The 144179-nt window shown below is 34.8% G+C and overlaps 1 protein-coding gene across 1 annotated transcript; it reads right to left on the bottom strand.

Moving 5' to 3' along the window:
- Positions 1-53058: 53058 nt before the first annotated feature.
- LOC120634931 (irregular chiasm C-roughest protein-like) lies at positions 53059-129201 on the bottom strand. Its single transcript, XM_039905824.1, has 21 exons — positions 128767-129201; positions 122540-122690; positions 120025-120105; positions 104829-104980; positions 97860-97951; positions 96936-97044; positions 82767-82842; positions 81803-81885; positions 75852-75954; positions 74461-74594; positions 72482-72605; positions 70229-70374; positions 69005-69158; positions 65162-65400; positions 61482-61652; positions 60250-60365; positions 59300-59445; positions 57643-57816; positions 56470-56576; positions 54126-54225; positions 53059-53238 (listed from the first exon to the last, which is right to left on the bottom strand). Exons 1-21 carry the CDS (start codon positions 128923-128925, stop codon positions 53201-53203), a joined length of 2655 nt encoding a protein of 884 aa, XP_039761758.1. The 5' UTR covers positions 128926-129201; the 3' UTR covers positions 53059-53200.
- Between the last annotated feature and the right edge of the window lie 14978 nt (positions 129202-144179).

The following is a 144179-nucleotide window of genomic DNA, read 5'->3' as shown; positions in this document are numbered from 1 at the left end:
CCTGTTTTAATGCCGATTTAGCAATAGATAAAGGGATTCGAGAGAAAAGCAAAGAAACTCAAAGAATTGTAATGTGATAATCGTCGCTAATTTTTACGGGCTGTCATTGCAAACGCCTCTAAACCATACGAGATAGATAAAATTATTTTACCACGGATGACTACCACACTCCCCAACTGGTTAGCCCGCCAAAACCATCAAAGACATCGCTTGCGTGAGATTGCAGTCAAGGGCTAACTTGACGGCCGATTGGCGCAGTTTGCAGCGACCTTGCTTTCTGAGCCGAAGGCCGTGGGTTCGATTCCCACAACTGGAAAATGTTTGTGTGATGAGCATGAATGTTTGCCAATGTCTGGGTGTTTATATGCATATTCTAATTAGTTATGTATATTATTCATAAAGATATTCATCAGTCATCTTAGTACCCATAACACAAGCTACGCTTACTTTGGGGCTAGGTGGCGATGTGTGCCGTAGTATATTTATATTTATTTATTTATTTATTATTTATTTATCTTGTAGTTCAGTAAAAATAAAAAAGAACCAGTAATTTAGAGGCCTTGTAGTCATTATCATCATCAGTTCATCTCATCTCCATCTCATAATCGTAATGTTTTAGCCAAGGTTTTATGTAGTTTTATGGACTCACCTTTAAATTTATATCTATGAATATCTAATCATAATAAATAAATATCTATCTAAATAATTCAGATGTGCATTTGATTTATTATTTTGTAGACTACGCGAATACTGAATATTACAATTCCCCTAATCTACAAAGTAAAAGTCATTTTTTTCCGCGTCCCAGTTTTATTTATTTATAATATCGCTAATAGCTTTTTCATTTCACCATTTCCATTTAACCTACATCAGTATTGTAACAATGATTTTTAATAATCCGAAGTATATTGTGCTCAAGGTTCCGTACCTCATATAGGAATAACCTAATGCCTCATCTCTTTAAAAAAGAAAATAAGTATAAATAACTATTTCAATAAGTTATTACGACAATACACACCTTGCCATTAGGCCCCAAAGTAAGCGTAGCTTGTGTCATGGGTACTAAGATTACTGATGAATAATTTAGGTATAATATACATATTTACATCTCATAATAATCTCTCATGGGTCAGTATGTCCGTTTGTTAGATCATGTATATAACTTTATCTTGTCGAAGGAGACAGAGGAGAAAAAGGTAGGTGAAGGAGGCAGGAGGAGGTAGGAAAGGTAGGGGAAGGCTTAAAAATAAATAAAGTAAGGTTTTCTTAAGGAATCGTTCACCGGCTGGCAGTGTGTAGTTAGTAATTCATTACAAACTATTTGTAGTAATTAGGTGAATTAGGTTTAATTTCTTTTCTTCAAACTGCCTGTCCAATTTGGCGAGATATTAAGGTCACTAGTGCATCTAAATCTATCAATAAAAAAATAGATTTTGAGTTTTTGGTGATAAGAAACAATTACACATATGTAATGTGGTAGTGACGGCCGACTGGCGCAGTTGGACCCTACTTTCTGAGTCCAAAAGTTAAGTACGATTTGTTTCAAATCATAAGCGCGCATGTAGTTAAAATACTGGTAAACAGTTTTATGTAACCTCAACGCCTATCTGCTGCTTATTTCAGAACCTGTAAATAAAATAATATCGAATAGAAGCAGGCGTTACTTTGCGGAATCCGTGATATAAAATGAGAAATAAACTGAATTTGCTATACACCACGAAAAGCAGGTGAATTCATAAGGTGTAATTTATAATTTAATTTAATTTCTTCAATCTTTATACTCCTCCCCAAACAGATTTTCGGCAATGTGCTCTCTACGCACGTTTCGCTCCGACAGCGAAGCATCCTCGGGAGATGTTGACTTTACAATGAATAATTGTTAAGACTACAGATTCTCCTGCTCTTCATTTTCTATATCAAATTAAGCTTCATTTTCATTCTAAATAAAATAATAGAATACGTGCGTTTGTTACATTGCTCCTCTTAAACGGCTGGATCGATTTGAGTGAAATTTTATTTGTATATTCCAATGGATGGATTGGAAACACACTGGTCCGGATTCATGCTGTTTTAAAGGCCAAGGCGACGGATCGTAAAGAATGTAATAATTTTACGTAGTTAAAATTTTTGTTCACCGTTCAACCGTTCAAAAAATAACTTTTGAAATATAGTACGGTACCCTGTCCGCGTGAGCCCGTCTGCCACATAACTGTTTTTTCCTTTAAATGACAATCATTTTTATCTCAACAAAGGAATGTATAAAGTCACAACAAGAGAATAGCTTTATGGGCAAACGGTAGGGCAAAGTTGAAACACATTTCAAACAAAAGCGTGCGGCGACTGCTATTCAGCTCCAGATAATATCAATAAAAAGAGGGGAAAACTCGTAAAATTGAAATACTCTTTAAAACCCGTAGTAAAATGTCTTGCTTGAACGTATTTAGTGCTAAGTTTTTCTTATTATTTTTTTTAGAAGTAGTAGTAGAACTTTTTGTGACAGAGCTCGTCCGGGGAAGTCCTACCACCATGCTTATTACTGCCGCTAAGCAGCAATGTTGTAATGCTGTGTTCCGCTCCGCTCTGAAGTGAGCTGATGATGCTCAATACCTATACCTCAGGTTGAACTCAACGCGGCACTTTGCAGGACCCGTTTCTTGCATGCAGAATAGGCGATGGTTTTCCACCTATCATCACTTTAAAAAAAAAATTAAGACAGGTACCCTAATCGATCGATATGCGGTTTTGGAGGAATATTGAAACCCATTGTAAATTCTCGCTTAAACGTAAATCATCATCATCGTCATCGTCACCTCAACCAATCGTGTATTTTGTAGGGAGTTCCCCAATACACGGTCCTGGGCCGCTTGCCACCAGCGGCTCCCAGCTAATCGCCTGATGTCATCTGACCACCTCGTTGGGGCCGACCTGCGCTGCGTTTACCGGTGCGGGGCCGCCATTCCAGCACCTTAAGACCCCAACGTCCATCAGTTCTCAGAGCTATGTGCCCCGCCCATTGCCACTTCAGCTTCGCGACTCGCTGAGCTATGTCGGTAACTCTAGTTCTTCTACGGATCTCCTCATTTCTGATTTGATCACGTAGAATTACTCCTAACATAGCTCTCTCCATTTACAAACGTAAATAGTGCTTTGTTTTTTATTCGACTACCAAACATAGTACCCTGATAAAGCCAAGATAACCCAAAAAATACTCCCAACAAAGTTTAAAACGATGGACAATCATAAGTACGTCGTTGTCTGTGTTGGGAGTATGCGATGAGATACTTTCAGCTCTTATGAAGTAACGAAGGTCCAGAGTTCATGGGCTCTTAAAACATTAGTTAATGCGAGTGAAATCGCGTTGAATAGCTAGTTTTAAGAATTAATTCAAAGTTTATTTCAGAGATTCATATAGATATAGCATATAATACTAGACTTCGCCGGCGCTAATTACGCATTTTTACAAATGGGAGTCGTTTGTTTTCCTGGAACAAAAAGAACGTAATGTTACTCTCCATGCTTTAAAGTAACTCTATGCCAAAAATCAAATTGAGTTTTCGCTTAGTTAGGGCGTTAAGGAATGACAAAAAAACTGTTTCATTCTCATTTATAATGTTAAGTTATGATTTCAGTAATTTGAGGTGTTAAACTCGTGCTAAGCGCGTTAAACATCCAATTAGGTCGCGGAAAATTGCCAAAGTTGCATTTCAAGTGTCAACTTACTCCGAGGAGTGTCACTCTTCAAATCTACACATGAAACCGGTTAACGAGCCAAGTTAAAGTACTTAGAATCACTTAGTTCCTACTTCGCATCCCTGGTTTCATAATAGGAAATGTTAGCCGGGTTTCTGATTTCAATTTGAATTTTCAAACTCTTGACTAGTGCGGAGCCGGCAAAACTGAATTACATTAACTGGGATGTCGAGTGGGGGTCGTTGGACCTCATTCTGATAAAATAACATGGCTACACATCAAATCAATACTACTATCCTATTAATAAGCGTAGCCTAGCCTAGTCATTTGTTCGCAAGAACGTTTGTACAATATCAAGATGTTAACAAACAAATACGGTCAGTTTGGAGGGCATTTCCCTCCGAAATTTATTTATTTTTATTTATTTTTACTTAAACTGTTTATTTGTACACCACTACACAGTTAGGAAAATAAAGGACGAATAGAGAGAAACACAAAAAAACTGGAGTAGAATACAAATGGCGGCCTTATCGCTAAAAAGCGATCTCTGCCAGGCAACCTTAAGATTAGGAGACAACAAGAGCGAGAACAAATAGGTGGTGTAAAATTATTATAAACCTACATACCAATAACTAATTAATTAAAGAAATAGGTATACTTATTTATTTATTTAAACTTTTTATTTGTTTTTTGTACAGTTAGGAAAATAAAGGACGAATAGAGAGAAACACACTTACGGTAGTCTCACAATAACTTATTACAATATAGTATTTGTAAGAAAAAACATTACTTTTGTGTATGTAATTAAACATAAACGAAAAGTGGATATAAATACTGTGTTAAAACACATTTAATAAATAAAGGCAACTTGGAAGCAGGCTACGCTCTCATCTATCACAAGATAGTGAATTCGAAAGATTCTAAACTGTAAAATGATGTCACAATAGAAAAATCTGCTGAGTGTCTTGCCAGCTCTTCTCGGTGGAATCTGCCTTCCGAACCGGTGGTAGAGTCACTACAAACAGACTGAAATGACGTATCAAAAGTGCTTATAAACTGGGCCTACTTGAAATAAATGAATTTTGATTTTTTTTTTAATAAAATTTATCATCATCATAATCAGGCTATCTCAGTCCACTGCTGGACTAAGACATCTTCATTTGCACGCCATCTCGGTTTATTGCTGGTTAGCTGCAACCAGTTCTTCCCTACTTTACAATATCATCCCTCCAACGAGCTAGTGGGCGGCCGATGCTTCTGTGTCCAGTGCGCGGTTGCCAATCCAGAATCACTCGCCTCCACCGCCCGACCTCCCTTCGACATATGTGACCCGCCCGGTTCCATTTCAGGGCCGCTGCTATTTGAACGATGTCAGTGATTCCAGTTCGGTTTCTGATCTCTACGTTGGGAATCCTATCTAATAGAGACAAACCTAACATCGCTCTTTCCATTGAACGCTGAGGAGCCACTTTGAGCCGGTGCACCACTTTCTTTGTAAGGGTCCCTTTCTCTGCTCCATATATCATAGTGGGTAGGATACATTGGTCGATTACTTTGCGCTTTAAGCATAAAGGAATGTCTCCCTTTGAATAAAATTATACTGTGCAATTTTATATGTGCAAATTTGATTCATGGATACTTAAAAATTAAAAAACTCAACCTTAATTAAATGTCAAATCAGATTAAAATAAACACTACATAAACATATAATAGAATTAAAAATGACAATAAATTAATAACCAATCCAATAAAATGTTCTATAATTTATATCAAGAATGAAAATTATTCAGTATGTAATAAATAATCTTTAACATCATAATCAAACAATGTTACATTATGTATTGTAACATTGTGTTAGGACTTCGGCTTCACTTTCGGGTGCAGAGTTCGAATCCCAGCTCCCACTACTAACATTTCTAAATTATGTGCGTTTTTAGCAATTTAATAATAATAATAATAATAATAAAATTTTATTTCAGGCATAGCCCATATAAACTTAAAAACTTAACTTAACTTATTTAAACTTGCTTCAAATGTGTAAGAAAATATCGTGAGGAAACCTCCAGGCCTGAGAGTTCTCTATAATGTACTCAAAGGCTGGTGTAGTCCACCAATCCACAATGAGTCAGCGTTGTGGGCTACGTTCCGTTCTCATTGTGGGAGACCCGTGCCCTGTGGGTTGGGTGGGTTGATATTATGAATGAATGAATTAATACACTTTTATTGTGCACCAAAGAAACAGAGTAGTTACAGAGATATGAATATGTATCAAGAGAGTACAATTTCGTTGCCTTATCGCGATACATAGCGATTTCTTTAGGATCATTATCAAGATGATAATGATCCAACTAATAGTGACGGTCCATTGGCGCAGTGGGCAGTGACCCTGCTCTCTGAGTCCGAGGTTGTGGGTTCGATTCCCACAACTGTTGATGAACATAAATGTTCTCCAGTGTCTGGGTTCTCATCTGTATATTATACTTTATTTTTGTTATAGTTATCCATAAATTATGTAATTCTATCTAGGTAGTTTAAGTGGCCCTGCTTTACTATCAAGATGTAAAATAAATAAGTAAGTTGGTATTTATGGAAAATATTTCTAAATATTCACCATCTATCTTAGTACCCATAACACAAGCTACGCTTACTTTGGGGTTAGCTGACAATGTGTCATTCATAGCATTTAGTATTTATTTTTCCTACTTATTAAATATATTAAAACTCGGCTTCAGACTGTCTACACTGAATGCCAAAAAATTGATGAGTCAGATGTTTTACGTAGCTTTGCATTTTCCTACTACGGTGCTTGTATATCAACTGGACATAGTCTTTTGTGGGTCGTTGGGTCGTCGGGTCCATCTCGTTGGGGGTCGTCCAACGCTGCGCTTACCAGTTCGGGGTGCCATTCCAGCAACTCAGGCTTGTATATACTGAAGCTAAAATACTAGATTTCTTAGTTTGGCTTCAGAAGCGTGTAGTATTATAAATATTAAAGATGTCATAGATGCCCCATCCTATAAAATAAGAAAACCTTTTACTATATATACCTTATACTATATTTGACGGCCGATTGGCGCAGTTTGCAGCGACCCTGCTTTCTGAGTCCAAGGCCGTGGGTTCGATTCCCACTACTGGAAAAGGTTTGTGTGATGAGCATGAATGTTTGTCAGTGTCTGGGTGTTTATATGTATATTGCTATTATTTATGTATATTATTTATAAAAATATTCATCAGTCATCTTAGTACCCATAACACAAGCTACGCTTACTTTGGGGATAGATGGCGATGTGTGTATTGTCGCAGTATATTTATTTATTTATTTATATTGTTTAGACTTAAGATTTTTAGAAATAAAAATTTCAAACTAAGATTTTCGAGGTTAATCAACATTTCTTAAATATATTTCAACGGGTACATATCACGATAATATTATGGATGGATGGATGTCACGGGCAGACAAAAACAAAATCAAACTTTGTTTTTGTTTGATGTTTTGATGACTTGACATCTCGTACCTACGCAGTCCCATCGTGACCACGATCCATGCAACTGAGTCGAAATATCGATAATTCGAGCAATTCTTGTATATATATATATATATATAGAATTGCTCGTTTAAAGATATAAGATTTAGTAGTAAGACATATTCAAACATGCTGTTAAAGCCCATTATCTTGAGCAATAAAGACGAAAGTGATTAACTCTTACTCATATTTCTTATGTTATAGTTTATATTAGTTTATTATATTTTGCATTTACTATTATTAGTATTTTATGTGTGTAATCTGGATAAGTATTAGTGTGTAATTGTTCGTAATTATGTATATAATAATACACCCCACCAATCGGTTTCCCTTGGTTTTCCTAATCCTAAGGTTGCTTGAAAGAGATCGCTACTAAGCGAAAAAGCCGCCCTTTATTTCCTACTTATTAAGTTTCTTCTTGTTGTATCCATTGTTTTTTTTTCTATTTGTGGTGTACAATTAAAGTGTACATTTAAAATAAAAAATAAATAAATTAGTGTCACACGCTTTTAAGTATCTTCATAATTTTCTCAAAGAAGAGTCGAAATATCGATAAATCCAAAATGTTATCGTGGTATGTACCCGTTGAACTATATTTAAGAAATTTGAAAATATACTAGCTGATCCCAGCGCCATCTGTCGGGCTGATTTGTGAATCTAAACCATCCAGCGTGCCACCCGAACGCGTACCGAAAAATTCATTCAAATCGGTCCAGCTGTCTAGGAGTTCAGTACACACGCACACAAGAAATATATATATAAATATACTTTTTTCCCCATGTTCTCACTGAAGCATCGCAAATCGTAGCCTAGTACTGCAGTTTAAGTATATGATTATTGTCACAAGTAAACTCGTAGTTATATAAAATGGTTGTTGACTTATTATTGTGTGGCCATTAATTTGATTACTTAATAACTTAATTGGTCGTAACATAACGTGCCTGGGTAGGTTATGTTTCTACTTGGACTTTATTTTGTGATAAGTTGGGGAAAGGTATTTTATTTTACGATTATTTGTTTACTATTTACTAATAGAGATATTGTAAATTTAATAACAGTGGTGGTTTGGACTTTGGCTGGCTTTTCAGGAGGACAGAAATCAACCCACGGCACGCAATTTTATCTTTTCAGAATTACGAATGAATTTATGAATATACTTTTATTGCACACCACAAAAAGTACATAAAAAATTAAAAGTATAACAAAACAACGTATACAATTTAGCGTTTATTTGGTATAAAGTTATGTGTGTTTTAGCAGTTACATATAACCAGCTGACTCGTGCAATTTCGTTGCACCAAATCGGTTATTACCGGAAAACATAAATAAAATTACTTTTTTTCTAAAAATGAATCCGAGCTAGATCTATTTATTGCCCCCGTATACTAAATTTCATGAAAATCGTTGGAGCCAATTCCGAGATTCCAATTATATATACAAGAATTGCTCGTTTAAAGATATAAGATTTAGTAGTAAGACATATTCAAACATGCTGTTGAAGCCCCATTATCTTGAGCAATAAAGACGACAGTGATTAACTCTTACTCATATTTAATTATATATCTTATGTTATAGTTTATATTAGTTTATTATATTTTGCATTTACTATTATTAGTATTTTATGTGTGTAATCTGGATAAGTATTAGTGTGTAATTGTTCGTAATTATGTATATAATAATACACCCCACTAATCGGTTTCCCTTGGTTTTCCTAATCCTAAGGTTGCTTGAAAGAGATCGCTACTAAGCGAAAAAGCCGCCCTTTGTATCCTACTTATTAAGTTTCTTCTTGTTGTATCCATTGTTTTTTTTTCTATTTGTGGTGTACAAATAAAGTGTACATACGCTTTTAAGTATCTTCATAATTTTCTCAAAGGCGTGTGAAGTCTATTAGTCCGTACATGGCCAGCGAGGCTGGACATAAATCTTTTTAAATTTTTTCAGAGACAAGAGCCAGTTATACGTTGATAGTGATGAATCCATACCTAAAATTTTGAGCTCGTTACGTAAGCCCGTTAACCCACATTGCAGCGTTGTGGGTCTAAGCTCTATATCCTACGATAGAAACGTCCTGCATCTAGCAGTTGTACTTTCATTCATGTGATTGCTGCAGCTACTAAACTTTTTTTTTTTATAATTTATATACTACGACAACGCACAAATCGCCATCAAGCCCCAAAGTAAGCGTAGCCTTTGTTTATGGGTACTGAGATGACTGATGAATATTTTATGAATAATATACATAAATAATTATAATATACTACATTTAAACACCCAGACACTGAAAAATATTCATGCTCATCACACAAACATTTTCCATTTGTGGGAATCGAACCCACGGCCTTGGACCCAGAAAGCAGGGTCGCTGCAAACTGCGCCAGTCGGCCGTCCAAATTATAATATTAATTATTTGTTATAATTTTCCTTTTGGTTTATTTAAACTGTTCACTAGAGAAAATTAAATTATTTGCATATAATTGAGACCAAGAAAGGAATTCTCATAAGTTTTTGAACGCAAAATGGAACATTTCACGCTTGAAGTAGTTCGAAATTCAAAAAAGAGCGCCGCAATTAGAAATCTCAAATTCCGTGAGCGTCAGTCGAGAATGAACGGCCCTAGTGTTAGCACGTTTAAATGAAGTGCTCGTAGCAGATGTGACCTAAGAACGAACGAATTTAAATTATCAAAATATTCTTTAAAAGTTTTCGTTCCCTGAATTTTAATCAGGCATCTCCTCGTAGTTTATCTTGGAGATAAGGAAGTTTTGCTCATTTTCATTTTATTAGGACTGTTTGTTTGTCAAACTGGGAAATTGATTATCGGCTTCACTGTTGGTTTTAAGCCTTGAAATTATTATTCTTCTCTAAACCAAAACCGATAATAGAATCGTAATACTCGATCCTGCTTTCTGAGTCCAAGACTGTGGGTACGATTTCCACAACTGGAAAATGTTTGTATGATGAAAATTATTTGCGCTTCTTCACTTAATGATAGAGCGAGTAAGCGAACGAGTTATTAAGGTATATCTCATAATGAAGACCTTTGTACAGCTGGAAGTAATTAATTTTATATAGCAGTCTCTGAATAACTGACTCGGGTTTTACCAAAGAAATAGAGCAATTGTTTTTGTTAAGCGACGTTGATCTAAGTCACCAACTATAAAGGAAATCCGCTTAAGTATAATAAAATACGAATGTGCTAATGGTATCGTCTATTGATACAGAAAGTGGTTGTTCAACTTTTTGTCGAGTGACATGTCCCTAGAACAGTAAAAATCGGAGACATTTTGCTTTTCACTATTTGACCTTAACTTCTATTTAAACATTTTGTGAATCAAGTCGTCCCATTATATCCTTTCACTTCCCTTTTTACTTTATTGGCGTTCCGTCAAACTGTTAACTAAAAGTTTAATAAGACTGATGTGAAAGGCATATACTAATTTTTGGCATCGACGGTAGGAGAGCCGTAGCTTAATTGGAGAAAGCGCTCAGGCCGCGTTTGCCAGATAGGCGCAGGTTCAAATCCTGTCGGTTCTGAAAAACTTTTATATGCATTTTAAATTTAAAAAAATTGATAATTCTTCCAAGTATTGGTAAACACTAATAAAAATTAAAAACACTAATAAAAATTATAAAAAAGCAATGTGTCATCTCTTTTTTCATACTGGTATCATTGTAATATGGACCTTTGAAAAAGTAGATCGAAACTGCAACGCTTCCTACTAGATGACGCTACAGTCGCTATAAGACAGATGTGAAAGGCATATACTAATTTTCGGCAAAGACGGTAGGAGAGCCGTAGCTTAGTTGGAGAAAGTGCTCAGGCCGCAATTCCCAGAGAGTCGCAGGTTCAAATCCTGTCGGTTCCGAACATTTTTGTATGCAGTTAAAATTTATAAAAATTGATAATTCCTCCAAGTGTTGGTAAAAACACTAATAAAATTTAGTATCCAAAAGCTCTGGAGTTATTGTAAAGTACAGTGATAAACGCATCGGTAGTAAAAGCACGTCCTTTAAATAAATGAATACTCTTGTTTCAATAAACAAATACAGCCATTGCGTTGGTTATACGGCGTTGGTATAACCAACGCAATGGCTGGATCGGTGGTCCATTCAGGTATCATCATCATCATATTAACCCGGCCGACTACAGGGCACGGGTCTCCTCCCACATTGCGAAGGGGTTAAGGCCGTAGTCTCCCAAGCGTGCCCAGTGCGAATTGGAAGACTCCACACACCTCTGAGAATATTATGGAGAACTCCCAGGCATGAAGGTTTTCTTGTGATGTTTTCGTTCAATGTAGAAGCAAGTGATATTTTAGTTAAAGTTAGAGGTGCGATTCGAACTCGGCCTCCCGAAAGTGATTTCGAGCTCCCACCCACTGGGCTATCACCGCTTCACTCAGGTATAAAAAATAAAGTACTAATACAAATAGTGACGATGCAAAAAGTCCTAGTGCAACTTTTAGTCGAGCGACATGTCCCTAGAATAGTAAAAATCTGAGACTCTTTTTGCTTTTCACTATTTGAGCTTTCCTTTTATTTAAACATTCTGTGAATCAAGTCGTCCCATTATATCCTTTCACTTCCCTTTTTACTTTATTGGCGTTCCGTCAAACTGTTAATTAAAAGCTCTTGTCCGAATCATTTGGGACGGACATTTGCTTTAATGAAACTCTAACTGTCTCCCTTCTTCGCTTTGTGGTAGAGCGAGAAAGCGTCGAGTTATTAAGGCATTGATAGCTAGTAATGAAGACCTTTGTGCAGGGGGAAGTAAGCAAGTTTATAGCATGGTCTCTGAATAAATTATTATCCTGTACTCTGAGGAACTAATCAGTCGATCGCTGCGGTTAAGCAACATTTATTTATGACAGTATATGGATTTGTGACGTAAGATATAAAAGTTTTACCTTAACTTCTTCTCTGTCTATTTATTGCACAGTATGTTAAGAAATCGACCGGGACGCAATTACTAACAACTTGTTATCTAAGAGTCGCTATACGTAAACTTAGTCCACCAATCTAGACTGGCGAAGGGTGGTGGTTTTAAGCTCTATATTTATAGGCTTCTTTGTTAGCGCTCTCTTTAATTTAGTCCATTATAAGTTAGCTCTTGACTGCATTCTCACCTGATGGTAACTAATACAGTCTAAGAGGGTAACGGGCTAACCTGTTAGGGGTATGGCAGTTATGTTAAACTCATACTCCTAATCGGTTTCTACGCGACATCGTACAGGAACGCTAAATCACTAAGCGGCACGTCCTTGTCGTTATTGTGGTAACTAGCCACATCCACGAAGCCTCCGATCAGACCAGTCCAGAGAAAATTCTGAAATAAAAAAATTGTTGCTGTATTTTTTTATTTTTTTTTATTATGCGGCTACTTTGTTTTGTTAAATACTAGTTGTTCCGGCGATCTTCGTACCGCGGTTCATTTTTTTTTATGAATGCTATATTTTAATCTTATTATCCTATTCCGGTCTGAGAGGAATCTAAAAAATCAATTATCATAAAAATTGGTCCAGCCGTTCTTGAGTTATAAGTGGTGTAACTAACACAACTTTCTTATATATATATATATATATATATAAGATTAATACAATTAATATTTAACCGAACAAAAAAAACGTAGCTGTATCGATTCAAATAACCGAATTTGCTAAATTAAAAAATGACTGGCAACCTAACTAAAAACAACCACTTTGTTTTTAATTATAGAAATAATGGTTTACATTACATTCTGAAATAATAACCCGTTCCAAAAGCGATTCAAAGATGCAAAAATAAATTGCACAGTTAAACAAAATGTATTGTTTACAGAATTAATGCCAATTAGTGATCTAATTATGTATCCAATTGTAATTTCATATTTGTTTGATGTTTTAATTGGAAGCAACTTTTAGCGTTTAAAGCATTTATCGAGATGAAAATTGACACCATTTCATTTCGTTGATTGAGCATTTAGTATTTATATTTTGTGGTAATAGATTTTGTATTTTGCATTTTGATAATGGAAGCGTTGCGGTTCAGCAAATAACTCGCTTTTATTATCACCAAAATGAGGGTACTATTGAATAGTTGGAGCGTTGGAAATCAATGGATTGCATTTTTTAAGGTTGTCAGGATGCGAGCGAAATAATAAAAAGCTGTGCTACTGGTTGCGTGGGGACTGTGTTCACAACCCGGCACGCACCACTAGCTTTTCGGAGTTATGTACGTTTTTAATTATGACAAATGGATTTAACGGTGAAAGAAACCTGTATGCATGAAAGTTCACGAGAATATTCTAAAATGTGTATGAAGTCTACCAATCTGCACTTAGCCAGCATGGTGGGCTTTACCCTTCTCTTTCACAGCAGAGACCCTACTGTGTAAACGGTCGTAAATAAGTAAATAATGTTGGATGATGAATTTATGCTCGACCTGCACAGAAAAAAATGCTTTGAAACTGGCAGTAAAAACATCTGTTTCTGTCGTGTACCAACTCGCAAATGCGTGCAGGAATGCGGCAGGAAAAAAAGTCCCTATTGCAATCTTACGCTAAATAATTTAGGTTTGCGAAATTCCCGGGACGCCGTTTGAATGCAGTTCATTAAAACGTGCCAACGGTAGCAAAGCTTGCCGACGACTGACTTTCACCGAATTTAAAAATGTAAATGCGGCGTCCTTTTTTTCGAATTTCGAACGCGTCAGTGCACGAACCGTGTTCCTTTTCGCGTCCATGATAATTAAGATTCCATTCTTGCTTTGAAACTTTGGATTTATGCAAATATTTTAATTTGAATAAAATGTTGGAAATCAGAGCAGAGTATCAAATGTCATCTTTTTCGTAACTTTTCTCTGACATTATCCCTTAAATATTGGAATGAACGTTAAAACATACTAGAAGGTTCATTACTACGCTCCATTTTTTCTAACTTGTCTTTAATGTATATGTACTTTACCCTAAAATGTAATGAAAAAATCTCATTATTACCTTTTAGTCTAAACTCAGATTTAAAAGTTATAAAAAAACAAGTGGTTTAATAAATAAAAGCAAACTATAGACTGGGATTTTCTTTATGTAGGTGTGTTTTTACACCGGTTCACCTAGGGTTGCCAGACGGTCGGGAATTGGCGGGATTCTCCCGAATTTTTGTATGTCCTCCCGACTCCCGACAAAGCAAATAATCTCCCGAAAAACAAGTTCGATAATTTTAAGTTCACATTTTCGTCAAACGAAACTTGCAAACAACACACAAAAAAAAATTACAAATACTTATGGCAAGAACAAAAACAATAAACCTGATCATTTGGTTCTTATCTTATGTGTCACAAATACCTACTGTTTTTTTTCTTATATGTACAGTGCTATGCAAAAATATGTTTGTTTACTTAATATATTATGTATAAATATACATAAAAAAAATATCTTAATATATTATGTATAAATACATAAATATTAAATAATATAATTAACTTATTTTTTTATTTCTTCCGACCACAGCCCCAAAATCCTGAAAAATTATTATTGATCATGAAGAATGGATCTGGCAATCCTAGGCACACCGCTTTCTCGAAATTGGACCCATCTAACAGAATCTTGCATACTAGATAGTGTTCCGAAGAGTTGTTTGCGTTGATACCTCCTTCCCTGTTCTCTGACCGCACCTCACGTCGTAGAAATAAATTCCACCCTCATCATCTGGATGCCTGGCATTCTTCTACTGTTCGAAATATCAGATCATTTCTACCGCGCACTTGCAAACTGTGGAACAATCTCCCATCTGATGTGTTTCCTCAAAAATTCAATCTAGGGTTATTGACGGGGCGGATAAACTAATTCCTTAAAAGGCGGCAACGCATCGGTGGCTCCTTTGGTGCTGCAGATGTTTATGGGCGGCAGTGATCACTTACCATCAGGTGACCCACTGGCTCGTTTGCCCGCTATTAATATAAAATAAAACTAGGATTTCTGTGTATTCGTTGACAATTTCGAGTGCAGTTCTCACTCTCAATGATGGCTGGTTGGAGCGGAACACGAGCATAATCTTCGTTTCTCTTTATGACACAATCTTCGCTTTGCACTTGTTCATTGGTAGGGTTACCTATTAAGAAAATTAGCTGAGGTCGAGTATCTGAAGTAACGTTGATTTAAAACAAATATATTAAATTTCCATGAAACATAAAACACAAATGCTAAAGCCTTAACAAAACTCAACAAGTTCACGATATTTTGATTTCGTAAAGCAAAACTGCGAACTGACTTTGAAATCTTGTATTTCTTTGCGGAAACTCTCTTTTGAAACTTCCCGTTTGTCTTTTGAAAGAAAAACATTTGATTTCCCCGGGCTTTATGTTAATTCTTTGTGTGTTCGAATGTCACACTTTGATACTGGCAATCAATAAAAATTTAAATTTAAAAAAAGGAATACTGACTATTCGCTTATCTAAACTCATCATCAACATTACTGGCACCTTCTAAAGGGCAAGATATCCTCCCACAATGAGAAGGGCCTAGGACGTAGTCCACCACGGTTAGCCCTGTGCGGTTTGGTGCACCCTAATTGTGCATGCCTACTGTTCGTATTTTTGTTAGTTATAATTTAGTATACAATTGTTAGCAATTATGTGGAAAAATATAAAATTTCTTAACTTAACCCCTATGAGAACAAAATGGACAACTCTCAGGCAGTGGCGTGCATAGAGGGTATGCACAGGATATGCAGATGAACTAGAGAAAATCTCCAGTACGAGTTGTAAAAAACTTAAGGATAGGCATTGTAAGAGGTATATTATTTAAGTAGATTTTCTTCGTTTTATATCATCTGTATACCCTGTGCATATCTTCTATGCACGCTACTGCTTTCATGCATGCAGGCTTCTTCACGATGTTTTCCCTTTACCTTTCAAGCAAGTGATAATTTACTTGCATAAAACGCACATAAATTAGGTTACAATTGCTGGTTTGAACTGCCTCGAGAGCGCCGACGCCTGTTTCAAGTGTGAAGGAAAACTGAATACCTGAGAAGAATCATCCATGATGTTCTTAAGGGCGTGGAAGGTCTATCGATCCATACTTGGTGAGCGTGGAAGACTACGGCGAAAAACCCTTCTCATTTGGATTTCTGAGAGGAGACCTGTGGCCTGTAAAGGGCCAGTAACAAGTTAATAATAATGATAATAAAAACCTAGATTTATTTATTTGGGACAGAAAACAATTACATATTACAACAATAGCTCTTAAATTTAACAAAAACAAAAAAATAGGGTTAATATGTAATCCACAACACTATCCACATAATATTGTAAATATTAAATAAATATATATTGTAGGGCGATACGGTGTAGATACAAGTAACACTTACTATGACAGATAATATTAATTGTAGGTACCTAAAGTACCTAATCAAAAAAAAGCTTTTAGCATTAAATTAATGCAAAAAATCTCTAGTGCTACTAAAAAAGATACAAAACAAAAAAAAAACAACAAACGAATAGAAAAACTAATTGATTGTAAGATATAAATTAATGGAAATAAAGAGAACACACATTTAACTTAGAAGACTAAATGAATAATCAGAGAAAATAATAAATATTAATTATTATTGATTAAGTTCTCGGCAATAATACGAATATTTCAATTAGCTTGAAGAATTTTTTTAATAGTTCTTTTGTAGCTACCTTCAGACGGAATGAAGATGTCAATGTTTGAGAAATTGTTATTAAAAGTGTCAAAGAGTCTACGCATGGTAGAGCGTTTTCCAGCATTGTTTCTTGTGTATCTGGGGACATTGAGAGCTAGCCTATTGACCAAGTCAATGCAAGATAAGAAATCTGGGGCCCGTGCTGACGCACGAGTCATATGAGCTTCTACAACTTATTATGATGGGAAAAGTTGCCGGAAGAATAGACGTCGATCGCAGAAAAAGTCCAGGCTACGTAACATCAGAGAGCGGGCTAGAATCGCAGTTCCAGCAGAATTGTTTCACCACGCGAAAATTAGACAGAAATTTTCAAAGCGGACTGCCAACCTTCGCTTGTAGGAGAAATGGAAATCCTTGGAGGAGGCCTTCACCTGAGACGGGTCCTTGCAAATTAAATATGAAAACCAAGAATAAATTAATTCTTAATTATAATTAAAAAAATTGTTGAAACGAATTTGTATTGTAAACTTTATAGACACTATTTTTTACTTCATTTTTTTTTACTATGTTCGTAATATTATTTGCATGGAATCAAAGGCTTTTTTTATTATTATTATTATAAGATCGCTACGCGAAACTTCGTCTACATTGTTCCAGTGATTTAGGCCAGCCTCCAAATAAGGCTAGATTGTTTACGAATTCAGTGCATTGTACTGGAATCAAATTCCCATAACTTTGGTAACTGTCCAGCGTTGCATTCAAATTCTATTCTGTATTCAATCAACACAAATATCTTTCCATTAAAATTAAAATGATCAATCGATCCAGTTACTGGACTGGATTGCCAACATTTTTTTTAATTCGACACTTGTTTGATGTCCTTAACTGCAATCTCACCTGCTCGTAAGTGATAATGAAGTCTAATATGATGGCACTTATATTAAACCCCTAATCAGTTTCTACGTGACATCCTGCTGGAGCGATAACTCACTTTGCGGCACGTCTTTGTCAGTAGTAACTTACCACGGGCGAAGCCTCCCACCAGTCCAGAGAAAATTCTAAATTGCCTTTAAATCACGGCGGTTACCTCTGCGCCAGTGAGGTCAACACTATTAATATATTGTAGCAAGCGCCGAAGTGACGAAAACAACCAAATAAAATCAAATAAATGTCGTACCTTATTTAACTTTCCATTTTCTTTAACGTCAGTTATATGCCATATAACCATGACGATCTTTCTGGCATTTGTTTTTTCGGATTCGATCTCCGGCGGGTAAAATTTGGGAATTTTTAATTTTGAAATTTTCTCAGGTCTAGTCTGTGCAGTCAAGTGATTCAGCTTTTTAAGATGCCGCATAGATCCCGATTGGGGATAAAGGTTTAATATAGCCGATGTGCGCAGTGCTCAGTAACCCTGCTTCCTGAGGCCAAGGCTGTGGGTTCAATTCCCACAATTGGAAAATGTTTGTGTGATTTGTGCGTCTGAGTGTTTTTAGATATATATAATACTAGCTGTTGCCCGCGACTTCGTCTGCGTTTGATTTTGTTTTTAAAGTATTCAGTATCGTTAAGCCTTAAATGAGTATAGTAGTATATATATGTATAACATGTGACTGTCAATTAATTCAAGACAAATAATTTGAAATAAAATAAAATTGCGACTATAATTAAAGATCTAAGCTATCCTATCTCTTAAGTTGGAGCAGACTGCTCACGGTGTGCCAATTTAATTTAAAATCGGTTAAGTAGTTTAGGAGTACATCGCCGACAAACATCGTGACAGGTGATTTATATACATTAAGATAAGTGTTAATATTAAATTATATTATTATTTAAAATGAGTCCACCAATCCACACTGGGCTAGAGTGGTGGACTAGGGACTCAACCCCTTCCTATAATAGGAGCAGACCTCGTGCCCTGTCGTGGCCCGGTAATGGGTGATATGATGATGATGATTCATAAACATATTCATAAAACAAGCAACGCTTACTTTGGGGTTCGATAAGGATGTGTGCTCTGTCGTCGTGAAAAAAAACCTGCTATACCTCAAACAGGATAGCCCCGCTTCCATCTTTGACTGAACAATTACTTAGCAGAAATTACAAGAAAGAAATTTATAAAAATAACAACTTCTTTGTTCAATGCGTCACAAGGAATTTTGTTCTTCACAACAAAAATATAACGGAACATTGAAACACAGATAGAGACGCCAAATAAATAAACAGTTGTGAAAAGGGGCGCGCAATTTTTCCTATTATTGTTTCCAAGAGTGAGCCGCCACATTAACACATCAAAGGATATCACGCGATGCCTTTGGCAATATGAGAACCAAATATTTTACGTAAAATACTAAAAATAAATGTTTGTTTCCGAGGTTTTTATAAGTGAACATGGATTTCTAAGAAATTCCCTCTCGTGATTTTATTGTAACCTGTTTGTCGAACTGTAACTATAAACGGTAAGAATTTAACAATTCATTTATTTTATCTTATTGAATGCATAGTATATTGTATACATACTTTATTGTACACCAAAACATAAAAAAATCATAGGTAAAAGAAACTAGAAAAAAGCGTATGAAAAACCAAACTTATTTCTTCCTTTTAGTTCTGTTTATAAAAGCGTGATTTTTAGTTTTCTGTTCTGGCCTATTCTGTTCTGGTCCATTCTATTCCTTTCTTATCAATTCTGTTATATTTTGTTCTGTTCTGTTTTGTTCTATTCTTTTCTATTCTTATCTCCTCTGTTCTGTTCTGTTCTATTCTATTCTATTCTATTCTATTCTATATTGTTCTGTTCTGTTTTGTTCTATTCTTTTCCATTCTGTTTTGTTCTTTTCTGTTCTGTCAGCGTGATGATTATGGGCAAACCCTTTGGGATTTATATGCTATTATTCCATTAGATAGATATAAGAACCCATATCAATTTATTTACGAGACTTATGTTATATAGTATCTTCTTTGTCTGTCTGTCTCTGTGATTTGTTACGTCAATCAGATTTTTGTTTAAAATATAATTGGACACCGTCGTTCACCATGTGGAAACAGGGCGTCAAAACATTGCCAAGGCACAGCGTTATCGTCTCTACGTGCCCACATTTTGTTGGTTATGGGGGCGTCCTTATAACTCCCCCTGATGTGCACAATGTGCATTATCGATTCTTTTTGCTGTCAAGGGCTAACTTGTAGTGGAATAAAAAAAAACCGGCCGCCCACCATCTCAACATCTTCATTCCGTTAATATGCAATTTTTGCTCTTGCGCTATATAATACAAATGGATGCTAATGGACCGATGAATTTCTTTACAAGGTCTCTATAAAGTTGCTTGGAAGCAATAAGGTTGCTTTTGATTGGCTTCGCTGTCAGAATACTGTAATAATAACATCATTTTCAGGATCAATATATTTTTGATATATAAATACTTATGTAATAAATGTATGTCTGTCTGTTGTTTCGTTTGTTACTTATGTTTGGCTCAAGCATTACATCGATCATAATGAAACTTGGAACACATGTGCTTCTTGGAGCTTAACATAGGTTAATATTAATCAATGAAAACTGAAATAAAACTTACCCGAGGAATTGAAAAAAGCACTTGTTAAAAGCGTTGTTTGGCCTCTTAACTATTCAAAAATTTGATATACGTATCAATTTGATATTTCTAAAACAATAAATAAAAAAAACAGCGACAATGCACACATCGCCATCTAGCCCTTAAGTAATGGTAGCTTGTGTTATGGGTACTAAGATGACTGATGAAAACTTTTATGAATAATAAACACCCAGACACTGAAAAACATTAATGTTCATCGTACAAACATTTTTCAGTTGTGGGCATGGAGCTTACAGCCTTGGAATCAGAAAGAAGGGCTGTCAACTGTAGCTACCCGTCACTACACTAGCCTCTCTACAATCTGAGAGGGGATTCAAGCTGTCGTGATCCTGTCCATTAGTCGGTTGGGGTAGTTGGTATATGTCCGGGAGGTATACAACAGGTTCCCTGGGCGTCTAACAAAGCCGACAAGAGGGACATGCCGCGGTGGTTTTTAGTTTTGATATAACCCCTTTAGAGGGGGCAGTCCCACATAATCTCCGTCCTGCCCAAGAATCGGAGGTAGGCATCAAGCTTTTCCACCACCATAATCAAGAATAGCACAGCACAATATAATAATATGAAGTATAACAATATAATCATAGGAATCATATCAAAAATACGGTCGAATATAATCAAAAATATGATCAGGGAAAAAGGTAGTGAGTACGTAAATATGATAATCAGCTTATCCCATGAGTAGTTTTCGCGTTTTATTCTACGAGCACATCTTCACTGTTTGGCGTAAAAGGAAAATAATATACCGGGCCGAGGCAAGCGGAAAATAGTGTGTTATCCCGAAGCGATAGGGCTTTGGACAGAATCAATTATATAGGGATGGGGAAATATCTAAGCAATCTCCGACGATCTATTGATATACTAGACTACGAGCTGTGCGCGTTGTTTAAATCACACTTAGATAGAACTTTGTGCTTTTCAATTCTTGGCCGTTTGGCAGTTCCATCATTATAAACCCACTATCGGCTTTTAGAGCACGGGTCACTGCTTGAAATGAAAACTGCTTAGGCCTCAGTCCACTACGCTGGCCCATTGCGGATTGATAAACTTCACACGCCTTTGATTTTTACGGAGAACTTCGAGGCATGTAGGTGTGCTCACAATGTTTACCTTCATATTCAAATTCAAATACAAATTCAAATCCATTTATTTCAAGTAGGCCTACTTTATAAGCACTTTTGAAACGTCAAGTATGTATGTTTGTAGTGACTCTACTACCGGTTCGGAAAGCACATTCTACCGAGAAGAGCCGGCAAGAAACTCAGTAGTTGCTCTTTTCCAACATCAACATTTACAATATATAGTTATTATTAAAATAATCCAAAATCTAGCCCACTATAAGGCACGGGTCTCTCAGAACTAGAAGAGTCGTAGTCCACCACTCTGGCCAAGTGCGGATGGGTAGAGTACACTCGCATTTCAGAAATATAGTTTTATAATGATAATTAAATTAAAGCACACCAAGCAACATCGCAGGATCTAAGCTCTTCTAAGGGGCCTTGTGTTCAGCGGTGGAACATTAAGACATTTACGATGACTAGATTAGAGGACTGCAAAATTCAGTTTGTTAACATGACAAAGGCATACCTTTAACTAAGAAAAACTACTTTAATTGTTGATATACTACTACAATAAAACATAAGAAGAGTATCTTATTAGCTAAGTAACCAGAATCATAAAGTTCTCTTATTCAACCACTCCAAGAACGCTGGCTTTGCAGCATCTTTTTGCAGGGACTCATGTGCCCATTTGCATTACAATTATATTTACCAAATACCTAGCTCTGGAGCCACAACATAGGGCCTAAATTTCCATATCCTATGCAAAGTATTTTCCCAATAGTGAAACATTAATACTTTTTTTGATAACTAGCATAGTCTATTTAGAAATGTGATGAAGTCCTCTTGTCTTTTTTTTGTCTTGTGTAGTTTTAGTATCTGTATGTTTAGGCCGGATTGTATCACAGTTATATAAAGGCCACCAAGACCTAAAACAATATCGCAAGGTTTTAGCTCTTATAACTTCCATATCTTATTATACTTATGATATATTATATATTAGTTACTAAATTGGAGATGTCTAGACTAGAGGACTGCAAAATGCTTCTTTCTATATACGAGAAAAGCATACCTTTGACTTAAAAAGTCCTCAAAAATATAGTAACAAAAATCAAGAAGTACTCTTAATTATCCGTAAGATTAATCAAATCCAAGAACGCCGGCAGTGTCCCATTAGTATCTGCGATTATGTTGATGTGTTCATTTGTATATCGAGGAATATAGCAGACTCTTAGTTCTTTAAACTTCCATATCTTATGTTAATAAATTTACATTGTCTAGCCTAGAGGACTGCAAAATGTACTTTGTTTACACGAGAAAAGCATACCTTTGACATAAAAGTCCTCTTGAATTTAGTAACAAAAGTCAAGAAGTCCTCTTAATTATCCGTAAGTTTAATCAACAAATCCAAGAACGCCGGCTGTGTAGCATCAGTATCTGCCATGGCTGATGTGTCCATTTGTATTCCGACCGATTCTAATGACACTATCTTAATTCAATTGTAGCTACGTTTGATGGAACAATTTTGTTGCGGGCTGACTGTTTTGTGTAGAACGGCCGAAAGTTTTCGTACTTTGGATCACTAGTTCATTTTACCTTGCTTATTTATTAATAATAATTTTATGATGATGACTTATGATAAATCTGTAACGGGTAAATTTTTTTATATTCAAGATAATATTTTGAAACTTTTATTTGGAGGGATTTCAAGGGATACTGAAGCCAAAACTGCAAAATTTTTTTTTTGTTTGTGAATTACTGAATGAATTTAAATGAAACTTTGCGTGGTGTTAGTTAATTAAGCAAAGTTCCCTTGGGAGAGGGGATGAAAGTGTTAAAAATTTTCCCATTATAACTCCGTCACATATGAACCGATTTTAATAATTTCTTCTGCTTTGAAAAGTCGTTATCAGCTTAGTATTCTGTGTAGATCCGATGAATATTAGTAGAGATAGAGGAAAAGAAATCAATAATAGCAGCAAACCTCTCACTTAATGCTTAACTATACTGAACTCAGAAGTGAGATTTGAAGATTTGACAAAACTTGAAAGCCTTAAAAGACATAGAGTCTAGTAAAAAGAGTAAACATATATTAAATAGTATGAAAGATTACTATTTGAACATATGTATATATTTTTATTTTTTTCTAAAAATTTTTCGGGGTTTTTTTAAACAAATAAATATACTCCGACAATACATACATCGCCATCTAGCCCCAAATTAAGCGTAGCTTGTGTAATGGGTACTAAAACTACTGATGAATATTTTTATAAATAATATACATAAATACTTGTGATATAATACAGATAAACACTCTGCAATGAAAATATTCATATTCATCGTACAAACATTTTCCGGCTGTGAGAATGGAGCACACAGCCTTGGACTCACAAATCAGGGTCGCAAACAAATGTATGTATTTTCTTGGTCTAAAAAGTAGCTTTCTCCACGTTATAAAAGACGTTAAAAACATAGATAATGCACATCATATAAGCTTAACCGACGAAGGCTATTTTTTAAAACCGCGGTTTATACCGTGTTCATCGACAGGAGGCGGAATGTATTTATGCCAAATTTTATCAAGATCGATACTGTGGTTGAGTCAAGCACGTAACAAGCAGACAAACATACAGCACTTCCACATATTCATTCATTACTTTTTATAAACTTTCGCGTTGCCTCACTATATTTTTCAAAACCACATACCTACCGCATCGAATGTGTAATATCAAATGTAATTATTGTTACGGTAGCAACTGCAGTAGGTAGTGTTTTTATACTTTTTAGAAAATTACATTCTTTCTCTGCGTGATATCGTTTTAAATGTACCCTAAGTACGTGGTCGTACAACTCGCAAACGTGTAACGTATACGATACGTAGAATTTACTCATAGTTTTCCTGCATATAAAATGAATCTAAAATTTAAAAATCCCCCGACTTTCAATTTTGAGCACATTATTTTACTTGTTAAGCCCTTTCATTGACCTATGTTGAGTTTATTATAAAAAAAATAATGTAAAAACAATATTTTTTTTATGGAACAATATATATATTTTTTTATTTTGTAATTGCGGACATATTTGATAGGATATTATTTCATAGTCTATAGTATTCTTCTAGTCAAGCCCTTAATTTGACACCCATATTGAGGGAGTTGTGGCTTCCGATTATTAATCTTTCAAACAAAAAACACAGAATCAAACGTGGTTCATCCGTTCAGGAAATACGATGCCACAGACAGACATACACACACGTCCACACAAACAGACACCTTACACTTATAACATCCCATCGTTTTTGCGACGGGAGTTCTAGATATGTTATTTATTTGATTATACAAACAAAAATAAGCCTTCTAAATACCTACCTACTTCATAAGACACTAGGTATCTACCTAAATTAAATTGCAACCACATTAGGACATTGGAATGTTGTCTTAGTGTATTGACTGTTTTATTTAAAACTTTTCCTGATACATTTTCGATTTGATACCATTTGGGAGTAATGAAAATCAAGTGGGAGTAAATGTGGAATATTATTAAATACAGTTAAAATTGGAATGCCTTTAAGAAATATTTTGTGAAATGCTGTCTAGTAAGAGTAGCAGTCATTTTAATTTATTTCCTTATGTTCTTATGTTACATCCTAAATTAGACAAAGCATGAGTATTACAAAACCATTGTCGTTAGCGAGATGCGTGATCATGTACTAAAGGAATGGCTTTGTGAATCTAACGATTATGTTTTTAGTTGAATTGCTTAATATGAGAGTACTTTGTGAGTGATTTCAGCGATTTATGGTTTATCTTTAGTTTGTTTGTTGCATATAATAAATAAATATACGACGACAATACACACATCGCCATCTAGCCCTCAAAGTAAGCGTCGCTTGTTTTATGGCTACTAAGATAGACGATGAATATTTTTATGAATATAATAAATATACTTACTTGTATAATATACAGAAAAACACCTAGACACTGAAAAACATTCATGTTCACATAAACATTTTCCAGTTGCGGGAATTGAACCCACGGCTATGGACTCAGAAAGCAGGGTCGCTGCTTTATTATTACTCTGAATACATTTTAATTTTTACTGAATAAATTTTAATAAATACTTTTAATTTTTTTTATTCCACTACACGTTAGCCCTCGACTGCAATCTCACCTGCTGGTATGTGTTGATGCAATCAAAGATGGTAACCGGCTAACCAAATATATTCCTAATTGGTTTCTAAGGTTTCTAGGGTGGTTACTAGCCACGGCCGAAGCCTTACCCTTACTAGGCTATCACCGATTCCTGTTCTTTTACTTAACCAATTCGTTGTTATCTTAAGGAATTTCAAAATGTCAAGTGTGTTCTTCAGAAGGACTGCAATTCATGGTGGGTCCTTAATTTTTGTACACAATAATATAACTTGTAAGGAGCGAAAATACATAGTTAGTCTTTCTGTTGAACGCACTGTAGAACTATCTTGTGTGGAGCTGGAGCGATTTATAATAGTGTGTGTATATCGTCCCCCCTCAGGTGATTTTAGCCTTTTTGAGGATGTAATGGAAGATGTGCTTAAGCGATTGTCTGTATCCACAAAAAAAGCAATAGTATGCGGGGATTTTAATGTTGATATTTTACTTAGTAATGCAACTACGACTAGGTTGCTAAACTTATTTAAATGTTTTAATTTAAATTATTCTTTTAGTGAACCTACTAGAATCACAGCAACCTCAGCATCGTGTTTAGATAATATTTTTCTCAACTGTGATATCTTAGGTAAATCGATAATAACCAACTTAAGATCAGATCATTGTGGCCAACAAATTACTGTTTTGAATAATATAAACAAAGATAAACATATCGTCAAGTGTAGGCCAATAACTAAGAGCAAATTGACGCGATTCAAAGGTGAAATATCATCCAAAATTCCTGCCCTTGTCTTTAAGAACGGTCATCCTGACAGCATTTATGGTACGCTCTTTAATATCATAGACAATGAATTTAACAAAATATTCAATTTCAAACATATAGATTTCAATAAAAAAATAAAGTTTAGCGATTGGGCAACTATTGGCATATACAAAAGTAGAGATAATTTGTATGAGCTCTATAGTGAAAAACAATATAACCATACTCCAGCTTTCCTACAACACGTAAAAATGTACTCTAAAACGTTTAAGAACGTTTGCTTTCATGCTAAGTCGCTATACTTTAAGGATCAAATCATAAAATCGGATAACAAAGTACAAACAACCTGGAAAATTGTTAATAATGAAACTGGGAAAGCTAAATCTCGCAACGTAAACTTTGAATTAATTATTAATGATAATAAAGTTACCGCTGACAGTGAGGTTGCAAGTACCTTTGAAAACTTTTTTCAGAGTGTTCCTATTTTGTTGACTGATTCACTTAATTCTTCACCTACTGCAGCTCAGAGTTTATTGAGGAACAACGTTAATGAGTGCAACGTTTTATTTAATTTTAAACATATATCTGCATATGATATAATAAAGAATTTTAAGTTGTTGAAACAGAAAAAAACCGGTGATTTATGGGGTATGTCTGTAATGGTAATATCTAACATTATAGACGTTATTGCCCCTTACTTAGCCATACTTTTTAATGAATGTGTTGATAGAGGTACTTTTCCAAATTTAATGAAACATAGTAAACTTATACCTCTATTTAAATCTGGCAATAAAAACGACATTAACAATTACAGACCCATTTCAATCTTACCAGCTCTTAGTAAGGTCTTTGAAAAAATTATATTAAATCAACTTTTGAATCACTTCAATGTAAATAACTTACTACATCCGGAGCAGTACGGTTTTACTAAAGGTCGTAGCACCACGGATGCAGGCGCTAAACTTTTAAAACATGTGTACGATGCCTGGGAACGTTCGCAGAATGCCATTGGTGTTTTTTGTGATCTATCCAAAGCATTCGATTGTGTCGATCATAAAACCTTGCTTCTTAAACTAGCCCATTATGGTATCAAAAACGTTGCACTAAATTTGGTTGCCTCTTATCTCAGTGACAGAACCCAAAGGGTTTGCATAAAAGACATTAAGTCGCAGGGGTCGGCTACGTCAATGGGTGTCCCACAGGGTTCAATCTTGGGTCCCTTTCTATTTTTGGTGTATATAAATGATCTACCACACCATGTCAGTGAAACCTGTGACATTGTACTGTTTGCTGATGATACATCTCTAATTTTTAAAACTGATAGAGGTAGAGACAACTCTGACGATGTAAGCCGTGCTATGTCGCATGTGTCGCACTGGTTTACTGTCAATAATTTACTTTTAAATGCAAAAAAAACTAAGTGTGTGGAATTTATTTTACCAAATGTAAAGAAAGTTAATAAAAATATAATAATAAATGGAGAATCACTAAAAATGGAAGATTCCACAGTTTTTCTGGGCATGACCTTGGATTGTAAGCTTCAGTGGGGTACCCATATAGATACACTAGCAGGTAAACTAAGCTCGGCTGCCTACGCCGTCAGGAAAATTAGACAGATTACTGACGTAGAAACAGCAAGACTTGTTTACTTCGCGTACTTTCATAGTGTGATGTCTTACGGGATCTTATTATGGGGCAAAGCTGCTGATATTGAAACTATATTCATATTGCAGAAAAGAGCTGTACGGTCAATATATAAACTTAAATCACGTGAATCCCTCCGTGAAAAATTTAAAGAAATTGGTATACTTACGGTAGCCTCACAATACATTTATAACAACATAGTATTTGTAAGACAACATATTAGTCTTTATAAACAAAAAGTGGATATAAACAGTCGACTTACAAGAAATGGTCATAAATTAGTGACATCTGCATATCGTCTGCGAAAGGTGCAGAAGTCATTTTTGGGATTGAGTATACGTTTTTATAATATGATTCCTAAGGTAATTTTGGACCTACCAATCCATAAGTTTAAAGAATGTGTTAAAACACATTTATTACAGCGAGGTTATTATACTATTGATGAGTTTCTTAATGACAAGGTTGCTTGGAAGCATCCGGCTCCGCTTTCATCTCTCACAAGATAGAAAAATGAATGTTAAAATATAAAATGTAAATTTTTGATGTTGGAAAAGAGCAACTGCTGAGTTTCTTGCCGGCTTCTTCTCGGTAGAATCTGCCTTCCGAACCGGTGGTAGAGTCACTACACACGGACAGACTTGACGTTTCAAAAGTGCTTGTATTAGGCCTACTTGAAATAAATGAATTTTGAATTTTGAATTTTTGAATTTTGTTGAAGTAATAAAACCATACCATAGTAACCTAAGTATCACATTGTCAGCTAGGTATATAAATCAGACTGGCTGAACCGACTGGCTCAAAGCCAGGTGTCGCCAACTTTAACATCAGTTAATCTAACACACGCTTTTGGCGGCGTTTCAAGACTTTTTTTTTCACTTCGGGATGAAAAAAGCCTTGCTGTAATTTCTAATGTAAGTTTGATAGTATATTGTACTGTCTCTATACACATACTGTCCATTTCCTTTGTACCAATCCACACTTGGCCAGCAAGGTAAACCTTTTTGAAGTTATACTTCTTTTGGAACGTTTGGAAAAAAATATGAGGTGAATTTTGACGATGCGCGCCCACAAAAAACCGACACCCTGAAGTTAGCTATACTTAACAAAGCAAAAGTGAGGAGAGAGAAAATGAAAGATGAGATCTGACAACTGTATACACGATATGTGTATTTATTTGTGATCTTTAAATAAACTTTATTTAAGTAGATAATGCGTTATAATAAAATGTTCAATGTATTAAATACCGTACCGTTTTTCTTTTGTTCGTGTCGTTTTATATACAAACGGAGAATAAGGCGAAAGATAAAATTTTTGAAAGGATTTTTATCTTGTTACGCCAAAGAAGAATAACTTCTAACGAGTACATAAGTACACACAATTAAATATGATGACTGTTTGTTTGCCGCGTTGTGACGGCAGAACACACAACAATTTTAGTGCTATTTATGGGAACACAAACAGTATATGTACAAAGGCGTGTGGAGTCCACCGATCCCCAATGTGCCAGCGTGGTGGACTACGGTCTAAACCTTCCTCATTGTGGGAAAACCGTGCCCTGTAGTGGGTTTACGTGGTGACAGTGTGTTCCGCGTGTACAACAGTATGTGTACAAAGAGATGTGGAGTCCACCGATCCGCATTTGGCCAGCTTGGGAGACTAATGTCCTGATAACTATAAAGTCCAAACAACTCAGTGACCACGAAACCAAAAAAAATCGAACTGACAGCCCGGGGTTGTCGTTCGATTACTGAAGAGAATTCGAAATCCAACGGCTAATGACGTTGGATTTACGTCCATGGAATTATCCTGGGGAGTATTGCTTTCATTTTGTCATATTATTATAGCATAGTAATTACATCCGAGTTAGTATAACCATTGCTCCCTACACTTAATTTGGTACATTCTCGTAAATCACGAGACACGTCCTTCCTCACACTTTAAAGACAAAGCCGTTCTCTCTTTACTTGACTGTTAAGTGGAAGTGAAGTAGAAGAATAATTTGAAGTCTCAGACAACATTCACGTTACACAAATACATATAGGTTCAAACTGCCATAGTAGATACCTTAAATACCTGCAACAATAATTAGTTTTCTTACAGCTATTGAAATAGAACTTTAGTATTTCATTTTTATTTAGTTAATTACTATAATATAACTTTGTTAATTATTATAACCTGTTTACTTTAATAACCTAATTATATCTATCTTTCTTTTTCCTTACTCTTGTAGGTCATCTATTTTCCTTTTCTTACATAAACTATTTGGTGTGTTGCAGGGACAAGTTTTATAAAATGGCACGTCCAATGCAAACAAGAAGGGCGGCTGCTATGGAAGACCAATTAAAACTAAAAAATGCCCTGCGTGAACTAAAGTCACTAAAACAACTGAATACTCAATTACTAAAGGAACAAGATGATAATGAACTCGAACTGAGAGCAATTATTGTCAAGAACTCCCAACTGAAGACCGAACTGGCAGACCTAAACAGTGCTCATACTGTGATCTTAGAGGAGCGTGACCAACTACAGGTTGTGGTTAGCTCATTCAATCAGTGCATAGCAACATATGATGAGGCTCTGGAAAAAATTTCTATGTTGGAGGGTGAACTAAGCAGTGCACATAAAACTATTAATGACCTTCAGGCTCAATTAAGTAGTGCTGAAATGGTATCCACAAATAATTTATATGATGAGCTGCTTGCTTCATCCTCTACTGAACCAATGTGCATCGATCTGACTTGTGACAGCCCTTATGTCCAAAAAATGAAGCCACAACATATTCATCCATATCTAAATAGTCACAATAAATTAAAAAAATATATAAAAATTGGTAAAATTATCAAAAAAACTCAAAATTTAATTAAAAACCAGCAAGCAAGTACCAAGAACCTGGCATTAAGGAAAGAAAGGGTATTATTATTGAATAAGTTAAAAAGCTATTGTTTCTCACTTCAAAAAACAACAGCAAAATATGATACAGATGTCCAAAACTTGAATGATCAAATTAAACAGTTGGAAGATTCCTTGACAACTGTCACTTCCAAATATGAGCTGTCACAAAAGCAGATCCATGAGCAAATCCAGGCAGCTGATGAGTTGTTAGCCCTAGGAACGTATAATATGGCTCGTTTTGAGTCTTTAACAAATAAATGTCAATGTACTCATGACATACCTATACCTAGTCAAGACTGTAGTAATATATTCACTGACAATTTGGATATTTGCCCAGAGAGGTCTGTAAATGCAACACATGTTCCTGTATCCTTAAATTCTACTTTATCTGCTAAACCTAAAAAACAAAGTATAGTAATATCTGACAAAATAGGTAGAGGTTTAGGTCCTATTATGAATTGTTACCTAAACCACTCAGTGACAAATATATGTTCACCGGGGGCTAGTTTTGATTGTGTCATTAATAGCCTAAATGGAAAAAATCTAGATAGTCATACAAATGTTGTCTTATTGTTAGGGGACAGTTTAAATGTCAAAAAGCATCAGATTATAAGATGCATTGAAAAATTACTGCTTTTAAATAACAAAACTAAATGTAAGTTTGTAATGTGTGCCTTTCCTTATTGTGGCACTCTAAACTCAAAACAAAATGAACATATTTATAAATTAAACTTATTAATCTATAATTTGACATACCGTCATAGCGACGCAATTTTTTATTTTGACATTAATAAATTCACGTCATCATTTGTAATGACAAGAGATAAATTGTATCTGCCTAAAAAGTGTAAGCAGCAGATAGCGTTTTTACTAGCTTATAATTTAAATGATACTGTTACAACTGTTGTAACAAAGTCTATTGACACTTTTACAAATTGTACTTCAAGTACTTCTATTTCTATTACTGACCCTAGTACTTGCGCTAGTACTATTAAGAAATTTAATAATGATTTAAACTAGTTAATAAGACAACGGAGGAGCTCTGCCATATGAACATTGTACACCAAAATATACAGAGCTTCACCGGCAAAGAATTAGAAATAGAGCTGTTTGTGGAGAAACTCAATGTACATATTTTGTGTATAACTGAGCACTGGCTCACTGGTACACAAGTAGCAGTAAACATCGATAACTTTATATTGTCAAGTGCGTTCTTCAGAAGGACTGCAATTCACGGTGGATCTTTAATTTTTGTACGTAATAATATAATTTGTAAAGAACGAAAAGACATAGTTGGTCTTTCTGTTGAACGCATTGCAGAACTGTCTTGTGTGGAGCTGGAGCGATTTATAATAGTGAGTGTATACCGACCCCCTTCAGGTGATTTTAGCGATTTCGAGAATGTTATGGAGGATGTACTAAAGCGTTTGTGTCTTTCTACTAAAAAAGTAATTGTATGTGGCGATTTCAATGTCGACATTTTACTAGAAAATGCAACAACTGCTAGATTGCTTAACTTATTTAAATGTTTTAATTTGTGTCACACTTTTAGTGAACCTACTAGAGTAACTGCAACTTCAGCATCCTGCTTAGATAATATTTTTTTCAATTGTGACATTTTAGATTAATTTAAGGTCAGATCATTGTGGTCAACTTATTACTGTTTTAAATACTATCAATAAAAGCAGACAAATTATAAAGTGTAGGCCAATAACTAAGACTAAATTAATGCGATTCAAACGTGAAATTACTGCGAAAATCCCTGGTATTGCGTGCGAACATTTACATCCGGACAGTCTTTATAGTGCACTATTTAATACTATAAACAACGAATTTAATAGAGTATTCAACTTTAAGCACATCAATGTCAGTAATAAATTAAAATTTAGTGACTGGGCTACTGTAGGTATATATAAAAGTAGGGAGAAATTGTATGAGCTGTATGATGAAAAACAATTTAATCATACTCCAACTTTCGTAGAACACGTAAAAAAATACTCTAAAATATTTAAGAATGTTTGCACTAATGCGAAATCGCTACACATTAAATATAGTATAATGAAATCTGATAACAAAATACAAACAACCTGGAAAATAGTTAATTACGAGTCAGGAAAAACTAAATCTCGTGATGTGGATTTTGAACTTATTGTTGATAACAATAAAGTGACGTCTGACAGGGAGGTTGCTAATACTTTCGAAAACTTCTTTCAGAATGTTCCCATTTTGTTAACAGATTCTCTAAGCTCTTCACCAATAGCAGCTCAGCGTATATTGAGAGATAATGTTAAAGAGTGCAATGTTTTATTTAATTTTAAACATATATCTGCAATAGATATTGTAAAGAATTTCAGGTTATTAAAGTTGAAAAAAACCGGTGATCTGTGGGGTATGTCGGTGATGGTCATTTCTAACATTATTGACGTTATTGCCCCTTATCTAGCTGTAATTTTTAATGAATGTGTTGATATGGGTATTTTTCCGAACCTAATGAAATGTAGTAAATTAATACCCCTTTTTAAATCCGGTCATAAAAATGACCTTAACAATTACAGGCCTATTTCAATCTTGCCAACTCTTAGTAAGGTCTTTGAAAAAATTATACTTTATCAACTTTTAAATCATTTTAATGTAAATAACTTACTTCATCCGGAGCAGTACGGCTTCACTAAAGGTCGTAGTACAACGGATGCAGGCGCAAGACTCATAAAGCATATTTACGATGCCTGGGAACGTTCGCAGAATGCCATTGGTGTTTTCTGTGATCTGTCCAAAGCATTCGATTGCGTTGAACACAAAACGTTGTTATTAAAACTAAGCCACTATGGCATCAAAAACGTTGCACTCAATTTAATTGCCTCTTATCTAAGTGATAGAGTTCAAAGGGTATGCGTAAAAGACATAAAGTCTAAGGGATCATCTGCCTTAATGGGTGTCCCACAAGGCTCAATTTTGGGTCCCTTATTATTTCTGGTGTATATAAATGATCTGCCACACCATGTCAGGGGCACTTGTGAGATTGTACTGTTCGCAGATGATACATCTCTCATTTTTAAGACTGATAGAAACAAAGATAATTTTGACGACGTAAACCGTGCTTTGTCACATGTGTCAGACTGGTTTACTGTTAATAACTTACTTTTAAATGCAAAAAAAACTAAGTGTTTGGAATTTGTTTTGCCTAACGTAAAAAAAATGGATAAAAACATCATAATAAATGGAGAAACACTTAAAATAGAAAACTCCACAGTTTTTCTAGGAGTGACCTTAGATTGTAAGCTACAGTGGGGTACCCATATAGAAAGCCTAGCGAGTAAACTCAGCTCAGCTGCATATGCAATCAGGAAAATTAGACAGCTTACCGATGTTGAAACAGCTAGGCTTGTTTATTTCGCATACTTTCACAGTATTATGTCCTATGGGATCTTGCTGTGGGGAAAAGCTGCAGATATTGAAAGTATATTTATACTACAGAAAAGAGCCGTACGATCAATATATAAACTTGGATCACGCGAATCGCTTCGTGAAAAATTTAAACAAATAGGTATTCTTACAGTAGCTTCGCAATACATTTATAGTAATATAGTCTTTGTGAGGCAAAATATTACTCTTTATAAATCAAAAGCTGAAATTAACAATCGACTTACCAGAAACGGTCATAAATTAGTGATATCTGCATATCGTCTGCGAAAGGTGCAGAACTCCTTTGTGGGGTTGAGTATACGCTTTTACAACATGATTCCTAAGGAAATTCTTGACCTACCAATGCATACATTTAAAAAATGTGTAAAAACGCATCTAGTACAGCGAGGTTACTATACATTTGATGAATTCCTCAATGACAAGGTAGAATGGAAGCAGCCAGCCTCGCTCTCATCTCCCGCAAGATAGCAAAATGATTGTAAATGTTGATGTTGGAAAAGAGCAACTACTGAGTTTCTTGCCGGCTCTTCTCGGTAGAATCTGCTTTCCGAACCGGTGGTAGAGTCACACAAACATGCATACTTGACGTTTCAAAAGTGCTTATAAAGTAGGCCTACTTGAAATAAATGAATTTGAATTTGAATTTGAATTTAATGCCTAAACACTTCTCATTGTGGAAGGTGACCCGTGCCCTGTAGTGGGGCAGTAATGGGTTGATATGATGACTGTTTGTGAGCAGCGTGGTGACGGTAGATTAAAAAACCATTGTCACCACAGCTGGACTAAAAGCCGCTCCAAACAAGAAGTTTTGCCCACGCTGGGCAGACTGGTAAATGGTAGCAGTACCCCATCAAGGAGGAGACAACTGTATTGGGATCTGCAGTCACCACACGGCACCCATCATGACACAAAACTTAGACTCCAAAAACTTTACCCACTGCCCGAATTAACAAAACATTACGAAGCACTTTTTCCATTGGCATCGCATCTGAATTTTTCGGAGTCTATTGTTCCGTAAAAGCCTTTGATAGTTCCGTCTATAAGCCGTCCCGATGTTTTGCATAATGTTAGGGTCTGGGACAGTCGGCTTTGTGAACATGTGGATTACCCACTTGACGTGAGTTTATATTATTAAAATGCACGTTCCTGTGTTCTTTGCAGGACGTTAGCTTCAGTGAATAACACGGGCGATGTCTTTACTTTTAGTGCGGGTAATTCGATAAAAAATATTTAGTTTTCGTTTCTCAATTCCACTACACTTATTTGAGAAGTAGAAGAGCTTTTTGTGACAGAGCTCGTCCGGCTTAGTACTACTGCCATTCTAATTTCTGTCTCAAAACAGCATTGTTGCAATGCTGTGTTCCAGTTTGAAGGGCGTGTTTGTCGGTATAATTACACCTTAACAACTACGCCACAGGGTGTGGACACAGGGTGGTATGATGCAGGAAGATTTCTTGAAATGCTCTTCTTAGTCTTGCCTTATCATCAGGTAGGCTATCTGCTTGGTCTGACAACTAAGTTAGTCCTTGCCCCGTAATAAGTGCTGAAGATAAGTGTTGATAGATGGTAACTGGCTAAGCTGTTAGGGTATCGCAGTTACATTAAATCCATACCTCTAGTTGGTTTCTACGCCATACCGAACCAGAACGCTGAACCGCCTGACGTCTTTGTGGGACTGCTAAAGCGACCCACTAGACCAGACCAGAGAAAATTCAGATTATCAATTCCATATAACCCTCTGCCGGGGATAGCATACGATGAGTTGGAGGTCACCACTGCGCAAGGTATAGGTCGTTGTGTCATCATATTCAAAATTGTAACCTATGGACGCCCAGTGCTGGTCAGAGATCTTTTGCAGTAGGTTCGAAATTCCACGTTTTGGTGCCGTTTGTGTCCCGGCTCTATGCAACTCTTTGATCCACGTTGTCGTGGTCTTTTAAAGCTTCATTTACCGGAATGTCAACATGTACGAGGCAAGACTGCCGATTCGCGCAGTATGCAGCGACCCTGCTTTCTGAGTCAAAAACTGTCAAGTGCCACAACTGGAAATGTTTTTTGTGATGAACATGAATGTTTTTCAGTGTTTGGGTGTGTATCTGTTCATTATAACTATTTATGTATTATTAATAAAAATATTCATCAGACATCAGATGGCGAAGTGCGTTTGTCGTAGTATTTTTGTTTATTTATAATTTATTTTATCCTCCGTGCTACTTGTCCCATCCATTGCCTTTGTTTATCAGTAAAGAAAAACAGTGTAAGGAAACCTGCATGAGAACTTTCATCATCATCGTCATCAACGCTCTATAGCCCTGGGTGGGCCTTGGCTTGGTCAAGCATATTTCTCCATTTGACGCGGTCAGAAGCTGGTTCTTTCCAGCTCCGAACTCCCAGAACCCTCATATCCCAGTCAACTCCATCACTCCATCGACCCCTAGGTCGTCCTCGCCCCTCCAATGTACCCTCCATCATCCTCTTTGGGGCTCTCGTGCGTTCCATGCGTTGCACATGCCCTGCTCATTGCATTCTTAACAGTTTAATATAGTCTTGACGACATTTGGTTCTTTAAACAGTTGGTATGAGAACTTTCAGTTTTCCATAATATCCTCACAGTCTACTATTCCAGACATTCCAGAGAACTATAATGGGCCGGACTGTAGGCCAGTAATGGGTTGATATGATGATGATCATGGATTTATAGGATTTTTTCGAGAGCAAAATGCTCTGCAATGAAAATTTAGCTTTTTGCTATTGCTAAGCGAATTGGTCAAGATCTGCTTGGTGTGGATTATAAAGATTGAAGTAATTACAAATTAAACCCTTCAGATTCTTTTGCTTTTTGGGAAGTATAGTAAATTAAGTTTAATTTTGATTGTATGTCATGGAATTCCGCAAAGTAGCCAGCTTCTATCCAATATTCAAAATTGTCTGATTGTTGATTTACGACGCAAGAGAAAGTAGCAAAAGGGCCAGCCGAAAGTTGTCTGAGGCATGTTTACTTGCCACTTTTGGGATATGATATATAAAATATCTTGAGGAATTTGTTGTGTTTACCGAAGCTAAGGTATCCTTATTGGGTAAAAATCCTTTGCAAATATCACACAGCGAAAGTTTTTTTCTCTATGTTTGCCGAAGATAAGGGATTTATGAGAATCCCTAGTAGTATTGTGTTTTCTTGCAAAGTTTGTTTTTCACGCAGCAACGAACTGACGTGACTACTTGCCAAATCGTATTCGGCATCGTAGAGTAAATAGGGTGAATTAATTTTCATCATACTCAACCCACTATCGGCCCACTACAGTAGCCTAAGAACAAGATTTGTTCGCTCGCAATCGAAGAGTCGCTTTCGAGTATGAAAATACTTGATAATCGGAATAAAATGTATCTTGTTTGCATTGTATTAAAGCTCAAATTTGCCTGCGATTCTTGCTCTAACTTACGATAGAACGTTTTCAAAAAAACAGAAGTACAGGATTTGCGACTCTAAACAGAGTAGCATTAGGTCCATTTTTCATCAACAATTTGATAAGCGAAAAGAACTCCTCGAACGAAAACGATGCGGTCATATATACGGATTGATAGATTTCACACGCCTATGAAAACAAAATAGAGAACTCTCAGGTATATACGAGTAGGTTACCTCACGATGTTTTCCCTCCAACGCTAAAATAGTGATATTTTATTGGATATTTTTTTAAATAATATAATAGTTTATTAGTGAGGACCCAAGAGTGCTCTGGCAAGATTCGCTCTGTTTTTAGGCAATTGTTTTCCACTTATCATCAGGTGTGCCATCTGCTTGGTCCGTCAATTATGACAACTTTCGACTTTTCTTGCGCTACTCTATTTGCACTTTTGTTTATTTACACTGTGGTTTCAATTTTCTCGTGGTGGCTTGCTTCAATGACGAAAGAAAACATCGTGTAGAAACCTGCATGCCTGAAAGTTCTCCATAATATTCTTAAAGGGGTGCGGAGTCCAGCAATCCGCACTGGGCAAGTGTTGTGGACTACTGTCTTAACCCATTCTCAATGTTTGAGGAGATCAGTACCCTGTAGTGGGTCGGTAATGGGTTGATAAAATGATGAAGACCCGTAATAGGATTTCCACGCTGCAGCGTACACTTTTGTCAGAAGAGTGCCAACCATCTGTAGCCGAAGCCTCTTTCTAGACTGAACTTTGCTAGAGCAATAAACTATAGCTAGATAGAAACTATTAATGATTTTCCCTAATTAACATTTGTAAAAAATTCAATACACGTTGTATCAGAAAACGATAACCGCGCCGGAAGTTTGTGTTACTCACCCAGTTATAAATTCCAATAAAAGTCTGGAACTAGGTTGGTTTGAACAAAACGCTAAAATAAAGCTGAAATAACCAATAACTGAAGCGTAGCGTATTTTCATTCTGGCCATACGTTCTGATATCATTTTTCGGGCCACTAAAGTGGAGGCCAGCATATACGGTTTTTTGAACGCTCTACAAAGACCTAGTATATCCAGCAGTAGATGGCAATCGGTTAAAGTGATGATAACAGTTAAAAAATAAAAGCGAAGACCTATGCTCCTCACCGTGACAATTGGGAAGCCGAATTGATTCTCTTAATAGTACACTTATTTACTACTAGTCGACTTAGTCGTAAAAATGTAATAGGCCCGTTTTGACATTTGTGCAAGACCATAGAATGTAACTTGGAACGAAACTGATAGACAAAAAAAAAAAAACCAATTACATACAGTGTTTTAAAAAATACGTAAATTTTTTTGGGACGTTAAATAATACGAAAGAATATATCGCGAGTATTCTTTTTGCGCTTACTTCATAGTAACATGCAATTTATAATTGTTGCGAAACGTTCCGAAAACAGTTACGTTCTCAGTCTTTTTTTTTTTTTATACTAGAACTGTAACCATTTTTTTACTGAATATCGAAATTAAATATTGTGTAGTTATTTTTACTGCAACGAATGAGCTTGGTTCTCAAAATGGGTTCTAAATAATGAGTCTGAGATGATGTATCTGACCAAGCGGCACATGACTGAAGCGTCCCCGCGCGCACTGCGCAGTTTTCCGTTCCTCATCTTGTAAAGTTGACTGTGCGCTCGTTTAAGTTTGATATATATTGTTTACTATTACGTTAACTATGGCTCTTCTTTTTTGGACATTAATTTAAACATAGTGATTTGACTCGATTTTTGTGTTTGTTATTATATAGTACTAACTCTGTTTCAACATGTTGAAAAGTGGACGTATAATCAACAGCCAGTCACGCGTATTGGTTGTGAAGTTAAAGGAATACTTTGAACGAACGAACACTTTACAATACATAATAATATCAATCCAGTACTGATACAAACATGAATTGATTTATCGTGAGTATCGAGTACAGAGTCTTATGGTTCCATAACTAGTTACGTCGCGATGACAAATGTCAAAACGGGCCTATTAAATTTTTACGACTATAGCTGATACCAGCGATTTCGTTCGCGTGGATGAAGGTTTTTATTCCCGAGGGAATAAAAGGTAGCTTTTGTTCTTTTCCATGTCAAAGCCCACATGCATGCCAAATTTTATCCAAATCCGTTCAGCCGTATGTGCGTGATTGAGTAACAAACATCCACACTTTCACATTTATAATATTACTAGGAAGTAGGTTAGTAGGATTATAAACTACAAGCTTTTGCCCCCGTTTCTCATGCTTTTTATCAAATCCCGTGGAAACCGGTTGTTCCTTGGAATGAATAAGCCTATGTTACTCATCGTCCTTTATGCCTAAAATCTGCTGATTTGTTGTTGAGTTAGGGTGCGAAGGTAGGACAAACGAAAATAACGCGTACAAAGCCGTAGGAAACAACTGGTTTATAATATAAGTAGTCTGCTTTAGAAACCGTTGGTATTTTCACTCAAAACATATACCTACTTGTCGTTTCAAAGTTCCTTATAAAGTAGCCTACTGGAAATAAATGAAAATTGAATTTGAGTAAGGATATAAATTTCAGAAACAAAAAAAAAGAAAATACCTATCTTTTGCTTATAACCAGTCTGTATGATCAGTCATTGGACATATAACTAGGAATAAACACTCCATGGAACGACTCGTTGTCCAGTGGAAAGTGGAAGGCAAACGGTCACGCGGTCGATCACCCACGCGTTGGACAGACATAATAAAAGCTGCAACACAACCCTCCATAGTCCAGTGTTCCCGAAATGCTGAAGACCGTAACAAGTGGAGGACCATCGCGGGGGCTGCTGTAGCCAAAGAAAATGTATCATCGTAAACCACGACGACTCTGTCAAGAGTGAACGGCTAAGGTAGGAGGAGTCTAATATAAATAAATATACTACGACAATACACACATCGCCATCTAGCCCCAAAGTAAGCGTAGCTTGTGTTATGGGTACCAAGATAGCTGATGAATATTTTTATGAATATGATACACATATCATATTTATAATATACAGATAAACACCCAGACACTGAAAAACAATCAAGTTCATCACACAAACATTTTCCAGTTGTGGGAATCAAACCCAGTTGTGGGAATCGGGCTCAGAAAGCAGGGTCGCTGCCCACTGCGCCAGTCGGCTGCCAAAATATCTCTCTGTATGGACCATGTATATATTAGAGGTGCGCAAACGTTATGCTAAGAAAAACCTGTAGGGCACATAGAAGTTACAAGTAAGTAATACCGTTAGTAAAACTACATAGTTAGTAATACCGTTTATGATTACACTATGGCAACGACTTTAGCAACATACGGATATCAAAGTTTCTGAGGGTAGATTTTTAATAATTTATATGTATACCTAATAATAAGTTTAATATGATTGCTAATCAAATAATATGATTTCTCTGTAAGTGAATATGTAAAAATATTCTTTAAGAGAAATGAATGATTCTTTAAACTGAGAAGTTCTTAATCGCTCTTTTCGTTGCTTGAAAGTAACGACTACACATTATCAGCGTATATCGATATTGTAGAGGAATCACGATTGCCTCATAGCCACTTTGTGGGTCGTTAAAATTCTTGAAACGTACATGAAATAATTCTCAACAATCCACTCTCATACTTGTGCCACTATAAGAATACCTAATTGCTTATAATTCATAATTTTACTCTCTTATGTTTCATTACTTTTGAAATCTGTGTTGGCAGTGTTAAAATATAGTCAACTAGGTTGGTTTTCATACAGTTAAGAGTACATCATAAACACTGGCACGGTATTTATCTTTATTAATACTAGTGGTACCCTGCGGTTTCATCATCATCATTTCAACCAATGGACGAATACTGCTGGACATTGGTCTTTTATAGAGAGTTCCACAATCCATGCTCCTGGGCCACTTGATTTTAATACCGATATGGTTTTTCTTTTTTTAACTCCGATTATCTAAAATTTTTAGTCCAATTTTCTTGTTTTTGTCACACTCGGAATGCTCTTACTTAGGTTGATACTTACAATGGCGTTAGCTTTTATTTGAAGCAAGTAGATTAAGGATATGAGTTTAATATAACTAACACAGAATTAAGAATGTACAGAAGCCTCATTCAGCCATTATTGCATGAGTTAATGTCCAAGAAACGTGAAAACGCAGAATGTTGCTAGCTCCCAAAATTTTCCCATTTACCCCATTTTATGGTGAACGTTTAGCACATTGGATGGAAAATAACTACTTTCAACTGCTAAATGGACTTAATTTACACTACTAAGGTGGAGTGGTTTCTGATCCTTCAATATGAGTCATGATCACGGTGTCTGTTTTGGTTTGATTATGTGATAAGCAACTGCCATTTCTCTAACAGGTTTACCCTCTACCATTTTACCTTACCAAAGAAGATGGCAGTCAAGGCAAAATCTACAGTTGAATATAAAAATGTACCCCATAGCATATATAGAACCGATGGACGTTGGGGTTCCAAGGTGCTAGAACTGCGACCCCGCACAGGTAAACGCAGCGTTGGTCGGCCCCCAACGAGCTGGACAGAGTCATGATCACGGTGTCTATTTTGGTTTGATTCTGTGATAAGCAACTGCCATTTCTCTAACAGTTTTGCCCTCTACCATTTTGCCTTACCAAATAAGATGGCAGTCAAGGCAAAATCTACAGTTGAATATAAAAATGGAACCCATAGCATATATAGAACCGATGGACGTTGGGGTTCCGTGATGGAACTACGACCCCGCATAGGTAAACGCAGCGTTGGTTGCCCCCCAACGAGGTGGACAGAAGACATCGAACGAGACGCTGGGAGCCGCTGGAAACAAGTTGCCCAGGACCGTGGATTTTGCACGAAAGACCTATGTCCAGCAGTGGACTTCAATCGGTTGAAGTGATGATGATAATAAAAATTGTTTCACTTGGTTTCAGCTTTTGAAGTAAATTATTAAGAAAGCACTTCATAGTTTTAATGATGTCGACGCAATCAGAACGTATTGATTTCCTATTGTAGTGCCTCTTCTAACCGAAACGGAAATCAAGTTCACATAAATTTATCAGGCTTCATTATTGTTCGCTGAAGATTGGAACCAACAAGAAATAAATAAAAAATAAATAAATATACTAGGACAATACACACATCGCCACCTAGCCCAAAAGAAAGCGTAGCTTGTGTTTTGGGTACTAAGATGACTGATGAATATTTTTATGAATAATAGTCAAAAATACTTAGAATTTACATAAATACTTAGAATATAAACAACCAGACGGTGAAAAACATTCAGGCTCATCACACAAACATTTTCCAGTTGTGGGAATCGAACCCACGGCCACTTGAATTACTCAGAAAGCAGGGTCGCTGCAAACTGCGCCAATCGGCTGTAAAGAAAATAATATGGATCTTCAGTGAGAAGTTTTTCAGATGGGATTTGTAGCAGTTTACCCAGTAAAATGTTTTTTGGTTTCTGTTGACAAATTCAATTCCGGGAGTAGATTTTGAGTTTTGTCGTCGCTTAGTTTCTTGCCGGCTACTTCTCGGTAGAATCTGCCTTCCGATCCGGTGGTAGAGTCACTACAAAAAGACAGACTTGACGTTTCAAAAGTGCTTATATTATCCCTACTTGAAATAAATGAATTTTGAATTTGAATTTGATTGTAGAATGGTGTTTGTATACAGTTTTAGCTGATCGTCCAGCGACGACCGGTCCACTGCTGGACTAATGGTCTCTCCAAAAAGGAGGGTAGATAATAATAATAATATACTAATATAATATACTACGACGATACACATCGCCATCTAACCGCAAGGTAAGCGAACTTGTGTTATGGGTACTGAGATGACTGATAAATATTTTTATTAATTATATACATAAATACTTATAATATACAGATGAACACCCAGACACTGAAAAACGTTCATGTTCATCGCACAAACATTGTCCAGTTGTGGGCAGCAGAGATCCTGCTCACTGCGCCATTCGGCCGGCAATAGTAGAAGCATAGAGAATGCATCGCGTTCTACAATACACTTCGTTAGTCGCCTGAGAATAGTAGCATAGAGAACGTTGCCCGTTTTGCTTTGTATTGTATAATACTTTGTATAGTATATATTCCCTCCGTCGCATGGTATTACATCCACAAGAATAGGAGAGGTGTTGGCACATATATTCCGATCTGTTGGTCACATGGCTGAGCTCTCAATTTGTGGACAACTATCGATCAGCTATCCTTCCGAAATTTTTATATGAATTTTAATATTTATAAAGTTGTAGTTATTCCTTATCTTGTGGCGATTGTTCTTAGGGCTAACATCGCGGGTTTGTGGGAGGTGGCCACACGCGATAACCTAATCTAACTCTAATAACACGTTGTTGTTTGGTCTGTGGTTGTACTGTACCATCCAAAGTTTATCCATCCATCGATCCATCCATCAGATGTCCATGATGCAATCTACCTCGTTTCCATTTTTTTCGAGATCAGTTCAGTGGTTTAGGCGTAACAAAATAACAGACAAGCATAATTACTTTCATATTCATAAATTTAGTAATATGATGGATTACTAAACGTGTAAGAGCAAGGAATAAAAAACAATGAATACATAGGCCAAAGTTTCGTTTTATTTAGAAAAGTATTTTGTACAATTTCACTAACTTACATTTTTCTTTTTTTGCAAATTTATTTTATTATAACACTCTCACCGCACCACTACCTAGGATAATCTCACTCCACAAAACGCATTTACCCTATTCACTAAATTAGTTTATCGAATTCAAAGCATTATGTTAATTATTTACATATTCCTTAATTGAACTAGTTACATTATTCTTAATAGTTCGATAGTTATATTTACAAAAAACAAAATACACACACTTTAATCTATGTATCACAGAAAAATAATTATACACTGTGTAAAAATATCATTTACAGCTATTATACAATATACATACGTGGAGTCTTAAATTAATTCATAAAAAATTTTTTTAAATATTACGCCGAAATCGGCGTGTTCGAGTCAGAATTTTACGTGTTTGTTTTTATCTGAGTGACACTACTAACTATATTTGAATAGATAGACTGTATTAAATGAAACTCGTAGAGCTTTTTGTGACAGTAATCGTCCGTACCACTATGCTTATTTTTGCCGACAAGAAGCATTAAATAAATAAATATACTACGATAATACACACATCGCCATCTAGCCCCAAAGTGAGCGTAGCTTGTGTTATGGGTACTAAGATGACTGTTGAATATTTTTATGAATAATATACATAATTAAATAGCAATATACATATAAACACCCAGACACTGAAAAACATTCATGTTTATCACACAAACATTTTCCAGTAATGGGAATTGAACCCACGGCCTTGGACTCAGAAAGCAGGGTCGCTGCCCGCTGCGCCAATCGGCCGTCTAATAGCATTGCAGAGTTCCGGTCTGAAGGGTGCGGTTGCCGGTGTATTACAGGCTCATGATGCTTAACACCTTAGCCTCAGGGTGGCTCTTTCTAGGCTGTATTCCTTGCCTTTCCTGCAAAGTGTTGCTCTGTATATAGGCGATACCTATCAACTTAATATTTCTTGGGCCATTTGTTTGGTCCGTCAGTCATCAGTATAAAAAAATGATAAATAAAAGAAGAGAACAAAGACTGTTTATAGTATAGTTAAAAGCGTATCGGAACAATTATTAATTTAAGAAATTATACACATTGTAAATAGCTGTAAATAACAGTTTCCCACGTAAAAGTACTCTAGATTAGTTAAGTTAAAGTACACCAACTTTGAAACAGTTTTATTCGTTATTAATTGATAATTTTAAGTGTCTTTTCGTTTTTAGAAAACGTTGTTAGTTTCGTGTAAGGTGTACTTTTAATTTTACAAAATTACAGCGGATTCTTTAAAAGTTAGATTCGAACTTATATATATAATATTCTATACACAAACAATTTAACATGTTTTTATTAAAGTTTATAGCAAGTGTATAAGCAATTTTTTTAATGTATTTACAATTTTATTATCTAAAAACACAATAATATAACTCTGTGATTTCTTAATGTGACTTTGGGTAATTGACAGATCTATTTAATTAACTTTTTATTAGGTGTATAATTCAACAAATGTGTCCAATATTTTGTATAATTATATAAAATTGTACTCTTTTACAGTAGGTAATATGTTAAAATTATTGGATCTTAATGAAAAAGATTTAGGTGTATTTTAAATAGGAAAACATAATATCTAATAAGAAATCACAAAGTTAATAATTTATTTTATCTAATAATAATAATTGATAAAGACGGATGAGATGATTCTAAGCAATTATAAATAGTTATAGATTTACAATGTTTAGCTATTTTAATTAACGTTAAGATTTTTATTTTGTATTCATTTTCGTTTAATAATTTGAAATTAAAAACAAATTATCTATTTCTTTATCATATTATAGCCTAACCTCAAGAATTAGTTAAAAATAGTCAACGTCTTAAGTTTAAAAAGTGTCACGTTTAGCATTAAAATGAATTTTACAAGCATTAAAAGTGTACTTAAAACAAAAAAAAAACATAGTTCTGTGCGTTGATAAAATAAAAAGTTTCAAACCGTTTTGAAATTGAAGATATTAAATAAGAGTTTATATAAAAAGTAATTTTTTTTAAGTGATCAATCTGTATATTGTAAGAACTTTTGTAATGGGCGTTTGTCAAATATTGTTATAACCTATCGATAATCTACATTTTGAAGTTGAGAGAGATCAACAAGGCTAAGTCATGAATGACTTGGTATACCTCACTTGATGCCATAATCCCTAAGTTATTTTAAACTAAAGTAATGTTACTTTTTGTTATGTTTAGTTAATTTATATTCTACATTATTCCTGAAGATCGCACCAGTGAGCATGTTACCTATATATACCCACCTACGTCTAATCTTCCAAGATAAAATAGTTGAAAGACGAATTATTCTGTCAAATTGATAACAATTATCAGAAGAGGGAAGAACAGGGATCCCTATTGTAATATTGGAACACAGGATCGGGCAAATTTTTTGAGAACCTACGGAGAATGTGCAAAATCGTAGACATAAATGGATTAGAATATTTCGATTTTCAACTAAGTAGGTAACATGTTCACTAGTGCGATCTTGATATGACAAACAATTTCAGTATAGACGAAAATAAAATGAAGAAGAAGGACATAATGTTAAATTGATTTTGCTGGTATGGCGGAGTTTGTAATAATCGTAGTGCTACTGGTTTCAGGTATCCGTTTATTTCGATCCTCATACAGTTTTGTTTTGCAAATTAGTATTTCAGTTTTTGTGCTATACATAGCTAAAAACATAAAAAACCTACTTTGACAAAAATACATCTTGTTCCTCCATTCTTGTTCATAGTGGGTGCAAGAAAAATCCATTTAAAGGTAGATTTACACGAATTGAAGGTGAAATACGAAATTAATTCTCCGGTTTCCGAGATCAACCTCGACAGTATCGATTATCTGTCACACGGCCACATCATTAAAATTGATACTGAGGTATCCATTTAACGTGCTGAGGACAATTAGACGAGCTATCAAACTTTAATGGAAATACCACAATTAGACATCAATAATATAAACCCCTTTCTTTTCCAAGTTATAGGTAATTATGTTGGTGAGTTTTGTTTTTTTTGAAACTAACGGGTATTGGGGTAAACCAGGGGTAACTTTTTTACAACTACTACTAGAAGCCTCCTTTGCTCCCGTTACCCTTTTTTACAGCTCACCATCATCTTCAAGTAAACTTACCTTCTGTATTTTATTGTCATGTTGGAAAATTTATGGAATCTCATACAATCAACTAATTTCTGGAAGAAAAAGCCTTTATAATTGCTCTTAAACTCGTTATATCGCTGATCGGTTAAGCCATTACAACGCCTTGACAAAGTGATAAACAGATTGACAAAAGTTTAAAAACGTATGTTCCAATCGTTCAAATAAAAAAGGCAATATAAGGGAATCATTTTAACTCAATGTTGGTAGACAGATATCCCTACAAAATACCACGTGCAGCAGTAGACGTCCAGTAGTTGAGATAATTAAGAAATTATTATTCCATACTTTGATATAACACGCATGTCCGATGTGAGAATGCTGTATGCACGATGCATGATTCAAATCGTGTCGTTGATTCTCAATACACAAATGTATTATTGACGCCATGGGTTTATCTTTTGTGAGTAGCGTGGCGTTAGGTAGCATGGCATCAGATTTTATGCATTGTGTTTAATATTTCACAATTAACTATTTTTAGGTGCATATTCCTTAGGTCACCGTTCACTTTAGTTTCAACTGAGGCGATCACCACAATCAGCACTTTGCTTCATAATATGCTACTCGCAACATACGAATTCCAAAAATACTATACATATATTATACCAATATAGTGGTATATTAAACGAATAATAATAATTAGGTTACGCGCAGGCTTATTACCGAAATTTAACTCACAAATAACATTTGCATAGTATGTTTATTTTATTAATTCATTTATAAAGTTATTTTCGCTCGCAACTTCATTCGCGTGGAATTTGAGTTTTATTTAAATTATAGCTATGCCCGCGACCGCGTCTGCATTTACTTTGGTTTATTAAAACTACCGTAGGGACTGTGAATTTTCTCAAGTATCGTATGTCTGTATCCTGCTATATTTCTGTGCGAAATGTGCTGTGCTGTACACTAATAACGGGTTATCTCGATTAAAATAAAGGATTTTATATGATAGTTTCTATAACCAACCTGAGAATTAAATCACTAAAACAAATTTTGTATGATGTGTGGGTGGCCTTAGTATAGTAAAAATTAAAAAAATCGATATTGGATTTCTATCCAATATCGATTTTTTTAAGTTTTACTATACTAAGGCGTTACTTTGCGGAAATCCATGATATATTATCAAAATTAAGCTTAATTTGCTATACTCCGCGAAAATTCCTCCAATCAATCCTCATTTTTCCTTCAATCATAACCATCCTGAAAAATCTCATTTTGCAAAACATCTTTTAGACAGTGGACATAACGTAACCAGTAATCATTCATACGAAATAGTTACATGCTTGCGACAAAGGGTTGAGACTTGATTTGAGGGAACAATTAGAAATTATTAAACATAGGAATGGGAGGTTCGAATTACTAAACGAACAAATAAATTTATCAACTTCACCTCTATTGAACATATTCAGAGGCACTAATGAGGTGGGAGGGGCTTAGATAGATTAGGTGGGGGTCAGAAAGGTATAAAAGGCGACACATTTGGCGAATTTTTCACTTAACAATTATTCATTGTAAAGTCAACATCTCCTGATGATGATCCGGTTTCGGAGCGAAACGTGCGTAGAGGGTATATTGCCGAAGATCTGTTTGGTGTGGGGTATAAGGATTGAAGAAATTATAAATTACACCACACAGATTCTCCTGCTTTTCGCGGAGTATAGCAAATTAAGCTTAATTTTGATAATATAAAATAATCGATAAAAACTAGTTTTGCATTCAGAATATTAGTTTGGATTTTAGTTTTATTAACATTGGAGCGAAACCGAAGCATCCTCAGGAGATGTTGTCTTGACAATGAATAGTTGTAAAGTGAAAAATTCGCCAAATGTGTCCGTGTGTGTCTGCTCCGGTTTCGGAGCGAAACGTGCGTAGAGGGTCCATTGCCGAAGATCTGTTTTGTATGGAGTATGAGGATTGAAGAAATTATAAATTACACCGTACAGATTCTTCTGCTTATCGCGTAGTATAGAAAATTAAGCTTCATTTTCATAATATATCATGGAACTCTGCAAAGTAACATCTCCTTCTATCAAACATTTTATGCATTTTTAACGTGGGGTCAAAGTGCGGGTATAGGAAAGTGATTTTAGAAGACACTATTTGACACGATATAGTATATTAGGATACAGAAAGAACATGATGCTACCATCAATATACTGTCAGCAAAAAAATAAAAGGTACTAATAAAGCTCTTCATTTTTATTACTTACATAGTGCTATTCAATATCAAATACGAGTAATGTAATTTATTTGACTTCTGATTAACGTCGTTTATTTCCAAAAATATCCTCTTACAGGCCAGTCCGAGTAGACTAATGAAATTAATCTGGAACATCGAAACGAAGTTCCCGGAATATCTCCAATCAGTGTAAGGTCGAGTACTTGCCTATTAGGTGAAAATATATTGCTAGAAGCTGAAGGTATTTTGATATATTAATATTTCAGACGGCCGATTGGCGCAGTTTGCAGCGACTCTGCTTTCTGTGTCCAAGGCCGTGGGTTCGATTCCCACTACTGGAAAATGTTTGTGTGATGAGCATGAATATTTTTCAGTGTCTGGGTGTTTATATGTATATTGCTATTATTTATGATATTTGATTTTTTGGATTCTTCTTAGACCGGAATAGAATAATAAGTATTAAAATATAACATTCATCAAAAAAAAAAATGATCCGCTGTACGAAGTTCGCCGCGATAGTATTTCTTTATAATAAATATATTAGAACTTCGGCTTTCCTTTCGTGAAGAGCAGAGTTCAAGCTCCAGCACCACTGACTTTTCAGAGTTATGTGCGTTTTTAATTTAAGCAATTTTAATATCACTTGCTTCAAACGGCGAGGAAACATCCGCATCCGCGCAGTACAGGTATCCTGTATGCCTGAGAGTTCTCCATAATGTTCTTAACGGACTGTAAAGGCTACTAATTTGTCCTTGGCTAGCGTGGTTGCCTAAACCCTTCTAGTTTTGATAGGAGACCCTATAGTGAGCCGGTAATGAGTTGATGAAGATGATATTTCTATATTATTTTCTAATTTTTATATTTAATATTATGTTTGGTTTTAAAAAGGTAATTAAGTGTGCTTCGGAAGTACACAATTTTTTTTATCTAATAACATACTTGTATTTACTTGTATTGTACAACTACTATACTTGTATTGTAGTTGACATCAAATCAACTGGTACGAAAGGTTTATTATCCAAGATTGTGATGTGAACCTAACGTGCGGAACAAATTTGTGGTATTATCATATTCTGCTACGTATAACTTGAGTTCCCTAAATATTAAATAGGCATTGTGAGACAAGTGGTTTTCGTCGGACACGATTGTTCGTATAGTGCAAGCGAATCTTGTAATAAATAGGCAACATATTAAGAGTTATGTATACATGCATATATAAGTGCGTATATGCATCTCGAAAACATACTATTAAATTATAATATATGTATGTCGCAGCCGGAAATGAGTACGGACACTAAATGAAACGCAAACGCGCCAACTAGCGGCTAACATGCATCAACAGTTTTGGTGCACTTCGACAGAGTCGTGACGGGGTCTACTGACTTGATGGGGATTATTAATCAGTTAGGACGCAAGGCAGAAAGACGTCGTCACGGAACTGTCCTACGTTTCTCTTAGTGGTTATTATTTTAAAGTTTGCTATTACAATATTAGTTAAATTCAGTGTAAGAATAAAGCGAGTCAAATCTAAAGGTGTTCTTATTGCACGATACCTGAAAATTGCCACACGATGTCGGACGGATCAAGTCAAATTCCGCCCGATCCTACATGTAGATACGTCAATACATCAACTTCAAAACGGTGCTTCTATGCTGATGCTTCTTATTCTTTCATATAATATTGTTTATAAGAAAAATTACATGGTGTTTGAAAAAAATCAGACCCAAAGAACATATTTGCTAACAAAATTAGATGATATTTTATGTGTGACATGTTTGTAAAGTTTGTTAATCTAATCAGTCTTAGATCGAAATATTAAAAACAAAAGAATATCTATAGATTAATTTGAGCATTAGTGAAAGCTACAATATATGAATTTTTTTCTAATTATCAAAAAGTTCGAGATGAAATATAATTCCGTTACAATAGACTTTTATTTTAAACAAGTATAAATGAGAAACAATAGTTTTGTTTTAAGAATAATTGACACAAAAACTCTAAAGGATTTTGAAGTGACATTATTATAACCTTATTGTTATGTTTAATGCTTAACTGCGTATTATTTACAAAAAGGTATAGATAGTCAACATGAACAAAGTATGGACTCTGTGCATAGTATTATTTGAACTGCGAAAACTATAGATCGTCAATATAGGCTTTTGAAAATTTAATTTAAAATTTACAGGAAAAATTTAATTTACAATAAAAAATGTAAAGAAAATAAGTAGGTCATGGAAAATTTCAAATGAACAATGATCTATTCTAACACATTTGGCGGACTATAGTTTAGCGATTACAAACAATATAATTTAATGGCCGTATATTGTAACATCAACTTGATATGTTAGATAATGGCACGTTTTCAATAGGAATTAAAGCTATATCTTAATTTAATTAATTGTCTTGAAAGTAATCTTCAACAGTAATTTTCTAAAGCTATAAAAATTACTAATGTAGCCAATACGAAAAAAAAAATCTTTAAAAACTAAACAGATTACTACAGAAACTTATTATAGGACATTAACTAAAACTAAAAATATATGTCGATATGCATTTTGTTTTCTGTTGTAAATTCATTTAATTATAGATCATGTTATATAAATATTATATCAATATATATTTATTAGAGAATAACAATGAAGTAAGAAGGCTAATCATGCTAAAATGCACGAAGTGAAAATTTCGTAAAATAAATAATTTGATATGACAGAGTTAATAGCCCCTTTCCTTTTAAATAACTGGCCAACACTTAGCGTAGATAGTTAAAGACAGTAATATAGCGTTATTAATAGTTTTTACATAGCAAAGACCAGTCTCAATGGGGTGATTCGAAATTGACGATTATTCACAATTACGTAAGACATGATTAATTTGACATAGAATCCATTTATAATCAATTAAAAAAACAAAATATTTAACCTAATATACTTAATCAAAATATTTCAATAAAAACAAAAAAAAATGGGAGACGCTCATTTTGGACTAAAAAAAACATTTAACTATATATATTTTCGTGATATTTGTCTAAAATTTAAATAATAAAACATCTATGATAAAATTTTTAGGCCTACTTAAAACTTTGAGAATATAATAGACAATAATTAAAATAATTGTTTTTTTTTCGAATGATATACATTTTCAAATCATTACAAATTAGTTTGATTCAATTACTAAGCATCCAAATTGTAGACGCATTGCATATTTATTTATATATTTAATTCGAATAAAATAATTTAATTTTAAAAATTATCTTATGCTGACCGTCCCTATAAGACCGCACAGTCACGTACAAAAGTGTTACACACCACACATAAACTTTTTGTTGTCTATTCTTCATAAATCACTAACACTTAGTTTAGATTTCATAAACTTTTTCACACTACACAAACAAGTTTTTAGGAACGCTTAAACATGTGTCGCTAAAGGTTGCTGGTGACTGTTACCTGAAAAAGAAGTGGCATATTTATATTTTTGTAATATTGACTCTGAATCACTATATTCATCATAATTATTATAAATAAGAGTACAGAGCTTTATGCTTTAGGGCACAGAGGATTACAGAATTTATTCTTCCAATGCTTCTCTAATGCAAGTATAAATTGATGTGGAAGAATGAAACAACTTGTTGGTTTAATCGCTTGATACGGACGTATGGAATATATTAGCTAAATTAACTTATTATACAAGGAATATATAAGGGTATAATTCGTCAGTGTCTTAACACAGTGCGAACACAACCACAAAGAGATGGCGCTGCTTTTTTACGTTCTAATGATAATACATTTTATATTAAAATATTATATTATTTCAAGTACAATAAAACTATCAGCAAATTTATAGGGACCTATCTTAGAGCTAAACTTAATGGTTATTACTAGGTGAAGACCGGTTAAGCCTACAGAGATCCAGTTCCCAACTGGAATCAACAATTCTAAATCAGCGCATTCAAATGATTTGAGCTATAAATTATATTAGAGGATTGCTCCATAACATCCTAAACACATCCTAAACAGGGCAAACTAAAATATAATGATTGGCAATCAAAGATTTTCACTGCTAGACATAAGAAACTTAGGGAGCTTCAAATTGTTAGTTCAGCTAATTATGTAAAAAGACTAGTTATACCCAAAAGTTTTAGCTGGGTTACACTGGGGTGTAATTTTAAATCGGTTAAGCCATTTCAGAAATTACCTCCTACATAAAATATTCAAACCAATTTTACAAATTTATGTTATATTATAAACAGCGAAATTTTATATTAAATACAAAACGTTCCCAATTAAGAAGAATGGCATTGTGCGGAATATATAAATCTTATAAATAAACTCACCTTTCTTGGTGACTGTCGTATTGGTGAGGGATCGATTCGAAGGAGCGAGTATGTAGTGCGAACTCGGCGACTGAGGAGTGGCGGATGATGTCACCCCGACCTGGTAAATATAGATAACTTGTATGTGGACCGTACAAAATAGTGCCAAAACTTTTTTTAATTTGAAATCTTTGTAAGAATTAATTTTATCGATACTTTTATTGTCAAAGATTTAATAAAGGTTAGGTCACTTGAGACTTAAACAATGATATAATGATAATAAAACAAATACACTGGTTGTTTTTGAAACCAACATCGTATCCCAATTTATACATTTACACCAAAATACAAATTTAATGCTTCATTAACATAAAAGAACACTAATTTAATAAACATAAAATGATCCGAAGTACTTTATTTAGAGATCAAACCAAACAGCCACATCGAATTAATAGCATTATCCTTTTAAAAGTAGGTTGAAAATAAAATGGCACCCTACTCCGTAAGATCGTTTGAACTTTTTACAATTTCCGTTTGGCTGGGATTATCTAAAGTTGCAAACCTCAGCGTTTCAGTACGTGGGTTTGACTGATTGCGCAATGGAAAAAGATTTCTTATTAAAACGCTGAGTTTTTTTCTTTTCTTTGATAATATGTACGTGCTACAAGGTTATGTGGCCTTGGTAATAGTCTAGACGAGAACTTAATATGGTTGCCACCATACAATGTGCCTAAATACGATAATTTCTGCTAATTTAAGGAATCGTGTGTAGCATCAGCTCATGGTTTCCAAATATCTCAAGGTACACATTTTAAAATCATTATAAATCAGTTAAACTAAACTAGTCGGCGAATCTTCAACGAAAATTCCCGCGTGCCCAGCCATTAATATCGCATTCAAAATGAACTTTAATCACGACAATCTAAATTCTAAGATAATATAAAAACCCTAAAGTCGGGTAGATAAGTGATATTAATATTATAATACCAATAATTTTTGTATGACTGACCTTATCCACCAGCTGAGAAAAAAGCTGACAATCTCAAAACGGCGGAGCAGTTTTGTCAAAAAATGCTAGGAATTTCTATTTTATTTTAATAAATAGTCCTTAAATTAAAAATAGCTAAAGACCACCTACTTGAGATAAGGCACTCAAAATTTCTTCTTTTCTCAAGGATTACAAAACAAAGTATTTTATTGATTGATTGTTAGGATTTTAGAAAATCTCCCAATTCATGTTAGATGAACAGAATCACAGCGGAGCCTCCAAATTCCGAACTACATGGAGATTGGATGCTTAAGGGATTACGTCAGGCTTCAGAGTAATCAGTCAGGCCGATGACGTCATAGCATACATGGCCTAATCTCGGTACATCGTGTAATCTGTCTCAGATGCAATGACTAAAATTGTAGTGCGAATATCTACCTAAATTGAAGAAGCAATAATCGTGAAACTGTGCTCAATGATTGTCTATCGACTCATAACTGGAGCTTTTCGCATCAAGTTTTACTTCACAAAATGCATTTCCAGCTTTTGCATGGGAGTCATGAATTAAAGAACAAAATGTTTGACTTATAATATCATTAAAATACGTTCTATCATTGAATCAATCATTCGTTCAAACACAGTTAGTTTATTTGCTCAAATGAAAATTACAAATGAACGCAGCTATTCATCAAATATTTTGCCATTTCGTCGTGCAATTATTAAAGTAATCATTTTATAAATTATTATTTGGTGCACTGTGGAAAGATTATTAAATTCAAATCATATTTATGAAAAACGTGATTATTGTTTGAGCTATTCAAAAGTAATTTTTTAATGAACTGATTTTTAAGGTATGTTTTAAATAAAATTTATTTAGTGTGAAAGATATGATTGACGCTGTTTTTGGGCTATATCTTGAATAGTCTTTTCACAGAAAACACAGGATCATCTTAAATTTACACTTTTATACAAATTTATATTTTTATTATATATTTATTTGAAGTTGATCGAAAATTTAGCGTATTAAACTTTATGTATCTAAGTAAGTATTTTCATGTTACTTTGGCTCACTTTTTATATTTATCTTGTACACGGGCGTGAAAGTAAATTGCGATAGTAAAAAAAAAAAAGAAGAATGGGCCAGGTTCATAGCAAAATGGACCAGAGCGGGTAACACAGCCACTTTTCACACAGTATCACACAGAATACTTTAAATACAGTAATAATCGAAATACTAAAACAAAAAATTATATGAGATATTAATATTAAATATACAAAATAGTAAAAAATTAGTATTTCTGCCTCCAGGCAACCCTACATGTACTTTGATAAATATGATAATGCTTGTAAATTAATAAAGTAAAATGAAACACTTACTGCTGGCTGTGCACTATCAGTTGACATTGTAGAGTTGGTTATAGGACTTGTGGCACATTGAGGTGATGCAAGGCTGGTAGGAGATGTTATCGAGTGGGACGACGTACCTAAAAGAGATCTAAATTATACAGACGTACAACAGGATTTCGCGTCTAAAGCAGATTAGTAACTAAAATATTAGTCATAAGAACCTATAGCAACCAGGTTTCGTAAATCATAAGATTATAGTATAAAATAAATTACTGCTAAAAATATATGTTTAGTAATGATTAATTCGATTTTAGTAAATAAATTGTAAGTAATTAGACCTTTTTTATACAAGATTTTGAATGTGTATTCTTTGATGTTAAAAATAAAGAATATTATTGTGATAAAAACACCTAAGTTTATAAAATTTAATATTTTTTTACACTCTGATAAATTAAGGAAATTGAATTCTGATGCAAATAAAGTTAGGGATTATTATCAAGAGAAACGACTATCAAAAATATACTTGCTAATACGCTAAAGGATTTTTGACGTAATGGAAAATGGTATCCATAAAATAAATGATTCTATACATTCGGTGATTACGATAATTTTATTAAATCTGTCTAAGTAACGTAGAAGCAAGTAAAGCAGGTAAAGCAAGTAAAGTTTAATTGCCTACAATTATTTTTTTTACCTAGGGGGACATTGTACCTAAAAGAGATTTAAATTATGGCGACGCATAGCAGAATTTTGCGTCTAAGCCGAAATTGGTATGTAAATAATTATTAGAAACGCAACAATAATATAACAACAAAGTTTTTATAAAACCATTAGTTCGGTTTTATAAAAAAATATGAGAAGGCTTTAAATAATAATTTGTCAAATGGTGTTTACTAAAATATAGAAAAATAAAAATATATTAAGTGAAATTAAACAAAATGTAATCTACAGAATCCTATATTATTCAAATCTTTATAAGTCAACTTAGTGCTTGTGAAGTTTCTCATGAAATGATGAGGTGTGTTATTGTACATCCCAAAATGCTTTAGGTACTATTTTTTTGTTATGATTTATTACATTATTCGTGTTACAAAAAATCAGCATAATATCAATCAATAGAACAAATTAATAAAACAAACATATGTAAGAAAATAAAATGTAATGAAGAAATGATGTAGGTAAAAAAAACAGAAAATACATTACCTGATGGTAATATAACTGAATTCCTAACAGAAGAATAGGGTGGTGGCGCTGGCGTAGAAGCAGGCTTCGCCGTGTGCACAGTACTTAATCCTGTTCTTAGATGCGGATTACCGTAAGTGGCCGCATACCGCACATCCACGCCTTGGATTATACCACCATTTGGCACTCTGGCACCTAGGAGTAACAACATTGATATAAAGCACCAGCTGGATAACACGAGGATAACACGAGGCGAAAAGATCTTTACATTGAGGTGTCTGTAATGAAGCTTGGTTAACGTGGAGTTAATCATCTAGTCGTTTGCGGTGATTGGTCGTGATTATTTAATTCCCAAAAATTCTTTTCTGTAGTGAATTGTTGAAAGAGTTATGCAAAAGTGTAACACGAACCGACTATGGTGTAGTTTTGAATAGCAAATTTCGCGTGACTTTCCTACTATGGTGTCGTAAAATCGTTTGCAGAAATTAGAATAATCACTTATATCTGTGAGTTAAAGTATGGATTAGTTGGTAAACATTTTTGTGCATTGTTTGTTTGTACCACTTCAATATAATCTTGAGTTAGTGCATCTTTACAAATCGTACCCACTTCATTTTACGTGTCAAGTGAAAAACATGGTCTACATGTTACCAAAGTACTATTAAGATTTCGAGATACATTGAAATACATCTTGAAGTTAGAGAACTTTGTACCAAATCATGCGGTCCATCCAGGACTTTGTTGCAACCCAGTGTATAGTAATTGATGTTTAAATAATTTCCTGTACAACTTACAGGGTAAATTCTCCCCAAAGCTCACAAAACATATATTGACAACAAGTTTACTCAGCAATCATTGCAGTCTCAGTCACCCGAGTCACTTTGCATTCAAACCCGAGTCGATTGGCTGTCTTTGGAATTTAATAGAAATTCATAGAAACGTAAAATATTTCTATAAGGAGAGTTATTATAATTGATGGTTGAATATGGGCATTACTTATAAAAAAAAAACATTAAATGTTGTCGCTAAGATATTAATGAATATTTTTCAATAGATTACACTGTACAACCCTGAGATATTAATGAATACAACAATCATAGATTATACAACAAGTGCATAAAACAAGCCATTTTATCCGGCATTTATACTTAGGTACCAGCCAGGGGAGAAGGTAAATATTTAGGTAAAAATAGGTTATACAATGTAGTTAATACGCTCTGCCTTTTTATTTAAACAGTCGAAATTGAATTTTTATATTAAAAGTGAATGCCTGTTTTTTTTAAATAATTTTAAAGTATAAAGATTTACTATTTTTTTTTTTATGTGTTTCCTTTTCTGGTATATTTTATAAAGATTTGTAAAGATGTAGTCTATAAACTATAAGAGTTCCATATTTATTTCGTTTGCCATCAGATAGGATATAAACCAACCTATAAACACTTTTGGCTGTGCATTGATCTTGTTATTAGAACTTGAGACAACATTAGGTTATTATTTTTAAAATCAACTGAACACCAAGATAATGTAGTGTTTTTACGTCGGCCTGATTGTAAGTAGTGTAGGGTCAGACAATCTTTATGCACAAGAGAATAAAAATCTGTGTCAGTCCGCTTAGAGCATAACCAAGGACTTCAAAGAGTATGAGAAGTGATAATGAAATTTCAACGTTAGGTTTTACCTTCGCTTGATAATGTATTTAAAGCGTTACTGCTATCCTGTCGCTTCGTTGACCGCTGCAAAGAGTTGCTTTGGGAGCCGTTACTTGCATTGTATTGTACTGAAGACGGTGTATCTACACTTCTGGGTAGACTACCGTTTATTGATCTAGAAATAAAAATTTGTAGTCTGAATTTGTACTGCAAAATAGTTTTAGGGCATAGACAAGAATAACAAAAATATAAACAATGAAATAAGATAAAAGCTATTATCCCTAGGTAATCAATATTAGATTGTATTGGGTTATTTGGTTTCAGTTTTGCTTTCATTTAACTCTAACTTTGCTTCCCATAACAATATATAAATATCTCAGCGAGTTGCGAAGCTGAAGTTGTAAAGGGCAGGGCACATAGCTTGGAGAACCGATGGACGTTGGGGTCTTAAGGTACTGGAATGGCGACCCGCACCGGTAAACGAAGCTTCGGTCGGCTCCCAACGCGGTGGACAGATGACATCAGACCAGTCGATGGAAGCAAGCGACCCAGAACCGTGGATTGTGGAACTCCCTACAAAAGACCTATGTCCAGCAGTGGACGTCCATTGGTTGAAATTATGATAAAAAAATAAAAATAAAAATAGTTTATTTCGGTAAGAAACAAAGTGGTATCAATATATCGCTAAAACCTTATTTTAAGAGTAGTATTACTACCTCTGTGTCAGAAGACTCCGCTCTTCCATTACAAATAAAATAAACTTAACAAATTACAAAGATGATGATGATGATAAAACTCTAACTTAAAAAAATGCACACAATTGCTATTAATGAAGAAAAGTTAATACGAATAATAAGAAATAATACTCTGCTAATGCGAAAATAACCACCGGAAAGCTTTGAATGAAACTTCGTGGTTCACTGATTACTCTTTCTAGAAAGTTCCTGTGTAGTTACGTGCTACAAATAATAATAAATACCTATTTGGTGTGAGTTTGTCGCTGCCCAGTGTAGGCGACTGCACTCTCAAAGAACCCGGCGTGTAGTCGTGTCCATAGTGCACGTAAGTTTGGTAACCATTACCAAAACCGTTGACCTATATTAAAAGAATACGACTTTATAGCTTTTTCTTATAAGCAGATTGTGTAACGAGTGCATAAAACAAGCCGTTTTGGCTCTTACCACTTTAAAATATAAAAACTAAAATATCACGAGTTTTTTTATTAGGTTATGCTCTCTGCTATTTAATTCGAATAAAAAGGGTAGTCAATGAATAAATTATAAAGTAAACATCTCTTTTGTAGAAATATAAAGTGAATCTCCTAGATTCTAATCCTCTTATTGATAGAATTATTAAGCAGTGTTTTATGACAGTTCAACTTACAGCGTCATTAAAATGGCGGTAAGTTACAAAACACTGCGTAACTACTCCAATTACAAACCACTTTTAGTAATAAGAAGGTAAGAGGTTTTATTAAACTTAATTTAAGCTAGCAAACACTTAGCGAATTTCAAAATATCAGAGCGTGACAAAACAATGCAAAACAATGCAAAACTGCTCCAGGCTTCACGTTTAATAATTGAACAAAGATTAAGATGTTAAAAAATAATACTATATTTGAGCTTTAGCGCCTTTTAATTGTCAGAACGAACACTGCGTACCCACTCCAATGCTAAACCACGTTTATTAGGGAGTAAGAAATACTATTTTATTAATAAATACTTTATTTAGCCTAAAAAGATTTTTTTTAATCCACTACAATAGCTAGGTTATGCCAGCTGTTGTGTTGATGCAGTCTAAGATTGTAACTACGAGTAGCTAGTTTATTAGGAGTATGGCAGTTATATTAAACTCAGACCCCTTATCGGTTTCTTCGCGACATCATATCGGAACGCCGAATCCCTTCCGGAAGCCTCCCACTAGACTGAACCAGAGAAAATTCAGAAATAAAAATTAATAAGATGACCCTCCAGGGGATCGAACAGCGCTCACTGCACCAAAGAAGGCGTCACATGACGCTACAGTAGTCAAATACTGCAGCATCATGCTTTTCAGCCTTCTCTTTTCTTTGCATTGAGTTTGTAAATAGTTCATAATTAATTTTACAGTATATATAAATATTAGGCTTTAGTTTACGTAAATCATTTGTGGAAGCTAAAAAAGTATATTTTTGTTTTAAAATCCTAATCCTAATCCTAAAAAATCACTTACCTTATAACAATCCACGTAAGCGGGATCCGTGTAATCGTTACTATATCTATACGGCTGGTATGTGTTGGTTTGATTTATTGAAGACAACGGCACCGACCCGGCCAGTGGGATGCCGCTCCCCAATTTGGCGTTAGAACATAATGTACTATCCGAGCCGGTGTTTGAATAATCCTGCAAAGGTTGTATCATTAGTAGCGTTCGTTTTCTTGGCCAAGACTTAGAGAAATAAGTCCTGAAAATCCTAGACTACAAGTTTCTAATCTAAACTGATTAATTTATTAACAAATACGGCAAACCATAGAATAAAAACATACAGAATCCAGCCATTATTGCATGAAGTGCATTTCAAAAACAATAAAAACGCCCTGCGCACGTCTGACCCCAAATTTTGGTAGTTTACAATTTTTTTCTGATTTTCCCCATTTTATGTTAAACTTTCAGTAGGTGTGGTTATGATGCTTCAATATTAGTCGTGTACGCGGTTTCTGTAGGTTTTTAATTCTGCGCGGGAAACGAATCCTTAAATTTGATTGCTCCTGCCTTATTTATAACCTCCAGAAATGTTTGAAACGACGAATGAACGACAGAAATATCAAGCGTAAACTTAATACGTATTTTTTAAACAACCTGTATAGTTGTAATACAGTAAAAAGTAATTACGTTCTCGCTAGCAGTGATGTCACGATTTTAGTCGTTGAGCAGCATTTATCTGAGCTTTTATTATCTACCCTCTAGTATAAGTTTATTTTGTACTTATCATAATTTAGTTTTGTATGTATATGTAATACATAAAACCAAAGTGCACAAAACAACAGACTGTGGTTTTCGTGCTTGGTAGCCTATTCGTTGGTACCTCGGCTTCACTTTCGGAGGGCCAAGTTCGAAGTGCGCGCACCTCTAACTTTTTCTAAGTTAAGCAATTAAGGTATCATTTGCTGATAAAATAATATCATTTGCTGATGTGGCTAAAAGTATTGAGAGGAACCCTGCATGCCTGAGAGATCTTCATATGTTCTCAAAGGCGTGAAGAGTCCACTAACCCTCACTGGGTCAGCGTGGTGGACTACGGCCTCAACCCGGGGGAGACCTGTGCCCCGTTTCCGGTAATGGGTTTCTATGATGCTGATGATAATGATTCTCAAAGAGTTCATCATCTTCATCAGCTTTGTTAATATTGAGTAGAAGCAGGAGTTCCGGAATTCCATGATATTAATAATTACTAAGCTAAATTTGGTACAATCCGACAAACCCAGAAAATTCGGTAAGATGCAATTTATACTTTCTTCAATATTTATACCCCGCACTAAATTGATCTTCAAAACTGTACTATCTACAATTCCCTTCGACACCCGAAGCATCCTCAAAAGATGTTGACTTTATAATAAACAATTGCTAGACGACAATAAGAACACAATAGGAGTCAAAGGCAATAAAAAACATTGCCCTATCTCCCACTTCTAAATTCTATTTAAGTATCAAGGTTTATGTTCGAAAATAAAATATGATTGATGAGTTATTTATAATGTGTGACGATATCATAGAAAATTGGGGTCTGAAAAGTTGACAAAACCAAAATGTTGAATTATCGATTCAACTAGACTCATAATAATGTAAAGGAGTCAAAAGTCAACTTAATTAATAAACCTACGATATTAAGTTAAGCTAGTAATGTTAATACAAAGATGATATAATTCAGTAATGGGATGAAATGATTCATTTATGAATTCAGTGTACTTGAGTTACACAAAGCCCAGGAACGTGGAGTGACGCGTTGCATCCCAATCTGATTACCTATCGCAGTAGTACACTGGTTTAAACCGGATGTGAGGACAGGGCGATCCAGTAGATTATCGATATGCAATCACTCACACGCACGGCTTATGTCACGTGTTCAAATTGTACATATATGCAAGGGTGCGGAAACAAAACTTTCTGTAACGTTATTTTCAAGGTATACTTTATTACCCAAATTGGATCGTCGCGGGTCTTTGTTCTGAAACTGTTTATCCTATAAGAGACGAGGCTTGTGTCTAGCAGTGGGACTTTAATATGCTGCGCATGATTGATGTGAGTTTTTGTATTACTTATTGATAAAACATTTGTATATTTAAGTCAGTAAAGAGCTTTATAATTCAATGTTATAGCAGAATTAATGTGAATGATCTAATTAAATGAATAATATATGGCTGTCATGACAAAACATTTATTTATTTATTTATTTGGTATCTATGACCCATCACTACGCACTAGACTATAACATAAATAGAATAATTAACTAAACTAAATAAAAAAATTAAAAAACTTACATTAAATATTAAAATGCAATGAAAAAAAATAAAAAAAATTTTGTTAGTTTTAATGTGAGTTTTTTATTTTTTTATTTAGTTTAGTTTTTAATTATTCTATTTATGTTATAGTGTAGTACGTAGTGATGGGTCATAGATACGAAATAAATAAATATTTTGTTATGACAGCCATATATCATTCATTATCATATTTTTCACAAAAAAAAAATTAAAATAGAGTAGATGATAAAAACGTTTATACGCTTCATTTCTAATCCTACAAAGTTTGCCTTAGCAAAAATATGATACGAACTTCTTCAACTCAACTATCAATAAATATGTTATGAGCCATTCAAACATATTTTCTTTTTCAACATCAACAATCAATTATTTCATCGTAAAACCGCATCGCAAGAACAAGTTGCAAAAACGATTGAAAAATTGAAACACAAAGCTTGTATCTAGCATTGTTTTTAAATGAAAATTGCCTTGAAAGCAAATGCTACTCATGTCTTACATTTTTAGCCCCTAGAGGCTTTCCCTGTTACAGATGTCAGATGGCAATCGTAAGGTATAAATTGAGTCTGTCAAATGTGGATAAGGAAAATAAATATACCGTTTAAAGTTCGTATAAAAATTTTCTAATTCTGTTCTATTTCATATTGTTGTTCTAATTCTTTTGTGTTTAGGCACTAAGTTTTTTGCTCTATATGGCGTCCTTGTTTTTATTATGTTAATTTACTTTTCGATAGCCAATATGACATAAAGTATTTTCAATCATTAGCTTTACACAAAATTAATTCTTATAGAAAAATCACTATCATCTACTTGATATTTATTTTTATGAGTGCGATTTCTATCGGCACCACTAATAAAAATCTTAACCTACATACCGTAGTGTATAGTATTTGTTTCGTTTTTAGGATGCCTTTGTAAATGAGACTGAATTCCGTAAAACACTGCACACACAAAAATACTCGTGACTATAAGAATATTTTTACATATAATTTTCTAATTTACTCTTACCGCTACTAGTTAACCCTTAACTTTAATCTTACCTTGATGGATGGTACGACGGTAGCGGGCTTACCTAGCGGTTATATTAAACCCTAATCAGATTCTACGCGACATTATGACAAAACGCTAAAACACTTAGCAGCAAATCTCTTTCAGTAGCGCGATACCCACGGTCAAAGTCTCCAACCAGACCAGAGATAATTCAGAAATTATTTATTCCGAAATTGTCTGAGATCGAAACTATTATATACGTAAAGTTTAGAGCTACACTCAGCATAGCGCCAGGGAGTTCATCAAAGTCATCAAAATCATTAAATATAACACTTAATTCTTACAAACAATTAGTTTATTGCCATCTATAATAAAATCAATACTCACAATTTCACAACTGCCATTCGCTTGTCTAAGCTCCAGCTTCAAATCGCTTATGTTGGAGTTTCTGTCGTTCTCTTTGAAAAGCTCCTCAGCAGTAACAGTGACATCTGGCTTTTCTGTGACCTGGGCTTGCTTGTTCTTCCTTTGCTTCCTCTGGCAGAGTATCACTAGCATTATAACAGCTGCTACCATAATAGTTCCCGATGTCACTCCGAAGAGAATCAGCAACAGGGGAAACGATTCTAAAAAAAAACAAAAAACAAGAAATATTAAGCTAAAGTAAAACTTGCTATACTCCGCGAAAAGCAAGATATGTACGGGTTTATTTACGATTTCTTCAATCTTTAATTCATTGAAATATCATATCGTGGAAATTACGTAACGTATCGCCTATTTCTTTTCGAAAAATTACATATTTTTTTATAATAGTGTGGTGACCATCATTGGTCTCTTCTCACTGGTGTCGTACGAGGTCACTTTTCAGCAGTGGTCTATTATAGGATATTGATGATGATGAATACACGCTATGCTTCTTTTGTTCCTTGGCCTGTCTCCATACTTGGTTGGCCTGAACCGTCCGTTGAACGTGTACAACGCTATGCTATTCCTGCATAGTTTTTTAAAATGATACAGGATGAACAGGAATGAACAGGATTGGCTTCCATCATCTGATGATTATATTAGACTTGGTGGATTGACAACGACGATTGACATTGGGATTAGAGACTGGCACGAGCTGGTGTAGAATCTTAATGACAAAAACCATATCACGAGATAATATATCCAGTTAAATTGACTCATTCGAAATCAGAAAGGCTTGTTATTATTTGCACTAAGGATCAGACCGGCTGTTCAAAATGGAAATGCAACCCAGGATTCTTGGCACTATTCCACGTAGTCCAGACTTGTTAAGTAATTCGTTTATGTTATATTTTAAGCTATAAGTTCATTAGTTTTAAATTATGGGTTTTAAAGATAAAACTCGTACCATTTTTTTTTTTATTTAATTAAAAGTATACAAATCTTTATATCTAAACTAGCGGACCCCAGCGCCATTTTTCGGGTTGATTTGTGAATCTAAACCATCCAGGGTGCCACCCAAACGCATACCGAAAAATTCATTCGAATCGATCCGTTTCAATCAGCCGTTTAGGAGGAGTTCAGTTACATACACACGCATACAATAAATATATATATAAAGATATACCTAACGGGTTTAAAATTCTATTCTTAAGAAATATTCAGCAAACATTTTGAAAAGATAGCAATTTCTTTAGACAGATTTTAGGTATAAACCTTAATTCATATATTTATTTATACGAGTATAACTTCACGCAAGTTTCGTATAATCTACACACGGGATATTATAAAATACAAAATCGTAAATTATAGTGAATCCTTATATGCCGGAAAACTTTGAAGAAAAATATCTTAAAAATTGTGGGACAAAATATAGGAAGTTATCATTCAGAAATATGAGTCTTTCGCACACAAGCACAAATATTTTCAAGGCAGATACTGACATATGCCTACTTTTATGTGCCGGGCGTAAAGTTAAAACGACAATACATTTACGATAATGTGTGGTCGTTGGGCCTGTAATGGATCCCGTCAGTGTCTAGGGGGTAATATTGATGTCCCTTGATGCCCGCGAACTAGTCCCAAAGATGTATTCGGCTTTTACGATCATCTAAACGTGGACGACGGAAACCCTGATCGAGATATTAGTGACTTTGTGAAACTTCCCTTGATATATTTGAATATTATTATTATAGAATACCCGGATAAGTTTTTGAGGGCTTCTTATTAGATCAGAGATCAGATTTCTTTGTATTTTTTCAAGTTAACCAGTACAATCGAGTGTTTACAATAATAATTCGATAGTATCGTTAGTCAGGTGCAATACGTCACGAGCATGTCGAGGTTATGGGTAACGTGAACGAATTAGTTTTCCTCCTAACAAAAATCGCTCAACGCGGCTAAAAGTTTTTACTTCTAAAATAAATCCAACCGACGTCATAATAAGTACTAAAAAAGTATGTAAAATACATACAATGTATGGCATAACATTCTTGAAAGTCACGAAACGAAAGATTTATGTCTCGGTGCAATAAAAGTTATACAATGGGAGAATGGGGGGGGACGCGGCGGGATTCCCCCAGAGTAACACACAATCGCGGAATAAACTTTTAAATTTTAAAACTAAAAATACGTTCTGATTTCAAGCGTTCAACTTAAATCTGTGCCCGAATTGAAAAAGTTCCTTGGTGATATATTTATAAATGTTCGCTAGACGCTCCCGCAGTTTGTGACTTATTGAGTGGGGAGAAGTACGAGATTCGAGAACTATAAATTAATATAAATACGCTTGAGCTAATAAAGTTTATGTTGTGCATGTCAGGCTGTATATGGAATTCCCGGGTATTTCGTTGATTTACATGATCTGTGATAAATTCATCTTAAATACCCACAAAGAAATCAAACTACGCTTTTACCTGTGTGTAAAATTTCGTCAAGTCATCAATACGCGTGTTGACAGCGGGGACTAATCAGCAGATTATAAACTTCAGTTGACAAAAATCAATATACCACCACATACCACTGAAATAAATATTGAAGCAACGCTGCACTAGAGACGTTATCGTCAAAACCACTACAAACCACTCTCAATCTATTTTGGTAGCAGTTCTTATATCATATACACTAAACCACTAAAATCAATACTCGCGATCGCATTTCGAAGGTTCAGTTCAATCCCCATAACCAGATTTTTTTTTCAGTTGGGTACGATAAAAGTTTTCCATAGACAATTGTAAAAGACAGCGCAAATGAAATTCAAATTTCATTTGTTTGAAGTAGTAATATAAGAAGTTTAGAAAGGTCAAGTTTGTCTCTACTACTGTTAAGAAGACAAATTATACGGAAACTCAGTTGTAGTTCTTCCAGATCAATTACTGTCTCATAAATCAGTTCTAACATCTGTCAGTTTTGAATTACCTAGTGATATACTCATCGGCTTAAATATTGTGTACAATACAAATGAAAACTTGAAATGAAATGAAAATGACATTGACAAATAAATTTAAATGAAAATGGAATAGATAAAACTGAAAGTGAAATAAATACAAATAAATTGGTTGAAATTGAAATGAATACTTTATTTCAAGCTAGATAACAAAAGTTATAAATAATAACGCACAACGCAATGTATCTGTGGCATAGGCAGTCATCGCTAAAAACTATCTCAACCAGGCAACCTAGCAGAGTATCTCATCAATACAGAATTTGTACTAACAATCGTCCAATTTGAAGGCATTTCTAATACTGGAAGCATATTATCACCCATTACCTCAATTACCCCCATATCTCCATAACAAGTCACATGGAATCAAACGTAGCGCAGTAACCAATTGTGACATCAATATTATAATTTATTCGCATACATATCCCCTACCTTCCCATCTGACATCTTGTTAGGCTACAGTTTATCGACGACTATTTTGATTTAATTAATGTTGATATATTCAGGGACTAGATTAATTACCATATACTCGTACAGATAAAAATAGCAAAGGTATTGTTAGGCATTTCATGTTTTGCAAAATAAAAATATAGTCGAAGCTATAAAAAAAGAAATAATATAAAAGAAAAAAACTACGTTGTAAAATTTGAAATCAATGACCAAAACTATAAATTTTGTATTTCTATTGTTCTTTTATTTTCCTAACTTCATAGTGGTGTACAAATAAAGAGAAATAAATATAAATTTGAAAAATATGATATTTAATCAAATATATTTTTTATGTATGATAAATTATATCAAATTAAAAACAATCCCATACTCACTGGTGGGCCTCAAGACGATTTCCAAGGTGTCGCTCCCATAGTCATTGGAGACGTTGCATTTGTAAACACCGAAGTGTCGAGACTGGCTCTCACGGATTGTCAAAGTGGAATTGACGATGCCACCGGGTTGTAAGTCTTCACGGAACAAATAATCCTGCATAGAGATTAGATCTTGTTTATATGTATAATCAATAAATAATATTCAATAGAATACGAGTATCTACTAAAAAGGCAGGACATATTATTAGTTTATGACAACAATTTTCGTTCCAGAAAAGTTCCTAAGAAGATATATCAGGTTTTTTATTACCGCATTCATTTGGAAGAATTTTGTACAGGTTTGCGACACGACAAAATATCACGAAAAAACATATCCTGACAGTGCGCTTTTTTTAAGCGCCTCTCAGGTTTTTAAAAAAGAAACTTGCGTTAGAGTCCTGACATGGATTATAACAACCATCTGATCGAAAATTAATTTTCCTTGATAAATATATTACAAGCCCGAAATTGGGTCACGATTAAGCCACTATAATATTAATCATCCCTTACAATATTGATTACTATTGTTACAAATTACCCTTGTCTAATAACTTAATTAGGGCAACCTACAATATCATGATTACAGTATCAATTTCCTATAGTTGTAATTTTGTTTAAAGATTCATCATTATCACTATCATCAAATTAATAACACACAGCTTGGTAAAGGGTTCTTATAAAGGAGAAAATAAAAGTAAAGTTTTTTAATAACTAAAGCTTTTTTAATTGCTTCAAATTATTTCGGTGTACGCTTAAATTTTTCTTTCAACCCGTAGTTATTATTTTGAGTTTAATTTTTCGATATTAATCTGTTGATTTCGATTTAAAGTTGCTTGACATTATAAACATACTCTTAACCGTAAGTTTTAATGCCAGTTACGGCAGTTTTTGCACAAAAATACTGTTTGAAAACCCGAATATAAAGACACAAAATGCGTTAAATGAATAAAAATTCACAGAGTAAATTTTACTATTTGGTCCTAATTTTTATGACATAAAATATTGTTTTTAGTTCACTTACGAGTATGTATGTAATTATACTCTATGTATATGGGCAAATAGAAAGATCAATAATAGTCATCAAATATAACAACGCTAAGAAAAACACTTCAACTAGACAACCTATTGACAAAACAAGACTTTACGAGAATCAATTTCATTTATTACTTCATTAATAGAACTCACGTGATCGTGAACAGTGTCGATTTCCTTGTCTTCATATGTCCATACAATTGTATCTATTCGAGGTACGGAGAAAGCGGCGCATTCTATATTCACTGTGTCACCTTGAGAACCGAATTGTGTGTGGTTGGAGATGATTTTTGGTGGTCCTAAAACAAAGATTTTTTAGTAATTTGGTAAGTTTAGTTTTGCTACAATGTCCTCATTTCTGTTTCTATCACCTAAAGATACTCCGAGAATAGTTCTATCCATTTCTCGCTGTGTGACCCTGAGACTTATTATGAGAACCAATAGCATCCACGTTTTGGAGCCGTAATTGATCACTTACTTTTCACACTTACTTTTCACAATCAGCTTATTAAATTGTACTAGTGAATAACATGCGATTTAATAGTTTATTAGATTAAAGCTAAATAAGATACGCAGAAAATCCTCATCCTGGATAAAATAATAAATTCAATTTAAAGTAAACTAAATCACAAACATCCGCTGTTACATAGAGAAAAGGAGTACGTAGGTATTTATATATTATATTATTTTATATATATTATATTATTTTATATATTTATATATTATATATTTAACAATGTAACCTTTAGCTCCATAACAATTATCAATCATTCACACAAATAATTGGATATCGAAAATAATTACGGTACAACTGTTAAAAACATTATTTTCTAAATATCTAATCAATTTATTAATTAAATTATCATGTATTGTAGCTTCTGTATCTAATAAATCTGTATTAACATCAATGTCTAACTAATCAATTTACCCTTTTGTGTTGAGTTGATGGAATCCCACTCTCTATCAAGGTTGTTTCATGTTTACTAATTTCGATCGTTTTAATTAATTGTACAAATTTAAATAATTTGAATGATAATGGCCGCTTCACATCGTTTTAGTATCTGACTAAGATTATTTTTATGCTGGAAGCTGTCTATATCATTCTAGTGATATTGACTGCTTGAGAGAATGACTTTGGATTGTGTATTTAGATGATTACAATCGCACATAATGGAAGTAGACCGGCCATTTTATTTAATCCAAAATCTTCAGATGGCAGATTAGCAGTGCTGTCCTTCTTCTACTCTTCCCTTTAGATATTGCAGCATACTAGAGATTTACTCAATAATTTAAGCCGGGCGTAAGTAAACCAAAAAAATTTAAGCACTTCGTATTATTGCAGCAGCAAAAGAAATCTCATATCTGTGTAACAAAATAAGACTATATTTTATTTGAAAACCTAGCCTATACCCCTTTTCGTTTTATTATTAAGTTTATTTTTATTTTTAAATCTAGTTCAGGGGTGTTTATAATCTATTAATAAACTTCTTTTTCCGTATTGGTTCATAATCTATGGTACTACATAATGACAACATTTATTGGGAAGGCAAAAATATTTTGACAGAATTTCTTCAGCGAGTTTTACAGCTCTCACTAAGTTTTTGTGACACATTATTATAACAAGTTATTCTGTCATTAGAGTAATTATAGTTAACTCACAATAGTGGTAATCGTGGTATGAAATGGAAGTTAATCAGCACAGGGTATTTAGGGTTTACTTTACAGAAACTAGAAAGAACGTTAAAGATTTGTGGATGAGGTGATAATTTATGGTAAGGTAAAGGTATGGTAAGATCAAAATTGGTTAAAGCAAATAAACTACTTTGCTACCAATCATCAAATGATTGCTCTGTTTGTTCTTGAAAGACGAACCAACAAATTATTCCACCAGTACATACACGCAAAGAACGGCATCTGTTTTATTTATTTTAATGAAAAAAATACTTGTAATTATTTTACTTGTATTATTTATACTCCTCAGTATTTCCGAAAACCTTTTACGAATGTGGAAAGGAAATGTGGTTAATTTGTCCTAGATTCCATTTCCTTAAACGGCGATGATATTTTTATTCAATAAGCGTATTACAATTTGATGTAGGGTGGCCACCCTACCCTAGTTTGCGTATATTTTTGTAGTATGACCAGCATGATTCGCAAGGACGATATTTTACTACGATTACTTAATCCACTCTATTGATCTATGTTAGAAGTTAAGCTACAAGACCTTTATTCTTTTTATTATAATATGTTCGTCTCTTACTGGGAATATGGACTTCAATGGGAGGACTATATGCGTCTGACTGAGTTAGGTCACTGTGACCTTGGGTACATAAATAGCACAAAATCATTGGCTACCATTTAATAATATATCACTTGTGTTTAAGTACTTTCTACACTGTTCCTCACCTTTGATAAATATAGACGCTTCGGCTTCAATTTCGGGGTATCCCTCCACACTAGCTTTACAAAGGTACCGCCCTGAGGTATGTGTGTCGACGGTTAACGTCAGGTTTGCAGTCCGGCCCACTCTCTGAAACAAACGTTTTATTAGACTCTACTTCGTTGGTGTACGGCTCCGGCTTATACAAGTACCCTTGATACTAGATTGCATACATCCTAACCGTTGATGGTTTCCTAGTATCGAAATTCAATAATGCTAGAGTAAAATTGAGATTACTTGTCTTTGGTGCTTAAATACCTATGGTGTACACAGTAATTTTTCTGTCTTTCAATTTCGACATTCCCTTTTCTGATATCTAACATTAACTATCTGATAAAAAACATTAATTTCTGCATTCAAAAAAGAAGCAGATCTAGTACCTTTTCATATATTTTTTCGGATGAAACGATCGCTAGCAATTAAATAATTTGACACCGCCGCCGCAACGCGCCGCTGATACATGATATAGGTTCCTTTTTACATACAAACTATTAATTTATAATTTTTGTTGTAATGATTTCAACACCAGTTTAAAATCTAAATAATTCTGCCGAGAATTATATTCTTTTAGTCCCTTATACCGTACAAAGGATTTAGGTATTTTGGGGCCGTATACTAGGTTACATAAAATTATGAATTCGTTTAAAGATATTACAATTTTTCAATAAACTCTTTCAAAAGTTCAAAAGTTTCAAGTTAAAAGTAAGTTCGTAGAAAAGTCCTATTATAGTATAAAGGATTACCGAAATGATAAAAAAGCTCAGCAAAGTATGAATGATTGCTCTAACCATGTTGCTGGATAAATGGTTTTTAATTGACAATGTGGGATAGTGATAGCAAAAAGAACCGGATAAGTTTGCTGTGGGCTTCTTGTTTGACCAAGGAACGTTTAGAACCCTCGTAACTATAGTTTTAAGTTAACATATGTAGTTATCCATCATCTCACAACCATGTATTTTCTTTTAATTAACGCATCAAAAGTTCCATCGATTGAGTAAAGGAACATTTGACGATTATAATTATTTCCTGTCCCTTTTTTTATAATTTTATAATTTTTATAGTGTTTTACCTACAGGCACTTGAAGGAAATATCAATTCTATAAATTTAATTTAATTTCCCGTCCTTTTGTTCTATTTTCCATGCACATTTTTTACATTCCATAATTTGAAGTTCAATAAGCTAAACTTAGAGTGGTTAGTAGTAATTATTTAGAATTAATAATTCTAGTCCACTAAACCTACCTCATAAGTGGAAAGAAAATAAGGTGGCGTGTCCGGGAAAATCTTGATAAGAATTAGTAAGTGAATGTTAGTGATCGTATAAAATAAGAAAGTCATGCTTTGTTTTAGGCAGCCTATTATTTTCTATACTTTGTTTAGAGATTCCGACTTTTTAATAAAGTAAGTCTTAACTAATAAATATGGAAATTATGATTGTAATAATTTGGGTAACTTTTCGACGCAATCAATTACTGAGTAAAAACATGTGAAAATACATTAATATTTTCCAGAGAACATTAACTACAAGAGTCACTGGAAATTGCCCGTCTTATCTATTATCTATATATCATCATGAACGTTGCTGTCCCTCTCAAACGCACGGGTCTCCTCTCAGAGTTGATTTGTATGTGTGTGTGTGTGTGTGTGTGTGTGTGTGTGTGTGTGTGTGTGTGTGTATGTGTGTGGTGTGTCTGTGCCTTAATTCAGGTATCAAATGAAAAGGCTTGACTAGTAGGATGCTATACACTATAATACATTTCAAATCCAAGCTCCATCCACCACCAAGAAACAGCAAACTACATTTTGTTTTCAAAACTCCAACAACATGGGCTTGACTAGTAGAACAATGTACACTGTTTTTTTTTAATTATACACTGAACAATAGGTTACTGATTATTCTATAGGAAGATGAGTGTTAATTGTACTTATTATTGGTAATACTCACAATATTAGTGTCTTCCTCATAATGCAGCCATCTTATTTCCGGTGCAGGAAACCCGTCGACGTCACAGCTCAGTGTTACTTGTTTACCGACTTCCGCTTCCACGTCTTTGGGGAGAGATCGTAATGATGGGGGATCTATGGACAGAAATAAAACCTTTATTTTATCTTTTATTGAATAATGATTCTTGTGGTAGAGTCACTACACACAGACAGACTGGACGTTTTAAAAGTGCTTATATTAGGCTTACTTGAAATAAATGAATTTAGAATTTGTGTGGTAAAGTTTGGATGGTTTTATACATTTTTAATATTACTCGACTTGAATTAATGTCAGGTAAACCTGAGCGGTTGTGTGCACCACTCAAGTATTGATAAATGCAATAACAAAAAATAACGTTTTTTTATTAATTAATAGTAATCCTTCGGACTTATTGTAGTTTCGATATTCGGACCGAATATTATGCCCTAATATTTCAGACTTATTACGACCGACTCAAAGCGTTGATAGCTCAGTGGGTAGGACTGCGTCTTCGCTTTGGGGGGGCGAGTTCGCATCAAGAATTAAGAAAAGTAAGAGGTGCGCCTCTAACTTTTCTAAGTTTTGTGCGTTTTATGTAATTAAAATATCACTTGCTTCGACGGTGAAGGAAAACATCGTGAGGAAACCTGCATGCCTGAGAAACCTCCATAATTTTCACAAAGGCGTGTGAAGTCCACCAATCCGTACTGGGCCAGCGTGGTGGACTACGGCCTTAACTCTTTCTCTTGTTGGGAAGAGAGCCGTTCCCTGTAGCGGGCTGGTAATGGGTTGTCACGATGATGTGGCTCAATAACTTGTTAAAAATGTTTAGTTTATATGCTGTAAAGTTTTAAAAAGGTTTTGTAGCCTGCTAAACTGTAAGTAGTATTTTTTTTTTAACCTAGGCTAGTCACTAGAACATGAACTACTGTAATACAATTTTTATAAATAAATAGATATACTACGACAATACACGCATCGCCATCTAGCCCCAAAGTAAGCGTAGCTTGTGTTATGGGTACTAAGATAGCTGTTGAATATTTTTTTATGAATATAATACATATAAATACTTATAATATACATAGAGACACCCAGACACTGAATAACAATCATGTTCATCACACAAACATTTTCCAGTTGTGGGAATCGAACTCACGGCCTAGGAATCAGAAAGCAGTGTTGCTGCCCACTGCACCGGCCGGCCGTCAATTATTTAATTAACAAAAAAAATTAAAACAAAACAAACAAATTTATTTTAGGTGGCATGAAAACATCACACTCATGTTCCTGCAACCCCTTTACATGATAGTTTGTTAGTAAAATGTCCTATTTATAATTAAACTCTCGGGAAATGTATAAGAAAATAAGCTCACAAGTTATCTCAAGGGCCTCGGTTTCCTCGCTTTTCCCGACGTCGTTGAAGACCATGCACTTTAGAACAGCTCCGTTGTAGGCCCTCGAAACATTCTTTATTTTCTGGAACAAAATTGGATACATTATTATGACGTAATTATGAAAATTGCATACAAAAGTATCCCTATCCCTACTAATATTATAAATGTCAATGTAAGTTTGTTTGTTACGCTTTCACGCAAAAACGACTTAACCGATCCTCATGAAACATTGTACACATATTCTTGGAAGTGTTAGAAGTAATATAGAATACTTTTTATCCCGACATTAAGCTCGGTTCCTTTGGGAGAGGGGATGAAATTGTTTGACGATTTAGCACCATAACTCCGACAAATTATAACCGATTTAAATAATTACTTTTGTACTATTGAGGTTATAATATGTGTTTAATATAGTCAAATTTAATGCCACATGAAAAAACTAAATCAAACGCAGACGAAGTCGCGGGCAATAGCTAGTAACTGATAAATATAAGTATCCTTGGTGCAGTGTAATTGTGCGCTATTATTCTATGAGTTGAGATGGTAATTTAAGAATTCATAATAAGAATTCATAAGTTATTAAGAAAGTTTTCTCTGGTCTGGATGGCGGATTCGGCTATGGCTAGTTACCATCAGGAACGTACTGCCAAGCTATTTAGAGTTCCGGTACGATGTGCTCTGTTGAAATACGAGTATAAATAAATGACATAAAACATATAGTATAAATACTATGACAATAAACACATGGCCATCTAGACCCAAAGTAAGCGTAGCTTGTGTTATGGGTACCTGCTAAGATGATACATAAATACATTCGTGTTAATCACACAAACATTTCCCAGTTGTAGGAATCAAACTCACGGCCTTGGACTCAGAAAGCAGGGCGTTACCCACTGCGTTAACCAGCTGTCAAATTTATTAAGGTTCAAGAGATACAGCCCGATAGACAGACGGGTGGACAGCCGATGCTCAGATAAAGGGTCCAGTTGGCACCCATTGAGCCCTAATAAAAGTGATTCGTGAACATTGTTAAAATATATCTATACGCTACATTCGGGTTAAATTAAAGACCAACTTTATTTTGTGTTAACCGTTAAAAACTGGACCGCTAAACTGTTAAACCGTGGAGTTAAAAGTATAATTGCAAAATTAAATTCTTGCGGTGAATTTTTCGAGTTTAAATCTCTTTATAGCGATAAGTTGACAAGTTTTTAACTAGAAGCTTAGTCCAGGGAAATACATTCGAGTGTTGTTTTATTTTATTCAATTAAGAGTAATCCGTTGTTTTTTGACTTTGACATAACGCAGATGTCTGTTATTTTGTTGTTTTCATTGTTTGTTTATTCAAAGTACGACTCAAATACAAAGTTGGTTTGGATTTACCAGTTTGAGCTTTAAGTTAGAATTTATATTATAAATGCCGGAGTGTGCCTTTCTGTATATTTGTTTGGCTAAACCACTACACCGTTCCACCAATCCGCAATGGGCCAGCGTGGTGGGCTACGGCCTAAACCATTCTATATTATGGAGGAGACCGGTGCCCTGTGGTGGGCCGGTGATAGGTTGATAGGAGGATAGCTTGCAACACATAAGACACTTCTTATCCTGAAAAAGCTACGTGTTACATTTTGCAGGTTTAAAAAAACATTATCTGTTACCCATAAAACAGTTACACAAATAGACAAAGGTCGCATCCTGGGACATTTAAAAACCCAACAACCAAAAAAAACAAATATGCAGGAAAAAGCTAGAATAAAATAAAATATTCATACAAAACTGACTCGAAAAAAAAAAATATTGAGTACAAATTCTCAATACGAAAACTTTTAGACAATTCAGTAAGCAAAATACATAAGTTTGAATAACAGAATATTTTCTACAGCTTGGAAATAATAAAGCCGTATTGTATAGAAATAACTTTAAGTAAAAATAAATTTTCTCGTCGTGAATTTTTAAGTTCGCAATTTTTTAATAGTAACAACTCCAAGTTACCTAAGAAGGCTTAGTTTGGTAGGTAGCGTACATTTTAGGAATCACTTAATTGCCACCGCTAAGTTTAGGCCAAAATTCTCATAGGATACCTCAAAACCATCCCGATGCTATAGAGTTTTGTCTTGGGATTCAGAACTTTGACTTTGGATTTTGATATGACACGATGCAGATTGTACTTATATGCACAACGTTATTTCTGTCATATACACGTAGGGGCTTATAAGGACCTACGTATACAGTACAATAATGGCTTCGGAGTATAGATGGCGCTGCCGCGATTTGTGAATCAAAAATGTTTGCAAAGAATCACGTTGATGACTTCTATGCAATCATGAGAAAAAGATCTGCATCAAATATGAGCTGAATGCGCGGAAGCTCCAACAGTAATTTGAAAATATTAAGCTATAAAGGGGAAAATCCATTTATGGAGCACTGGGTTGGTACACACTCGAGTACTCAAGAGAGTATTTACCTTAATTAGGAGATATTTATATTTATTTGTTTGGCCAATTTTAATTTATAAAATAGTTAATAAAATAATTATTAAAATCTATGGAATTATATCCGAAATAAACGTTATTATTATAAAATATTCCAGATTGCTCGTCCACCGTTTTTAAACTCTGTCCTAAATAGCTTTTGAAATACCCGTAAATACATAAGAAACGATCGCTCTAGTAAAAACTGAAAATGTTGAATGAATTTCTGCAAATAACCCTAAAGTTTTAATCTCAATCTTTTAATCGCGATAACCTCACAAAGCTTAGGCCTCTATACTCATAGGCTAATTGGAATCCATCCCGATGACTCTTTTTTAGCTTGTGATCTTGGACTTTGACTTTGGATTTTGTTAGTTCATTTGCCAATCGTGTTTGTCTGAAGATCCCGGGCGTACATAGGTAACCATCACTCTAGTAAAAACTTTATTTGCTCAATGAATTTCTCGAAAGAATTCTCAATTTAAAATCTTAATATTTTAATAGCGACAACTTGTCGAGTTACGTAAGAAGGCTTAGTTGGGCAGGGTACATTTCTGAACTGTTTTATTCAATTAGTGAAAAGCCTTTTGTTTCTAACAGGAAGACTTCTGGAACTTTCCTTGAATGTTTTTCTTTTATTATCTAATATATTTTACGGCCGATTGACGCAGTGGGCAGCGACCCTGCTTTCTGAGTCAAGGCTGTGGGTTTGATTCACACAACTGAAAAATGTTTATGGATGAACATGAATGTTTTTCAGTGTCTGGGTGTTTATTTGTATATAAACACCCAGACACGCATACAAGAAATTATATGTATATTTCTTGTATGCGTGTGTAAATGAAATCCTTCTAAACGGCTGGACCGATTTGAATGAATTTTTTGGTATACGTTTGGGTGGCACCCTTGATGGTTTAGATTCACTAATCAACCCGACAGATGGTTCCGCTAGTTATATAGTATTTTTGTATATTATTCATAAAAAAATTTCATCAGTTATCTTAGCACCCAAAGTCAAAGTCAAAGTCAAAGTCAAATATATCTTTATTCAAATAGGCACATAGATGGCACTTTTGATGCGTTATTATATACAAAATGTGTACATAGCAGTGAGTAGTGATGGCGATAACTACAATCGTAAACTTAAAACTAAAGCTACGAGGGTTCCAATCGCGCCCTGGTCTAAGAAGAAGCCCACAACAAACTTAGCCGGGTGTTCTTTTTGTTATCACCATCTCACATTGTCATTAGAAAATATTTAAGAAGCAACCTGGTTTGAGCAATTGTTTACACCCAAGCTTTTTTATCGTTTACGTAATCCTTTATACTATAATAGGACTTTTCTATAAGCTTTCGCTTAATACAAACTTTGAACTTCTTTAGTGACATCCCCAAGATATCAACCGGTTATCAACCCATAACACAAGCTACGCTTACTTTGTGGCTAGATGGCGTTGTGTGTTTTGTCGAAGTATATTTATTATTTATCTGTTGCCCACGATGACGTCCGCGTTCGCCCTTTAAACTTACTCTATGCCAAAAAATCAAAACGATTGGTCGCCTAGTTAGGGCGTTAAGTAAGGACAGACAAGCACAATTTCATATATAGTACAATATTAGCTGAGATTGACGATTTATACTTTAATGAAAATGCTTTCAAGTGTAATTGTATTACTTTTTTTTTATTGAAATTACGTGTATGTTTATTTTTATGTCAGGGGGGCACAGCTATTATAATGTATAAGCAAATAAAAAATGATAATGAATTTCTGAGCGTGTCTCTCAAAACTAAAAAACGGCTAGTCCCATTTAAATATTTTTATTGATCCATCACGGAGACATATCTAATTGTAATACTTTGGGGCCCATGCATCAAAATAGTGAAGTTCAATAATATGAAGAACTGAAGAACACAAATTAAAACCAAAGTCGCCTAGGTGGGTATTAAAAGTATAATCGTTTAATGAAATTCTTGAGGCGGATTTTTCGAGTTAAAATCTCTTAACAGCATCTTGACAAGTTCCGCGAGAAAATTTTGTTCAAGGACTTCCATCTGAAAATGGTTTTATTCACGGAATCATAATTTTTAAAATAGTCTGAGAGCTGGTGGACTTTTTGTTGTGAGTTTTATAAATACTTTTACGAGATTTTTTAAATACTTTTACGAGATTAACTTATAGTTTATTTTTACGAATAATAACGGGCGGGCAGCATCAGATTGATTTCTGTGTTACTACTACCATCTTCTTCGATCCCGTCTGCCCATCGTGATGACTATGGGCAAACCCTCTTGTTGGAAGTGAGCGATAGTCCAGCTGAGCTATTGAGCTGCTATAGGCTATTGATGATAATACTTCTTACGTAGTGTGCAAATCAGTCATCTGTGTTTTTTATGAGAAGTTGACTCGAGTTGGTACATATATTTTTAAAATCACAATTTGAAATTATATTCTCCCTCCGTACCTTGGAAAGCCCTGTAAGCAATTGCTACAAAACAAAACGGAATAATAAGCGTTACCTAAGAAAACGCTTGAAGCAGCGTGGGTCTTAGCACAATATTTTTTTTACTATAACTAGAGAAGGCGTATCCATAAGAGTAAAAAAAAATAGAAATCTCAAATCAGAAATTGCTCTCTCAATAGATAAAACAGAGGATTAAATAATGTTCGAATTAAATTATTATTACAACAACTTGTCCATGCCACGAAGGACACAAATAAATGTAGTAAGTAAAAAAAAAAGATGTATACCAACAACATAAATGTAACAATTTGCTTTATTGTTTGTTTGGTTGAAGAAAAACCACATAGTATTATTAAGCATGCATCCCATAGATCGACAAAGGATATTTTCAATCAAGGGAAAGCAGCCAGGTGTCTTACCAGCTGGTTTTAAAAACCCATACACGTAGAAACATTGCCGATGTTTGTCTCTTACTTAACATTGTTAGAGGGTCAATAGATAGTCCGGAATTACTTATTAAGTTAGATTTATTTGTACCCTCGCGATTACCTAGGCATAAAAAGATTCTGCACGTACCCTTAACTAAAACTAAGAATAGATTTAATTACTTTATAATCCGTGTCTCTCGCCTTCTTAATTCTGTTTACAATGGCCCCGAAATTGACTTATTTTATGGTAATATGAATAGTGTACGTCGCAACTTAGTAGATAAGCTGTTGCATGCTAGGTAAACTTAACACTTTGTTATATTTTGCTGCGTTTTTGCTGGGTTCTATCAGGTACCCTTGTTTATATAAGACTTATCTGTGGAAACCTGTTATTAGTTTTAAGTCATTCAATCTGTTAACTAGTTAGTATCTACAACTGTTGGTTTTCCAATTAAAGAAAAAATAAAAAATGAAATAAAAAATTCGAGAGATGAACAATAGAAAATAATAAAAGAACACTTTAATAAAAAAATCAAACTTAATATTAAAAAATGCGTCAAGCTCTCACCAATTCCGAACTATTCCCGATAATTGACTCGTTCATAACCCATCTGAAAGTCAGATTGCTTGGATTTGCATCTGCCGTACAGCCTGCGGAGGAAATGCCGTGATAAGTACTTAAACTAATAGTATAGCAATTCACATTTACATTAATTTATGGACAGCTTTTAATTTTTTTTCACATAAATAAATAAAACAAAAGTCTTGACTTTTAGACCTTCAGTCATTTATCGACTCGAATCGATCCGAGCACCGTCGCGACGTCTATATGGTGTTTTTGGCATCGACTAGTTGCACCACGAGTCACCAATGCCATCTACATGGTCCGTCAAATATTAAATAAAAAAAAAACAGTCTACGGCTCGACATATACCATGAAAACTATCCACCACATCAGTGTATGGTCAACGCGTTTTCGACAAGTGGTAAGTGGATTGTAGGTGGTTAGAACTATGCGATGAGAGATTAGAAATCGTCGTTTTATTGTCAATTTCATCATCTTTATTGTCACTTCCACTGATTGTCGTCCACTGCTGGACACAGTTCTTTTGTAGAGTGCGTAAATCCACTATACCGGGCCACTTGTTTCCAGCGGCTCTAGGAGCTAGCTTTATGACATCTGTCTACATCTTTAGGGGTCGACCAACGCTGCATTTACCGGTCGCCATTCCGGCACCTTGGGACCCCATAATATCGGTTTACAGCAAGTCACCATAGCCATAGCAAGTCATTTAAAAATATAGGGCTATATCAGTGCTTACTCTGTTATACATAAATCTCCTTAATAAACTTAATTGCCATTACTGTAAATAGTGCTATCCGTTTTCATTGGAAACATTGTAGAAGGAATATCAGTATTTTTAAACCTCTCAACTTACTTAAGTTTAGAGAGCTATCTCTAAAAATCTCTGATTTTATATAATTTATGGGTAGTTTTTTACAATCAAGAAAAATAATAAAATTAGCCTCACTTATAACAACGTCTTTTCCCTCGGGAACTCTTCTTCCCGATTGGATCCGTATCTTCACTTTGGGTGCGTATTTTACCTGCAAACAAAGAAAATCAGTTTACAAACTTCATTATTCAAATTAATTGCCCTGAGACAATCATGTTACAGGCGGGTGCTCCCTGAAGGAAATTGACAGTCTTTGCGATTAGCTTACCGCTTTAAAACGAAAGGTTGTAGTTATTCCACCAACAAGAACATTTACATGGTGAAATGTTGACCAGTTTGTTGTTGTGGGCTTCTTCTTAGACCGGGACGCGTTTGGAACCCTCGTAGCTTTAGTTTTAAGTTTACGAATGTGGTTATCGCCATCATCTCACTACCGTGTAATTCTTATGTACGTATCAAAAGTGTCACCTATGGGCCGGGCCTACTTGAATAAAGATATTTTTGACTTTGATTTTGACCTCCGACAGGCGGTCTTTCGTAAAAGTATGCCAAAACATGCCTAAGTTCATATCGTCACGTTTGCAAAAGATGAAGAAGTTAGAATTAATTATTAAAAGAAGAAGAAATGAGAAGAAGAAGAAAAATTTGGTAACCCTGTATCATATCACTGAATATGTTGTGATAATGATGACTAAATAAACGAGCTTAAAAGTTTAAACAAGTTATGGTTACTCAAAACGTGGCAATCCAGTGGGATTTTTTTACAAAAATTCTTCCCATTTAACCTTTAAAACGCCCGAGTTTCAGACTTCAGGGACAAAAAGACGAGCAGGGTGTTAGAATTCTTAAAACCACCCCGTTTTGACGTGATAAATCGTTTTTTACCCGCGAGCTTCGTCGCGGCTGGGCTGTCTCGTCTAACAGACACTTAGCAAATTCTAATTGTACCAAACGATTAATTGTCAATCAATGTCAATAAAGAGCTTGGTAACTGTTTATTTGAAGGACTTTATTCGGGTTTAAATTTAACATAAAATAATAAGAAGATAAAAAAGGACACAAAGTGTCTGCCTACCTTTGCTTAGTTATGAGCGAAATAATCTTATGTTCTTGAAACATAATAAATTGTAGTTTGTTAAATTGTGTTTCAATATAAGAAAATGTCAATTGAGAATTAGCACTACAACGTGACTTAGTCCGCATACAACTAACTTTCGCTAAGTGTATACTAACTTTCATTCTAAGACCCTGACCCAGCTGTTCAACTACAAAGGATCAGACATTCATACAACAAGTTTAAACCTATGTAAACACTCTTTTGAAAAGTCAAGTCTCTCTGTTTCTTGTAACTCTATTAATGAAGATCCTACTGAGAAGAAGCCGGCAAAGAGTTCGGAGAAGCTTAACGATTAAGTTTTTGAATAAAAGTACATTTATAATATTAGTAGGAGTTATGAATCGGTGTCAAATATCATTGTGAAAAATCGTTCACCGCCTCTCGGTTTATTAGCGTTGAAATCTAGGTTAGGTTAGATCAACAGACCTCAATCCGTTTAAATAGGGCTTAGGTAATTATAATATGTTTACAGTTTACGTTGTTTCTAAACGATTATATATGGACAGTTTAATTGGTACACTTTAAAATGGTAAAATCGGTAGTGGCGGGTCGGTTTGGCCTAGTTTTATTAGGTCGTACAACCTTCTGTAGTTTGATTGCACTGGGATTGGAGTCTCGATGGCGTTATGATCTTTTCTTGAAAAAAGAAGGTATTTTTGATTTTGACACCGCTTTTTCAAATTGACGACCGTCTTGTGGTGGACTCATAATTGTAGAACCCGGGTTTTATCCCAGCAAATTTGAACGGTTAATAAAGGAACAATAACACTTCGTCGGATGGTTACTGCCGATCAGTATACAGTTGCTATACCATGAAAATTAAGCCTAATTTGCTATAGGTACTCCGCGAAAAGCAGGAGAATCTGTATTCTGTAATTTATAATTTCTTCAAGCCTTATACTCCACACCGATCTTCGGCAATGTACCCTCTACACACGTTTCGCTCCGAAACCGGAGCATGACTCCAGTTCCGATGAGATTTTGACTTTACAATGGATAATTGTTGATATTATATAATATATAAATAATAGCAAATTAGGCTTCATTATCATGATATATCATGGATTTCCGCAAAGTAACGCCTGCTTCTATCCAATAGTCATAATATTTAGTACATTATCTTGTTGTTTATGAAATGCGCGATAGTTGCTGTATCTTATAAATCACAGAGTATAAAAGCAAATACTTTTACCGTATTTATCGCCAGTTTAAACTGAATAACGTAGTCCAAACTCCAATAGATTAGTCTGCAATGTGAGCTATTAAAAATGCAGTCCAAAATATATTTCCCTCCAGTTTATAGCCCGCCCTCTGTACCCCGTTTTATTTATGGCACGTTTTTTTTTTTATTTCTACCCTCATACCGTAATGAATTTTGTTTATTGTTCGTCTGCTGGTACTATTTTTTTATGGTTCCGTTTATGGGGTTCCCTAGTGGAGAAACCCTCGTTATATCTGTTCGTCTTTCTGCTTCTATGCCCGGGCATTTACTTTTTTCTCCGAAAGTCACTTTCATTTTATTTAGAAGTCAAGGGCCAAAGATACAATGTAGAATAAGAAATTATTTTATCATTTTAGTTTTTGTATATTTTGTAAGAGAAAGTACCACTTTTTTATACATTTATTTTTAAAGGTTTTTAAGGCCTTTTAATATTATTATATTGTTATTTTATGGTTCATCATGATCTGACATTTTAAAGATGTTTTCAGATAAAGTGTGCTTATCTACTTCGGCATTATCACTTTTTATGAGAGTACTCCATAATGTTCCCAACGGTGTGTGAAGTCCACCAATCTGCACTGGGTCAGCATGGTGGACTGGGGCTTTAACGCCTTCTCCTTGTGGGAGGAGACCCGTGCCCTGTAGTGGGTCGGTAATGGGTTGATACGAAGATAATAATGTTGTTTAAACCTTGTGAGGCAAGCCTATAAATTCGTTTAGTGTCAATCAAGATGACAATGAAGATTGAGATTGAGTGGTTCTGATGTTCTTATTTCTGTGATTAAGACTTAAAAAAAAAGACTTTGTTTGCACAAAAGACACCTATTTAATCAAATGCTGTCTTTAGCACTTAGGTTATACTCGTATGTTACAGGAAACACGTGCCGCAAGAGTGTTCCACACCTGAGCGTTTCGTATCAGAAACGTGTATGAAAAACATTTCGTGAAACTCGACTGGATCTTATATTATTGTATGTAGTGATTTAATGTTCTGTTTTTATATTTCTTAATTTGTTTTATAGTAAGAAATGGCGACCTTCCTTGCGCAGCGTTGAGCGATGTGGTTTTAGGTTAGAGGTCCCGGCTTCCGTTCGCAGCTGGGGCAATTTGGAATCTTATAATTTCAGAATTATAAGATTCCAAATTGCTCTGTTCTGGTGAGAGGCTTCGATAAAGACGTTTGCTAAGATTCAAGCGTTCCGGTACGCGTGTCGCGTAGAAACCAATTAGGGTTATAATCTAGCTGCGATGCGCCTTAACACGTTAGTCCGCTACCATCTAAGACTGTATCATCACTAATACTACCAGGTGAGATTGCAGTCAAGGGCTATACTATAGTAAAATAAAAAAAATAGCTGACTTGTATGTGCCACAATCTGCTATTCTCCAGTATTCATTGAATGACAGCGCGTAAATGATTTTTAGAATATTTAGATGCCTTTTTAATAACGTTGTTAGATTTTTTTCACGCGCAAATGGGATACTGCGGGATGCGTTTGAACGTTGTTTATTCTATTTGAGTGACAATAAATAAATTGATTGACTTTTTTTTATGGCTTTTTGCTGAATTTTTTTTCGTCAAAAAAATTAAACTTGTGCGACGTTCCGTGAAAATGGGGTTTATGCAATTTGTAGCCTTTTTCGAAAAACGTTATTTTAATCGAGTTATAGAACAAACTAACCGTTTATCGGATTTTCTGTAATGAAATTACTCTCGTCGAATATCAGAGGAGTGATCCGCGATGCATATATATATTGTTTTTATTAATTTTACTAATAAATAAATAAGCTTAACTTGAAATTGTTTAATAAACCCGCATTGAAGCATCTTTGTGGTTCTTCTACAAGTATGCAATTGATTGGGGAAAAGCAAATGGGCCCTGAGCCGGTCTGCGCAATACCCAAAAGCCTGGTGCAACTCACCCTACAAACCATACACTCATTCGCTGGAGACAACTCCTTGGAATTAAACATTCTCGAGTGCTAATAAAACCTTTCAACAGAAGGGCCGCGTCTGAGGCATTAGAACTCAACAGAAAAAACCTATGCATCCTAGTGCGAGCGCTTACGGGGCACTGTGGGCTTAACAGACACATGTTCAACCTAAAGCTGCAGGACACAGATCTATGTAGACTCTGTTAGGAGGCTGCGGAGACACACACCGCTGCACTTAATCTGTTCCTGCCCCGCGCTGATGCATAAACGCAGCACTCTTTTGAGGAAGTATATAATACAACCAGAGGATGCTAAACTTCTTCCAGCAAGGAAAGTGCTGCTATTCCTGGCAGCGACCAAGGCTTGCTGGGAGATCTAGACAGCGGCGTCACATTAGATCGTAGCCGGTCGACGTGACACCAGGGACCAGGCGAACCTGAGACGCAAGCAGGAGAAGAAGAAGATACAATTTATTGCCATCTGAATTAGTGGTAAGTGAGTTTGGCTGTCATATTATATCCATACACTTTATACTTTGACTTTGACAGCCGATTGCAGTGGGCAGCGACCCTGCCTCCTGAGTCCAAGGCCGTGGGTTCGACTCCCACAACTGGAAAATGTTTCTGTGATGAACATGAATGTTTTCAGTGTCTGGGCGTTTATCTTTATATTATAAGTATCTATGTATATTATTCATAAAAATATTCATCAGTCATCTTAGTACCCATAACACAAGCTACGCTTACTTTGGGTCTAGATGGTGATGTATGCACTTTCGTAAAAAAAATACTGACAACTGCTAAATGAATGAATGAATGAATGTGGTATTTGATGCTTCAATATTAATCGTGTACACGGATTCTGTATGTTCTAAATTATGTGTTATTCAACTTATTTTATGCATAGATTTTATTACTTGAACGACCAGGAGTACAGCATTTCAAAGCGTCGCATCTAAAACGATCCTAGTATAAGGCCGCGTGTTACGTGACGAAATTATCCGACACTTCCCTTATATTATGTAAAGGGTATAGGAACATTACCGTTACACTAGAAATAGGGTTGCCCATTTAAGATTTATTGCTTTTGGTTAAGCTAATGGTAGGTTCAGTAGCGATTAATCGTTTTCAAACTAGCAATATTTCACCCTGCTCGCAAATAACCATACAACGTCAACTGAAGTGAATTTATTGTTTTTTTTTAACTATTACACAAGCAAACTGAAGCTGTTATAGCCCAGTGGATAGGAGCTCGGCTTCACTTCGGGCTGAGTTCGAATCCCAGCACGCACCTTAAACTTTTTTAAGTTATGTGCTTTTTAAGTTATTAAAATATCACTTGCTTCAACGGTGAAGGAAAACATCGTGAGGAAACCTTCATGCCTGAGAGTGCTCCATAATGTTCTTAAAGTTGTGTGGAGTTCACCAATCCGCACTGGGCCAGCGTGGTGGACTACAGCCTTAACCACTTCTCATTGTGGGAGGAGATGGGTTGATATGGTATGATGAAGATTAGTTTTTTGTGGTATGGTGAGTTTCGGTACAAATTTCATTAGAAATATTTTTTTTTATTTAAAAATTACCTAAAAGTCTTTGATTTTCATACCCTTTGATGGAAAACTTTAACTTTGAAAGTAAGAAATAGCAAGCTTTTTTATGGTTTAGATACAGGATGACCAAGCCCTTTATGTCAGCTGACCTTCTACTTAAATAACTTAATTTAGTTAAGCGAAGAGATTAGAACTAGCGAAGTTTTATGTTACCAGGAAAGTAATCTACAAGTTAGGTTCGGTTAGGTAAAGTTTAAAGTATGATTAACCTTGAAATCCTTTGAATCCTTTGAATCTAACCGTATTGTTTTCATCCGACATTCGCCTACGTTGCAAAAACTGTTATCGAATTAGTCGAATTGGTTTACGTTTAATGCATCACAGTTAAAGCAATTTTAATATTAGTTTTTAATGGAACTTTTTGGATAACTTGAGACGTTTTGAATTCTCAACAGAAAAATTGAGTCTCAACAGACACAATATTCGGTATGGTGTTTGAAAGGCTACAGAATTTTAGAGTTATATCCTTGCTCGTCTGTCTATCCGTCTGTCTGTCTTTCAGCTTGCTGTATAACCTTCGAGCGCAAGTCCGTCTCGCACTTCACCGGTTTGTAATGACCCAATGTTCCTCTGTTTTAAATTTTATTACCAAACATTCAATAAATATTACAATATAAAAGTTGCGATCGCAAAGTGACGCCGCATATTAAAAGAAAAAGAAAAAAGATATAATAAATAAGAAAAAAGAAAAAGAAAAAAGAAAAAGAAAAGAACATGGGGAAGCAGCAACGGCATTCTAAATTCAAAGCTTTATATTAAACTCCATGTATGCCTATGCCTGGAGGCAGAAATTCTAGTTTGTAGCTTTTTGTATATTTAATATTAATATCTCATATAAGTATTTTTTTTTATTTGGTATAGTTTTTAATTATTCTGTTATAGTATAGATGCCAAAGTACCTAATAAAAAAAATATTTATTTTTAGGAACCAGAGGTAAAATCTTAATAAAAAAAAACAATCATGACTACACACACATATATTTTTAATAGAAATTAAAGCAAGAGTCTACACAGAACTAATAAAACACTCAACAAATTACTTATTTAGAGAAATTCAACTCATAAATCTAATTAACAACAAAAACAAAATGAGCAGGTTGACTTTCCAAACGGACAGGGGTCCCCCTTAAACTAGTTGACGGTACCCGAAGATTCTCTCGAATGCTTTTTTTTTTTTTTGCTTTTTCGGAAGGACACTTGCCGATAACCACCTAAGGGGTTGCTACGGCGTCACCGGGGGAGTGGGGCGAGCGCGAAAGCTCGCCATGAGAAGAGCCCCAGGGCTCGACGACATCGGGGGGAGTGTGGGAGACGTCGACCCGAGGGTGCCTCCTGCGAGGACTCGGACCTCGGCTCGGTTCGACGTTAATCTGACTGTTGGTGGACTTTTGGACTAATCATTGTTTAGTCCGAACGCCCCCGTGACCGTGGTAGGGATCCACGTCCGGATGACGTCAGAAATCGGGGCCCTCGTCTTCGCCGGCGAAGACGCTGAATATGTTGCGTGTGTGTGTGTTGTTGGGACACATTGTCGGTAGTTATTTTGTCGTCAGGCTCTCTCGAATGAAGCGCGCACCGCCTTTTATAGTCTCTAACACCACCACTACGCGTTGTCCCCTCCACGATGACGTGTTGTCACGATTTCTCCAACATTATATATTATTAAATTGTAGAATTTTGATTTTATGTTTGACATGTATGTATTGACATGTAAAGTAACCCAAAAAGTTTTGTTGGCTGTAACTAGCATTGAGAAGTGGAGTTTCTTAACTGCATGGTACAAAATGGTAGGATTATCCTACTAGGACTCGTTGTACGAGCTGAGGGTTAATTTAAATTCAAATTCAAAATTTATTTATTTTTCCTATAACAGGCACTTATGAAGGGTTCATAGATATATGTTTACATAATTGTAAGGTGATAACTTCGTTCGCCAACTTAAACCTAAAGCTACGAGGGATCCCAACGCGCCCTGGTCTAAGAAGAGCACCCAACAAACTTAGCCGGGTACTTTTTCAAATAGGCACATAGATGGCACTTCTGATGCGTACATTGCATGTAAAATATGACATAGAAGTGAATTGATGGCGGTAACTAAATTCGAAACGAAAGGTAAAAAACACGCCCTGGTCTAAGAAGAAGCCCACGACTAATTTAGCCGATAGTTTTTTTTTTTTTTGTTATCACCATTACATGCTGCATTGTCGCATAGGATAACTTTTCCCTGTAACGACAAAAATGTAAGATTGGGAAGAAATAAGTTAATAAAATAAACTCTCTGTTACATTTTCGTCGATTGCTATTTATCTATTTTTATTTCCATCCCCCGCACTACGACCACAAAGTCCACACTCGAACGTTACGTCACACAAAGCGTTTGAAAGCGTACGGACTTCATAAAAGTTAAATACGATACTATCAATGGATGCCACGTAGCATTATAAAAGTTATTGTCTTTGAAACTCGTTTAAAGGATATTATTGTACTGCTAAAGGAAATAGGGTAGCTAGATATGGCTGTTTCTTTGACGTACTTGTGAAGGTTTAGCGCAAATTCTGATGATATGTTTTTCTTTTTTCTTAGCAATAATTGAAGAACCATACAGATGGGCCCTGATGGGGATGGGATACTATCTTCTATAAACAGAGCATGACTTCGTAGGGGGTATAGCAGTTATGTTTAACCTCTATAGGGCGGTAACTATCAGAGAAAGATAAGAAACAATAAATTCCCGATGCCCCTGCCGTGGCTCAAACCCGGGACCGCCTAATTAAAACCACAGCGCTTACCGCTGCGGCAAAACTATATCAATTTAGACTATTTTATTTAAATAGTTTTGAGTCAAAAACATCTACTAGTAGCTTGCTACGAAGTGCTACGAATTTGGTCGTAGAGGCGCTATAGGCAGCGACCACGCTTTCCGAGTCTGCGAACGTGATGAACATGAATGTTCATCACGTTCGCAGCAGTGTCTCGGTGATTATCTGTATAGTCATCATCATCATCATCATCATCACCAACACAATACTGGCCCACTACAAGGCACGGGTTTCCTCTCAGAATGCTGCTGCTCTCGCCAAGCAGCATTTCTGTTTTCCGGACTGAAGGGCTCGGTTAAAGATGTTATTACATTCATATAAGTCTCAACAACTACTCTTTATATTGATGGACACAAGACTCCACTTTGCAGGACCTATTTATACGCGATAGGTTTCTAATTATTAGGTGTGCCATATGCTTGGTGCGCTAATTACTAATATTATAAAAAAATATAATCCTTACTTTAGGGTCGCAAAGATGTCAAAGTCAATGTCAAAAATATGTTTATTCAAGTAGGCCCATGGGAGGCACTTTCGACATTGTATGAGAATTACACGGTAGTAAGACGATGCCGATAAATATATTCATAAACTTAAAACTGCGAGGGTTCCAAACACGTCCTGGTCTAAGAAGAAGCCCACAACAAATTTAGCCGGTAGTTTTTTTTTTGTTCTCACCATATCATATTGTCATTTAAAATTTCCTATTAGAAGAGAATGTTTGGAGCAATAATTCACACCCAAGCTTTTTTATCGATTACGTAGTCCTTTATACTACAATAGGGCTATTCTATAAGGTGCGTTATACAAAACCGTAATTTCAAAATAATACTGCTTTATCCAACTGTAGTATTTCCACGGGACTTCGTGATTCGTAGTTGAACATTCGAAAGCGGATCGATTGTTTTTATAAAGTTATTTTAGGAATAATACAATAGAAAACTTTGCTTTCAACAAAAACATATATTCAATGGATCCCGGTCAAACTTCACAGACGAGTCTCTCGAACCTTCTAATTTGGTGCCACATTTTCCACATCCAGTCTAATCCCATCCACGTTTTGTTATGGCGAAAAAGGCGGTTTGTTTATCATGTATTTTTGTTGGCCGTAAAATAAGAACCCTTTTTATGGGGTACCCAATTACTTTTTATGATCAGATGGACCGGTGATATCGTTCGGATATTGTGATGGCTTTTGCCATTTGTATACGTATGCAATGAAAACATTTTTTTTTCTTTAATGGAGGCGTTACGTTTAGACGGCTGTTTGTATCACTTTGTATTAGTCGTGGTAATAAAATGCGACGGTAATTATTTTTCAGTGAACAACACCCTAATTTGCTATACACCGCGAATAGCAAGAGAATCTGTGCTGAGTGCCATGAGCACCATCTAGGGAACAAAGATGGCGGCGCTATTTCAACGCCATACAAATCATAGTCAACTTTTACGCGGTCGAATAGATTAAAAATCTCGCACTCTACACTACACTTTACGGTGTAATTTATATTTCCTTAAATCTTTCAAACTTCAAACCAAACAGATATTCGGTTGGATCGTTCTATGCACTCTTTACGCACGTTCGATCCGACACCGAAGCATCCTGAGGAGATGTTGACTTTGCAATGAATTTGTTAGAACTTAAAAATTGTTCATAGCAAATTAAGCTTTATGTTTATTGTATATCATGGAATTCCGCAAAATTACGCCTGCTCCTATCCATTTTTTTTTAATATCCAACCAAGCGAAAGCTTGTGTTGCAGTTTACTTGGCACTTTGCCCGTTCTGCCGTCCCTCTGTTAAGAGAAGCCTTTCGCCGTCACAGCCTTATAGCTCCAAAATAGAAGACTGTCTTTAAATTCACAAATATTTTGTAAATCTATAACTTAAAGCCATACATTCAGTTGGTACATATTAACCTAAAAACATTACCAATGGCTAGTTGTTAGATTGTGGACTGCCAGCTTAATCCCTTGGCGTTGTGGGAGGAAACCCGTGGTCTGTAGTTGTCCGGTAATAGTGTGATATGATGGTGATCAAAATATTACAAATGAGTATATTTTGCACTATGCCAATATACTCTGTCAGCTTTTTATCTACCATTATAATGACTGTCACAAAGTAGTGGTTTAGCTGTATTTTACAGCATAATTTCCTCACAGCTTTATGTTTACGTAAATGTTAGGTATTTTTAAAACATTTAAAATTTATGACAGACTCTATTGTGAAAAATTCAATATTCCACATTATTTTGGAACTGTGCTACAAAAAGTACCACTTTTTAAGTTTTAAACTATAAAAAAAATACTTTGAATAAATAAATATTCACGCCAATATACACATCACCATCTAGCCCCAAAGTAAGCGTAGCTTGTGTTATGGGTACTAAGAAGACAGATGAATATTTTTATGAATAATATGCTTAAGTATTTATAATATAAAGATAAACACCCAGACTCTGAAAAACATTCATGTTCATCACACAAACATTTTCCAGTAGTGGGAATCGAGCCCACACACTTGGACTCAGAAAGTCGTCGCCCACTGCCCCAAACGGCCGTCGAATTTTGTTATTATGATTATTTACAAATATTTTTATTTACTTGTGTCGCAAAGAGATTTTAGAAGAAGACACGTAGGTCAATCAAAGAGAATTCTTCAACATTATCGACCCGTCAGCTTAGCTTGCCGATGCTTTAAGACTACATAAATAATGTAAAAACATTCCCCTACTCACACCCTTTCTTAGAATTCCGCAGTCAAATAATACTGGATAAACAAAGACGGAAATTTTTAATATTAAAATGAGCGGTTTTAGAAAAATTCTTTTGGCACAATGTTAGTTTTATTAGTTGGCTTTATTTTCGTTTATAGTATCTCACTGGCTGTTTCCTGCGTCTTTTGTTCGCTTTTACGTTTTTTTTTTTTTTTTAATCCTGTAATATTTAGTAATACTGTAATTGTGTTATGTTATGTTAGCTAGTCTTGGCAAAATTTTACTAAGATCGGCATAGCATTGGCGCCGTCGTAACACAATCTATTAAATAAATCCAGGGAATGTTAGATTATTTTACTGGGATAAAAAGTATAATGTGAACAAGATGCATGCTACATAATATGATCTTACATCTATAAATATATCGTAATAACATCTAATTCTCATCTATATAAAGAGGTAAAAAGTTTGCGAGTTGGTGTGTCTGTGAGATTGTTGGGGGTAATCTCTGGATCTACTCAACCGATTTTGAAAATTCTTTCACTAATATTAAGCCACATTATTTGTGAGTGCCATAAGCTATATATTAACCTGAAAACTGAAAAGACCCTTTCGTGGTAGTCGGATTTGCAAAGTAAGTCGAAGAAAAAACGGTCGAAAGAAAAATCTGCCTTAACGAGTAGTGCTTGTTTACATAACACAGCCCCATATCTTATTACCAGGTGAAGTCACAGTCAAACGCTGGTCTATAATTTTATTTTAAAGACCAGCAACAGGTGGGTAAAGTAACTACAACCAAAGAGAATATAAATACTATGCTTCCAATACGACTGTTAGGTAGGGACAATAAAAAAATACTTGTCTAGGTTTGTCAGTTTTTTTTAGACCATGATGAGTTTTTTTTAAGGCTCCCAGCTTGCCTGTGATAATTTTTTTGAAATAAGAATCTTTTGATGAAATTTATTACTTTTTTTGATTAACGCTAAATCGTTTGTTCTTAGCCACGGCCGCAGCCTCTTGCCAGACTGGACAAGAAAAATTCAGAATTTGAAAATTACCAAATAACACTTTCTAGGGATCGACCCCGGGACATCCGCTTATAAGACCACTGTGCCAAAGCAGACGTTTCACACATTACCACGGAACCCTATCCTATACGGGACCAATCACACACTTGACCGATTTTTTTAGGATACATACCTACAACCGGAATTTCTTAACTCCCCTACACCTTCGAAAAAGGCCTAGCCAGGGAAAATACGGGTGCGGAATATATAAGGAGGCGTAGAACAATACATTATGCCAGTCGTACGTGGGTGCCCGTTAGGTCAATTAGAGGAACTTTATATATATTATGTTTTCGTAAACAGTAACCTTACACGTATATCTTAACCTAACACGTCCTGCATACTAAACTGCGTCCAGAGCTCTGTGGTTATTGGAATGTTTTTTTTTATTTGAACCGTGGTAGAGTCACTACAAACAGACTGACTTGACGTTTCAAAAGTGCTTAAAAATAAATCTACTTAAAACAAATTAATTAAAAAAAAATATATATATTAATAAGCATACGTTACTTTGCTATAGCCTATAATATATAAAATAAAAATGTTCTCAGACCTGAGCACAGCATTTCCAGAAAAACAGTGTCAGAAACACATGGTGGTAGTACTTCCTCGGAAGAGCTCTAGCACATAAAAATCTACTACTACTTTAAATTCAAAATTCATAAATTTCAAGTAGGCCTAATATAAGCACTTTTGAAACTTCAAGTATGTCTGTGTGTATTGACTCTACCCACCGGTTTGGAAGGCAGATTCTACCGAGAAGAAGCCGGCAAGAAACTCAGCAGTTGCTCTTTTCCAATATCAACAATTTACATTTTTCATTTTAATATCTTGTGAATTATAGTTTAATACATACATACGAACTCCTTTTATTTGGAAGTCGGTTAAATAAATACCGGGAAGGTCTTTTTAAGGTCTTCGTTTGCAAGGTCAAAACAAATACAAACTTGATAGTCTAACTGGAAAAGCCATTCCAAAGTTTACATAAATTAATTGAATCCTTCATATTTTCGGTGTTTATAATCTCAATCCAATTATAACTTTGATTTAGGTGTCTATGGGCCTTAAAGTTTTGTATTACATTAATTAATTAATTAATTTAGGCATTTTTAGTTTATTTTACAAGTATTTATAATTGTAAATAGATAGGTTTAAAATTTTACAAAACAATCGTAATAATTCTGATTATAATTAAAATAATAATGCTAAAAAAATAACAGAAATAACTACTGTTTAAATACAGAATTAGTAATATTTTTTTGACTATACCATGTGGTTTTTTTTTTTTTAATTTTGACTGCCTATCTTGACGCGCATGAACCATGGTAAAACTCAAAATAAACCCAAAAGAACCCAAAGCACGTGTATAAAGCGGGAGACTCCTTATTTTTTTCTTTATAATTTATTGTGAGACGGTTATAAAGAAACAAAGTTGTTCCTATAACTGTCTTCCATTGTTTTGGGCTTCCTGGTCGAGTTTTAAGTTTACGAATGTTGTTATCACCATCATCTCACTACCTTGTTTACCCTGTAGTGAGCCGGTAATCAGATGATGATAATCATGACTTTTATTAGTGTTCTTTCTTATATGGCCAGCGTGGTGTGGAATAACTTCAAATTTCGGACTGCGCACATTCTAAACTACACCGTATAGAGACGCATACAAAATCGCAATTCGTTTGTAATCAGAAATAGCCTATACGACTGTTTGAACATCATGGTGGCACTCCTCGTGTATCGACACGCTATCGGTGCTTACCTCAATCTGGATACTAGCTGCTCTGTAGGCTCTGTCTGCTGTGTTTTGTGCTTGACACGTGAACGTTTGATTGTTGTGCTCTTGCTTTGGAGTCATCCTGATGATGGATCTGGTGAAAAATCGAGGTTCTATAGCATATTTCAGACATCATTTTTTAGCTGACTCGTTGGTCTTGTGGAAACCATGTTCAATTACATACGATTTCAGGGTAAAATTTGCGGATACTACTAACAAGTTAAAATTATCTTTAAGACTCTCTAACATGCGACTCTAAAAAACCTTAACTCCCATGGAAGAGGCCTGTAACCAGAGTAGTGTAGTGTGATGTTATTTATTTAGTGATATTAAACCAGACTATGATACCAGAAACAAACAGTAAATCACCACTGCACCAACCTTGAAGAAATTTAGCACAGAGGTTTATTGATCCTGCAGTTTTATAAAGGAAATTTAATTATTTACTATATATTAATAAAACATTTGTCGAACTCAATTTTATAATTTTCTCAGTAGTCAATATTAGTCAGTAAAAGTAAAGTTATATATAACACTTTCATGTTTAATAATACACCAAATAAAAAAAAAAAATATTAAATTTCTATAAATATGCGTAAAAATCGTAGAAACATACCCACACAAGTTCCAACAAAATTTAAATTACAAATATAACTTCCAAAGTCAGTGGAGAATCACAAAATGTTTATTTTGTCTTAATTATAGTCTGTGAACATAGAATTAAACTACTTGATTTAGGTTTATCAATCATCAAAATACACTAATAATACAGTATAAACAAACAAGTCTGACATGCAGACAGCTCAAATTACCGTGATACGTGAAATCGCAGAAACCTAATTCGCACCTATCACTTCACATCATCAAGCTAATACCAATGCTACATTGGTTGACAGGCATATTACTTACCTAGCAGTAAATCTCTGTCCATCGGACAAAGGTTCGACGGTATTCGTAACGCCCTGCGTCAAAACCCCGGCGTTGCTGTCCACCCATGTGATCTAAAATCAGACAATATTAATGATGTACTCGTACCTCCTCAAGTTTCAGCACCGTATTGAGTAACACGATTAGTATCGATGTTACTTTGAAAAGGGTACAATAGTCTTAATTTAACATACACTATAAATCACAATTAAGTTACTCAAAATAAAATACATTAATTTTCGGCTTTAAACCACTTTTATCTTTACTTTTATATCTCAATCTAAAACATTAAGCATTTCCAGAAGTTGTTTACTACAATCTAACTTATCTTCATTACTTAGATTCATATTATATTTAAGTACTTTATATGTAATTGTATATATACATATTTATATCAATGTTATTTATATTTATAATAGCTATTCATGTATTATTGTTATGTATAGTTGACGTAGTTTATGTTATGACATATTTTTGACTTATTGCAGTATCACGTTTCCATAATCTATTGATTCTTTAATTAAGAGTTGTCTGAAGACGTCGTTTGAACACGATAAGACCGCCTTTGCGCATTTTTATTTTGTTATTTTTGTTTTTCTAATAGTTATTGTTTTTATGTCTTAATTGTGGGTAATAAAAAGTTATCTATCTTTCTATCTTTACGAAACATTTACAGTTATTGTTGTTCGCAGTGACCTTGAAGATATATAGTATCAACAGTGTTTAATAACTATTAATCCATTGGTGAAAGCACGAAACAACGAAAATCTTAACAAGGAACACATTTCAGCACATACCATATATAACTATAGAAAAAAATCAGAGAAATTTGTTAACAATCTGTCTACTTCGAATTCAAATGAAATGAAATACTTAGCCAGAGAGACACAAGAAATTTTGCATATATCAGATTATAAATGAAATTTAATATTGAAATAGCAGAGTTATTAAACAGGTCGTAATGCAAAAATTAAAATTGTTGAGTTATAACGTGTTTTAAGAGTGTAGGTGATGTTAAGTATCTTTGACTGTCATTTACTCACTTAACTGTAGTAATTTAATAAAGTCTATGCACTCAACAAAACTCTTATAAGACGGAAAAAGTTTACATTATGAATTTTCTTTAGCATTCTATTTATCAGTTTTAATGACATATTGCTTGGATTTAATCAGCCTACTAGCTAGGTTCTCTTGATAGTCGATTGATACAATATAACTTAACAACCATATTTATCTGTAAATCTTCGTACCCATATTTTGATATCGTTACTGTTGAATAATTGAATATTTCACTCGTCAAACAAGTGTGTTCAGTATTATAGTAAACTTTATACAGTTTTATTTTGTAAGTAATATAGTTTTATCAGCCTCGGCTTTATAGAGATAGATCAAATATTTGGCATCATTCATCGCCGAGCGTTCGAACGCGTCGTACGTACTTACAATCTGTTATACTCGTAAAGTGAGTCTTTAGACTACCCTCAAAATGGGAAAATGTGATAAGTGTAGTAAAGTTATAACTAAAACTAAACCTGGATTGGAGTGCAGCCGATGTGAGAAGATAGTGCACCTAACTACTACATGTTCAGAGCTAACAAATAAGCAGCTGGCAGCTGTCCGTGCCGCTGATAATCTTGAATGGACATGTCGAGAATGCCATGAAATCTCACCTAAACGTCACTCAATTGTTGCTCCTGATGATGATGAAGAGGAAGATGACATACGCGGCGAGGTACCTAATCTAAAAATTGATATAAAAAAGCTATTGGCAGATATTTCGAAGGAGATGGAAAAGACAATGAAGCGTGAGTTAAGAGAACTAAGTCAGTCGTTACAATTTCACAGTGAAAAGATGGATGAAGTAATTGCGACCTTAGAAGCCTGTCAAGGTACCTTACAAGACCTAAAAAAGAAGAACATTGAGCTTACAAACCGAAATAACAACTTAGAAACGAGAGTAGGAGCTCTAGAACAACGTTTACAGGAAAAAGAGCAGCGAGAACTATCTGACTGTGTTGAAATATGTAATGTCCCACAAAAGGATGACGAAAATGTCATGCTAATTGCTAAACAAGTAGCGACAGTACTAAAACAACAAGTCGACGACATCAAACATGCTGTCCGTCTTCCGGGCAAGAAGGAAGTTCCAGGTCCTATTCAGGTGCAACTTAAATCAGAACAACTTCAAACTACTTGGTTGATAGCTTCAAAGTCAAATGTTAAAAAAATTATGGTTACGGATATAGATCCTGCAACTCAGAATAGTAAAATAGTGTACCTAAGAGAAGCCCTGACACCCTATAAGAAATACCTGCTGTGGTTTTGTAAATCAGAGCTCAGCAGCACCTTCAAATACATATGGATCAAAAAAGGTATCATACGCGTTCGCAAAGAAGGTGAAAAAGAAAAAGCGATAATAATTCGGTCAAGCGTTGACGTTAAAAATCTAAAATAACAACTTTATTTCGATACTTATTATAATACTTACTATTTTAAACCTATTTATAGTAACTAATTCCTAATACTGAAATGAATTTAAACCTAGATAGCTATAAGGAAGATATATCCGAAGTGTCAGATTGTAAAAACCTACAAAACTTTATCGATTATATACCTTCTAGAACAATTCTGTTATGTATTCACATAAATATTAGATCTATTATTAAAAATTTCACATCGCTAGAGCAATGCATTCAACAATGCTCAAATACTCCCGATGTTATCGTTGTCACAGAGGCTAATATATCCGACTCATTAAGTCGTTTATATAATATTCAGGGGTACGAAATGCACACAGAGCTGCGTACTGGACGCAAAGGAGGTGGGATAATTATATATATTAAGAAAAAACACAAATTCACTAAGAAAATTTATAAATCAATACACTTTGAACTCCTTTCTGGCCAAATAACTACTTCATTGGGTTACACCGCCACTCTGTGTGCAATATATAGACCACCAAGTCAGAGTAAGCATTTATTTACTGCGGAACTTAGCACATTTCTCAGTAAAGTCGAGCGAAATAAAGACCTATTTGTGTTAGGAGACATTAACATAGATTTAAAATCTAACTGCCCTATAAAGCATAAATATAGCACTGTTATGTATGGTCACGGCCTTGTGTGCGGGATCTCAGAATATACGCGTATAGAACTATATAAAGACAAACTAACTAAGTCATGTATTGATCACATTTTCGCTAGATCCCGCTCACAAGAAGTTTACACGGCAGCGCTCGGAACTTCTCTGGCCGATCATCGCGCTATTGCATTCGCATGCATTGGACCACAGCGGATACAGGATGTTCCGAAATTTAGAATTACATATAACAATAAAAATCTTTATAAATATCTTGATGAAATAGATTGGCAGCCTGTTAAGAATATTATATGTCCCTATGAAATATATAACATAATAATAAATAATATTAAATCGTGTTATAAAAAAACGGAAATTAAAGTAAGAAATTATGACAGACATAAACGCACTACTAATTCATTTAACATAAATAATAAAATTAAAAACGCATGCGCCCATAGAGATAGGCTTTTTATGCAGTGGCTTAAAGACCCTGGTGATAAAATATTAAAACTTAAATATAATAAATCAAGAAATTATGCTAATAAAATAATCCAAAAAAATAAAGATAATCAAATAAAAGCAAAAATTATTGAGAATAAAAGAAACCCAAAAATATTATGGCAAATACTCAATGAAATTACGGGTAGAATTAAACAATCTTTAGATAATATAATATTAAATGCACTACAAAATATACATACTGATACTAAAGAAATTGCAAAAAAATTTGCAATAAAATTTTACGAAAATGTTAAAAAGATTATACCAAATTGTAACACTACACTACTAGATAAATCTACTTATGCTCATCCCGCTAATGTTTCAATGCGATTCAAAAAAGCAACACCTGCAACAGTCTTAAAGATAATAAAATCATTAAGATGCGATAAAGCGCCAGGTGTAGATGGCGTGAGAGCATTGGACCTAAGACATATAGGCCAAAAAATATTACCAGTTTTAACAAAGCTGATAAACGCATCAGTCCAAACAGGAGAATACCCAGTTGAACTAAAATCTGGTATAGTCAGACCGGTCCATAAAACCGGAAGTCGTAAAGAATATGAAAATTACCGACCCATAACGATTCTACCTACAATTAATAAAATTATCGAAAAATTTATAGGTAACCAAATATCTAAATTTTACGATGATAATAATATCATAAACGACACCCAATATGGATTTCAAACCCAAAAAAGTACAACCCAACTACTCTCTAACTTCACTAACACAATTTTTAAGCACCTAAATGTAAAACAACATATACTTATAGTATTCATTGATTATAGTAAGGCATTTGATACACTACGGCATGATGTTCTGTTGGAAAAGCTTGATGATTGTGGCATAAGGGGACCTCTAAAAAACTGGTGTAAAAACTATTTAAAGGAACGATCATACCAAGTTAAAGTTGGAAATGAATTAAGTAGCAGAATGCCTGTTGCAGAAGGTACAGCACAGGGATCAGTATTAGGACCGTTGCACTACATAACCTATGTCAATGACGCCACTGGGTTGATTAAAAATTGTGAAATTTACCAGTTTGCTGATGACACATGTCTTATAGCAGCGGGCGAGAATATAAATATAGCTCTTCTGAAACTGCAAACCGATTTTAATTTACTAACTAAGTGGTCTCATGACATGGGGCTTGTGCTAAATGCAAGAAAGACGAAACTAATGTATATCAGCTCCAGTCAAAACAGAAGTACTGTAACTCCTTACCTGATTGCCCATAGCCATGCGTGCCTACATGCTACCATAAATCCGTGTAATTGTGGTCCTGTTGACTTGGTTAGTTACCATAAATACCTTGGTGTCGTAATTGACGATCGTCTTAAGTGGACAGCACACATAAACCACGTGTGTGATAAATTACGATCCATGTTGGCAAAATTTACTCTTATAAAAAATAGAATTCCTTATAGTATACGCTTATCGCTTTACAAAGCTCTTGCCGAATCAACTATTGCCTATGGTCTTAGTAGTTATGGGAGAACATGTAAATCACATTTAGATACCATTTACCAGCTCCAAATGCGCTTGTTAAAAACCGTTGTACCATACAAAGTCAAAAACAATTTTAGAGGTAATTACCATGAATTATTCTCGTACTGTAAAATCATGCCAATACACGATAAAATTAAATATACCTTATTAATGGAGAACTTTTTCAAGAAAAATCTCCAAAAGCAGATTAAACTACCAATAATAACGCGCAGTATGTCAAACGCCCAACTCATTATTCCCCAAAGTAACAATTTGTACGGAAGGCAAGCCCTGGATTGTCTAGTGCCGACTTTGCTGAACAGCTTGCCTTATAAACTAAAGCAGGAAATAAACTCTAAAAACATAAAGGAGAAACTTAAAACATTTTTCTTTCAAACTAATAAATGTAATAATAAATAGCTGGAACATCCTGTGTAAAGTTTACTCAAACGATAAAGTGCGATATGTGGAACTGGTTGAAACGCGATCATTATTTTTTTTTTTTTTGGAACTACCCGTCATATATCATATTTTGTATGTAGCTTTAAAATACTGTACCTACTTATAATTCCGAGCGCTTAATGATGAATACCGGTGTACGGATAAACCCGTCTGGGTTTTTGTTACGCCGTAACAGATATTGTTATGTTAACATAAAAAAAAAAAATGTATATTTAAAAAAAAAAAAAAAAAAAAAAAAAAAAAAATCAAATATAAACAACATAATTTAAGTCTATACAAACTTTTTATCAACGCTCGCATGGTACAAGGCTATTATTAAACAAGTGGATAAAATAAAGAAAACCGCATTCGCCGCCGGACTGTTTGTTCACTGTAAATATTTCAAGCTAAAAGCTGTATTCTCTCCAGGGCCCCACCCGTTTCGTAGCGACATCATATTCAATTTTACTCCTAATTGTGTGTCGCCCCACGAGTGATATACCTATTCACTCAATTTGAATATATTAAATAAAACGCCGGGATTTATTTTATACAATCGTCAGATTATATAAATTGGATTTTAAAAAAGGTCCCAAAGGCAGAATTAAAATTAAAATGTGTAAAGTGGCAAACGAACTTTTGAATGTTATTCATAACGATGCCGATGTTAAAATGATTGCACGAAAATATTAAATAACTCGATGTTTTTAAAGAAGAAATAAAAGCACTTTCGGTAAAATTAACGTAAGATTAACTATGTTCAAGAAGTAATTTAAAAGAAGATTTGAGTGATACTTAAAGTGGAAAGACAAAATAAGGTTTTAATAGCGAGAAAACAAAAAAGAAAAACAATTAATAAATCTTGCAAGGGCAAAGTTAGGAAAGGGTAGAAGTTTGGCCATTTGTATTTAAAGTCTCGCTAATTTAAGCAACAAAAATGTTTGCAAGTCATTTACTCGGCGCTCCTAAAATTCAGACATTAATTACTTGTAAACACACTCCTTTGAAATAAAGATGCTCTAGAAAGATATAACTATTCCTAAATTGCGTTTTTGAGTATTATGCTTGGTAAAAATGAATTTGCGAACATTTCATCTGATGTTTTGTAACTTAACTTACACAAGGATCATTATTTGAGCATCCATTTAAATTGAAAGCGATGTATAATTCAAAGTTGTTTGATAAAATATCACTGTAAATCATAAATGTTTGCATTGATCATGTTATTTGATAGTAACACAATATGAAATTCAGTAATAGCATTTCGTACCTACACATCTACTGAACATAATTCCGCTAGTCATCCAAACGTTAGTTCAGACCCACTACAACATTTTCAGATACTTTATCTCAATTAAAAATAGTCTCTCTTGACTTAGCTTAATTGCAATAGAGATCACTATCCACCGTAACATTTTTAGCATTAAAATCATTACTCACTTCAGCTGGTGGCTTGCCTCCAACGGACACACACTCCAATTTGATTATTCTGTCTTCTGTGGTAGAGTAGAAATTCCCTTGCAGTATTTTTGGTGGTTCGGGCGGTACTAGAACTGTTAGGCGGGCGTAGCGTGACCTAATTGCAGGTTCACCTGTACAAAGAGTTTTAATTTATTTCAGCGGTGTATACATGGCATATAGTTGTTGAGAATTGATACTTTTTAGCGCCAGCACTAGTTTTTTCAACGTGTTGTTTTTAGCACTTTCCTCTCGTGGAAATAGTTTTATAAAACATTTTATTTTTTTCTAAATCCGTTTAATTCGTTTAGCGAATTTCAAACATTCGACTTTGTAACGAGTATGATATAACGAGAGTAATATTGTATCTGGTTGAAGGCTGAAGTCATGTTTGAGTGTTGATCCAGCCTTATAATTTTTGGTCTATGTTTAAGATATGAAAGAAAGAAATGCGATGTTTTATAGCTGTTAATGAAATCTGACTCTTTGCTAACGACTATAACAATGACATGATAACGTCGATGAAAGAGAATAATGAGAAGGAACTCATTCATTATCAGCTATAAAATATCGCATTTCTTTCGAGAAAAATAATACATCAGTAATTGAATCTTTGTTATTGGTGAACCTAGGAAGTTTAGTATTCCAGTCAGTTCGACAAATTTGAAGCGGTGAAAGCCTAGGTAAGAATTCAGGGCTACCTTTTGGAGCACCTGGCATATTTTACAAATAAAGTTATTCTATTCTTTTTTATTCTACAAGTTCAATTATTTACCTACTTCAAAAGATTACTGAAGCACTTTACAATTACAATTTCTGTAAGAAGAACCAAACTTATATACTCGTATCAGTCAGTTATCTTTGTCAAACCGCCAATGTTCGAACTTTGTTATCTCACTAGAGCAAGTTCTTGTTTTAGAAAAGTTTACGAGCACTGATTACCTACGCTCGGTTACACATTTCTGACGTGAAAACTTTGCGAGCGACGATAAAGTTTTGTCTATAGTAATTGTATTGTGGGGGGCGATGAACTTTTGTTCAGGATTAGCGTGCGGAACGCTCCTTAGCGTTAAAATTTTCAAAAGTTAGCAACTTCACAACCGAGAAAGCCGCAGCTTGTTATAAATTTACGGGAAGCAGATATTTTTAACATGTGTCAAAGCAAGTGCGGTGTTGGAGGTTGAAAAATAGCTTTAATGTATTAAGTTCCTGTCAACTATGTCTGCATGCGAACTGCCTCGTTGGTTTAGTGGATATGATGTTGTTCACTTTTGGGGGGCAGAGTTAAAACCCCGACACGCACTTCTTAATTATTTGCGATTTTTAATCAATTAAATAACTTTTAATTTTACTGTAAAGGAAAACATCGCAAGGAAACCTGCATTACTGAGAGTTATTTATAATCAAATGTTATCAAAGGCGTGTAAAGTCCATTATTCCGCACTTACCCTGTAGAAGGCAAGTAATGAGTTGATATGGTGGTGGTAAATGTTGAATTAAGAATCACAGTATGAATTAAATACGATTGTGGACCTTTCAAAGTCTACTTTGATTCATTATGAAGATTGAGAACATTATACAGAAATCTCTGTCATCAACGTAAAGTTTAAATGCCAGAGTAAGGCTCAAATGCCAGAGTGTATCTCAAATGCCAGCGCGTGATAAAACACTGAATTAACGCTATTTTTATTCATCCGTAGACTATTTTTTTAAAGAAAATTATAGACACGAACGATAAATTCCGATAAGGGGACCAATTTTAATCATCTTTTATCCCTTTAACTCCTCTTTGAGTAGCTTGTTGGAAATAAGGTCTTATGATCTCTCTTTTAAAAATGCCCAGCAGTGAAACACTAAGGACAGTTTCAGCAAACGTCGAAATAATTATGCAGTGGTTAGTCACACTTCAACTGAGTATAACGTCCTTCCAAACGTCAGATCGCGATATACTAAATAACTATTCGGATTGTGCCGTAAAGAAACAGATGTTTAGATACATACAACGTGTAAATGAAAACCGAAATAATACCTCCCATTCAGGTACATTATGTACTGTCTCTGAGATTTATCTGTGAACCTAATAGCTTTTGAGTAAACCACGGCCATAGTTTTTAGAGATAGAAATCAGATACAGCCCTAACATCACATGCAAAATTAAAATCATGTGACTTCTGTCACTTTATTAGTTACACGTCACGTAGCGTAGATAATATGCGCGTGATCTTCAAAAGGGTGTCATATGAATGTTTTAAATTCGTTTGTATGGAAAAATAAATTTATTTTATTTATTTAATTTAAACAACTTTATTGCATATAAAGGAAACACACACAGGAACACTTACATTAACATAAATTATATGCAAAAGGCGGCCTTATAACTAACAGTGATCTCTTCCAGGCTACCTTAACTATTGGAATAAGGGAATGAAATATACTTCGTTTGATTTAATATTTTTACAGGGTGATTCCTTATGAAATTTACTTATGCATCCTTCAACATTACTTTGTTATTCGGTTACAAGATGTATTTATTTATTGTTCTCTTATTTTCGGATAGCACAACTTGGAGGATATTTCTTTTTGGTTCATTGGGTTTGTTTGGTTTTGAGTGCCTCTTATTGGCTGCAATAGAAAAACCGATGCTTTTTATTGGTTACTTACTGCACCGCCGCACCTCAAGCGATAAAAATGAGTCACTAATCGGATCATTCACTGGATATGGTTGATACTCACTCGCTCCCGTGTAAACATATCTTTCTTCAGGATTTCCCTCGTGCCCTCATAGTCTTATAGTGATGAGTGATACTTACACGTCTGGACTTATAATAAATAACCAGATTCCGGTGCGATCGAGTTTCAAATAGAAGAAAAGTCGACAAACAACGGGACCCGGTATTCCTGCAGCACCGCGGCCTTAACGGTAGGTGCTCGGTGCTCATGTAACTTTTGAACACGGATTATTCCATTTTTATTCTTCATATTTCACTGCTGGGTATCTTATAGACAGCATAAGAACTAACACCCACCAGGCTACTCCAAGGTGAGTTAATGAGATCAAATATTATAATCACATTCCATTCTTGGAATTCGTCTTCCCTTCTTTTGTTAGCAAAATATTAAGATATTCGTGTCTATTGTTATATTTATCATCTAATGATCGTTGACCCGAAATGAAAATTATCCATCTAATAATATTATGGGTATCATTATAATATCTATTAATAGTTTATCTATTTAGAGAATATTAATGATAGATATAAAGATATAGATACAATTAGCGGTGATAGCCTTGAGATCAGTACTTCCTTTTGGGGGCACCGAGTTCGATCCATACACACCTCTTAAATTTTTGGGGTCTGTGCGTTCTAAGCAATTAAGTATCACATGTTTAGAAAGCAAAAAAAAATGTTTGTGGAAATCTGCATGCCTGCTACATAATGTTGTCAAAAGCGTGTTAGGTCTACCAATCTTCACTTGGCCAGCGAGGCGGGCTACGACACAATACTGTGGTATTCGAGTCGTGATTAACGCAGAGTGCATACAGTGTGTCTACGACACGATATCATAGTGAATCAGGTTAGTCATATTTTTGTAGATATTTGTAAGCATGTATGTGGATAAATAAATAATATCTTTCTTAATACCAACTCATACTAGTAGAAGATACTTGCCCTACAGTGGGTCAATAATCCTTATAATATTATAAATAAGCAATTGTGTTTGTTTCGAAATTGTGTTTGTTTGTTTATCTTCATCAACGCGCTAATTTAGCAACCAATCAACTCGAATTTTTGACATAGAGTTATTTGAAGGGATGAAGAGTAACATAAGCTACTTTTGACGTGACAACATCTTATAATTCGATGGAGCCGGCTGCACGCACGAAAAAACATGACGTATGCGGCGTTACCTCGCTCTGAGGCGTTCCATTCAAGGCTTGAAGTGCAAGCGAGAGCGCGGAACGAGCGACAAAGAGGCACAGTCGGCCTCCGCGTTCGACATCTGTCTCTCTCCTACTTGAGTGAGCGATGCGTCCGCGTGGACAGCTTCTATACAATAATACATTTACATGTTTTCGGCAAGGATGAAGTGCAGTGAAAAGTGAATGTGGTGTCAATTGTTTATAGCAACGATAATATCTATCAAACAAATAAAATTAAAATTTTCTTTTGAAAAATGCAACTATTCCATCAGTATTTTTTTACGACGTTGTCACGTTCAACTATCGTCAGTAAGCCGACTTTACAGACAACCGATTTTTTTTTATCAAAGACAAACAAGCAGGATTTGTAAAGAACCTGTAATAAACGCTGACGAAGAACGCGGACTACAGTTAGTGAGTTGATAACGATGATGAGAATGATGGTATGATATACAAACATTAAGTTAAATTATTAAATCCATAATTACTTATATTCACTAGTTAATCTAAAATTCCTCAAGAGTAACGTGTGAGATGGTGTAAAGACAATTAAAGCCAGAGTTGCCTTCAGATAGTTTTCTGTGGAGAAAACTTTCCGCTACCAACTAAGTTACAAAGTTAAATAGTGGAAAGTTGTACAATTTAGCCGCAAGCCAGTTGTCCATTGTGCTTCCCTTTATAAAAAACATTGGTCCCGACCCATTACTTTTATGGTAATCTTTATAAAGGCTGAGAGTACTTCTATTTGCTTCAAAGTTGTTCGCTCCTGGAAAACTTGAAGATGCTCGAGCACTCATTTTCAGCTACCTTTGTGGAGGAATTCTCTTAATTTGTGCTGATTACTACCTTGTACTTAATTAAGAATAACATTTTCTAGTCTGGTTTGTTTGTTGACTGTTCCTTTGATAAGTTCCTGCGTTTAAGGTAAATTCTTACTCCAGTTAATTTTAACCTACTTTATATCTTTATCTACTCTTTGTTGTAAGTTGGTATTTATTGGATTTCTGGGTTAGCGGTTCTTTATTTTTTGTTCTTAGAAGTTTCTTAATAATTTCGCTCACCTACTTTCACTTTGCTATCGCTTTCTTATTTGTTAATAATATTATTATTATTTAATTTCTCTCAGTTGCTTAACTATCTGCCTCGATACAAAGTTCAAAGAAAATTTAAAATTATTGAATGTATTTTATACTATATTATTACTGTCTTTTTTTTTCAGTGTAAAAATAACCGTTTACAGGATGCATTCCTTCATAATTCCAAATTACGTCAAGAATATTTTTTTAGTTATGTAAATGTAACAATGAAACAAACAGACACGCTTTCGATTTTTTTTATATTTGTATGAATCGTGCCATATTTCGTGGGCGGGGTGGTAAATTGCGGGAATGAAATCCATCCAAAATCAATCCAGTTAAATCCATAGACCGTTTAGGACTAAGCTGAGTTTACATAAACCGTTTAAATCTGGAACCTCTCGCATGCTAGGGGATTAATTTAACCGCCTTTTATAAAAGAGTCATAGAAAAACCTATGACTGATAAAAGGTATTGAAAATCTTTAGATCATATTTTATGTAAGTAATAGGATCTTTTAGAAGTAAGAAAGGTTCGAAATAAGCGTTTTCGAAGGTATAATTGTCTTACCGAGAAAATAAAACTTAATTTTTTTTATACATTTTAAAAGATTGACGAGCCAAACAGATGGTGCTTATTATTATTAAATTCTTTATCGCGCACCCAAAAACAAAATACAAAAAAAAACACAATAGATAAAATTTAACCAGGTTTAGTTGTGGAAGTGTCTTTTCGCAAAAGCGAAGGCCGATATTGGATAATGGACAGAAGCAGGCGTTACTCTTCAGAAATCCATAATATATTATACTCCACACCTTATACTCCACAGCATAAGATTGTTTTATTCTTATTCATTGTAAAGTCAACATCTCCTGAAGATGCTCCGGTTTCGGAGCGAAACGTGTGTAGAGGGTATATTGCCGAAGATCTGTTTGGTGTGGAGTATAAGGATTGAAGAAATTATATATTACACCATACAGATTTATGTGCTGTTCGCGGACTATAGTGAATTTTTATAATATGATAAGGCTGATTCTGATCGTGAATTACAGACTGAATTATCACTTATAATCGGAGCAATACTTCGTAGGCCATGCAAAGAATGGAAATGTCCTGAACCTGAGGCGTAGGTATAAGGCCTCATTGGCCTATTATTGCAGAAACCACGCCATTCAGACTGATACACAGCAGTGCTACTTTGCGGCAGAAATAATCATGGTGGTGGTACTTCCCGGAAGAACTGCTTCACAAAAAGCTCTATCTACTACAAATAATTTTATTTAGCTGAAAACAGACAGACTACAACTGTTACACACATTTCATCTCATTTGCTGTACGTTTTTGAAGAGTTTGATCCACTTTCTCTGGAGATGTTTACTTTATTGACATAAAATTTAAATCTCTCAAATTACTAACGCTGCCAGGTATTGCACGACTCATGATGCGAAGCATCAGAGAGTGCTTTACGTAAGAAAAATCTTTTTCGCCTCATTTTGGCAGCTATTTTTATTATTATAGCCTTGTTAGTTCACGGAATCAAGATATTTTGCATACTATTGTCGAGATAATTTAATGGAGATTAATTCCATACTTTTAAAAAATTGATTTACTGCAATAGAATTGGAAAAAAACACCAAAATAGGTCAAAAATTTTCCTGTTCGTCATGTGTGAAACCCGAAGACACTCTAACTTGTGAAAAAATCCATTATTTGAGTTAAATTTTTAAAAAAAAATTCTAATCGACGATTGTAGGTCACTGAATGCGAATGATTAATTAATTCAGTGTAGTTTAATTGCAATTAATAAAAAACGAAAACTGCAAGACTGTATATCTATATATATCCATGTAAAATTAACATGGATGGTGATATATCTATATCTATAGATATTATGTACATTTTATTCCACCAGGGGCGCCTGTGTTTTTTTTTAAATATGCGGAAATATTGTACCTTTCACAGAAATAAAATATTCTACCCACCATGTAAAACAGCACTCGGTTCTAAAAGTTCTTATCATAATATGATTTTGATTTACAATAAATAGCTATAGCTATTAAAGATTTGCCATTTTTGAAATTCAAGGCAAAATTACGTGACTGGTTGGTTGATAAATGCTATTACTCGGTAAGGGAGTTCTTGGAGAATAAAATATAATTTATTTAGGTACTAGTGTAATTTATATGTTATTTTTTAATTGACATTCCATGTTTATAAATTTGTTATTCAGTAAAATTAATGAAATTTTTATTATACTCAGCCGACTATTTTGATTATTTTCATTTTGTTTATTTTGATGTTTTTTTAGTTATTACATAAGTGAATTTGTTTAAATTATGATTTGCATGTCATTTATTATGACTAAACATATGTTGTACAATTTTTATGCAAATAAAAGATTTTTTTATTTTAATATCAACTCGATAATAAACCTCTCCAAATGAAATTAACATTCAAAACAAATGAGTAAATAAGCTTATTCTTCGGGAATCGGTTAAAAGAACAGTTTGTATACGCAACGACCGGCGACCGTCGAGTTAATAAGTCACTGAAATATTCGTATGTGAAAAAAAGGTTAATTCTAATTTGAACCTGTTAACATAGTCAAAGTTTGTAAGCTTATGAACATCAAGGAAGTTCCCAATTAGTTCTTAGTTGGTTAGGTTGAGGCCTGTCATTAAGTTCTGATTGAGTTTTAATACTAGGTGAATTTTCTGGATTAAATTACACGAGAACTAACTTCGATGTAAGAACTGATATTCCCTATTAAAACTTTATGAATTTCATAACTTCCCAGATAATATTGAAATACTATAAGACTTTTCATTTGAAAAGAGAAAACGTTGGTTATAAAACCTTAAGTATCTTAAACCGTGTTTAAAAATATAAGGAAACCGCTGCAATGCTAGTCATAAGTAGAGAATAAATAAATTAAATTAAATTAATAAAATAAAAATAGAATAGAATAAAATGTTAATTTTTTACAAGAAGAAAAATACACAGGTACGAAAAAAATTATAATTTAATACTCAATCATTATAAAGAGTTTGAAGTCTATGAGGTGTCGCGCCAACAAAATAGCTCAACACAGCTGAATGTTGCAGATTCTAATTATCATATTTTGTCATTAAAATAATATATAACGTGCAGGGGATAGAGCCGTATCGGTGTAAGCCCAGTGGTTAGTACTTCAGTTTCACTTTCGAGGGGCCGAGTTCGAATCCCAGCACGCACCTCTAAAGTTTTAAGTTATGTGCGTTTTTTAAGTAATTAAAATATTACTTACTTTAACGGTGTAGGAATACATCGTGAGGGAACCTGCATGCCTGAGAGTTCGCTATAATGTTGTCAAAAGCGTTTGAAGTCCACCAACCTGCACTGGGTCAGCGTGGTGGACTACGGCCTAAACCCTTCTAGGAGGAGACCCCGTACCCTGTAGTGGGTCGGTAATTGGTTGATATGATGATGAGTAAGGGAGTATAAATTAACCAAAACCAAAATGTAATTACGAGAAAGAGGTATAAATGAAAAAAATAAACATATAAAATACGTGTACGTTATTATTTCAGTGAACCCTGGTTTTTATTAGGAACGAAAAATATCGTTGGTGGAAAATACTTTTTCATGGACGGCATCACTATTTCTATTTTTAATCTTTAAGTGAGCAAATTCTGGCTTGCGTGACAGTTAATTGGACAACTTATATAAAGGAATTATTATTTAAGCTCAGGAAAATGAAGTATGCACATGAAAATAATAACAGAACCTTAAAGAATAAATAAACTAGACACATTTATACATCGAGTACTTTTGCAAAAGCTGGAAATGTTTTTGTCACTTAACAATGAACATGTATCGTAAAGCGGTATTCACTTTTAATAAGTCTACAAACATGTTTATGTAGAAAAGATCTAATTCTCTCATTTTGTACTAATTGGATGCTTTGCAAAACAAACAATCTGTTACAGACTAAATCAATAAAAAATCGCATAAAATATTTGAAGTAAACGCTGAAAAGAAAAGGAAATATTTTATTCTTACTGAGGAATATAATTCGCGATGAAAATTTTTTTTGCCGGTAGCACTGAGGGGCGGGCTATTAAAAACAAAGAATAAGAAACCAGACAAAGTCATGACAAAGAAACTAATAAAAAACACGAAAAGTGAAATGAGGCGTTCCTTGAAATGCGAGCTTCATTTCCTCAATTGGGATCAAATTTAATTAATGCTTCAAAGGGAATAAGAGCAACGATTACTTAAATACAGAGTTTAACTTAAATCTTCAAACAAAGGCGGACGAGCCATGAGAGGTACTCGTTGATAAGAATATTCCAGCAGACTTTAGAATGCGAATTTATCAAAAGACGCACAAAAGCTTAGGTAAATTAATTTCTGAACCTTTTCCATTCTGAATAGACCCACTTGATGCTAAATGGATCGAGCTCCCGACAATTTCTTAGATGCCTTATTATAAATTCACATAATTGTCATCATAGTAATCTCAAATACAATAAGCCACGTGGTATTTATGATACGAATTTCGGGTTACGAACTGCGAGCTTGTAACTATATTGATAAATTAATTTTATTTAGGACGATCAATAGTGGGATTAAATAAGTGATCCAATAGAAATCTTTGCAAATCTATTTTTACTGACAAAGTTAGTTCTTTATAATAATAATAGCGGTAACCTCAGGAATTCTCAAACAAATTTATGTGAATAATAATTTAGCGTTAGATTTTATTTTCTCTAAGAAGGCTATATCCTACTTACCATCACGCTACACGAACTTCACGGTGGTAAAAACAGCAAATAAAATATGACTTGAAGTATTCTTTCGTCTTGCAGAGTGACATAAATTTTATTTGTTGCAGTATTTTTTTTACTCAAGTATACCATTAAAGAGTTAGTAAAAATGTTGTAATCATACGAAAGAATTCGAATCTACTTTGTGCTGCAAACTTTACAAGCATTTCTACATTTAAAATAACAATATTTATTTCTTCCTTCATAAAATTATTTTAGCAAAATATACCTCACATAATATTTAGATATATATAATGTATCTTAATATTATTCAAGGATGGTGTGGCTATTTTGCTAACACCAGCTATTTTGTTAACAGCTTGTGTTTTTTAAGCACTTGTGATAGAATGGGTGACCGAATTTTATCTTACTTCTACGTATATAATGTAGAGTTGTCAGTCTCAGTCTTTAATAATAACACCTGATTATAATAAAATTGGACGCGGTGATAGCGCATTGGGTAGGAGCTCGGCTTTACTTTCGGGGGGCTGAGTTTGAATCCCTGCACGCACCTCCAACTTATCTAAGTTATGTGCGTTTAAGTAATTAAAATCAAAATGCTTGCAGAGATTTTAGCATTGTGATGTTTAGAGACCAAAGCAGAGGACCAATGAATCGCAAAGAAAATAAATACCAGATATTCTTAAAGAAGATTGAATACCTTACTTGCTTAAAGAAAACTTGTTTGCTTCAAACAAAAAATGGCTCAAATATTCATAAAGAAAAAACCTAACTCAATTGCCTAACTTGTTTGAAGAAAATCTAAAGAAAACAATGGGATACAAAGAAATCTTAGAATTAGTCTATATACCTTTTTTTGCATTTAATGATTACTAAAAACAATGAAAACGTAAATATTATAGCCAGATTTTTTTTTATGATATCCAGTTATTGTTTTATACTTCAGTTAACGAAATATTTAGGTCAAGATACTTGAGAGCTTTTGTAATTAAATGTATAAAGACCTAATTAAAAAAATAGGCCTCCGCTTTCATAGAAGTTAGGGAATAAGATCATTGATCCACACATCAGTGCCTAATTAAGCAAGCGCGGGGCCCGTATCAAATTCTTTAAAATAGCCCTTGATCTGCTAGGGGTTCCTAAGTATAAAGTGGTAAAAATATAATTCAATACTCAATACGTATCATAAATACGTCTAATCGTATCTTAAATACAATACGTTGTTGCTATCTATAAGTTATTTTTTATTTATTTATACTCTTTATTAACACATAAAAATACAGAAGAAGAATAAAAAAAAAACACAGACAGAAGAAGTATACAAAAGGCGGCCTTATCGCTTTGTAGCGATCTCTTCCAGGTAACCTTAGGATAAGGAAAACAAAAGGATAACATACTGCACGATTTTGTGCACGAATGTTACAATTTTGTGGGTAATTAATAGTTAAGTTAATTACTATAGGCAATGTCTGTGTGCGTGTGCGTCTGCGTGTCTGTCTTTCAGTCAGTCAGTCAGTCAGGCAGATATGAGCGGTATTAAATCCCTTTCGCGCAGGGCCCGTAGCAATTGCTACTCTTGCTACGTGGTTAATCCGGCACTGCCCACCATGCTGCTTCGATGCGGGTTGACGGGCTTTAACGTCATAACACCGTAGGCATTGTAGGGTAGAAAAAAAGCAAAAATGATAATTTATTACGTCTTGGAAAGTTAAAAATAGGTATTTCCACGTTCTTTACTTCGGAACGTTCAACGTTATTTTCCTGTCAAAACTTGAAAACAATGAAATATAGCGGCCATTGTGAAGTCAAGCGTTAATAATATGTTTCTACTCTGAGACGAAGGAAAGAGGCGAGATTTTCAATTTATTAAAAGCAAACACAATTTCGCAATACTGGGCCAAAAAGGAAAATAGTTACTTGTGTAAAGAAGCAATTGTGTATGGCGCAATTTGTAAGCTTTGAGCGTTTTATACTTGTGTTTAGGTTTAACTGAAGCAGTATTCAATGAGCTATTGTAGACTTTCTTAGACTAGTAGGGCTAGAATGCTCACCACGAGAAAACTATGTCCACCCATTAACTCGTCTGTCACTAAGAAGTGTACAGATAATTATGTCGTAGCAACAGAGGGAGTTTTGAACCCTTGTTGCTTTAGTTTTAAGCATACAAATGTATTAATCGCAATGATGATGTCCTCCATGACGTATCCATCAACGGCGACGCCTTGGCTTTATCGTCTCGAGTGTGCGAGGATATGACTAGCACAGCCAAATTTAGTTTTAAAGATTCGATTGCACGACCCGCAGTAAAGTTGACCGCTGTTTAAAATTATATGTATAGGAAGGTTTAGGTCTAATTTTTTGTTGTAGCGCTTTGAGTCAAGGTATTGGATAGAAGCAGGCGTTACTTTGCGGAAATCCATGATATATTATCAAAATTAAGCTTAATTTGCTATACTCCGCGAAAAGCAGGAGAATCTGTGTGGTGTAATTTATAATTTCTTCAATCCTTAATTTTTTAATCCTTAATTGTTAAGGATTGAAGAAATTATAAATTACACCACACAGATTCTCCTGCTTTTCGCGGAGTATTATAGCAAATTAAGCTTAATTTTGATAATTGAGTCAAGGTGTTCTAGACGTTTCTCATCGAAGTTTTTACATTTGACACTTATCAATTAATCGCAATAATGTCACAGAGAGGTACATTTTGTACGTCAAACATTATTTATGTAATTAACGCATCAAAAGTTCCAAGTGAATAGAGAAATATTTGATTGTAGCTGTCCCTCGCGACTTTGTCCGCGTATAAATCAACCTTAAAAGATAGACACATGCTGTTGCGGACTTTTTTTAGTTAGTTTAAAGGGGAAAAATCTTGTGATACATTATTTTATCGGGGTTAATTGCTTACGCAGTTGCACGCAGCGGAAGCTCTCAAAAGATTTTGAAAGGTTCTTCATTGGTGCTATGCTCGTATTGGTCTTAGGTTGAGGATATATAGCCTACAGCAGTCCTCGATAAATCGGCTATACAACACTGAAATAATTTTTCATATAAAACCAGTAGGTTTTGAGATCATCGCGTTCTAGTAAACAATCAAACTAACTCTTCAGCTTTATATATTAGTATATAACATTTGACTTTGATTAAAGTTAACTCAACTAATACGCACAGTCAAAATCGATGCGCTGTATAAAGTGTTGTGCTGATCTGTATAAAGTATTAGATTTTCAGCATTTTGGAATTCGAACATTTGATGACTCTTCAGTTTAAAGTTCCAGAGCACTCTTCCAATCAGCTTCATCATATTCCAGAATAGAGGCCGAGGAGTTTAGCTCAGAAAAGAATTGGTAAGTTTTCGAGGAACTACAATGGCAATTGTTTATATAATAATAATTGATAATATTGAAATTATGTTCGGTGCTGGAAAGAGAACCCCGCACAGATAAGCGTTGGTCTTCCCGACGACATTTAGCACGTCGCAGGAAGGCCCCAAACGGCACAAAACCGCGGAATTTGGATTTTCCTACAAAAGACCTACGTCCAGTGACGTTGTTGATTCTTTTTAAATCCATATGTCCGACGATAATTTAACAAATCGAGTTGAGAGTTCATGACGAATTATCTGGCAGGTCTAGATATCTTACTCAAGATCAGCTGATAGCAAAGCAAAATTTCTTCTAAGTATTATATGTCTGTTTACTTAATATCATATATTTAGGTCTTATGGTTTCAAGCAATTTATACAAACCATAAAAGGTACTCGTAAACCTTTCTTGATATTAATAGTAGGAAAACAAGAAGCAAAGTGCTCTTAGATTGAAATTAATGATGTGGATATCTCATAGTTCCTTTCTAAACAAATTGTAATAAAACACAGAACGATTTTGATGATCTCATAATCTGTGTTACCACGAAGCGTTCATGCTTTGAAACGAAAATTGCTAGTTATTTTTTTCGAACCTGCTACCAATAAAGTTAACAAGGGACTGTTTGAACAAACGAAAAAAAAATATAACTTCTCACATAATTATTGTGTTACAGCTTACATCTCAAATTACATTCCATATCGTGAGATCACGGTCTGAGTTATGAGAAATGTATTTTGTAATTTTGATCTTCATATCATTACTTTGTACGGGAACACGGTTTTTTTGTTTATAGGCTCCGAATACCGGTATGGATCGGCGATTAAGTTGAGTTAACTTTTTTAATAATATCTTTAAAAAATTGTTTATAATACGCAAATAGACCGTATGCGTATTTCAAAGCTCGTCCGAGGAAGCTACCGCCAATAATAATTTCTGCCACTTAGTCTCTTCCGGCAAGGAAAGTTTTTGACGTGACAACGTCTTATAATTCGATGGAACGGGCTGCACGCACGAAAAAACATGACGTATGCGGCGTTACCTCGCTCTGAGGCGTTCCACTCGAGGTTTGAAGTGCAAGCGAGAGCGCGGAACGAGCGACAAAGAGGCACAGTCGGCCTCCGCGTTCGACATCTGTCTCTCTCCTACTTGAGTGAGCGATGCGTCCGCGTGGACAGCTTCTATACAATAATACATGTTTTCGGCAAGGATGAAAAGTGAATGTGGTGTCAATTGTTTATAGCAACGATAATATCTATCAAACAAATAAAATTGAAATTTTCTTTTGAAAAATGCAACCATTCCATCAGTATTTTCTTACGACGTTGTCACGTTCAACTATCGTCAGTAAGCCGACTTTACAGACAACCAATTTTTTTGAACCGTGAGGAACCGCAAGGATCGACATTCCTACATGGTCGATATACCGCGGACGCGTACGAAGCGCTTCGCATCTTCGTTTCTGATCCCCACCGCTAGGATCTGGAATGCCCTTCCAGCTTCCATTTCCCCAGTGCCAATATGAGTACCTTCAAATCAAGAGTGAATAGGCATCTTCTAGGCAAGCGCGCTCCACCTTAGGCTGCTTACCATCAGCAGGGCTAACACGGGCAGGAGATAAAAATTATATCCCCCGTTTATATATCCTCTAACAAGGGATATAATTAACGTGTCTACCTGCTAAAGCACGGGAGAAGTTTACCCCCGTTTATTATTACACATATATTTCATTTTGACGGCCGATTGGCGCAGTGTGCAGCGACCCTGCTTTCTGAGTCCATGGCCGTGGGTTCGATTCCCACAACTGGACAATATTTGTGTGATGAACATGAATGTTTTTCAGTATTTATGTATATTATTCATAAAAATTATTGATCACTCATCTTAGTACAAATAACACAAGCTTCGCTTACTTTGGGTCTAGATAGCAATGTGTCTATTGCAGTTATATATATTTTTTTTTTGTGAGGAGATCCGCTCTCTGTGGGCCGGTAATACGTTGATTATAATGAAACTTCTATAATACTGGATTTTTATTCTCACCTCTTAAGCCGGAACTGACTTGGCACTGATATTTCGCATCGTCGTCCAACGTCACCTCTCTGATGTCCAAAGAGTAATCACCTGTAAATTAATCACCATTAAAACAACTTAACTTTACTAAACATTGGGTTACTTTCCACAAGCCTAATTGAAAGGGGGAATTTACGACGGGGATATTTCAGTATTTATGATAATTAAAAAGTACAATAATTCTTTTCGTGAATTAGCACTACTAATGAAAAGGTTGCTTGGAAGCATCCGGCTCCGCTTTTAGCTCTCACAAGATAGAAAAATGAATGTTAAAATGTAAAATGTAAATTGTTGATGTTGGAAAAGAGCAACTGCTGAGTTTCTTGTCGGCTTCTTCTCGGTAGAATCTGCTTTCCGAACCGGTGGTAGAGTCAATACAAACAGACAGACTTGACATTTCAAAATTGATTATATTATTAAGCCTACTTGAAATAAATGAATTTTGAATTTTGAATTTTTTCTCTGACTCTTAGATTGGTTCTGAGGGTGTGATTGCTGGTGTATTTGAGGCTTAACGCTTACGCCTCAGATTAACACACGCGGCACTTTTCATTTCACGCGCATACGATGGGCTTCCACTAACCATCAGAGAGCAACTATAAACATCGATAAATAGCTCGTATAAAAAATACGCGGTGTCAACCACAAGATCAGCTGCGTTTCGATTAAACGTGAAATGGGGTATTGGCTAAATGTACATATTGTGTTTAGAATGGTAGTATTTAAACGAGTTAATATTAATTTATTTCGACACCTTAAAGGTATCGTTGAAACAGAATACGACTAACTTAAATATTTAGTACTTAAATATATGGTGCCTAGAATTCTTGGAAACAGTCACCATTAGTTACCCTAATTGTTTTGGGAACATTAACATTTATGTCTTAACCTGACCAGATATTAGTAGTAGCACTAGTCGCTCGCTTAGTATTCGATTCGCCCACTCAGTATTTTGAATAACTCGCAAACAATTAAACGCTGCTTGGTTCTTATACAGTTTTTCATTAGTGGTCATCATTGAATTTTGTATTCACTCGATTTATTTAAAACAAATGAAACTCATGCGGACGAAGATTGTTTATCATATAAATATGGATATGTTTCCGACAAGACCTAGCCAGTGCGCACTCATGTCTTATCTCAATAACTACTTTGAGTAAGTTTGGATGATTGTTAGGTTAGTATGACTAGTTCCAAGCGAGTATATTTCGGAACTAGATATGCACTCATCAAGTTTTACAATTAACGTAAACTTAACTGAGTTCATAATATCACGTCAAAAAGTTATGAAAGGTCTTTGACAAACAACCGTTTGTAATTCCCCAAAGTTGAATCTCGTACAGAAACTCGGTTTAATGTGTCAATCAAAAGATTCTTGCATGGAAAGTTTAAGATCCTGTTTAATTACGATAATTCAAGGAGATGTAAGTACTTTTTTTTAAAGCTGTACTGATATTATGAATGGAACGCTTTGGATAGAAGTTTGTTACTCGATCACACTGGAATAGCTCAAGGGAGCCGAATAAAATTTAGCATAGAGATAGGTTTTAGTCTGGAATAGCAAAAAAGCTACTTTTTAAACCAAAAACACTAAATATTTGATTTATTTTGTTTTTCACAGAACCAGAGATCGATATGTTTTTTTTTTTTTTCTTTAGCACTATTTCAGGGGTCAGAGAACATCCTTAAACTAACGATTTGGTGTTGTTTAAGAGAAGATTTCTTCAAAAGCCGACAACGAATGGATGGCTCCTTTGGCACTGCAGATGTTCACAGGCGTGCTTTAAGATTTGCTAGCTCGCAATTGAGGTAGCTTGTTTGCTCGTTTGATCGCTCTTTACAATTTTCTTTATGTATTAATTTCCAAAATTAAAAAAAAAACCACTGTAAAAACGTGGTTTTCATTTGCTACCTACCATGTTATAAATATTTTATAACAATTTTACGTGCATTTAACTTAAATGGCCTTTTAAATAAACGTGGAATAACGTTTGAATAGTTATTTGGTGTTTTGTCACGCTTCAGCTAACATACATTTGTATGTGTCAGAGCGTGACAAAACACTGAACTATTCATCATCATCATCATCCATCACAAGCCCTCTTAGGGCACGGGTCTCCCACTCCCACAATGACAAGGTTTTAAGGCAATAGTCCACCACACTGGACCTGTGCGGTTTGGTGGACCCCACACACCTTGAGAACATTATGGGCATGCAGATTTCCGCACAATGTTTTCCTTTACCGTTAAAGTAATTGGTACTTTAATGGTTTAAAACGCACATAACGTAGAAAAATTTAAAAAGTGCTGCGATTCGAATTCGGCCCGCCGAAAGTTAAGTCGAAGTCCGACCCGCTAGGCTATCACTGTTTCATCGTGGGAATAACTGTTACTCCACGTTTATTGATAAGGCCTTAAGATTAAAAAGTTTAACAGGCAACAATGATATAGTTTAGATAAGAAGTAATAAAAATTTTTTGCTTACCCTCTTCGTCGCTTCCGATCATCTTATACCGGTCATAACCACTAAGTTCCCTATGTAATCCAAGGCCGAAGTCATCCTTCGTCCATTGCAGCTGACCTGCCTTCTTCTCCACCCTACATGGCAACGTTACTCTCGATCCTACTACTGCAGTCTGAAAAGAAATGATAATCATTAGTCATGTAATTTTTATTTATATTTTTCTTTTTTAAATGATTTAAAACATAAGAAAGGCCACTAAAAAAAATCAGACCATACAGCAATATATTATACTAGCTGTTGCCCGCGACTTCGTCTGCCTTTGATTTTGTTTTTTGATGTGGCATTAAATTCAGTTGTAGATCTAAAAAAAGTTAAAGTATGTAGTATCGCTAAGCCTTAAATGAGGGGTTTGTTGCTGTCCGCTGAGGAGTTCTGTCCTCTATCTCCAACCACAGTTGGGGCAAAATTAAACACATATTATAACCTCTATAGTACAAAAATAATTATTTTAATCGATTATAATTTGTCGGAGTTATGGTGTAAAATCCACAAACACTCCTCCCCTCTCCCAAAGGAACCGAGCTTAATTTCGGGACAAAAAGTATCCTATATTACTTCTTGACGGCCCATTGGCGCAGTTTGCAGCGACCCTGCTTTCTGAGTCAAAGGCCGTGGGTTTGATTCCTACGACTGGAAAATGTTTGTGTGATGAACATGAATGTTTTTCAGTGTCTGGGTGTGTATCTGTATATTATAAGTATTTTATGTATATTATTCATAAAAATATTCATTAGTCATCGTAGTACCCATAACACAAGCTACGCTTACTTTGGGGCTTGATGGCGATGTGTGTATTGTCGTAGTATATTTATTTATTTTATTTATTTATTCTTACACTTCCAAAAATATGTGTACAAAGTTTCAAGAGGCTCGGTTTAGTAGTTTTTGCGTGAAAGCGTAACAAACAAACATACTTTGACATTTATAATATTAGTAGGGATTATTGCATAAATAGGCTGAAAATAATTTAAACTAAACTTTATAACTGTAGCGATAAGGCCGATAAATTGTATACGTTGTGTTGTTATACTTTTCTTTTTGTTCTATGTACTTTTTGTGGTTTGCAATAAAAGTATATTCTTTCATTCATTCATTCAACTAATATTATTAGGAGGGAAGATTTGGTTCTTTGTTTATTTGGTATTATTTAAGTTTCGTGAAATATAAAGAAAAAAAAGTTTTTTTAAATTATAATAATTTAAATAAAATATACTTACTTATTTATCTACTTTTGTAATTTATTTTTATTACTTAAGTATTATTTTGTATACACCCTAACCCTTCTTAACTTCATGTTCTTTATTTTTCTATTTTTATATATATGTATATATATATATATAATATATATTGTTCATACAAAAAAAATAATTAAGTAGTTATCCTATTACCCATAAAACAATCTACGCTTATTTTGATTTTAGATGACGATGAGTAATATATTATATTTTTGTAATATGTTTATATTTATTTATGTTTACATGTAAGTTAGAAGCGGTGTTAGCGCATTGGATACGAGTTCGGGGGCCGAGTTCGAATCTCAGCACGCACCTCTAACTTTTCTAAGTTACGTGCGTTTTAAGTAATAAAAATATCACTTTCTTCAACGGTGAAGGAAAACATCGTGAGGAAACCTGCATGCCTTTGTGTTCACATAATGTATTCAAAGATTGTGAGATTGACAGAAAAATTGTAAAGATTCTTAAACTTTAAAATTATGTTGGAAAAGAGCAATCTTCTGAGTTTCTTGCCGGCTCTTCTCAGTGGAATCTGCCTTCCGAACCGGTGGTAGAGTCACTACAAACAGACTCACTTGACGTTTCATAAGTGCTTATTAATAAGGCCTACTTGAAATAAATGAATTTTGAATTTTTGAATTTGAATTTGAAAGGTGTGGTGGACTACGGCCTTAACCACTTCTCATTGTGGAAGGAGACCCGTGCTCTGTAGTGGGCCGGTAATCGGTTGATGTGACGATGATGATGACGTGTAAAGGAACCATTATGCAGCTGTGTTTGAAACGTCAAATTAATGTTTGCCGTACAAGTGAAACCTCCCACACAGTACGCGTATATCCAGTTACATTCATACGCCCGAGGAAATTAATTTTTATGTAATAATCTCGGGCTTTATCTCGACGCTAGAGAAATGGCGCCTCGATTTAACATCCGGGCACCTTTTAATCTGAGCGCTATCAAACGTGTAGATTTATCAAATAGAGTATAACTATTACTTATTTGATGCTCCGGAGCTTTAGATCGACCTCTCAGAAGGTCTCGAAGGTTCGTTTCCCATTTAAGTTAAAGAGTTTATATACAATAATAATAATAATAAAATTTTATTTCAAGTAACCAAGACTTCCTCGTGGTCGATTACTATGGGCCTCATAAGAAGGCTCAGAACCACTCAGCGGGCGATGGAAAGAGCAGTGTTGGGAGTATCTCTACGTGATCAGAAATGAGGAGATCCGTAGAAGAACCAGAGTTGCAAAGCTAAAGTGGAAAAGGGCGGGGCACATAGCTCGGAAAACCGATGGCGACCCCGCATAGGTAAACGCAGGGTTGGTCGGCCACCAACGAGGGGGACAGACATCAAACGAGTCGCTGGGAGCCGCTGGAAACGAGTGGCCCAGGACCGTGGATTTTGGAACTCTCTACAAAAACCTATGTCCAGCAGTGGACTTCAACCGCTTGAAATGATGATGATGATAAACCAAGACTCATTTGTTAGTATTACATATATATAAACTATGTTAGTTGGTAAACTTATTATATTTTATTTATTTAATATAAGTAAGCCATTTCTTAGCCATTCCATTCGAAATGGCGCGGCATTGACTTACGTATGTGCAGTCCAACCGGCTCGTAACCAATTTTAAGCTATAATATATGTAAAAACATATAATTTTCCCTGTGACAGCTCATACCATCTCTACTGAGCAGATCAGTATGTTAATTTGTATGAACGCAGTAACTTCTGACACGCCAAATCTTTATAGATCTTAGCGCAGAGATTTGCGTATTTTTAAACCGTCTACTTTTTTTATGTTTGTTACCAGATTACTCAAAGAAGCCCGAACCGATTTATACAATATGTTTTGTTATAAAGGGCATATTTTCCAGGTGGTCCCATTTAAATTTTATCGAAATCGGTCGAGCTGTTATTAAAAAATCAACAATAATGTAACCTGTTGCTTTTTAATTCCTATGTGTAAGTTGAAGTCGGTTTTTTTTTTAATTTAAGAATAATTCACATATTATAATTTAATTACTAATAATATAAGTTAGAGTCGGAGGTTTTTTCATTTTCTATATTTTTGTTCCGGTGCGAAATCGCCTAGGAACCGAATAGGGGTATTACTACCATTCTCCTTAACAGGTTATCCCGCTACCATCTTAGACTGCATCGTAACTTACTACCAGGTGAGATTGCAGTTAAGGGCTAACTTGTAGTAGAATAAAAAAAATTAAAAAATTGCCCTCTCCCGCTTAGAGCCTTCTTATGAGTCCCATAGATAGCGATGACGTTCCAGAGCCATTGTAAATATACTAACCTATATTCCCGTAATTTCGTATTTAACAGAGAGGCATTTGTAGAAAATATAGTTAAACATGGTTTCACTAAGTGATAACTTGACGTATTCATGACTTCTACGAACCGCCTTTGTTGGGAACTATAAAATAAGTTCCTGGTAAAGCGAGTGTGGAATTAAGTTCGGAACTATAGAAAATTGCGTTCACATCAGTTACTTTGTTAATAAAGTTGGCAGTATTGTATCGGAACTGCCGTTTTAGATTTAAAACTTGAAGTTTCTTTAGTTTAAAGGAGTGGTTAGCGTGAATTATAAGCTGCTGGGTTTTATTCCTAGGTCATGCCTAATGCGGATTGGTAGAGTTTACAAGCCTTTGAGAATATTTTGGAGCGCGAGAATATCTCAGGCGTGCAGGTTTCTTCACGATGTTTTCTTTACCAATATCAATAATTCCTCGATTCTGCAGCGCCTCTGGTATGTTTGCGGATGCGCGGACGGATTGTTTCCACACTACGTTGCGCAAGCGGTGCGCGTGTTTGGTGCGCAGGGTGCGGAATAGCTCCAACATAGTTCTGAAGATGATTGCGGCTAGACTGGACTGTCATTACCTCCGGCATTGCTGTGATAGGCACGTTGCAATACCAATGCCGCGTAGACAGTATTGAGGGATGTACTTATTCTTCTTTTTCATTAAATTTTATTTTTGTATTGCAAAATAAACGCACATAACTGAACAATTGCGGTGCGTGAACTCCCCCTAAGGGAAGTCGAAGCCTAAATTGACATGTACCAATAGATCATTATCAACCGCAGCCTATTAGCGTCCCACTGGGCACAGGTCTTGTCTCTCAAAGGAGACTGATCTAGAGCATAGATGCACCACGATGCTACAATGCGGGTTGGTGGGCTACGTATAAAAATAGTGCTATCCTTTTCCAGGGGATATAGCGCAGAAAGTCAGAACTAACATTGCATAGATCAATAAAATTAGTTTAATTTTAAGACATTTGTGAGAGTGCACCAATTCATGCCATATTTCACGAATTCTCCGAGACAGTACATGTACCTCTAAAACCTGTATTCTTTCAGTTTTCATTTAACCATATATATTGATAAACGACTAAGACACCGGGAGGTATCTTTGCATCGTTCGAGTCCAAGTAGGACTGCGGTGCATTGAAAATGCAGTCGTATTTTTATCAAAATACCCACCAACTCTATGTCATGAGCATTGGTTGTTAATCAAATATAATTTCAATTGTTTCTTGAAAACTATCTATTAACTTAATAACAATTATTAGCGTATTTGTAAAAATCCTAATCTATATAAATAAAAGAAAGTTGTGTTAGTTACACCATTTATAACTCAAGAAAGGCTGGACCAATTTTTATTATATTTGATTTATTGGATTCCTCTTAGACCGGAATAGGATAATAATTATTCAAAATTCAAAAATTAAAAATTCTAAATTCATTTATTTCAAGTAGGCCTAATATAATCACTTTTGAAACGTCAAACGTCAAGTATTAAAATATAACATTCAAAAAAATGATCCGCGGTACGAAGTTTGCCGGAAAGTTAGTGAATTTAATAAAATATCTGACAAATATGAATTTATAGTTTGCAAAAGTTTAAATATTTACTCACTTAATATATTTACTGTAGCAATATGTTTTGTCAAAAGTATCGTTAGCATAATCTTGTGTACATTTTACCGCTTGCTAGTAGCCAATGGGAACCGATACAGCTGTGCTTGCTTTTCCCGGATTGGTTAAAAATATTTACTTCGCGCAATTTTTCTCAGAGTATCCGAACTACAGACAGTTACCTGTCTGTCGTTCGGATTGCTTGAGAGAGATTGACTGCTTGAGAGTCTTTGGCAGGTCATTTAAAGGTCGCTATACAATTCGTTATTGCTGGACATACTGGTTTGTAGGTTCGATTCAATATGCTAGCAGATTTGACAACGGATCCTAGATTCGATTTCCGGGTCAGGCAAAAAAATACTGTGCAATTTATTCACAAACGGGGAAAGTGTAATTTCTGAAAAGTAGTCTACGAGAGATTGAGTTTGATGTTTGCTGACTATAAGGATAAATGTAGGATTTATTTAGTTGTAACTAGAATAGGTAAAAAATGTATAATGTTTTCTATCTCACTCTGTCCTATACATTTATGTATTTGTTTCTTCATCTAGATAGTCGCAAACACGTCTGTGAGCACACAGGGTCCCCCTGAATACCAGCGCTGCAGCTCGCTGCGGCTTCGTGCTGAGGTGGAACCCTATTTGTCCACATGCTTTTTGTAAGATATATTTTAGTATTATAATTGTAAGCGATTTTGTGGGCAAATAAATAAATTTCATTTCATTTCATATTATTCGGTTTCCTGGGTAACTTAAATAGGATAAAAACAGATAAAATAATATGTATATTTCTGTCTCATCCTACACATTTTGTATTTGTGTCTCTTACCTGTCGTTTTTTCCGTTGCATCCGGTTTGAAACCACAACGATTCTAGAAGTTTCAATTTAAAAAAAAAAAGGGTATTGAAGACCTCCCTAGCGCAATGATCGCACTACAGTTCCGAAAAAATGTTTTTAGAGAGTGGATTTGCTGCATAATAATTATAGGTTATAATTAAAGTTTCAATCTCACCTGATCCTGCGGCTCCATCGCGAACTTCTGCTCGACATAACCACCGCACTCACCGACAAACACGCACAACACAAAAACACAACACAACCAAGTCCGCAGCAACAGAAACAATGGTTTAACACATCGACTTGTCAATCTCATCCTATAAAAGTTCGACATTATTTCTGATGTCACAACACATGTATTCAAATGTATTCTTAAGTTCACGCTTTAGTTGCATACATATTCTTTTTAGTTCGACATTATTGTGACTTCAAAGGTACATTCATCCGGATATCCGTAAGTTTATTTTTATTTTTACATTTTGAAATGTACACGCCACTTCCCTAAGTGTTGAGTTCAGTTTTATTTTTGGAGACGTCAGTGCGCGGCGCCATATTTATTTTTAGGGTATTCTTAGTTGATGGCTTATTGGCTTTTGATTTACGTTCCGGCTGTGATCTGAAACAAATGAAACGGGGTTTAAATATAGATTCTTGTTAATGGTTCGAATGTTAGTGATAGATAATCCTTTGGCGATTAGTAAAAGATAATTATGAATAAAATATAAATAAATTAGCTGGCCAAAAATAAACTTTTGAATTAAATAATTAGTTGGGTTCGACGATTAATTAGTTTAGTCGTAGTAGATCGTTTGGTGACAAAGCTTCCGCTTTCCGCCATTAAACAGCATTGTTGCAATACTGTGTTTTCCACTGTACGATCGTCGTCGCCAAAATCTGTAGTTTGACCCCTGAAGACACAAAACTTCACGTAGATAAGACAACCTGGAAAATCTTATTTTAATTCGCCTACCGGCATAGGTTTGACGTTCCAGTACGATTTCACGTAGAAACCGATTAGGGGTATTGATTATAACTTTTTTTTTTTTTAAGACAACGCACACATCGCCATCGAGCCCCAAAGTAAGCGTAGCTTGTGTTATGGGTACTGAGATGACTGATGAATATTTTTATGAATAATTTGCATAAATACTTATTATCTACAAATAAACACCCAGACACTGAATAACATTCATGCTCATCACACAAATATTTTCCAGTTGTGGGAATCGAACCCACGGCCTTGGACTCAGAAAGCAGGGTCGCTGCAAACTGCGCCAATCGGCCGTCACTACTGCCATACTCTTAACAGGTTAACCAATTATTACAATCATAGAATACATAATAATTGTAGTCAATAGGGGCATATTGTAATGGAATTTAAAAAAAAAAGTTTTGCCACTTAAATGTTAAGTGGCGAAAATTAAAACCCAATAGTTTCATCTCAAGATTCAAATGAGTAATTTTGTTCGCGAAATAGCGTAGCGCAGATATTCCAACTTGGAGGCGTCTCCCGCAAACAATCGCGGGGAAAACTTGAAAAGACAGCTATACAGGAAACTTGGGGAAATTATTCCTGCCCCGGCAAAGTTGTGCCCCCAACTTATTTATTTGATTAACCCAAGGGGCTTTCGCTCAGTTTTATAGCATAAAAGTGATGTTGCCAACGTTGCGTAGAACTGATTATTTAAAAAAACCAATGAAATAACATAGAAAATACGGAACTTCGCGACTTCGTTTGCGTGTATTCCCACGCGCTCGTTAACAAATTTTTAACCACGGGACTATTGGAGATCCGTATAGAAAGTACATGTCGTTTTTCAGAGCATAGGTCAAATGCATACCAATTTCAAAGCTGTCTCTTGACTATTGAACAATTTTCCATTTTCCCTCGGGAACTTCTTAAGAAATCGGGATAAAAGGTAGCCTTTGTTAATATCATGTCAAAGGCTACATGCATGCCAAATTTCATCCAAATACGTTCAGCCGTTTTTGCGTGATTGAGTAACAAACATCCACACTTTCACATTTATAATATTAGTAGGATTTAAAATTATATATGTAGTAGGATATCTAGATCCGTGTCTTCCCCTTTTTTATAATAACTAAAACAGATAACATAAAGAGAAAACGTGCGAAATTATCACTGTCCCGACATAGATGCCCCCAACTTATTATTTTTAATAATGTCCTAGTATATTTATTTATTTATTTATTATAGGGAAATGGTTCCTGCAAAGTAATGACCTTAAATTTTTTATTAGTTAAATGACAGCACAGGTTCATATCAAATTTATGAATATTATGAGCGATAGGGATACTCTACTGTACGTGCTAAGTAAAAAAATTACAATACCAAATAATAAACATAGGTTTTCCCTTTGTAAAAAGGAAAACTCGTAACAACTTTTCCGTCTAACATAAGCAATTTATAGTTATAGAAACGCCGCACCAGTGGAATGAAAGCACGTATTTCGTTACATTATTCTCTTTACATTTCTAGTGCGAATAAGTTTAGAACTATCCGTTGAGTTCTAGATTTAGAGCTTGCAAATGAATCCTGAAAGCTAATAGAGTTTATTTCAGTCGTATAGACTTGCTCCTCAAACCCGGATTTCCTGCCGCAAAAAAGGAATACTGCTTGAATAAACAAAATGAGAGTTATTGTTCTAAAAATAATTATTTTACAGTATGCCTATAATTGTCAGACCTAGTGGGCGACTCTAAAGCATTATACAGGATAATATTAAAAGCAGAAAAAAACTCTCGACCTTTGGTTATTTACATTAAAACTAACAACTTTTGTTCTATGACTTTTTTAACTCGACAGTTTATTAAATATTCAATATTTTACATAGATACTCTACTTGTTTCTACTCTGTAATGTAACATCGGCAACAGCGCGCAAACCACGACTCGTGTATGCGACGTTGTTGAATAACATGCATTTGGTTTCACAGTGTAATGTCACGTTTCAGAAAAAAACACTTTTTTTATGAAATAGTTAATACTGAATTTTTATTTTTTAGTTTTAAAGATATAGACTAAAAAGCCGAGAGCTTACTGGTTTTTTTATTAAACCCTGTATATTGTTTGTACTTTAACATTTTTTAAAGTATTTATTGATAGGCAAAGCAGACCACGCCACCTGCCACCATCGCCTATTGTTAATAGGCGATGGTGGCAGGAGCAACACTTCGAAAAGAATACATCCTACAAAGTATAGGATGGCATAAGCATCCTTCCACCCTGTGTCAAAATTCCATGATATATTATGAAAATTAAGCTTAATTTGCTATACTCTGCGATAAGCAGCAGAATGATTACATAGTCTGTAATCTGTGTAATTTATAATTTCTTCAATCTTTAGACTCCACACCAAACAGATCTTCTGCACATACTCACTACGCACATTTTGCTTAGACACCGGAACATCCCCGGGAGATGTTAACTTTACAACGAGTATAGAGATTGAGGAATTATAAATAACAACGTACAGATTGTCCTATTTTTATTTTGTTTTTGGCGGAGTATTATTAAGCTTAATTTTCGTAGTACATTCTGGTCTTTGATAAAATCATGTTCGAAAAACTCAACAACTTGTTAAAACCTTTGGTAAGCAGTTATAAAATATACACTTCCAGACTTATCTTAAAGTACGTTGAAATCTGTCTGAAGTTCAGAAGATTCGAAAGCGCTTGTTAAAGCCCATATAAATTACTATTCAAATCAAATACACTTTGAACATTCAAGATTCATCGAATACGATATTTTACGAAGTCGAAGATAAGTTAAAGATAAAATAGAACTTTTAGGGAGTAGGTAGCGGGTATCATTATCAATTATCAATTAAAACCTTCACCCGGAGTGGTACAATGACACTCAATTAAACCGAAATTATCTAAAACCGGGAATCTCTAACTTTAATACATTTAATTATAAAGATAAATATCTGATACGTTTTGTCGCTTTCTCACTGCGAACCTGAATAGGGATGTCAACTGTTTTAATCGAATTTATTTGTTATTTTTATTAAAAGTTTTGAGAATTATATGTAAACTAAGTTAAAGCATTGTTATGTAATAGGAACTCAACGAATAGATTGCAGCAAAGAATGGCATGTCGCGGTACATTTTTTGTAAAAAAAAATGAAAATAATGATTTATTAAAGACTTTAAATAAATCTACTTTGTAGGTATAAGAATTAGCTGTCAATAAATTTTCATTACAATTCAGAAGTTATAAAATTGTTGCTGTATAACCAATATGACCAGTTCAGCTTATTAAAAGAATTTCCTAATGATTGTTACCACGACTCTAAACTGGTAAGCTATAACTCAATTCAGAATTATTAATTCGATTAAGACGCATTCAAAAATTCAAACATCTTCACGAATATGAAGATACTGATAATTATAGTGATCAGATCAGATCAAAGGATATTCAGAAATAATAATTTTGAAAACACCCTTGCCTCGAATAGAATCCGAGACCTGCACTTTTAAGACCCCATCGCTCACAACTGAGCCAGGGAAGTCGAAATACTTTTGCTAGATATAACTTAAACTAAAGTTACCGACATAGCTCAACGAGTCGCGAAGCTGAAGTGGCAATAGGCGGGGTACAAAGCTCGGAGAACTGTTGGACGTTGGGATTCCAAGGTGTTGGAGTGGCAACCCCGCACCGGTAAACGCAGCGTTCGTCGACCCCCAACAAGGTGGACAGACGAATATCAAGTGAGTTGCCGGGAGCCCAGAATCGTGGAGTTTGGAACTCCCTACAAAAGACCTATGTCCAGCATGGGACGTCAATCGATTGATTTGATGATGGTGATGGTGATGATGATGAAATATAACTTTATTTACCATACCATGGGCTTTATTAGTTGGGTGATAATTCATATTTTTTTTAACTAAAGAATATTTTTAATCCGCGGATGCCAACCCTATTCCCGGATGACGAGCGGTAGTCGGATTCCCATAGTAATATAGGAGTATTACCGTATTTATGGCGTCTCATTATGGTAACGCCGGCTTGATTAGCTCACAGATAAATTATGGCTTACATAAGATTCCTGCTCAACTGGTTCAAAAGGGGAGTTTATACAGCTTCAAGTGGCCCTAAAGCGATTATGGCAATTCTAGTAAAGGATTTCTGTTATTAGCAAACAGGTAGAGTTGTGATATTTAATGGTAACCTCGTAGTATGGGCCTAATTACAGCGTTAATCAATCTATTGCAACGTTGTTCCATTTGGATAACTTGATGATTTGGCAAAATATCCCCAGAACATAGGAGCCAATAGGAAATATCCGCCAGGAGCATTTTATCTTTCCCAACGTAAATTACTACGTAAAAAGTGGTACGTAAAGATAGAGATTTTAATGTAATAATATCAACCCTAAATCATAACATGAGATTTCTCATTCTCATTCTCTTTTCTTTTTGCAATCAAAACCAAATTAGCTGCATACATAATAAGCAATACCAATTAATTTATATTAGATCAATGCATTGAATGAATCATAGGAGAGGAAAAAATACATTTAACTTAATCAAAATTGCGATTTGTATGAAGTTACTGTAGAAAATTGAGTCACGTTTTTATGGGAATAAATGTCTTTACACCTAACGGGTCCTTAACCTTCTCGGGTCGAGCTCTAAACATTAAAATCTGTATTTTCAAGTTACATTTAAAATTTACTTTCGGTAACGATACACTGGTCTGTCCTGGCCTCCTTATTGTGCGCTGGCTTTAAAGTTTTGAATTTGGCAGTTATTACTCTGCACTTTGGAGAATACACAAAGCCGTTATTACTTGTAATATTTTATTCATAAATCGACAAAGACGTGCCTATAAGTGATTTAGTATTATTAGGATTAGGGGTACAGGTTTTTATATAGTCAGGAGTCAATACAAACAGACAGACTTGACGTTTCAAAAGTGCTTATATTAGGCCTACTTGAAATAAATGAATTTAGTTTTTTTTTTTTTAATTTATACCTGCTATATCCTAACAGTTTAGCTTCTTTACCATTTTAATTACATACATAAAGACTAACCAATAACAATCCTACCTAACCACTAGCTTATATATTAGTTAAGGGTTAAATTAATGTAGTGAAATGAAAAAAAAAGTACGAGTAACATCAAGTGCGCTAAATTAGATCAAAAACATAAGAACTGTGTCCAAAATACGCGGATCCCCGAATCACATGTGGGCGGAACCAAAATCAAAGCTTCAAAAGATCAAAATATTATAGTTTTAGTACAGGTTACACCATAAAAGCTTAATCGAAAACACAAACATGATGTTTAAAACACGTTTAAGGAACCGGTTAATCAATTAATCATTACTCTACATTCAGTAATTAATTTTATTTTTAACCAAATGAATTTCGATAAGGAATATTAAACTCCATGAACTTTGAAGTTTTATAGTTAAAACTAGTTCGGTATATTCGAGTACTTCTACTGCCTTATTAAAGTTGTAAACACGAATTTCAAATCGCCAAAAGAGCACAATCTTATAAACAGATACTTATCTTTAGTATTGCTAAGCATAATAAATATCACTTGGTTTAAAGTTGAAGGAAAAGATGCAGAAACCAGTGTGCCTGAAAGCTCTTCATAATGTTCTAAAAGGCGTGTTAAGTCCATCAATCCACACTTGGCCAGAGTGGTGGGCTACGGCCTAAACACTTCCTTCTCAGAATGGATCCACGTTATGATAATGAGAAATCACAAATTTTCTGAATACCTAAATTTTTATAGATGTAATACTTGTTCGCTGAATTTTCTAACAAAAAGATTGGTTGTTCCTTATAACTTCTGTTATCTGCCTGAGTGAGTCTTACAAAAATCGGTCCAGTCGATTAACGAAAAAAAAAACAAAAACAAACATTGAAACAAAAATACTGTATGTAATTTCAAACGTTGTACAACTATTATTTACAGACACATTAATTTCCTTTTATTTTATTGTTTAAAGTAGTAAAGACAAATGTTACAAGTGAAACTTTTATTAAAAGTGCTAGACGCCATGAATACAATAAAAATAAATCAAACAAATTTAAGAAAAAAAAATGAAATACAATAACTGGCTTACCGTAAAAAGCGTCTTGAATAAAGTATAAATAACAACGCTACGTTCATTCATTAATATTTTTTTACTAAAACACAAAAAAATTAACCCTGAAAATGTCACCACGTGTTACCGAGTCAGACTATTTCACTGCACGGTCTAGTCGACCCCTCGAACGTTACTGAGTTAAACTGCATTTCAGACTATTGTGGGTATTTTTAACCCACCCCTTGAGCTGTCTGAGTCATCTACATCCGATGCTTAATGGCTGGCTATTTTTACTGTACACTGCCCTTATATGTCTGATGGTAAAGCACGCGAGACTATATAAAAAATTAGAATTAAAGCACATTCTTTAGATTACCTAGGCATGTTTGTAACAACATTATCATAGCAACCTATTACCGGCCCACTACTGGGCACGGATCTTGAGTCCGTAGTCAACCACGCTGGCCCAGTGCAGTGTTAAGTATTATATATATTTATATATTACGTATATTTATTAAAATTATATATGTATTTGTATCTTTACATTTTGGTATTTATTTATATCTATCAACACTCTTGGCACTATCGCGTTCTCTTGGCCTCTTTGCAAGGTTGCCTGTAAGAGATTGCTTGCAGCAATAAGGCCGCCCTTGCATGTCTACATTGTGTACTGTATAGTCCTTACTGTTTCTTTTCCTGTATGTTATTGTGCAATAAAGTGTTTTTTCTTCTTCTCTCAGGCATGCAGTTTTCCTTACGATGTTTTCCTTCACCTTTGAAGAAATTGATATTTAAATTGCTTAAAACGCACATAACTTAGAAAAGTTGGAGAGGTGCGTGCTGGGATTCAAATTTGGCCCCCCCGAAAGTAAAATCGCAGTCGTAGGAATGGGCTGGGCTATCCCCACATAAGCAGATATAACATATATATTATATGTATAAGCAATGCTGTATATGAAATGATACATAATACTATCAAATTGTTCCAAGTCTTTAAAAAGGTAAAATAGTTTATGGTAAAAGTCCACTGCAATGGTTAAGCCATTTATAACGTACGATCGGTACTTCACTGTTGCGCATTTATGTGTTGATTGAAGGAAACGTGGTAAATTAAAAGTTGCCTTAAAAAATTTACAACCTCCCTGGCACAGTCGTGAGCGCTGTGGTCTCATAAGTAGGTCCCGTGTTCGATTCCCGGCTTGATTTTAAAAGTTCCCGAATTTTCTCTAGTCCGTCCCGGACTGGCCCTCTGCTTCCACGACCGAGTTAGCACCTTACCGACAGATACATGCCATTAAGCAATTTAGCGTTCCGTACGATGCCACTAAAATAACTGTCATACCCCAAACAGGTTAACCAGGTATGATTGCAGTCAAGGTCTAACATGTTGAATAAAATAAAAGAACACACAAAAACTTTATAATGTCTAGACAAAACACATAATCGGGTGTTCATAAATAAATCTGCGATTATTTGTATGAAAATCCTTTAGACATATTATCTTTCCGCCGGTTTTCCAACTAGTTTTTGATCTAACACTACATTCCTAACTTAAAAGGCTATAAAACTTGATCCTGACTATCAGTTGAAGACATTAGCGTCAATATAACATGTAGAATGCACGCTGCTTCCGGGCAACGAATGGGATGCCGGTATTTAAATATAGAAGGATACGGCCATTTTGAATGCGGCGAGCCGTTCAACGTCCGTGCTCATGACATTTATTATAAAGCGATATAGAGTTGCAAATTGAATCAATGATACAAATTGGAATAACGTTCTCGTTTTTGTGAGAATGAGCCGATTTCAGAACTGGGCGATGAAATACCGGTGACGTATTAATTGAGATAGTTGCGGTCTGTGGTAATGGATAGGTACGTACTTATCAATCGTAATCATCGGATTTTAATATTTTCTCTGCTGGTCACAAGCCTCTTCTCCTCTTCTCTCATAGGAAAGAGAGATTCGGAGCGTTATTCATTTGTTTCTCCAATACGTTCTTTAACGATTATTGTGTTACACGCCAGTGATAACAACCTGTAGTGGTGGTGGTGGAGGTGTGCTCTACGTGGCACGGTAGTGGAAAATGCCAAGTTAAGAATTTCGTGCTGGTATTGAGAATTACTTGGAAAACAAGAACGATTAAGCTACGAATCAGATATGGCATAATGAAAAGATAAAGCATTACAAATTAGTTCTATAAAATAATGACTGTTTATTACATAAATATGCATTTTGATTAAAAACATAAATAACATTTTATATACTATAGGTATATATAGCGAGCTCAGAGTGGCGAGAGAGATTGCGCACAGTCACTTGCGTACATCGCAGCGCCATGTCTAACACGCTATAATTAATAACCTACCATCGTCATACAGCGTGGCGATGCGTCGCCACGGCCTGTGTCGCCACGCCAAAAACCAGGTTTACCCTCCGCCTATAGATGTTTCACATCAAAAACAATGACATATATACATCATACATAGTACATACATTCGAAAAATATATCTTTTTGTTTTGGGGCAGACGGATAGAAAGAGCAATAAATGAAAATGTTCACATAGCCCGTCTATGGTAATGTTGTTATGAATTAAACCTAAAACAGCGACGGACTTTGTAATTGACCCGCGTTCATAATTAAATATTCTTGGCGGACATCACGTAATCGTGCAAATTAAATAGGACCGAATGGAAAGGGTTAAATTCAAATAAATTATTTATTACCGTTGATTCGGGTAACCCTTATGTAGGGATTTTAAATAGGCGTTATAATCTTCATTCTAAACGTAACTCTTAATAAAAATATGCTTTATTAAAAATAAATGAATAATAAATATTCTACGACAATACTAACATCGCGATCTAGCCCCCAACTAAGCGTAGCTTGTGTTATGGGTACTAAGATAGCTAATGAATATTTTTTATGAATATAATACACATAAATACTTATTATATACAGATTTTTTTTATTTTTTTATTTTTTTATTACACAAACTATTAAAATTATTAATCTTCGCATCCTGAGTTTATTTGGACGCTGCACATTCCTCTAAAATCTCATAAGTTTATCATATATTAACCAGATAAATACCCAGACACTGAAAAACATTCATGTTCATCACACATACATTTTTCCCGTTGTGGGAATCGAACCCACTGCCTTGAACGCAAAAAGCAGGGTAGCTGGCCACTGCGCCACTCGGCTGCCAATTATTACTTAATTAAAGTGATAACAATCAAATCTTTCAACGAAGAAAATAAAACAGTTTAAATGCAATTAAGGCATGTTCCCTTTTAGCATTTAAACTGTTTTATTCTCTCTCTATACTCAGGATATTTTTCCTTTATCATTACAGAAAGCGATATTTGAATTGCTTAAATTGGAAACCCACATAACTCCGAAAAGCCAGTGGTGCGTGCCGTTCGAACTCGGTCTCCACGAAAGGAACTCCGACACCTTCCCACAATCTATCACGGCTTTAAGAATTCATAGTATGTGTGTCATATGAATTCACGTGATAGCCCAGTGGGTGGACTTCAGCTTGCCTTCAGGGGGGCCCTAGTTTGCCCCCAGTCTGTACCGCTGGTGTTCTGGAGTTTCGTGCATTATAAGTTACTAGCGGACCCGCGCGACTTCGTCCGCGAATGAGTCGACTTAAAAGTTAGTCAAAAACACGAATGAAATGACATTTTCTAAAAATTAATCCTAGCTAGAATTTATCGCCCCCGAAACCCCTCGTATACTAAACTTCATGAAAATCGTTTGAGCCGATTCCGAGATTCCAATTATATATATACAAGAATTGCTCGTTTAAAGATATAAATGTAAAATTAAATATCACTAAGGTGGAAATCGTGAGGAAATTTGTATGACTGAGAGCTCTCCATGCGTTCTAAAGTGCGTGTGAGGTCTACGAATTCGCACTTGGCCAGCGTGGTACACTAAGGCGTAAACTCCTACGGGTCTCCAGTAGGTAATGCGCTGATGATTATGAAACTATATGTTAGCTTCTTTTATTTAATACTAGCTTCTTCCCGCGACTTCGTCTGCGTGTACTTCAGAATTGGTTGTAAAGCTTCGCTCGTTAACAATTTTTAATCTTACCACGATATATTTGTGAGATCGGTACAGAAAGTACATGTCCTTTTCCATAGCATAGGTGACATGCATACCAAATTTCAAAGCTGTCTGCCCGCGGCCAACTCGTAAACAATTTTCAATTTTCCTTCGGGAACTATAAAAGGAATCGGGCTTAAAGATAGTCTAAGTTCTTTTCCATGTCAAAGGCTACATGCATGCCTAATTTCATCTAAATCCGTTCAGCCGATTTTGTGTGAATGAGTAACATACATCCACACTTTCACATTCATGATATTGACAGGATTTATTGTTAATATATATATCTATATTTATTTATATGTGTGGCAAATAATTAAAGGCTATTGTGTCAGTATGGAACTATTAGTATGATTGGATTATATAATAATGCACAACGCAATTCAGTTTTCCTCCGGGGGCGCCTTTTGTTTCCTGGTACTTTAGAACTTATTGTGTAATAATAAAGAGTAGGTGTAAAGAGAAGCAATCTATTTTAGTTTTAACTTTACATTGTTCTGTCTTAACTCTACATCACTCGTGATTCAAGTTCGTTCATTTTGATTTGTTATCAACTCATAAAGTAAACACTGTAACCCCTAATTACAACTGCAACAACACTTTGGTTAGAAATCAGCTTGTCATCGAATCTTGTTAATTATAATTAACTGGCATCCAATTAATTAGTCGACAAGCGATTATGTGCTTGGCAGACTGATCTAGGATTAGAGTGACCATCTTGGGCATTGTCGAACCGATACCGATACCTGAGTGGTAAGCATTTCACTTTATTATCTATTTATACGAGTATATATTTGTATAATAATACATATTTAATAAAAAAATTAAATTAAAATACTAACTAACGCGTTTGTTTTATAATAAATAAACATTTCTCATCCATTGAGATGATCAAATAGAAACAAAAATAAAAAAATAATCGATTATCTTCAAGATCGATAAAATTATTTGGATGAAACTGCGCTTCGTTTCGCCTATCTGTCGGTAAAAGTTAATGCTATAGTCATTTTAAACTCACAAGTGTCATAAAAATCACTGTCTATAAATGAATGAATTTGTAAGTGAAAATTAAAAAGTAAAAGGGCCTCTGATATAAGCAAATGCGGAGTTTAATGAATTATTTGTAATTTGAATATCGAATCGGCCTAAATCGATTTATTTCAGAACCTTTCATAATCTTGTTGTTAACAACAATAGTTATATGTTGATCAAATAGGTACAGAAAGTAATAATGTTGTTATAGTCGAGTCAAGTCAAGATAGTGAAATAATATTTTAAGTACTTCTATGGTTTAAGTATTAGTAGATTTTTATCTGTCGGGGATACTGCCTTCATGGATATGTCTGCCCCAAGTAAGACTGCTGTGTTCTAGTCTAAAATGCATGGTGGCCGGTGTAAATACCGGGACATTAGGGTCAAGACCAATGACTCAGGTTAATGGCCGCATCGCGGTAGTTTGTAGCACGTATTTTTTGCATGTCCCGCGAAGTGTTGCTCTGATAACTTTCCACTCAAAATGGAATCTTCTTGTTCCGTCAATAATAACTATAAAAAATTACGTGAAAATGCTTACGGACTGTTTCCCTTTTGAGAAGTTTCAGAATGACAAAATGGAAGTTTTGCCATTCTCTTACTTAATGACAAGTGACAACAAGATGTTTTATGATATCCGACACTTATCAAAACAGCGTAAAAAGCCATTCATCATTATCATCATATCAACCTGTACCGGCCCACTACAGAGCACAGGTATCCTCCCACAATGAGAAGGGGTTAAGGCCGAAATCCACCACGCTGGCCCATTGTGGATTGGTGAACTTCACACACCTTTGAGAACATTATGGAGAACTCTCAGGTATGTAATGTTAATGTTTTCCTTCACCGTTGAAGCAACTGATATTTTAATTACTTGAAATACAAAACACACTTTCCCTTCCCCCCCAAGTGTAGTCGAAGTCTTCCCCTAACTAAGGGGGAAATGGTCCCCTTCCCCCTTAGTCTACACGTAAGTAGAAGCCAACATGAGCTTATCATTCGAGTTATAAGTTTAAAAATGTTCTGTATCACGTGTCTCTGCTTTTGAATATTCATGGCAGCCCTACTTAAAAGCTGCCTAGTGATTTTAACTTGATAAATGTGCTCACACAAGTGTATTAACCTCGTGGAGAACATATAATACGATGTTCAGTGCAGAGGATTGTTTTTATTAACATAATTATATTAAGGTAGTACTTGCGGTGTGGATGTTTCACACGAGTTCGTATGGGATTTATGTATCGCTGTAGGTTCTAAATTCGATGGCCGATTGGCGCAGTGGGCAGCGACCCTGCTTTCTGAGTCCAAGGCCGTGGGTTCGATTCCCATAACTGGGAAAATATTTTTGTAATGAACATGACATTTTTCAGTGCCAAGCCATAATGAGATTAAAATAAATAAATATACTACGACAATACACATCGCCATCTAGCCCCAAAGTAAGCGTAGCTTGTGTTACGGGTACTAAGATGCCTGATGAATATTTTGATGAATAATATACATAAATACTTATAATACACAGATAAACACCCATACACTGAAAAACATTTTCCAGTTGTGGGAATCGAACCCACGGCCTTGGACTCAGAAAACAGGGTCTCTGCCCACTGCGCCAGTCGGCCGTCATAAAATATTTTTTGTATCCATATCTTATATTATAACTGTGAAAATTTATCTGTTTGTAACCTATGTTCTTTGGCATATTAGCTTGAATCCTGGATGGCAAAAATTCAAATTCAAAATTTATAATTCAAAATTCAATTCATAGGGTAATTTGGTTTTTGGAAAAATTTATTTGTTTGCTACCTTTGCAGTTAAGCTCAACAACGACACCGAACTCAACCACCCATGGGTAAACAGACAGAAATCATGTCTTTTTTAAACCATTAATATCTCATAGCACAAATGAAGAAAATTTTTAAAAAAACGGGTTTTTTTTCCCCTTTTGAAAGTTAAAATTTCTATAAAATCATGTATGCTAAAGTTGTTTATTTTTAACAGTCCTAAAAAAAAATCGCAACAACATATGTCTTTCTTTTAAGGTTGACTTATACGCGGACGAAGTCGCGAGGGACCGCTAGATATTTAATAAAACTAATAAAAATACCAAAGCATTGTCCATTCAGGCAATTTAATAAGTCTTATACGGTCAAAAGATCAATATTGATAATATCCACTAAGGAATTTCATCATTTATCAAAAAATTATGGTAAGAATATTGTTTTTCTTATACAAGGCTAGCTGCGCCACGATTTTACCTGCGATGAATAAGTCTCAACACGTTATTGCAATAAAATAAATTACCTGTAGTACTAACATCTAGCCCAGTGGTTTGGACTTCAGCTTCAATATCGGAGGGCCGAGTTCGAATCTCAGCACGCACCTCTAACTTTTCTAAGTTATGTGCGTTTTATGCACTTAAAATACCAATGTGAATGGTGTGTCATCATCATCATCACCCATCGATTTAAAAACCGTAAAAGTAACGTTCATATTTTAGTCGGCTGAAAGTCATAAGTCGATAGTTATCCCCAAACGGTAGGTATTCACAATTCTAACAGCATTCTTTATCGCTGTCGTTAACCCTATCTCAGATGTAAATCTCCATTTGACTAGAGTTTATGACCTTTGAGATACATGAAATGGCATTGTAAAGACAATCGGGAGATCAAAGGATACGACAGTAAACAAAGAAGGTAGTGTGAAGAATCTCTTGTCTAAAGTTACATTAATTTTATAAAGTGGGTAAATAAGACTTGATAACTCTAATCTTGATGTGTCTAGCAATCGTGATGAGAAATGTGCTGATAACTCTTATTTAAATTAGGCAATACCTAAATAGTTTTCCATAAATAATTATAATTATATTGGATTCACGGCCAATGTAAAGGACATTATGCTGGTGGGTACTTTTATATATAAATACGAATGCTTTCGCGATACACTTTAAGGACCCCGATTTCTGACGTCATCCGCACGTGGATTCTTACCACGGTCACGGGAGCGTACGGACTAAACAATGATCAGTCTAAAAGTCCACTAACAATCAGATTAACGAACCGAACGTCGAACCGAGCCGAGGTTTGACTCCTCGCATGAGGCATCCCGGTCGACGTCTCCCACCTTCCCCCGGATGACGTTGAGCCCTGGGGCTCTTCTCATGGCGAGCTCTCGCGCTTTCCCCATTCCTCCGGAGATGCCGTAGCAACCCCTCAGGTGGTTATCGGCAAGTGTCCACCCGAAAAAGAAAGAAAGAAACACTTCAGTCCTTTATGGACTCGAACGATGCAAAGATACATCCCGGTGTCTTAATTGTTAACACTACGCTTTCATTGTATTTGTATAAAGGCCATATAATTTTATA

This window comes from Pararge aegeria, chromosome 25 (assembly GCF_905163445.1).
Source record: "Pararge aegeria chromosome 25, ilParAegt1.1, whole genome shotgun sequence".
Classification (NCBI taxonomy): Eukaryota; Metazoa; Arthropoda; class Insecta; order Lepidoptera; family Nymphalidae; genus Pararge; species Pararge aegeria.
Note: the sequence above shows the minus strand (reverse complement) of the source record. Positions and strands in the feature narration are given on the sequence as shown.

Coding starts and splice junctions, on each gene's coding strand:
- LOC120634931 (XM_039905824.1), bottom strand. CDS start 128,925: ATGTCGAACTTTTATAGGATGAGATTGACAAGTCGATGTGTTAAACCA. Junction 72,606..74,460: donor ATGAGGAAGACACTAATATT/GTGAGTATTACC, acceptor CGTTTGTTTCAG/AGAGTGGGCCGGACTGCAAA. Junction 69,159..70,228: donor TCGACACTGTTCACGATCAC/GTGAGTTCTATT, acceptor ATCTCTATGCAG/GATTATTTGTTCCGTGAAGA.